This window comes from Dermacentor silvarum, chromosome 4 (assembly GCF_013339745.2).
Source record: "Dermacentor silvarum isolate Dsil-2018 chromosome 4, BIME_Dsil_1.4, whole genome shotgun sequence".
Taxonomy (NCBI): Eukaryota; Metazoa; Arthropoda; class Arachnida; order Ixodida; family Ixodidae; genus Dermacentor; species Dermacentor silvarum.
The window spans coordinates 179,853,018-179,978,501 of NC_051157.2; the positions used below are offsets into that span (position 1 = coordinate 179,853,018).

At 48.3% G+C, this 125,484-nt stretch overlaps 4 protein-coding genes across 4 annotated transcripts; 2 read left to right on the top strand and 2 right to left on the bottom strand.

Annotated features, from left to right (window-relative positions):
- Positions 1 to 37,737: 37,737 nt before the first annotated feature.
- On the bottom strand, positions 37,738 to 38,070 carry LOC119449077 (uncharacterized). The gene has a single exon (XM_037712267.1). The coding sequence runs from the start codon at positions 38,068 to 38,070 to the stop codon at positions 37,738 to 37,740; it is 333 nt and encodes a 110-aa protein (XP_037568195.1).
- Positions 38,071 to 40,961: 2,891 nt separating this feature from the next.
- LOC119449078 (beta-alanine transporter) lies at positions 40,962 to 50,825 on the top strand. Its single transcript, XM_037712268.1, has 2 exons — positions 40,962 to 41,438; positions 49,416 to 50,825. The coding sequence occupies exons 1-2, from the start codon at positions 40,962 to 40,964 to the stop codon at positions 50,823 to 50,825; spliced, it is 1,887 nt and encodes a 628-aa protein (XP_037568196.1).
- Positions 50,826 to 56,658: 5,833 nt separating this feature from the next.
- Positions 56,659 to 97,939, bottom strand: LOC119449079 (uncharacterized). The gene is made up of 6 exons (XM_037712269.1): positions 97,898 to 97,939; positions 92,202 to 92,374; positions 82,418 to 83,471; positions 74,132 to 74,563; positions 58,890 to 59,072; positions 56,659 to 56,847 (listed from the first exon to the last, which is right to left on the bottom strand). The coding sequence occupies exons 1-6, from the start codon at positions 97,937 to 97,939 to the stop codon at positions 56,659 to 56,661; spliced, it is 2,073 nt and encodes a 690-aa protein (XP_037568197.1).
- Positions 97,940 to 101,607: 3,668 nt separating this feature from the next.
- On the top strand, positions 101,608 to 102,048 carry LOC119449080 (uncharacterized). The gene has a single exon (XM_037712270.1). The coding sequence runs from the start codon at positions 101,608 to 101,610 to the stop codon at positions 102,046 to 102,048; it is 441 nt and encodes a 146-aa protein (XP_037568198.1).
- Positions 102,049 to 125,484: the final 23,436 nt, after the last annotated feature.

The following is a 125,484-nucleotide window of genomic DNA, read 5'->3' on the forward strand; positions in this document are numbered from 1 at the left end:
CAAAACTAATATCTTGGATTTGATCTTATAGATATGTATTGTTAAATGCTCTAACAGTTCCGCAGAACTTATGATGTACTCTAGTTGTGTTTATACGTTCACACTTTTAACTATGAACCCCAGCATCCAGGTTCAGTTGCAGCGACTGTGCCCGGGCCGCGCGCCAGGGCTTGCGTTGTCAACTGGATGCTGCAAAGGGCGTCTTCGCGCTTCTAAACTTCGAGGATGTGATGACGCCCTAGGCTACGTTGCCGGGGTGTCTGTCGCGAAAGCAGCAGCCTATGCAGATTTTCTTTTTCTATTTTTTAACATAGATACGCAGATGTAATTGCAAGTATGTAAAATAATTTCAAAAAAAAGAACGTTTCCTGATGGTAACTTGTGTTTATTGTATATTTCTGTGCAATTAGTTATACATATATATGTGAGTGTATATATATTGCTTTTGCATTCTTATGCTATATGCGACTGAGTTTTTGTCAAATCATAATATGCAAGATAACAGATTGTGATTGTATGCTGAGAGTCAATTTACACAACTGTATTAAATCTAGTTTCTATACAATAACATGAAAGTATCTGCATGTACTTGTGCTCAGAATACTCGTATATCAACACTTTATACGTGATTATATTGATACACCAGCCGTTACCGTGCCTGTCTGGGAGACCGGAGCTCTGTCAAGCCGAAGAAATTTCGGCTTTTTTTCCGGCTCTCCCTTTTCACCTTGTGTATCTCGTGGTGAAATAAACATGATGATGATGATGATGATGAAATGACGCTGTACAACAACAACGAAAAAATAGTCAACTTTCTGACTTTATGGTTATACTTAGACTTCAGCAAAGCATTTGACAGAGTGAACCATAAATTGCTGCTGATAAAGCTGGAAAAATACAGCTTCCGAGGAATAACACGAACTTATCTCGATGTTATTTAGAAAGCCGACATCAGTTAGTTGAAATTAATGAGAACAGATCGCAGATAAAACCTTTGACAGCGGGTGAGCCCCAAGGTAGCGAAGGCGCGAAATTTTCGTCTTCCTCGCTTTGTTTACCATGTCTGGAGTATGTGTATTCATGCCTGACGGAACAAGGTATCTTGATACTTGTGCGTGAAGAGACTGAGCAACAGGACAGTGTTTTGTTCCCGGCCGTAAATCTGGCAAAGGACGCAAGAAGCTTTCGCTCTTCGCGGCGCCATCTGATCTTCAACTACTGCACCAGTGGCGTCAAAAAATTCCTGAAGGTAAGCGAGCGCTTAAAGCAATGGACAAAATATGGGCGCGACACTTCGAGAAGCAACTTATTCTTTATAGTTACTTCAGCAAAGACAAAGGTGATGTCCCACTAGATGTAAAGAAAGTGCTTCGACTTCAATGCGGAGCCGTTCCTTCAATTTATTTACGGAAGCCTGGCGTAGCTCAGTGATGCTGAAGTCCAGGAGGAACCCGAAGACGCCATTGCGGAAGGACGAGAGGAGCCCAATTTAAATTTGTCGACACCTACACACAGTGCAGGTGCCTTTCCTTGTCCAGAAACATGCCATAATTTAGAGAGAGAGAGAGAGAAAGAGAAAGAAAGACAAGGAGGTTAGCCAGTGTAAATACCGGCTGGCTACCCTGTAAATTCTCAGCCTTGCCATCGAGATGATTCTCCCAGTTATGGAGATACATAATCAGAGCTTCTCTTGTGAATTAATAAGCAGGAAACACTGGCAGGAATTCCCAATTATCATGTTTAATGATAATGTGGCGATTCTGCTCGCAAGAAAACCGGGCGACACGAAAAGCACCGCGAGAAACAAAGAAGCAAGCGAAGCATCTTAGCACTTGATGCGTGCTCAGATAAAAAAGAGTGATAAACGTCAGCTTTTCCATAAAAACTTCTTTTCGTTGTCGTCTGTCATTGCTTGAGACCAACCGAACTGCCGTTATATCGCCTTACCGTTTGCTATAGCTTTTCTTTGCGTCCTAGTTTCCGTAATTTGTTTATTTTCTGTTCCTGTGCCTTGTAAAGTTCCATGTAGGCCACCTCACAAATGCCCTGCATTTGGCCTGTATAAAATAAATTAAATAAAGTGATACATGACTTGTTTCTCCTGCTAACGTCACTCCGTGAAACGCAAGAGCTATGCGCGCTACAGGCGTCAAGGCGTGCGCGGAGCAGCTGACAAGCAGGTGCCGCGAGAGAGTCCCCGCGCCTTTGCTCCTTCGGTTTCTTGAACCCGCCTCTCCCCTGCAGAGTTTTTCATCATTCGTAGTGCCGTCTGGCGAACACGCCGTGAAGCAGGAGCCGGCGTTTTAGAATGTGTCCCTTCCAGACGAGCAGAGTCGGTGCTCCTGTCTTATCTTACTCCGTGGTTGGGACAGAGACCTGCTGCACTTGTAAAGGTTCGCGTTCCTCATACTCCTTTAGCATATTGATGTAGAATACTTTTCTTTTTCCATTTATGCTCAAAATATATAGTCGACCTCATTCTTCCGTTCGATGACTTCAAATGGACCCTTCCATTGCATTAGCAATTTGCTGGAATTGGTCGGCAGTATAAGAAGTGCTTAATAGACGGCGTTTAACTTGCGAGGCCGACTCTTCCGGTCAAAGTAGTTTTTTTTTTCGTTTCGCGCGTGCCTCTCCAACTCATCATGAGCCAGTTCGCATGTCTCTTCAAGCCTATTTCTAAGAGCGACAAGATAGGTGTAGGTTGTGCGAATTTTGCCGTCGATATTTTCATTGGTCCACAGCTCCTTGAGCACCATCAGTGGTCCTCGTATGTGTCGACCATAAATCAACTAAAAAGGCGGGAGGCTTGCTTGTCGCACCTTTTTGGTAGCGAAGAGCGGGAGAACGAGGTACCTGTCCCATGAGCGAGCATTTTCCTGGCACATCCTCTTCAGCATGGTCTTCACGGCCCCATTAAATTTCTCAATGAGCCCATTCACCATGGCATGAAAGGGGGTCGTCCCAAGAAACCTGATGGCAAGTAGACAGCCCACCTATTTCATGAATTCCGCTGTGAAACTTGTTCCTTAGTCGCTTACGATCTCTTTCGGTGGACCAATGCACGAAAAAGATCTCAATAAATCCTTCGGCCACGTGCAGAGCATGAATTGCAGGGAGAGCAATGGCATCCGTAGATCGGGTGGCAAAGTATGTGAGGGTTAGAATATAACGGTCCGATTTCGGTGAAAAAGGGCAGAATAAATCGACCACAACGCTTTCAAAAGGCGCACGTATGAGAGGCATGTTGCCCAGCGCCAATTTTCCCGTTTGGTGTTGTTCGCTGACACGTATCCCAGGAAGACGAAATGTTTCAAGTCGCCATGCAGATCTGGCCAGTAAATATCCGCGAAGACTCGACTGTCGTGCGCCGAATGTCGTGATGGCCTGCCATAAGACTTTCGTTTGCGACTTCAAGGATAGGTCTTCTGAACATCCTTGGCACGACAAGCTGGTTAAATGTCCTGCCTGTAGCAAGGCAGTACTGCCGGTAGAGAAGTCCACCCTTTTCAAGGAACGAGTAGCAGTGGACTGTCACTTACTGCTACTCGAGTTTCTGTCGACTTCAGCAAACAGAGATTTCAACTTTTCGTCTTTCTGCTGTTCCACTGAAAATTGGCATTTCGTAACGTCGCACCACTTTATCTTTGGTACACACAATGAAGTTATCTTATCTTTGTGTTTCTTGAACATGGGGGAAACATAGTCAGAGTGCTCCACAGGTATCACTTGCACACAATAGTTTAGCGACGCAGTGTCCCATTGGTCGACTGAAGCGAGCTTCCAGTTGATATCTGGCTCCTGAAGTCCTCTGACTCCCGGTAGGTTTCCGAGTACAATATCATAAAGTGACTTGTCCATACATAAGGTTGTTATTTCTCCAGTAATATATGGGGTATTTACGTGAAGTTTGGCCTCTGGTACAACAATAACAGAGCTATTAATAATCAGGACACTGCTCCTCTTTCCGTCCAAACACTGATCCGGAACCAAGTTTTTTTTCGGATAATTGCGGTATTGCTGCCCGTATCCCGAAGAACTATAACTGTCAGACCTAGCACACTTGCCCTTCAAATAATGGCATTCCTGCCACCAGAAAAACGGGTTGTGTTACATCAGGTTTTTTATTCGCAGTGACACGACGTTTCCCTTGTTTGGGTTTTCCAGCTTTATCACGAAATGAGAGAGAGAGAGAGAGTGAGAGAGAATGAGAGTGAGTTATGAGAGAGAGTGACCAAGCGTCATTTCCTTATCTTGATCACTCTCTCAATGGTACAGCCACGTGTCGTGACTCGTGAGTTCACCCGAGGGAGCCGCCCGCGTACGAAGAACGGCACCTCGAACGCCAAACGTGTCCGTGTTTCACTGCTCGGCATGAAGGGACGCGTAAAGTGACCCATAATTGCGTAACCGAGTTCAGAAACAATTTAATATACCAGCGTGATAAACGTAAATATAAACACCGTGGCCGCTCCTTTTCAGCTTTGGTGCTCAACCTTCTCCACACGGTTTAAGGGCCGAAGATTTTTTTTTTCTACTTCTTGTCCAGTAGAGGGCGAACGCAGTAGCTGAAGTCGAGTGACTTAATAGGAAGACGTGCGCATGCCGTGGATACAACAGCAGCGTAGCAGTGCTCCCCAATGGACCGTGTAGATTAGATTTACTACCTGGAGGGAGCGAACATGTTTCTGTTCAGGTGGCGGTTGATGCAGTTGTCACGTTCTGTGTAAGTTGTTTATTCAATTTGTACAAACTTTGTGTGTTACTTAAAACAGTTTGCTTTGTTGAACGAAGCAACGAAGACAATTTTTTTATCTATGTAACCCCACCTGTAAAGTCTTCTGGACCGCAGTATATCTTAAATAAATAAATAAAAAATATACGCGCTTTGGTAGCTCAATAAGAGTGGTCCAAAAGGTGCGAGAAGCGTTAACAGTACTTGTACTGGAAGCATGGCTAGAGATATATTACAAGCTGTGAAAACTTTCCTCTTCTGAATGAAATTACGATCTGTATTTTCATCCTTTCGTTCTTCATTTCCCAATCCCTTTGTAGCAGTGGTTTGTCATGTTTCCATGGCATGGAATTTGATGGCTTATTTTCTGCCTCTACCGATTGCGGGTGTCCTCAGTTGTGACTGATCTATTCTTGCCGCGCGCAAGACATAGAACCTGCATTTTCGGTGCTTTGTAAGTAGCAAAGACGCATTCACGCCGGTCGCTCGCTTACTCAGTGGTCCGTCACAAAACTTTCAGCGTTAAACATTCGTGTGCTGTCGCTGTAGTCCTTCAACCATGCTCACTCAGCGCATTCATTCAAGAATGCTTCCATTAACTTTTACTTTATACATGGTCGTTAGAGATGGCTTAATTTTGAGTGTGAGTTGCGGTAAGGTTGTCCAGATAACGTGCGAGATACTTGCTATTTTTTTTAGGTTAGCGATACAACGCTGACGGATGAGTAAACACTTTTATATTCGAGAAAAACCGTGCATCTGGGAGGGCCGGCCACACAGGCAATGCTTGTGTAGTAGCTCAAGCTGAAGCGCACGAATGCGAAACCATTGCCGCTTCTGCCTTGCGACTATATGATCAGCTACCGGAAACGCAACTGGGTCATCGCTAACGCACTGTGCTCCACTCATGCTGCAAATTGTGTAATAGGAAAGGGAAGACGCGTGCAGTTGTTAGCTGCAAAAATAGTGACCGGCATATTAAGAAATTGAATGAATCGCTTTGGCCAAGTTCATGTATCCACGAAGTGTTATGATGATGGTGATGACGATGATGATGATTAGGATGGTTTATTAGCATCCCCTTTGAAATGGGGTGTTGACAAACGGCTGCAAAGTCTGTAAAATACTCAAAGATTGCTAACTCAGTAAAACTTAATTAGTCAGTCATGAATTTCGATTTCTCGTGCAAGTAATAATTGCCCACCCATTCGAGTAGACCAGCTCAAGGACGTGCTCAAGAATCGTTCTATGTACCACAGGCGAATAAAAAAATTAAGTCTTCGGAGGGACACCTGGTATGCATTTCATAAAAAATTCGTGTATCCAAATAGTCGGACCAATTTGAGTCAATGAGTATGAGGCAATGTGTACATAAGTACAGTTCTTCACCGAATCTCTTTGCCGCCGACATTGGTCCCTGTAGATACGGAAATGGGTATGCACTGATCTTCAACGAAGCTATTTGACGCCGTAATGGAGCACAGATTTTGTGCCAACTGTTCTGTGCTGGTCTTCACTGATCCTCTTTGATGCCATTTTGGGTCACTGTGTATGTTACACTGGTTGAGCGGGAAGCGAGGGGAAAATTCTGAGCGGTCCCATGTACGGGCGCAATTCTGTGCCGTAAATCTCGCCTACGTCTTCTGGAGTACTACAATGCCTCATGGCTAAATGGGGAGGCTTATACGGAATTGTAGGTTTCTTGTTCTCCACAAGATAAGTAGAAAGTTACCGATCAAAAAAGGGCTCAGGCAAGAAGGCACAATCTCTCCAATGCTATTCACTGCATGCATAGAAGTATACAAGCTCTCAGACTGGGAAGGCTTAGGAGTGAGGATCAACGGTGAATATCTCAGCAACCTTCGGTTTGCAGTTGACAGTGTCCTATTCAGCAACAATGGGGACGAATTAAAGTAAATGATTGAGGACCTTAACCGAGAAAGTGTAAGAGTTGGTGTGAAGATTAATATACAGAACACAAACATAATGTTCAATAGCCTGGCAAGGGAACAAGAATTGACGATCGCTAGTTAGCCGCTAGAGTATGTAAAGGAGTACGTGTATCTAGGTTAGAGCACTGCACGGGCCGATTTTTTCAGCCCGGCCCGGGCCCGTTTTTACGTTGAGCTGCCCGCCCGAGCCCGATCAAAACTTTTATGGCGAGACCCGGGCCCGGCCCGGAAATAATCTACGTTACCCGCCCGGCCCGGCCCGCCACCCCCTTACCTTAGGCCGAGCCTGGCCCGAGCCCGGCTTGAAACCGGCCCGAACCCGGCCCGAGACCGAAAAATATGTTTTTCAGAATTAAGACGCCCGAGAATAACTCGCTGCACGTTACATGCACACCACCAGAAAGCCCGAGCCCGGCCCGGGCCCGGGTCAAAAAGCACACGCCGTGCCCGAGCCCGGCCCGAGCCCGAGAAAAAACTGCTCTACCCGGCCCGGCCCGGGCGTTAGGGTAAGCCCGAGCCCGTGCAGTACTCTAATCTATGTCAGTTACTCATAGGTGACCCTGATCATGAGAAAGAAATTTACAGAAGAATAAAATTAGGTTGGAGTGCATAGGGCTGGCATTGCCAAATCCGGACTCGGAACTTACCACTGTCGTTGAAAAGAAAAGTGTACAATCATTGCATTCTACCGGTGCTAACATATAAGGCAGAAACTTGGAGGTTAACAAAGAAGCTCGAGAACAAGTTAAGGAACGCACAAAGAGCGATGGAACGAAAAATGTTAGGCCTAACGTTAACAAGACCGGAAGAGAGTGGTGTGCATCAGAGAGCAAACGGGGATAACCGATAGTCTAGTTGACATTAGGAGGATAAAATGGAGCTGGGCAGGCCATGTAATGCGTAGGATGGATAACTGGTGGACCATTAGAGTTACAGAATGGATACCAAGAGATGGGAAGCGCAGTCGAGGACGGCTGAAAACTAGGTGGGTTTATGAAGTAAGGAAATTTGCCAGCGCAAGTTGGAATCAGCTAGCGCAAGACAGGGGTAATTGAAGATCTTAGGGAGAGGCCTTCGTCCTGCAGTGGACATAAATCAAGGCTGGTGATGAAGATGATGATACGAAATGGAAGCTTGCGAAAGTTGTTCCTATATTGAAGCATAAGAAACAGCCAACAAACGACGCCTCCTTCATACCCATACCTCTGCTTAGTTGGGTAGGGAAGCTATTCGAAAAAAATGATTCACAAACGACTAAAATGGTTCCTGGAAACTACGAAAGATTACCCAGAAGAAATAAAAGGCTTCCTTGTGGACCTTAAATAGGTCCACAATTCATAATGTCATTGCCTTGTTCTCATCAATTGAAGAGGGATTGGTTTGTGGAAACACACCTGCTGCATAATTTTGGGGCATTAAGGCAGCATATGACTCCGTGTATTATAAAGTAATACTTGGGGCTTTGGAAACCCTTGGTCTTGGAGGTTGGCTTTACGCATGGGTTGCAGACTATCTTCAAGGACGCTAACTTTGCATGTGTACTCCGGATAGTCCCACGGCGCTTTATGCCGTCGAGCAGGGAGTGCCACAAGGAGCTGTGCTCAATCCGGTATTATTTTAGTCCTTATCCATCTGAGAAGAATCCTGCCCCGTGGCGACAGCATCACACTGTATGCGGACGACATCTGCATTTGGAGAGCGGCACGCCCCCGCAGAACTACCCAAGAACGTCTCCAGAGAGCGCTGGCAAATATTTCGGCGTAGCTATAAATTCAAGGGGTCTTAAATTGTCCCCCGACAAAAGCGTTGCTATGGCTTTACCGCGGAGGTGTAGTTTCGCCCTAAGGGCGAAGCAATGAATGCGATAGCAACACAGCAATGTCATACGAAGTAAGGTGAGCGGCTTTGGTAGCAACAACACGCAGAACTGTTGTCGACGCCATCGGCGTTTTGCCCGCGTTAGCTCAAAATGCGTGCGGCGTTGGTGACTGTTGCTGGAGCCTCTGATATAAATAGGCACTTGGTGCCGCAGCTAAACGTCGCCTCCCTTCCCTCCCCCTCCCCCACGGCCTCTCGCGCGTCCGAAGAAGGCGCGTTTGCTCTACATATATGGTGATTGTAAAGGAGAAAAGAGACGCCTACTTCTGCAGCCCTTAAGCGAGCACGGCGCAGAACGCGCGTTTGTTCTCCGCCGTGCGTTCACTCCCCGTGAAAGACGCGCCCCTCGCGCCCTTTCACTCGCACATACAGCGTTCGGCGCGCGGCGACGATTTCATCTCCAAATGACGTCATACGGAACCTCACGGCGACGGCGACGGCGACGGCGACGGCGACGCCGACGGCGACGGCGACGCCGACGGCAGAAATCTGCTTTTGAGTGTCCATATAATTGCTATCGCAATAAAAAGATCCCCTAGTGGTCGCGCCCTTCCATGCGTCAAGACACAAAGGTTTCTTGGGGTGAGGATCGCTAGAAATCTCACATGGTCGCGGTCACCTCATGTGAAAAAACAGTGAGAAGGTTTCCTCGGCATCGCACGTATTCCAATTTTTAGCCTGATCACAGTGGGGCAGCAACTATCGATCAGTGTTGCCCCTCCATAAGGCCTCCATCGATTGAACACTACCATCGATCTTCCCGAGCCTGCACAAAATGTCTCCCACAAGCAAGAGAAAACTTGAGGCAGCACGAAACGACTGTCTCCGAGTATGATTTGGCCTTCCGAAGGGGTCTTCCGGCTCAGGAACTGTAGCAGAAGCTGGATGCCTGCCTCTTGAAGCGTCATCTTCGCAGGAGGCACATCGGATTCACCTCAGACACGTCATTCATACGAAGACCCACTTTTAAAAAGATATTTCTTGAACCCCTGCTATATCAAGCTTTGGGCAGGCCTTCGGATGCATATCTATTTCGATGCCTGCTCAGGCGTCACAAATTAGGCTATTAAACATAACATCATGGACACTGTCGCCACTGGAAATCGTGCGACATATCCCTGGAATCAGTACGAAAAAGAAAATGCCTCAAGCAGCGACCCATCAGACAGCTTTGCAATATATTGCCAAAGAATACGCAGCCGCAACGCACATTTTCACAGATGGCTCTACTACCCCACCTCGCTCATTTCGCGGCCTTTTTTTGCCCTCTCCAGGGCAACGATTCTCGTTTCTTAAACGAGCGACATCATCTACGTCAGCTGAGCTATATGGCATTAAGAAGACCCTTGTGTATGTATTTCGACAGCAGCCGCCAAAGACATGGGTGATATTCACGGATTCGAAAGCAGCCCTACAAATTATATGGAACAGGCACAAGCGAAGTAATAACCAACCTGCAGCATTTGACATTGCCAATCTTTACCACAAAGCTAAGATTGCTGAGCATTGCTTCACGTTCCAGTGGATACCTGGCCACGCAGATATTTCGGAAAACGAAAAGCGGATGGAGCTGCCTGAAATGAAGTCAAATGCCGAAATTGCAGACGAATATTTTTTACCAAAGCCAACGCTTCGAACGTGGCAAAAAAAAATATGCCTTTAATATTATACCGCCTCTGGAATCTGCCACTTCGCCAAGATAACTTTCTGCGTTATGTTGACCCACAAGTGAGATCGAAAATTTCACTACCGCTTCCTCGGCCCTTAAAGACATTGTACCATTGCCTTCGACTGAACGTGCCATAGATGAACAATCATCTTTACCGCATAGTGCGTACCAATAATCCCTACCGTGATAACTGTGACAGCTTCGAGACAGTGGAGCACATACTACTTGCAAGCCCTGCGTACCGCGACGAGAGACAATTTTTCATCGACAAATGAACATTATTTGCCACGATCCGTTAACGTTACCCAGCATCTTAAGTCCAATGTCTGACCCTTCAAAGCAGCGGTGACTTTTGTATTTATTAAAGCGAAGCTTTCTATATCGTACTGTCTGAAAGCCAACTTACATAATGTAACTCTGCACATCTGCGCACATAATAGAACAACGGCGCACGACATACGTGTCGTAGAAAACTACAGTTTACATTCGCAGTTGTAGCGATAAGAACAATAGGAACTACGACGCCACTCTACCGAGATGAACTGTACCAGTATATATTTGCAATTGCATTACGCGCGTCACGCAATGCACTCCCGGCCGTCACCATGGGTACACATGTAGCTTAGTGGCAATCAAGTTGTGATGCTAATCTCGAGGTCGGGGACTCGGGCGCAGCCGCGGCGGCCACGTTTCAATGAGGGCAAAATGCAAAAATCCTCGTGGATTTTGTTTTGGCGCACGTTCGAGAACTTCCAGTTGGTCTAAATTAACCAGGAATGCCACAGTATGGCCTAACGCATAATGATATCGTGGTTTGGGTATAGGGCCTACATGAAAACCTATACTTAAAAAAAGAAAGCCTCTTACCAGTAAACAAGCCGCCGAGCCCGCTGAGAAGCAAGTCGTACAAACGCTGTGCACCGTGCTAGAGCATAGATTGATTTCCAGGATGTCTGTAGAGCGTCGCGATCAGTTTTTTTTTCTGTTCAGTTTAAGCTGTCGTATTCATGAAGTTGATTTCACGAGAGCAACGCGTGCTAAATTGAGTACGCGACATGGCAGCTGCAATGTGCGCGAAAGAGCGCAGCTTGTTTATAGCAGCTGGCCGGCAGATGATCGGTAGCAGAGATGAGCAGCTCTTCTGTCGAAATCATAACAGATTCCACATGTCAGGAGTTGAAAATAATGCTAGCGCATGTACGTGCTAGCTGGCGTAACGCGGCCAAGCCGATACTTAGAAGAGATGTTGTAGCGTAAAATATGCCGAATACATATTATCGCCTCGTTTGCATGGTTGAAATAATTAATAAAGCTTTTAAGACAGGTACGTCTCCTAATCATCTCAAGATCACTACGCGTCTACCCAGTACACAGGGGAGTGGACGAGAAAGATCCAGGTAACTACAGGCCCACTTCTGTCCCCTCCGTTTTATCTGAAGTTTCTCAAACCGCTTTAAACACCAGACTTGGACAATTTATCACTATAAGTAAGAAACTGCATGCGCATAGTTAGAATTCCAGGCTGTCTGTAGAGCGTCATTTTCACTTTTTTTCTTTTCTGTCCACTGTAAGGCTGTGAAGTTGAGTTGACTTGATTGATGAAGTTGAGTTCACTAGCGAAATATTTCGTGGTAAATTGAATACGATGAAACCGGTTAAAATGGCTGTAGAATGCGTATGCCGTGTTTCCATAAGACAAGATGTCATCTGTATAGCTGAAATAGCCTTGGGGGTTTAACGGAACTGATTCTAATAGTGCCCATTCCAATTGTCTTAGGGGATACGCCCCCAGCGCTCACTCTGATCAGACGTATTTTTCTGTAGCTCCGGAATTCCGCCCCGTTTGTTGGTGTTTTCCACGCTACTGGAATGCTGTTCTGGTGGACCACTTTGACGGTCCAAAATCACTACTGGCGCCTATTTACAAGGTTCGTCGGCATCTGCACCCTCCTGCTGTGGCGTCCAGCCCGAGTTCTTTTGCGGCTCCGCGAGTGCGAGTGCCCCCGCGGCACTCGCCGCCTCGGCACGCAGCATTGAAGCAGTCGTCCGCTGTGTCAAAGTTCCGGAGCGTTACCGATGCAACTGCCATTTTTACCAGGAGCGTCTCCATCTTGGGGATGAGTGCAATGTGCGAAGAAAGTAGCCTGAGGATGGATACCACCAGCATCGAGCACAGCAGCCCTGCATTCACGGCGCATAGCTCGGCCAAGAGAACGACGGAACCTACTAGCCTTTCAGCGGATGGAAATGCAGCTCCAGCGGCGCCAAAAAGACTTCGCTCATCACAAGGCGTACCCCCTCGACCGACACATACGCCTCCGGTGTCGCCAACGACAGCGTGGTACAAAATGTTTATCAAACCTCGCGCTAGTTACCGACATATCCACTCTGCCCAACCGTACCATTCAAGCGGCTCTGGATGCATGCCTCGAGATGTTCAGATTTCAAGGTTTCGCCCTACACAAACCTACCAATACCGTCTCAGTATGGGTGCCTGCTATGGCACTAGTTTATAAGCTAGAAAAACTGCAACAGATCTAAGTCTCAAAAGAATGTGTCCTTCCAGCCCAGGCGTACCTCGCCAGTGGTACTGATTTAAGGCGCTATGTGGTTAATGGTGTTGACAATGACGAAGAACCTGAAAAACTCCCGCACCAACTATGGTGTCCTACGCACAAGGTCGTGGCTGCTCGCTACCTAGGTAGCGGTCGTACGTGCCTAATCACGCTTCAAGGTCCTAATTCCCCAGCTGAACGTATCCTATACTAAGGCTGCGCCCGCGCCCGTTCAAACCCTCCGTTGTGTACTGCTAGCTACTCCTGCTTTAAACAGGGACACATGAAGTCATCGTGCCCCTTTCCACCTAATGACGACACCATGGAGCCTGACCCATCAGCATCCTTTCGATGCGGCCTATGCCAAAGAAACGATCATGACATCACTTCCACGCCATGCCCTACGAAGTTGAAAGCTACTAAGAAATTTTCTCAAAATTTTTGCGCGCAAATAAACAGGGACGAAGAAAAGGAGACACAAGGACGAGCGCTTTTTTTTTAATAACGCTTGTCATGAAATGCCGCTACGCGGTCAGCATAAAAAGCAGCAATGTTCATAAAACAAGCACAAAAGGCGAAAACGCGTTAAAGATATGATGACAGCAGCGAATTCTCTTTATCTAACAATGAAACAGAAGGATGACTGATGCATTTTTCTTTTAGTTTTTCAATCCAGTGAGCTTCCACAATTTCTCTCGCGGTTTGATTTCTATGCCTGCACGCATGTTCTTCACAATGCATCGCCAAATGCGTACTAGGGCGACCTTTGAGACTAGACAAGTGTTCCCTTAGTCTCGTGTTAACGCATCTCGAAGTCTGCCCTACGTACACATGACCACACGTCAAAGGAATCTGATAAACAACGTTCATCGCGCAATCGACAAATTGGTTCTTACGTGGATGTTTTATACTACATCCTTTCTTAGCATCATCCTTACTTTCAAACTTACTTTTGACCTTAGAACACACACTGCCTATTTTGTTTTTTGCTGAAAACACCACTTTTACTTCGTAACTCCCAGCCACCTTCTTCAGTCTGTGTGAAAGGCCATGAACATACGGAATCACTGACACCTTAGAAGCTAAAACTTTCTGTCTTTGATTACTTGTGCATGATTCTTTATCCTGTTTTAGTTTTTTCATTAATCTAGAGCATGACGCCAGCATCACAGTGAGCGGGTATCCAGCCTTTCTCAACCGATTGACTTGTTCAAGAAATGCAATGTTTACAGTGTGATAACATGATTTCAACAACGCTGACCTGAAACATGAAATGACTATACCATTCTTCACAAGCCTGGAATGGTTAGAGGCATAGTTCATTAGCGGTTTTCCATCTCGGGGCGAGAATGACCAACACACATGTTCCGGTATAAATTCTAACTTGACATCTAGAAACTGCAGCTTATTATCTACTGGTACTTCAGAAGTGAAAGTCAAGCCCTTACCCAGAGAATTAAATGATTTTACTACCCTATTTCTGAAAACATCTTTGTCTACATGACAGCCCAAAATCAAGTAGTCATCTACATATCTGTATACCTTATATACTACACCTTCTAGATCTTTTGCCAGCTCTCTGTCTATGCTTCCCAGAAAAATGCTACTAAGGATGGGAGCTACCTTTGACCCGATGCACACGCCCCCTGCCTGTATATACGTTTCATCACAGAATCCTACGTGTGTATTAGCTAAATAAAAATGCAGAAGTTCAAGAAAGGACTCAACAGTCATCCCGCACGTGTTGCGAAATGACACCTCGTCATTCTCATTTGTTATGCAATCATTAACACTGCGCATTAAGGGCCCATGCGGCAAGGAATAATAGAGGTCTTGAACATCTATGCTGAATCCCCAGCTGCAACTTGTACTATCTGATGCCAAAAATTTCACAAGGCCTTCAGAGTTTTTTAATAAGTACGGATCCTGTACTTCTAAGGAATTCAACATTTTCTGCAAGAATCCTGCGACCAGAACCTGCCAACACCCTCGCTCGGACACAATTGGCCTAAACGGGATTCCTTGCTTGTGTGTTTTTGCAGTAAAAAATATATCCAATATCATTCCTTTTGAGTTCTTTACATGTGACGCGAGCTTTTCTTGGTTACATTTATTCAATAGCTCCACCGCCTTCTTTTTTACAATTTCTACATTCACATCACTTTTTCTAAAGCACTTGTTCACCGCTAGGAAAGCTTTTTCTAAATAACAATCATTTGGTACAACAACCAGAAAGCCTTCCTTGCCAGCTTGAACCACACGCAGATTATTCTCAACCAAATACTTAGCAGTCCTATCAATATTAGGTCTGGATCTATCGCTTACCGAAGCCTTGGCCACCACGTCCACACATTCCACCACACATCGTTCTTTTTCTTTCTCTGGTACACTCCTGGCAATGTCCCTTGTAAGTGCTAATCTGTCGACGATGCCAATCCTTGGCTCCACGCAGAACTTCGGCCCCAACTTGACCGACTCCAACTAGGCCGACTCGCAGCTATGCTACTAAGAAAGCTCGACAACACCGCTCTCGGCAGCAACCAAGCACCCATCAAGGTCCATCGATGAAACAAGTCCCTGTGTACAAGCGTTACGCTGCTCTAGCATCGCTGGAAGAAGACGCTAGCCAGGTGACAACAGCAAGTACAGCAACAATGATGCAGCGAAACCTACATATAGCGCAGCTGTTAGGGCGTCCACTTCGCGACCACAATGGCAATGGGCATCACAATCGATAGAAGACACGCCGCCACCATTGGCGAATAAAGAATTCGAGATCGACGCTCGCCTGGCCACTCTCGAAAAGGAAATCCAGCGTCTCAAGGAACGCCGTACACTCCTCCAGCGTCGTCATGACGGAGCGCGGTCATCACACTCTGTCGTGTGTGTTCCTCATCTGTGTCTCTCATCTAAAATGCTGCGCATTCCAACCTCTAGACATCACACTCGACGTCGACGTCCATTCCTGCTCACGTGGACAGCATGTATGTCAAAGTCTCTTTCACCCCAAGAACTCTTGCGCTTCGTTGCGCAACAGCTCCAGCAACTCACCTCGGTTCTAGTGGCCAACCTCAACCTTTGATGGCTGCTACGTGTTCAAGTGCACGAGAAGGCATTTTATAGTTTAACTGCCGCGGCATCGCCGGGAAGGTCGGGGAGCTGCGGCAGCGCCTTAGATATGGAAAACTGCGTGGTTGGGCTCTACTGCTTCAAGAAACTAACGGCCTGCCACCCATTTCAAGATTTGTGACGTACTCATCGCCTTCAATGCTGGACCATAGGAGTGCTATGCCTGATGCCCTTCGAGGAAAGGCTGCAGATTATGTACAATCCACCCTTTATCAGACCCATGCGATGTTTCGCAGCGGTGCACTTTATGACAAGAAGCCGTGGCCGTATTGGTTCGTCTCCAACGCACGGACGTCATCATCGTTTCGTACTATGCACGCCCCTACAGTGGTCGTGCGGCTCGGTTGTGTCTCGGCTGGTTGGCTCACCCACGACAGAAACATCCTGGTTGCCCCCTCATGGTAGTAGGGGATTTTAATGCGCCCCAAACCACATGGGGTTAGGCCATTTCCAGTGCGCGTGGTACGTGTGTGCTGGACACATTTATGGACGTCCAATTCACGCTGCTTAATAATGTGTCAGTGCCTGCTCGTAGGCGTGACCACCCTCGCGCGCCGTCACACTTACCGGGCATATCTTGGAGGCTAGGAAGTACGACCGTCTCGTAGTCATGCGAAACGACTGCTGCGGTAGTGACCACCATCCGGTTCACCTTGGCTTATATTTAGACTGAACAGGCCGCCTGTGCCGGCTGTGTCGAGTGGTGAACTGGGATCGCTATAGGGCGATATCAGAAAGCACTGTATCCAGCTACATGCAGGACCCGTCCCATTGTCTTAGTGCGGCACAAGTTGAAGCAACCCGTACGTCGTGGGTTGATGAATCACGAACCGCTCCAAATTTGCAACTTCTACGTCTCTGGGCGTCGCGGCACGGAGCAGAGCTTGCATCAGAACGTGAGCCTTCATGAAATGCCCTCCGCTTGGAGGCCCAACGCTTTACTGCAGTAACTCGGCGCCATGAACACCGCTTACAACATGGCCGCTGGATAGACTGGTGCTCTTCCCTCGGCTCTTCGTCATCCAATGCCTCTATTTGGCGCACCTTCCGTGTAATGGAACGCGGTCGGCGCCCTCCAGAACCTGCAGCGTGCGCGCCGTTAGCATCTGGCCAGACACCAGCAGTATTCGCCGAAACGGTCGCCCACACCTTTTTTCCTGCTTTGGACGCAGCACCACCTCTTTTCGTTGTTCAAAACAGCCTTCTCACGGACGCAGGCATGCCGCCTACGCTCGCCGGCATCGAGGGTGTACAAGCTGCCTTCACTATGGCGGAATTTTATAGCAGCAATAGACCTGTAGAAGCCAGACAAGCACAAGTGCCGGATGGCATACCGTGTGAACTTTATAAAAACATGGAAGACAAGGTTCTCGATGTGCTGTTAGGTGCCATAAACGAAGCTTGGGCTACAGGAGCCATTCCTGACTCTTGGCGTCATACAGAAATGGTCCCTATTTCCAAACCTGGATAGCCCCAAGACAATATCGCTTATATATGCGCCCAATATCGCTAACCTCTACGTTAGTCAAGCTGATGGAGCGTATGCTCGCGACACGTATTACATGGTAGCTCGAGCGATATTCCTGGTAACATCCTCGCCAAATCGGGTTCTGTCCACATCTGGGCGCTGCAGATGGCCTTGAGTACCTTTCTTCTATGGTTCTCATCGGAGGCCGCTCCCAAAGAATTCGCACTATTTTGGCAATGGACATCCGCAAAGCGTATGACCATGTGAGTCACGAAGTAATTGTTCGAATTCTCCATTGGCTTCAGCTCCCTACCCGTGTCTGCTCATTCGTCCAAGCCTTCCTGCATGCTCACACTTTCTCCATTGGCCTGGCTGGCCACGCAGCAGGTCAGATTGTCGCACATCGGTATGTTCCACAAGGATCTGTGCTCGCACCAGTCGTTTTCAACATCACCGTCCTTGCTCTAGCTTGGAAGCTAGCGACGATACATAACGTGCAATACACAATGTACGCAGATGGCATCACCGTTTGGTCAGCTCATCCTGAAATCGGCCGCCAAGAACAAGCGCTTCAAGAGGCCCTGAACGTAAGGCACAAAAGGTGTGCTCTGATAGGGCTTGAAATTTCCAAGGACAAGACAACGTACATGTCAGTAGCGAACACGTTTGGCGCCGTCTACTGGTACTCCGGCCTCTTCTGTCAAATCTGGATCAGCAGCCACTACACGAGGCTTCAACTCTCCATGTACTCAGCCTTGAAATGAATGCCTCTGCATCTGCGGGACCATGGGCCAAGAAGGCAAAGCAAAAAACCACAGAAACGATACAGTTGATACGTCGGATTGCGAAGATATCGGGCTCAGCGCGCACCGACATGCCTCGCCTTCTTGTCTATTCTGCACTGCAACCACGACTCGTCTACAGAGCCCAGTTTCAACACTTCACGAAGACAGAATGAGCTCGCCTGGAGGCCATTAATTAGGAAGACATGTGGGCCATAACGGGACTAGCACGTCTAACTCCACTGCCAACCGTATAGGCCAAGTCCCATCTCTACACTCTTGACGAACTGGTGCACCAAAATCGATGCGTACGCGCTCTTAAGCCATCGAAGCTATGCTCGGTTGCTGCACTGGCACGGTACATGGGACATGAAATAGACAATCCAGCTTCCACGATACCCGATGTAGCTCCGTGGAACAGGGTACACTTAAGTGACAATAAGCCTCTTGGTCTTCTGCATAGCCCGGTTCCTCGCCAGGCGAATGCTCAAGCTTCCCGACTTCGTCGCACCGATGATAATCAAGACGATGCGACTCTCGTAGCATACACTTACGAAAGTGTTAATGGTACCACGATTAACAAAGCTCTCGTGTGCCCATTGATACCAGAGGCAGGCCAGACGTGCTCATACGTTGCCGATCCTGCACCGCAGGCTTATCATGCCGAGCTTACCGCCATACGGCACTGGCCGCGTTGCTCCCTCTTGTTCAAGCTGCTCGATATTCTCAGTTCATCATTTGCACGGACTCGACTTAAGCCATCCACGACATACTTAGGTTATCGCGGTCCTCTCTTCTCTCAGATAGCATTCACCGTATTGCTGCCACTTCGAATTTAGTTTTACGCGTCCAGTGGGCGCCTTGAGCAGCCCTGCCGGGTCTACTTTAAGCAGATTTGGCAACACACCCAGAGAACATAATGTACCCACTTCGGACTTCCGCATTTTCCTGAACACGCCTGCGGAGAACTGCTCCGGGAAAAAGAAAACCTCCGACCTACCACACGAGCTCTTATACCTCCATGTGGGTGAGACCTCCCTGGTGGCTTAACCCGACGAGAGGAGGCTACGTTACGGAGGCTGTGTGTCGGCGTCGCGCTCACCCCGTCTGTGACCGCTCTCTGGGCACAACAGTATCACGGTCCCTACGATACATCGTGCCCATTTTGTGAAACTGCAATTCAAAATGTGACAGTGACACACCTATTATGAACGTGCCCAGGAATTCACCAAAGCCGCCTCCGCCAGCTACGTTTAACAAGCCTTCGGCCTGGCCGCCCACTTGACCTTGAACGTTGGATTCATGGACCACATCATTCTTCTAGGTTTTTTGCATGAATCATTCTGTTCGTGTATTTTTGACATGCTTTGTATTATGCCTAAGGGCAAGCTTTCAATATAAAAAAACTGTCTTATGAAAATAGACATGCTGGCGAAAATGGGTTCCTATGTTATTACCAGGAGTCGATAGGTAGTATGCCGAATCGAACTTAAAATAAGTAAGAGTAAGGACTAACCTCAGTAATGCGCTGTAAACTTCAACACGATGCACATGCTCGCTATATTTAGGTGATTTTCAGACCGTTTCAATGCCTTCAGTAACAGGCAGGTTGGTTCACAAGCCAGATGCATCATAGAAGATTGACCTGGCCACAGAGTATTTGGGTTGCGTTGATAGAATCCAGAATTCGAAAGAATTGGGGTTTGTCTTGAATAAAGAACTTGAGGGTAGATGGTATGCCTTACAGATGGGGATTTAGGCATTTTGCTAGCGACTCAGAAGGCGTGTTGTTGTTGGACACAAATGGCCATACTGGGATTTGTTGCCTGACATTAGTTGCACGAGAAATCAAAACACATATTCAACTAATAACAAAATTGACTAATACACTTCTTAGTTAATTACTTTACGACAAATATTGCAATTTGCGAATTGTAGCCGGTGAGCTTGCAAGACGCATCCACTTGAAATTAATTTACCAATTTCGAGATTCTATTTCCAAAAGTGTCGGAGGAAGTACATTGGCGTTCCAGTTACTTTTGTGCTTAAATGTATAAAACAGCCTTTTGGTAAAAAAAGTAAGTGGAACAACAGTGCATTTTTGCTGCAACTTTGATGCGCATATCTCCGAACTGGTATCATTTTGGAAATTCATTCCAAGTGGATACGCCTGACATGCTCACCAGCTACAATTCGTAGATTGCAATATGTGTCGTAAGTAATTAACTATGAAATGTATCAGTCAATTTTGTTAATTATTTGAATATGTGGTTCGATTTCTCGTGATACTAATGTCCGCCTCTTCGAATAACCTGGGTTTTGGTGGAGTCCGTGTATGCAAAAAACTATCATAATCAGCACTATCTCGAGCGTCTCTTCTTCCGCAGCTGGCTCTTGACGCCCCTCGGTTTGCGCTCGTGCTCGTGCTGGCTGGCGCTCGTGCCACTGCTCCGGCGTTCGTCGTTGCCGTCTGCTTTCACAGCTGGCTGCGTTCCCGCTAAACATTCCAGCCTAGAATTTCACGTCTCTTCGGCCGTCGTAATGACAACGTCACGTTTACGGGGGTATGAGCCATTGCATAAGGGGGTACGAGCCATTGATTGTCTTACGTAACGAGCAGGTTTTATTTTAAAGCAACTTTTATGGAAATAGATCTAGAATGAACACACTCGGGAAAGGGATTGTCGTCGACGTGCCGATTCTAGCGTGAGGGCTTCCGAAGCCCACGCTAAACGTCAGTAAGAGCCGCCATCCCGGAGTTGTAGAAGCGCATTGTTGAGGCATAGCGCCAGCGTCGTCTAGACCTCCAGGAAGCCAACAACGGTGGTGCACGCCTCGGCAACGCTAGCGCCAACTTCTCCGGTTCGGCGGCCAAGTTTTCAACGTGATTTTCTCAACCGGAACTTCGGAGCCAGCTGCAGTGACGTGTGACTGGTTGTGCTTTGAGCACCACGTGGTACTCGTCAGTGCTATTCGTTCGGAGGAACACTGAAAAAACGCACGATAAGCTTCGCTTGCCCCCATTTCCTCGACAGGGGAAGGGCTACTAATAGCATTTGCATCGCTCTCGGAGGGTGTTGGCATTTGTGTTTTGGGCCATCATTTTAAAAAATCGCGTTTATTTGGAATAATATTGGTTGGGCAATAGAAACCTTTAGTGACATTTTGCACATTTCACGGCTCCATTCACATTGCAACCAAGATTGGTTACTTTCCCATCATCGGAGGTTATGACAACGGCGGCTTTTTACAGCGTAAGCTCTTATGGGCTCCTTCATATAGCCGTTTCGGGTCGCGATGATGCCGCCGCCGCCGGCCGAGTAACTGCTATCGCCGGAAACGCGAAAAAAGTTCCCGATTCCCGCCGGGATCGAACCCGCGTCAGCTGCGTGGGAGCCGGATACTCTACGACTGAGCCACGCAAGCTTTTTTTTTCTTTATTGCCTGGCTTTGACACATAACATTTCACAAAAGGAACAGTACAATATACAACTACAATATACAGTATTGGAAGGCGTATTCAACTACCATCGTGCTGGCTGCTTCTAATTAAAATTCGCACAGATCCACAAGCGGCTCTACTCTTGAGAGCAACTCGGGGGGGGGGGGGGGGTTCCGCAAATGCCTTATTGATTTCAACAATCCAGTACATGCTCTCGCGAAAATAAATTCGGGCAGGCCGTGAGCCACGCAAGAGCTTGCTATCGGGCCGCGGAAACTACCCACGTATAAGCTAAGCACCGAGGGGGAGACGACTCGAGCCTCCGCCAGTGTGGTGGCGCCATCTAGGTAAGATGCCTGCAAACGCAGCGTCCGCAGGCACAGACGACGATATGCAATTCAGACGAGGCGCGCAATCAACGCGCTCCCGAGCTGCCGAGTCTCCGCCAGTATGGGGGTGCCATCTAGTTAAGGTGCCTGCAAAGGCGGTGAGCCCGACATGTAAGTTGCAGTTGTAAGGTTTGATCGTGCTCAGCAGACTGCTGTGCAGAGAGCATTACAAGCCGCAGCTCGCCTTCGACGCCGGGCGGACAGTTCAGATCGTTCCCGTCAAAACGAGGCGAACAGATTGCCGCGAAGACCGTGTTGTGCGTGGTGCCCAAATTAGAGCTGCTCTTGAGCCGCTCCACCAGCTTACGCTGTGACTGTGCTGCGTGTGCCGCGCAGGTCTGTCACTTTTTAATTTATATGTCATCAGGCCTTTTGGTAGTGTTCATCTTTTTTTATGCTTTCAAGTTGCTTATATGTTTCAATTGCTTCTTGTTCACGTCGACATAACGACACGCACCTTGAAAGTTAACTTCTTCAGTGACATTCAATATCACCAATAACCTTGGATAACAAAAGCTAAATAAAAGGTGAGTGCCTGTCATATAATTTGGCGCATGTAGCGAATTTGTCTGCTTAAGTTTTCCTGAATTGGTCCCCTGTGTCAGACAACAGTAGAACAACGGCCGCCCCCAGAGGCGCCGACAACAGTCATTAACGCCGCGCGCGTTCGGTGCGAACACGGCCAAAATGCCGACGGCGTCGACAACAGTTCTGCGCGTTGCTGGTGATTGCTGCATGTCCAAGTTTATACAGTTGATAAAACCACTATCCTTACTTCGTATAGCTCTCTACTAATTTGCTATCGCAATTGATGCATCGCCTTTCGGGTGAAACTGCTTCATTTTTTTTTCACAGTGTATCGAGCCCGGCAAAATACTGCGGCCATGGAGAGAAGCCCTCTGCAAACTATCTTTTTACGCCATTTGTGAAATAAAGGGACGCCATTGAATGAAATAATAGTGCCATTTTATTCAGAAAAAAAAGCTGTACAAACTGAGCGAAAAAAACATATCTCCTGTAAATTTAAAATTTCCTTTTTGTTTCTCGCGGTAGGAAAAGGCTTTTAGCAAGGAATCATCCTCATCATCATTGGGCTGCTGTTCTGCGTGGCCTAGGTTCAATACCGGCATCAGTCATGTAGTTCAATATTTCAACACGATTACCATTTTTACAGGCGAAGCTGTCTATGGCTAGGATCCTTGAGTGCATCTCGCGTCCGTCGACAAAAAACAATCATCGTCAATAATTATGACTGCCGCAAGCAAGCAAAAAATGGCTCATAGGCCCGCAAGGCAGACGCTACAATCACTCGGCAAAGGGAATCGAACAGTGCATACATTCTTTGGGCCTACTCCGGAGTCAATCCCGCGTTCGATGTGCAGGACGAGCCAATGTCCGCCACGTGTTACTGCCCGAATTGGAACTGAAGACACCTGCTCTGCCAGTCTGCGCTCCCGCTGGTTGCGAGGCGTGTTGGCGTGAGAAGTTGGGCCCGGACGTCGTAGAAGGGCAGGCTTCTAATCGCGCTTTTTATGACGAAAGCGCGATTATGATCAATAACATTACGAATCGTCGTAAGATCGCGCTGCTTTGCACAGGATGAGTTAACAGCACTGGGATGGCCGGAAAGCCGGTTTGTTTTGATAGATCACGTCTTTCTTACGCCATTTTACTGCCCAATACTCAATGATGCACCTTCTTTACCATATCGTAGCAGTGCGTACACGTGGTCTTTTCGTTCAATAGCGCACTGTTGCGTGAGCATCCGTGAGCCTGCATGGAGCGCCATTAATTGCAATGGTCTCATATTCTTAAGAAGGCGCCGTTTGCTTCTCAGAGCCCGCGGCACTTACACGTAGCGATATTCGGTCGATAACACTGTAGTTACACGTAGATCAAACAGCACACGTTTGTTGAGTACACTCTAAGAAATAGTTGTCGCAGTTTCACCTGAAAGGCGAAGCATCAATTGCGATAGCAAATTTGTAGAGAGCTATACGGAGTAATGATAGTAGCTTTATCAGCTGTATAAACTTGGACATGCAGCAGCACCGGCAACACGCAGAACTGTTGTCGACGCCGTCGGCGTTTTGCCCGCGTTCGCATAAAATGCGTGCGGTGTTGGTGACTGTTGCCGGAGCCTCTGATATAAATAGGCACTTGGTGCCGCAGCTGAACGTCGCCTCCCTTCCTTCGTCCTCCCCCCTCGGCCTTTCGCGCGTCGGAAGAAGGCGCGTTTGCTCTACATATATGGTGATTGTAAAGGAGGAAAGAGACGCCTACTTCTGGAGCCCTTAAGGGAGCACGGCGCAGAACGCGCGTTTGTTCTCCGCCGTGCGTTCACTCCCCGTGAAAGCGCGCGTCCCTCGCGCCCTTTCACTCGTACACACAGCGTTCGGCGGCGCGCGGCGACGATTTCATCTCCATTGACGTCATACGGAACCTCACGGCGACGGCGACGGCAACGGCGACGGCGACGCCGACGGCAGAAATCTGCTTTGGAGTGTCCATATAATTGCTATCGCAATAAAAAGAAAGCTGTAACGGGCCGTTTTAGGCATAACTTTACACTCGCGAAAAGCGAGGCAAGAGTGAGTTAGTCCGTCTGTGATTCGTTATACCTAGACAACCTAGACGTTGAAAAAACATGCACATTAATAGTGGCTACTTTTCCACAGCTCCTAAATTAGTTTGTAAGCCGTCTTCCTATGGTAGGCTCACGGGCAGCCCCAAGGTCCTTTGGTTCATCCACAGAATCGTCATCATAATCCTTAAATGAGCACACATCACTTTTATTTTGCTTACGAAACTGCTTAGGAGTCGTCAAAATGCTTTCTTTTACGCGCGCTTTCATTGCCTCGTTTCGAAGAGGCAGCCATATTTTATGCGGAGATGTCCCAGGCGGCAATATGATGAAAAGCGAGACACAAATCACACCACGTGGACAAGTGTGGCTATCTAGTGTCAGGAATCACAACTAGATGCTATAGGACGAGTATAGTCGTCATAGGTTCATTGTGTGACAAAATTCATTGTGTGATACCAAATGCGGTATCAAATCACCGCGTCATGTGCGCACTGTCAATGCGCATGTGCCAAGTTCCTTTCTATGTTCACTCTGAAGTTCCCCCTTTCAACTTTGCTTATATATATGCGCGCAATAAATGCTTGTGCGTTGTTCTCGGCTTACACTGTATCGTCAACGACTACCTTCTTGCATGGCGGCAACTAGGCTGCCAATGCTATGTACAGTGGAGACAAGCCAGGAACGCACCCACGCAGTCAAGGAAGAACCCAACGCTAAGCATTCAGCGACAGCCGTACCGTTGACCACAATGGCCTCCTACATGATTCCGAACATCGACGACGTCACAGATAAATGGAAGCCTTATCTCATCAAACTGGAGGCGTATTTTGAAGCGAATGTTATTTCGATGCCCTCTTCTTAGCAGAACCTAAGGAGAGGGCACTGCTAGTGGCTACACTTAACACCTCGACGGTCAAACCCTAATGGGAAGGATAGCACCTGCAAAGCCCAATGCCTTAAGTTATGATGAAATAGTCAAGGTATTAAATGACCACTATGACCCAAAGCGCAACGAAATCTCAGAAATTTTCCAGTTTTTCAACCGCTGCCAGCATGAGAATAAATCCATTCATAATTTTGTAGTTGTAATCCGGCGCATAGTAGACAATTACAATTTTGGAGAGTCGCTGACAAGGCTACTTCCAGACCGAATTGTCTGCGGTGTGCGGTGAAGTGCTGTGCAAAAACAACTTCTTGCAAAGAAGGATTTAACACTAGAGGACGCGGAGTCTATAGCTATAGCCACTGAAACTGCCGAAAAAGGCGTTAGGACAATGTCTGTATACGTACCACGCGTGTGCTTACAATGATAGCGCGTCGCAAGCTAACATCGAGATCAAGCATGGGAAGCGCAGAGCGATTGGAGTGCGGAAGGTGTGGTACTTCTAGACATCACAGCAACAGCTGTATACGGGCCCGTTATTACTCTTGCAGCCAGAGGGGTAACCTGGAAAAAATGTGTCGCAGTCGCAATGGTAAAGATGTTGCCACCAATCGGCGTCCCTCACGCGAAAACTTTAGCGATGGAAGAGGCTGCTTCAGGAGAGGACAGCAGCGATAGTGCGCCAATCTGGATGTTGGCCTCAGCTCGTAACAATTCGCTTCAGCTGCTAATTAGACAAACGTTTATTTGGGAGGCGTGGATATATAAATGGAAGTAGATATAGGTTTACCGGTGCACGTAATATCGCGACATCTTTTTGATAAACATCGCAAATGCTGGCCGAGCTTGATGCCTTTGCATGTGAAGCTATCCTGCTACAATGAAAGATTGCCGGTGATGCGTGAGCTTCAAGTTTGTGTGAAATTAACACGATATTTCGGTTGACTGTTGCCTTGTGGTGCTGGAGTGTCCGGACCAAGCTTGTGCGGCCGAGACCTGGTAATCCTCCTGGAGCAAGCTGGCCTTCCGGTACTGCGAATCACGTGCGAAGACAAGGCTAGAGCAATGCACGGGCTCGGGCTTACCCGAAAGCCCGGGCCGGGTCAGGTAGGGCCGTTTTTTCACGGGCTCGGGCCAGGCTCGGGCACGGCATGTGCTTTGTGACCCGGGCCCGGGCCGAGCTCGGGTTTTTTGACGCGGGCCCGGGCCGGGCTCGGACTTCCTGGTGGTGTGCATGCAACGTGCATCGAGTTATCCTCGCGCATCTCGACTCTGAAACACAGTGATTTTTTGGTCTCGGGCCGAGTTTGGGCCTAAGGTAAAGAGGTCGCGGGCCGGGCCGGGCGGGTAACGTAGATTATTCCGGGCCCTGGCCGGGCTCGGGTCTTGCCATAAAACTTTTGGTCGGGCTCGAGTGGGCAGCCCAACGTACAAACGGGCCCGGGCCAGGCTCGGGCTGAAAAAATCGGCCCGTGCAGTGCTCTAGACGAGGCGACGGCGAGTCAAGTGAACTGCCACAGCGTCAATGCCATTCGCGACACCTATGTGGACGTTTTCTCGGAAACCTGGGGTTGATCAAGGGGACACCGCTAGCCTCCTGCTAAAGGGCAACACTGTTCTCAAATTCTGTAAGGCGAGACCTACTCCATATGCTCTACGTGACAATGCATCGCAAGAACTTGACCGGCTTGTGTCGCTGGGTGTAATATCACCAGTCAAGCATTCGAATTGGGCAACGCCCATTGTACCCATTCTTAAGAAGGTTGGCTCGGACAGAATTTGCGGCGATTTTAAAGCAACTCTAAATCCTGCTTGCGCCACGGAGTAGTACCCGCTTCCGGTAATTCAAGATAGGTTTGCGTCACTAGGGTATATGTTTGCGTCATGATATTACTGAAGCAATGACATGGTAAAACGACAGCGTGAAGACAATGGCAAGACGACAACGGCATGACAAAAACTCACAGCTTCATCCGAAAGGCGAAGCATCGATTGCGATAGCAAATTAGTGGACAGCTGTACGAAGTAAGGATAGTCGTTTTGAGGGCCCTATAAACTGGTAAACATAGACATATTAACTCAATGAACAACCACGGTGTAACGCGCGCAGGAGCAAATATGAACACTCGATGAGCGCAGAAAACCCGATGTCAAAACGCTGGACTGAAGAGGCGCGGCAGCGAGCGAATTTACCTTCGTGCTGCGCTCGCATCAATGCAAAGTAAGCCGCCGAAACACAGTGCACGACGGAATGTGCCCCCGACGCAGATGGCTTTCAAGCTACAGCGGCCCGCACGCGCAGGTGTGCCCGCCACAGCCACAGGGCTCCCAGGGGAGGATAGGGATGGGAAGGGAGGGGGGTGGGGCGTTCTACTCCACGTTGTCCCAGCGGCTGCGTGCCCCCGCCCAGGATTCTGTATCTGGAAAGCCATCTGCGTGGGGGACACAGTCCGCCGTGCGATGTGTCTCCTCCGTCCTCCCTACCCTCAAACGGAGCGTTGCGCGTGACGGAAGATGGCGTGCTTCCTTCCTTTGCGTGTGCGAGATTGAGCCGAGATCGTTGGCTCACCCTCGCGCACTTTCACTCGTACATACAGCATACGGCGCGCGGCGACGATTCTATCGCCTTTGGACTTTATACGGAACCTCACGGCAACGGCGACGCCGATGCCAAGAATGCGCGCTGAGTGTCTATATAATTGCAATAAAGATTGCGTGATGACGATGACATGACGATCAGGGCATTGGACAGTCGTATGTAAAAGCTAGAATGACACCTATGGAACGACCACGACGGAATCACAATCACGTTATGACAACGAATGCATCACGACGACTCTATGACGACAAAGACGCGACGTAGACTATCACGAAGCCTGCATGACGATGATGGCCGGATGACGACGGCATCACGACAGTCAGCTGACGTCATCCACTGTTGGTCTGACAACAGTGGTCTGACAACAGTGGATGACGACACGATGACAACGACAGCATCACAACGGTATGTGTACAACGGGATGACGACAAGTGTATGAAGCCAATGGCGTGACGAAGAAGGTATCACGAAGCCTGGATGATGACGATGGCGTAATGTCGTCATGAGAAGAGCCGGATGGGAAAACTGGAATGATGACGATTCAAGGACCACGACGGCATCACGAGCACATAACATACCTAGCGTCCCAAGCTATTGCACAACGTGCGTCACTGGCTCGGCGTAGTCGCATCGACGACGGACACGGCGAAAGTCAGATCACAACGCTGAAATGAAGAGGAAGTCAAATGAAATGACGAGAAAATCAAATGTCTGTCAGTTCAGCCACCGTCAGCAGTAGAGTGGCGTCGCCAGCGAGGTCAGCGCTCCGGTCCTGGTGGGCCACCCCTGGAAGCGCGGCGTTTCCTACGACCGCGCTCTCAAATGGCACTAGAACAAGCCCGATGCTCTAACACTTACGCTACAATCGCTTTTGCTTTCATCTTATTCTACCGTGTCGACGCCAATATCATTGCGTGTTGATTATGATGATAATTTCCATACTATGGCAAATACCGGCAATGTGCAATTGGTCAATAAGCAGCTGGTATATTTAAAATAAATAGCAATAAGTGAATAAATACCAGACAATATAACAGTTGTCACGTTGTGTAGAGCACTGCGCGCGCGCCACTTTCTGTTACGCCAAAGACGCAGGAATGAAATGGGAAAACTTTGAGAGTTTTATTACACGCTTAACGAATGCTTGGCTTCACATAGATTACGAAATGTGCAATGGTTATGCGCGTCATGTTTATTTATTTATATCTGTATTTATATTTATTTATTTTCTTATTTATTTATCATTCCGATAGCAATTATATGGATACTACAGGCGCATATCTGCCGTCGGTGTCGCCAATATGTTCCCTATAAAGTCCAAAGGCGATAAAATTGGCACCAAGTGCCCTGTGCTGTATATGCGAGTGAGAGAGTGCAATGGTGAGCCGGCGACCGCGGCTAAATCTTGCGTATGCAAGTCAGGGAAGCTTGAAGGTAGCGCGCCGTCTCCCGTCGCACGCACCGTTCCGGGGAGGGGAGGGAGTGAGGGGGGGGGGGGCATGGTACTCCAGAAGGCGGCGAAAACACAGCGCAGGGCGGACTGGGTCCCCGTGCGCATAAAAGCCACCATGAATATGGTGGCTTTTATGCGCACTGGGGATTTGCAGCCCAAACTTCGAGCTAATAGTGTGCTGTTTTTCTAGGATCCGACTGCCTCGAGGTGTGCACCAGTGTGCGCAGCGTTGGGTTTAGCGGCGTCGGCTGAATAATCTTCGGTTCTGCGGATTGCTGTCCAGCGTGACACGTACCCTGCTACCTCGTGCCGTGGTTTGTGATTGCCATCTCATCTGGAACAATCAGCACTACACCGGTGCAGTTGCAGTTACTGCTCGTCGCTTGCAGCGCCCCCAAGTCAGCTGTCCTGTAAAAAGGATCACCCACGCCCACCGAGCGGGATTTGCAGCCCAAACTTCGAGCTAATAGTGTGCTGTTTTTCTAGGTGAGTGTGTAGCAACGTGCCCCTTGATAGTTTTCTTCTCTTGCTGTCTGGCTGCAATTCCCCATTGTGTCCGCAGTCATTGATTGATTAGCTATGGGTACTGATTTGTGCACTTACCGCGCCCGCATCGGCTGTTTCGTTCAACCGAGAAAAATTGCGGATCCACGTAGCCTTCTATGGCTCCGGTCGAGTTCGTTTGGTCGTCGTTACTTTGCGGGCGGTCGCCTAGTGCTTGTATTTTTTTCGCTTGCTCATTTACTCATTTGTGCGGGTGACGTTGAGGTAAATCCGGGTCCGGATAAGGTTGATCAACTTGTGACATTGGTGAAGGAACTGACAGTGTCGAACGATCGATTTCACAAGGAAGTGACGAATAAACTTAAGACATCCACACTACTGTGACAGACGTGAAAAGGCGGCTCTCCAAAATTGAGGAACGACTTGAGACTGTTGACAACCTAAGTGAAAGTGTTACAACTGTCGGCTCTGTTCTTCAAGAATCTCAAGTGCAGTTGAAGAGCATCGAGCAGAAACAGACTCAACGAGCAAATCTCGTAGTGGATGACCTGAATAATCGAATGAGGCGAAACAACCTCGTATTCAAGGGTATTCCTGAACAGACTACTGAAAAGTGGAGCGATACGGAAAAACTCATTTCTGAATTTGTCACGACAAACCTGGGCATTCAACCAGGTGAAATAGAGTGAGCTCATCGAGTCGGCCAACGTAAACCCGATCGCACTCGGCCTGTTGTGGTGAAATTTCTGAACTTCAAAGATAAAAACAATATCCTGAAAAGCGCTTTCAAACTAAAAGACCTGGTAACCCCGCGCGTCTGGATCGAGGAAGATTTTTCACCGCGAATGCAATTGATCAGGAAAACGCTCCGTGATTTCGCGCGTGCGAACCGCCTGCAGAACGAGAAATATAAACTACAGTTTGATAAGCTTATAATGGGTAACGGTATTTTCACGGTCGACCCTTCAAGTAATGAAGTGGTCCCCATTCCTAGACACGCAGCTCCGACAAATGGCAACTGACGTCTCAACGCTGCAGAAAATAAAAAGCTGTCCATAATTGTGGCAAATTTTAGAAGTCTTTTCAGAAAACAGGATCACCTTTGTGCGTTTGTCGAGTCCTGCTCTGCTGATATTATACTGGGAACAGAGACATGGCTGTCGTGCGATGTGTCCGACAATGAATTATCTTTTTCTAAAAACTTTGTTTTGTTTCGAAAAGACAGGATTGAAACGCGAGGCGGTGGTGTTATAATTGCAGTAAACAAAAAATTCCAAGCGCGTCTACTTGACACGGGTTCCGGTATTGAAATTTTGTGGGTCATGCTCCAACTTTCATGTGTAACTTGTGCCATTGGGGTTTGTTACCGTCCGCCTGACTCACAGGACACATTTATTAAATTGCTAAACGAGTCATTAACCTTTGTGTGTAACAAATTTCCTGGCTCACCTATTATTCTTGCGGGTGACTTTAATTACCCTGGAATTAACTGGCGGACGGGCACAGCCGAAGGCGGCCCAAGGAAAGTTGAATGTAAAAATTTTCTCGATATGATTTCGACATACGGTTTAAGCCAAATGGTTTCCTTACCAACAAGGGGGGATGCTATCTTGGATCTTGTGCTGACCACTGAACCCGTCAACGTGTGTGTTCATGTGTTAGATTGCATCAGTGATCACAATGTCCTCCATTGTGAATACGAGCTAAAGCGTAAAAAAAGAGTTCAAGAAAAGAAAACAATTTATGATTATGCGCGCGCAAATATCGAAATGATCACCAGCGAGCTCTCGTCTTTTTGCGGTGAATTCCTGAGTGGCATGCATGATCGTGATAGCAATGATAACTGGTCGATTGTTTGTGGCAAGCTGACTGAACTTAAAGAAAAGTACATTCCAAAAATGCAAATAACTCTGTCTACTGGAAGCGCGTGGTTCACCTCTCATGTAAGGCGCTGTATTAATAAAAAGAAACGCTCTTACTCAAAAGCTAAGCTGTCGACATCTGATGATGCCTGGAAGTGCTATTGGGAACAGTCAAAGTTATGCAAAATCGAAATTGAAGCAGCTAAAGACAAATTTTTTAACCATGATAGTTCCAGCATGTTAGCTAACAACACAAAAAATTCTGGAAAGTAATAAACCCCAAACCGTCATCATCCTGCTCCATGTCCATAACGAAAGACAACGAGTTCCTTCCACCATCAGAGGTCGCTACTGCATTAAATTCTTTCTTTAGTTCCGTTTTCACAAGTGAACTTCCTGTTCCCGCCAATATTGACGTCGGTTCTGTTACCTCCATCATGAATGATATCATAATCACTCAGAAGGGCATAGAAGCTGCTATTGATCGTCTTTCTAACAGCTCGGCTCCCGGTCCAGTCGGAATCTGTCCAAAACTATTAAAAATAACTAAACCAGTGATATCCCGCATCTTCGCTTGTCTTTTTCAACAATCTATTGATTCAGGATGCGTACCTGACGGATGGAAAATAGCTAAAATAATTCCAGTCTTCAAGTCCGGTGACCCTTCATCTGTCTCTAACTACAGACCCATTTCACTGACCAGCATTCCATGTAAACTACTAGAACACATTATTTCATCAGCAATTATGAAATACCTAACAGAGCACAATCTTCTTTTCATTAACCAACATGGGTTTCGGCAGGGTCGTTCATGCGAGACGCAGTTATTTGAGCTAGTCTCTGACTTATACCAAGCTATTAATGACTCATCACAAGTAGACGCCATATTCATTGATTTTGCGAAGGCGTTTGACAAGGTAGCTCATAACCGTTTATTAATGAAACTTCGCTGTTTTAATATAAATAGTAGGACCACTAATTGGATTAGAAACTTCTTAACTAACCGGTACCAATTTGTAACTGCTAATGAATTTTCTTCTCCGCGATCCCTAGTTAAATCAGGGGTGCCGCAGGGCTCTGTATTGGGACCTATTTTATTCCTGCTTTACGTTAACGACATCAACAGTAACATTAAATCTACAGTTAGACTATTTGCAGATGATTGTGTAATATATAGACGAATAACTAACCCTTCCGACGCTGACACTTTGCAATCTGACCTCGCGAAAATTACGGACTGGTGTCGAAAGTGGCAAATGGAAATAAATGTTTCAAAAACTAAGACTATTGCTTTCACTAGAGCTTCTAACCTGCAGCTAACCGAATACTCGATGAACGGCATTGCTATTGCTCATGTTGACACAATAAAATACTTAGGAATTCATTTTTCTTCAAACGTTTCGTGGAATCAACACATCGATGCGATTACTAGCAGCGCGTGCAAAACACTTGGCTACATCAGGCGTAACCTTTACTCGGCAAACCAGTCCACTAAATTATTAGCGTATACGACACTGGTTCGTTCAAAAATGGAGTACGCGTCTTTTATTTGGAACCCGCATCAGTCGTACCTCATAAACAAGCTCGAGTCAGTCCAAAACAAAGCAGCCCGCTTCATTACGAAAAATTACTCACGAACGTCCAGCATCACCAACATTAAAAATTCTCTAAATCTTCCCTCTCTAGAAAATCGTAGACTCATAGCACTTCTTTCCCATTTTCACAGGCTTTATCACTGCAGGTCATCTTTCAGCGCATGCCACATCAGGCCCGCACATCGTATCTTCCCGCGCCTTGATCATCCCTTTAAAGTGCAGCCCGCTCTGGCGCGCACTAAATTCTTAAGTCATTCGCCTCTCTTTCTCGCAATATATCACTGGAATAAGTTACCAAATGAAATAGTATCCCTTCTAAGTCATGATGATTTCCTAGCAAAACTAAAAGACTATTTTAAAGTACACACATAGGCTTTTCTTGCGCAATCGTTCAAGGCGCCATTGTGGTCTAGGGCTTTTTTTTTTGTTTTGTTTTTGTCACTTCATTTTTTTTGTCATCAACATCTTTTGATGCTCCTTGCGCACTTGGCTTTGTTTTAGGTGAGCACCAAGTTCCTTGTACTGCTTATTTTCTTATTATTATTTTACATGTATTTATATTTTTTTATTGTTACATGCTGTATTTGCTGTTGTCTGTACCTGTTTTAACAAGGATTTTTCTTTTGAATTACTCATTCTAAGTAACCTTGATCTTGTGCTACACCCCTTTTAATGGCTATAGGTGTCTTGAAAGTTTAGGATGTGTTCTTGTAACAGCTTTTACGGTTTCTCTTTGATCTTTCTTTCCATTTGTGTTCTTGTTTTTATTTTAACATGCATTACCTGTTTGAATGCGTCTACTGTTACTTAATGATTTATTATACCATCCCTATGTAATGCCCTACGGGCCTTTAGGGTACTTGAATAAAAAAAAGAATATAACGTTAACTTTTCTTGCTCCAATCAAGTGTTAGTCGTGCATCATGAACTATAACGCCTATAAGCTGAATTTTGAGCTATAATGCCCACCAATGTAGAGATCATTGTCTTTGATAATATAGGATTCTTCATCCATGCGCGAGGAATATTCTTACGTTCTGCCTCTATCGAAAAGTGTATAGCAAGGCAGGTTGTTGAACGGTGGCCTGAACGTCACGATTAGCAACGGACATGTTTACATTGTCGACATGGGTAGGCGTCGGGCAACAGATCGGCATAACGGGGCTCAGAACGAGCAACCAAGGTGGTTGGGCAGTGCCATTGAGTTAATATTGACCAGTATGTCATGATTATTCGCATCCTCTTTGAAACGGGGCAGTGACAAATAGTCACCTAGCCTGCTTTAGTTAATCAGGTATGCTATAAATGCTTTTTATTCTAGCATTTTGTATACATCGCCTTAATATTTCTTCGCTTCTTTAAAATATTTATATCTACCTTGTACCCCTACCTATGCCTGTAACGGATCCGTTCATATCAATCTCTTCCCTGCTTTTTTCCACCAGGCTCTGGCGGATCGCGTCTGCGGACAAAACAACGCGTAGAACAACAATTTTCGGCGGCCCTCGTCCCTCGCGTCGCACTCGCCGATGCCTCTTTCACAAGTGTCGCGATAGTCGGCGGCGGCACTTCCCACCAATCGTTGTGCCCGTTGTGCGTCTCGTGACGCACCAGCACTGTTATGAGCATTTTAGCAGGGTAGAAGTTTGGGCGTGTTGGTACGTCATTGTAATTTTAACTGGAATTCATAGCGCTAGAACGAGACAAGGACGAAGAAGAACACAGGACGAGCCCTGAACCTTCGGTTCTCTATGCTGTTCCTTAGCGCTCATCCTGTGTTCTTCTTCGTCCTTGTGCCATTCGAGCGCTATGTATCCTAGTTAAAACTGTTATGAGCAGTTGCTCTTTGGGCTGGCTATGAGAAGAACGCGTGTCGTTTACTCGGAGGAAGAAGAGCGGGAATTGAAGGAGCGCCAACGCTCACAGAAGTGCGCATGGGCGCGGAAACGACGTGAAGCCGCTGCCGCAGAACGTGCCGCCGCAGCCGCTGCCGGTGCTTCGAGTTCCACCACGTAAAGTCCCTGCGACTTCCTCACGACGAAGAGCAGCTCGACCGCCTGGAGCACCGACGTGAGCAAAGGCGTCGGCGCCACCGATGCCGGCGGGCGAATACCACCGACGAGGATCGGGCGATTGAAGACGGACGGACAGAAAAAAACTTTATTGATAGAAGCGCCTGCGAGGTTGCCGGCCCGGGCTCAGGCCACCCGGGCATAATGTGCGGTGAGGCGTAGCTTTCCACCGCTGCCCGGGCCCGCCGGATTGACCATAGTTGGTCGTGTAGATCTGAGCTAGTCAGAACGCTTAGCCATCGCTCCTCGAGAAAGTCCGGTTCTATGTTGTCCTCTCTGTGTATTAGCCAGAGCTCTGTGCATTTTCATAAGACGTGTGCCATGTCTGCATGTTCGTGCTTGCAGAGCTTGCAGCTCACTTCTGGGTATTGTATCGAATTTACTCTGTTAAGTGTACTGGGTTTCTGAAGGTTCTGGTTTGCAACCTTCTACAATCTGTTTCTTGAGATCTGTCTAGTTGTTTGTGCGGTTGTATGTTTCTCTTTGTTTCTTATAGTGTGACAGTATGTCGTGGTACGTGACTAGTCTGTCTGTGTCGTCCAGTATCGATACTTCGTCGTCGTCGCCTCCTCCGTCTTCCCCATCACCTCCGCAGCAGTCTTCACCCCCTCTGCGGGGGTGCGGGGTGTCGGGCCGTCACTGTTCGAGCCACAGTGGGTTAGTTCTCGCGCGACTTGGTGGGCCTTCTCGTTGAGGTTGGGAGGGGTGCTCGGGTCTTCTGTGCTTACTTTCCCCATGTGTGCCGGGATCCATTTGAGGTATTTGGGTGTGATTTTGCCGTTGTTGAAGTCTGCTGCTCTGCTGTTCAGGATTTTGACCGCCTCCGTGGCGACCCAGCCCTTTGTGAAGTTCCTAATGGTCATCTTGGAGTCGCTGATTATTATTATGTCCTCTTTCGGACTGTTCATTACGGCCAATGCGATTGCCGTTTCTTCCGCTGCCTCTAATGATCTGGTCCTGACGCAGCCCGCCGTCACGGTCTTTCCTGCCGTGTCTACGCTCGCCATTGCTGAAGACACCACCGTCGACACCACCGCCGACCCGGTGTCGCGCGTACCGGGCGGCGTCTACGAAAATCACCCCCTCCCGCCCGCCGTGGGTTTTGAGGATTGGATTGGTGCGGAATTTTCTTCTCTCGACATTGTGCACGGGGTGCTTGTTCGCCGGGATGTTTTCCGTGTTGATTGCGGCTCGGACGTCCGGGTGAATCTGCGTCTTGGGGCCCTTCATTCCGTGTTAGTCTATGCCGATGTTTTCCATGATTTCTCTGCCCGCCTTTGTTCTGGAGAGTCTTTCGAGTTGCGCTACCCTCTGTGCTTTCGCGATCTCGTCCAGCGTGTTATGTACCCCGAGTTCTAGTAGCCTTTCGTTTCTTGTGTATTGCGGGAGACCCAGTGCCCTTCTGTACGCTTTTCTAATGAGCGCGTCAATCTTGTCTTTCTCAGCCTTGTTCCAGTAGACGAATGCCGCTACGTACGCGATGTGGCTGATCGCGAAAGTCTGGAGGAGCCGTACCACGTTTCTTTCTTTAATGCCCCTTCAGCTGCTGGAGACCCTCTGTATTAGCCCAACGGTCGACGTGACTTTCTTTTCCAGGCGTGTTACGGTTTCCGCGTTTGTTGCCCTGGCTTCGATCCAGAGATCCAGGACTCTGATCTTCTGGACCGTGGGTATCTCAGTGCCGTTTCTCGTGGTTATCATGATTCCCCTTTTGCATAGTTCCGCTACGTCTCTGGATGGTCTGCCCAACCTCCTATGGCGGTAGAGTAGCAGTTCCGTTTTCCCCGGCGAACATTCTAGTCCGGTGCCTTCCAAATGATTCTCGACTGCCACCACCGCCCCTTGAAGTTTGTTCTCCATCTCGCCCTCGCTTGCGTCTTTCGTGGTCCAAATCGTAATGTCGTCTGCATAAACTGTGTGACTAATGCCTTCTATTCGCTCCAATTTTTCCGATAGTCCTAATCATGACGAGGTGGAAGAGCATCGGTGACACGACGTACCCTTGCTCTGTGCTCGCGCTGCCCATGTCCACCTGGATGCTCTCCTCCTCGTCTAGTCTGATTCTGGCTGTTCTTCCCGTAAGTACGTTCGTTCGCCCAGGCCGAGTTGCGCAATTTTTTCGAGGATGGTCGCGTGCTCGACCCTGTCGGATGCCGTCTTTAGATCGAGTCCGAGTATTTCCCTCAAGCCTCGCCCGTGACGTCTATGATTTGCACCTCGAATTGTATCATGGCGTCTTCAGTAGAGAGCCCTCTTCTGAAGCCGATCGTGTTGCTGCAGTATACGTCGTTAGACTCCAGGTAGCCGTTAACCCTGTTCGGGCAGGCGTGCTCCATCACTTTACCGACGCAGGAAGCGAGGGACATCGGCCGCATGTTCTGGATTTCCAGAGGTTTACCCGGCATGAGGATCACCTCGGACCGCTTCCATACGTCGGGTATTCTCCCGTTCCTCCAGCACTCGTTCATGTAGTCTGTCAATCGGCTTGTTGCCTGGTCTTCCAGGTTCCGGAGCATCTTGTTGGTCACTTTGTCGGGCCCGGAGTTGACTTGGTATTGATGGTCTGCACGACTGCCATGATTTCTTGCTGGTAGAACTCTATGTCAAGCTCCGCGTTGGGAAAGCCTGAGTAGTTCCGGTGTTCGACGGCTGGGGGTTTCTCGAGGTACAGCTTGGCAATTTCATCACCCAGCTCACGGATGTTTTTTTTGTACTTGTGTCTGATATTGATCATTTCCGCTTTCGCCGCCGTCTTGGTGCCCGACGGGTTGAGCAGGTGCTTGAGGATCTTCTATGTCTCGCCAGTGTTGATGCTGCCGTCCATGGCGTCGCATACCTCATCCCATTCCTGATTGCATAATTGGGCGCAATTTGTTTCGATATTCTTGTTTAGTTCCGCGATTTTGCGCTTTAGATTTCTATTGTGCTTCTGGCCTTGCAGGCGTTCCTGGATGCATTTTTTTTGCCTAGTACGAGGTGCGCAAGCCTGCTGTCTATCCGTGGTGGGTGACCATCGCCGTCGTCTTCTTCGTCTTCTCGTCGAGCCCCCCAGTCGTCCAACTCCATCTCTCTCGTGGCCTTTTCTGCGTCTCGTAGCAGCTCTCCGCTCTATTCTTCTGTTTCTTATGGGCCCCTGTTATTTTTCGTCTCTGATTTCGAGGAATTTGTCCCAGTCTACTAGCCTGATCTTGTTTTTTTTCCTCTTCATGGCGCGGGGCTCTCCTAGGGCGATACTGAGGATCCTGTGATCGCTCCCCAGGTCCTCGAAGGTGTTCTCCCATGTGATTCTACCGGCGCTCCTACACAGCGTTAGGTCAGGTGTGCTATCGCTATGGGGGCCCGCACCGACTCTGGTGTGCGAGGCTAGCTCGTAGAGAAGGGTTAGGCCGGCCTTTTCTATGAGGTCGGCCAGGTTTTTTCCCTTTTTTGACGAGTGCCCATATCCCCATTGCGTGCGTGGAGCGTTAAAGTCACCTCCGATGATGAGCCTGTTGTCGCCCGCGATGGTCCACGTTTCGTTAAATAAATCTTCGAAATTGTGTGTTAGGCCCTTTTTGGACCGGCTTCTGTAGACGTTCAGGACGAAAGTGCTGCTCTCCCTCTTGCTACGCGACACGACTTCTATGAGGATGTGGCAATTTCCGTGATTTTTCTCATTATGCGCGGGATCGCGACCACTCCTTTCTTGACTAATGTGGTCACGACTATGTCCCTCCCAGTTCCTTTTGTGCTTTGTTCGTGGGTGGCGTACCCGGCAATTTTGGCGTGGTCGAATATTTCTTGAAGAATTATTACGTCGGGCTTTTTTTGTGGTCGTTTTATTGTGTGGCGCCATCGTTGCTTTTTTGTTTGAGAAGCTGCGGCAGTTCCACTGCCAGATGACGAGTCTTCTTCTCCAGCTCTGCTAGCCTCCTGTCGTATTTTAGCGCCTGAGCCTTCCTCTGCGTCGCTGTCGCTTATGCTCGCCGCCTGCATCTCGAACATTTTCTACATTTTCTCCGTGTGCTGGTTGAGCGTGTCCTCAAGGACGTCTGTTTTTTTTTGCGCAAGGGCGGGGTCTCTTGACCTCCTGTACTGAACCGACCTGTTCGTTGGTCTTGGTCTCCGGGATCTTTCGCTTGGCACCCGGTTGTTGTGCTACCTTTTCTACCATCCCCACCTCCTCCATGGCTTCGGTAGATGAGGTGGAGACGGCGGAGACGGCGGCTCACGGGGGCGACGATTGTATCTGTATTTTTGAGAGTATTTCATTAAGTGTTTTCTGTATTTCACCTATTTTTGGTTGATTCGCTGTTCTGTTTTCTTGCTTTTTCTAGCTCCTGTCTGAGTAGCTGTTTTCCGTTCTATATTTCTTCACGCGTTCCTCTATATGTTCGTACTTGCCCCTATCGTTACTAGTATTGCCGGACCTTCCCGCTTCGCGACGGGCCATTGAAGACCAACGCAAGTTCGATGCACGCCGCCGCGACTGCACACCATCGGAACGTTTCCCCGGGGTGACGGCGAGGTTTCAGCAAGAGTTCATTGGCAACCCGTTCGGCGCCACGTGTGCCATATTTGACCGTCTTTGGTTCGCCGGAGACTTGGCCACGATCGGCGCCGTGCGGGAAGCACAAAAGCGTGAAACATCCGTGGCTGCCTTGCAGCAGTGCATCTCTTCCTAAGCCTTCCAATAGCAGACCCACCATAGTCATAGCTTTGCTGGCTTCCATCTTCAGAGTAGTGGAAGAGCTCTGATATATATATTTTGCTATTAGATATAGATCCACAAATGTTCTCACTTTTGTTATAGTTCGTTTCGTTTTTGCTTGTACGATGGCGCATAACCACTACGAGGAATTGGCCAACATTCGGATGGTATTAGGATATTGATGTTACTGCTAAAAATAGTGAATACTATCAAGAATAAATGAAAAAAAACTACCTGTATACTGTTCTTGCACCTTTCTCGTCGCACTTAACGTCATTTTCTTTACCGTTGTCTACCACAGTGGCGTAATACTTACTGGTGTTTCTTTTTAATGCGAATAGCTTTGTTTTCCTCCTTCGCCCGACTTCGTCGTTGGTCGATGGTTAGTCGTTGGACTCAGCAAGCAAAACGTTCGTTCGGTCACTAGTTCACGTTATTCGCTTACATTGGAAATCTTCGTCTCTAGTTCCTGCACCATTTTTCGAGCTCTTTGTGAGTTTTTCAAACTCTTTGAGTCCACCTTTTTGTGTTTTGTTTTTATTTTTTACAGGTACAGGTAACCCAGCCGGCCGTGTAGTTTCGCTCATATTCCTCTGTCGTGTAATTACGAGAGCAGTCAAGTTCTCATCTAACCGCGTACCAATGGCACGTGGCACGCGGAATGTGGAAAGAAGAAGAACAATTATCGCCTCTCCAGGACCACCGCATTCTCGAACGATGTCCGAATCCCTGCAGAAGAAGACGTCTACGGAAACACAAGGAAATCAAATGTCGGTCAGTTCGGGCACCGCCCGCAGTAGAGCGGCGTCGCCAGCTACGTCAGCTCCACGTTCTGGATACCTGACCCCTGGAAGCGTGGAGTCTCCGGCGACCCCGTCGTCCACACCGGCCCCAGAGACTCTCATGACTGGCTTCGTCGGCCATGACAACTGTGCTGACATCCAGGAGAGCATCCACGTCGTGCTGGGCCACGGGCCGTACCAACGCCGAGTCCTGCTGTGCAGCATCATGTCGGTGATCGTGGCTGTCTTGCAGGCGCTGTCGGACCGACTTACCAGTCGGCCCGTGGACCACTGGTGCCGACCGCCGGATGACCTGGGTGAACTGTCGGCCAACGCGTGGAAGAACATGTCCATCCCCGTCGAGTCTGATGGCTCGTTCAGCAAGTGCACCATGTACGACCCAGCCGTTGCGGTGAGATTACATATTCAACAGTTGATTTTAACAGTTGCTTTCACAACCCTGGCGTTATAACGCGTGATCATGACAGTCGTGGGCAGTGCTGAAGCATATTAACTACAATTGCACCAGCTTGCAGATGAAAGCCCACATGTGAACACATATTGCAGCACGTGCCCCAATATAAAGAACTCATAACATCATCATAAAAAGCGGTCGCAGTTTCACCTGAAAGCCGAAGCATCAATTGCGATAGCAAATTTGTAGAGAGCTATACGGAGTAATGATAATAGCTTGAGCAGCTGTATAAACTTCGACATGCAGCGTTCGTCGGCGCGCGGCGACGATTTCATCTCCATTGACGTCATACGGAACCTCACGGCAACGGCGACGCCGACGGCAAAAATCTGCTTTGGAGTGTCCATATAATTGCTATCGCAATAAAACTTACCATAAACATTTCAATTACGACTCCCCGTTATATAGATATTTTTTTTCACAGTGAAGCTGTATACCTTTCGTTGGTCGGAAAATTTCGTGGCGTTAACACAAAAGTCCATACCCCATACCGGCTGTGCGATAGCTTCGTCGAGCTGGAGGAGAGAGAGCTGAGAGAGAGTGAAAGCAGAGTATAAAAACAACGCAACCTACAGTTGATAAAAAAAAGCTGTCGCAGTTTCACCTAAACGGCGAAGCATCAATTGTGATAGCAAATTTGTAGAGAGCTATACAGAGTAATGATATTAGCTTTATCAGCTGTATAAACTTGGACATGCAGCAGCACCGGCAACAGGCAGAACTGTCGCCCGCGTTTTGCCCGCGTTCGCTCAAAATGCGTGCGGCGTTGGTGACTGTTGTCGGAGCCTCTGATATAAATAGGCACTTGGTGCCGCAGCTAAACGTCGCCTCCCTTCCCTCCCCCTCCCCCCCTCCCCCACGGCCTCTCGCGCGTCGGAAGAAGGCGCGTTTGCTCTACATATATGGTGATTGTAAAGGAGGAAAGAGACGCCTACTTCTGCAGCCCTTAAGGGAGCATGGCGCAGAACGCGCGTTTGTTCTCCGCCGTGCGTTCACTCCCCGTGAAAGCGCGCGCCCCTCGCGCCCTTTCACTCGCACATACAGCGTTCGGTGCGCGGCGACGATTTCATCTCCATTGACGTCATACGGAACCTCACGGCGACGGCGACGGCGACGCCGACGGCAGAAATCTGCTTTTGAGTGTCCATATAATTGCTATCGCAATAATAGCATCACGCAGCATAGCGGATGCGATGTAGAGAGGAGGAATGAAGGCAAGTGGTAGTGGGAAGCGTAGAGCTGCTGCGGACGCCGATCGCGTTCCCCCGCCTGGTGTCACGCGTGGTGTCTGTAACGCGCGTGGTGTCCGTAACCGCAGCCGATGACTCTGGCGGCGGCTCGGCAGGTTTCAATCAGACAAGTGGACACTAGTTGCTTCAAAAAGACTGAAGCGAGAGTTAGGGAAGCTGAAACCAAGCGTCGCAGAATAGAACATTCCGAGTTTAGATTTAGGGAAGCCGAGAGTTCGCGTAGGCCAAGAAATGAAGATCCGGAGGCTTGTGAACGTGGCCGGTTGAATTCATCGCAATACAACGCAGAACATCGCGAAGAAATCCTCAGCGCCAGGAAAATAAGAGTGTGGTTTACCACTAGCTTACTAGGCTTTCCCAGCTCCGCTGGTCTCTGGTCTTTGCGGTAGCACAGCCACGCATAATATTTACAGCGAAGCAGCATACCTCTCGTTGGTCGGAAAATTTCGTGGCGTAAACACAAAACGACAGGTTAACAAATGAAGGCAAACGGCATATCTTGCTTTGCAATCAGGCATACAGCATATGTCTTGTGCATATGTCTGTATGCGTACAGCATGCAGCTTTGTCTTGTGTTCTTGTGCCACTTTCTTGCGACTATGCTCCCTCTTCCACCGCCCTGTTTGCGCCCTCCAAAGCCTTCACCTCTCGCAAAGACTTCCTCGTCCCTTTTGCAGTTCTCACAGTCGAAAACTCTTGCAGCGCCATTTATGTCACAAATTGGTCCTCTTCCCCAGCCACCTTATTCCGTGGTGAATGTATAGGTCGGCTTGACGATGTTGATTCCGCCTACTCTACTCAACTGCCTTACGACACGATAAGTCTTCCCGTCGACAGGATTACTCCTGTTACCACTGACGATTCGTCCTCCTTAGAAGCCTTCCTCTCGTCAATTGATTCCGAACTCCCACATGCCCAGCGTACCCAACTCTTGGAACTGCTCGACCGCTTTCGGCTGTCGTTCGATCATAAGCAATCTTCCTTGGGCCGCACATTCTCCATCGTTCACCACATTGACACCGGCACCCATGCACCTCTACGCCAGCGTCCATACCGAGTTTCTCACGCTGAACGCCGTGTCATTGATGAACAGGTCAACGACATGCTTCATCGTGGCGTAATACAACCCTCGCACAGCCCTTGGGCCTCCCCAGTTGTGCTGGTGAAGGAAAAGGACGGTAGCATTCGATTTTGTGTTTATTATAGGCGCCTTAACCAAATCACACGAAGAGATGTTTATCCACTGCCCCGAATCGACAACGCTCTCGAACTGCTTGCAAGGAGCAGAGTTCTTTTCCTCTTTGTACCTTCGATCTGGGTATTGGCAGGTCACTATGAATGACACTGACCGTCCGAAGACTGCGTTTGTAACCCCAGGTGGGTTATATGAGTTTAACGTGATGCCATTCGGCCTTTGTAATGCGCCTGCCACCTTCGAACGCCTCATGGATAACATTCTCAGAGGACTCAAATGGCACACGTGTTTGTGCTACCTGGACGACGTCGTAGTCTTTTCGAAGGACTTTGACTCCCATCTGAACCGTCTCGCAAGCGTCCTGACTTGCCTTTCAGGCGCTGGACTGCAGCTTAACCTGTAGAAGTGCCACTTTGCCGCCCGCCGGCTTACCATCTTAGGCTATGTTGTCAGCAAGGATGGTGTCCTTCCCGACCCTTCAAAGCTGCGCGCCGTCGCCGAGTTCCCCAGGCCGTCTACGCTGAAGGAGCTCCGTATCTTTATAGGCCTGTGTTGGTATTTTCGCCGATTCGTGCGTAATTTTGCGTCCATAATCGCCCCCTTAACGCAGCTGCTTGCCAACAGCCAAGGCATCTCGGCATGGTCTACAGCTTGCGAAGACGCGTTTGCCACCTTACGCCATCTTTTGATATCCCCACCTACTCTACTCCCCTTTGACCCAGACGCTCCAACAGAAATCCACACGGACGCTAGTGGAGTCGGCCTCGGCACTATTCTAGCCCAGCGTAAGTCTGGCTTCGAAGAGTACGTCGTCTCTTACGCCAGCCGCACTCTCACCAAAGTGAAATGAACTATTCGGTCACGGAAAAATAATGTCTTGCTATCGTTTGGGCAATCACCTAATTTCGACCTTACGTATATGGCCGTCCATTTGTGTGACTGATCACCCCGCCCTGTGCTGGCTGTCGTCATTAAAAGACCCATCTAGTCGCCTAGCTCGTTGGGCGCTTCGTCTACAGGACTATGACATCCGTGTTGTCTACCGGTCACGCCGTAAGCATTCGGATGCCGACGCTCTTTCGCGCTCACCACTGCTTGATGAGTATGGTGCTGCGTCTGTCTCAAGCTATGATTCTTCTTCTCTTACATTCGCCGACATGCCATCTGAGCAACGCCGGGACCCTTGGATAGCCTTTCTTCTAGAGTATTTATCTCAGCCGTCACCCCGCACCACCGACCCCTCGCTTCGGCACACTGCTCGCCACTTTTCCATCCGCGAAGGGCTCCTGTACCGGTGCAACTACCTCTCTGATGGCCGTAAATGGTTGCTAGTGATTCCTCGCCATCTACGTTCCGACATCTGTGCCTCTTTTCATGCGGATCCGCAATGCGCCCATGCCGGTGTCCTAAAGACGTATGCACGCCTACGGCTTCGATACTACTGGCGCGGAATATACCGCTTCGTTCGGCAGTACGTCCACTCGTGCTCCAAGTGTCAACGCCGCAAGAGCCCACCTAACCAGATGACAGGGCCGCTTCAACCATTGCCTTGTCCCTCCCGGCCTTTCGACCGTATCGGCATTGACTTTTACGGCCCTCTACCGTACACCCCAGATGGCAACCGCTGGGTTATCGTCGCCATGGACCACCTCACGCGCTACGCCGAAACTTCAGCGCTTCCGGCGGCCACAGCACGTGAAGTCGGCTCGTTCATCCTTCGCAACTTTGTTCTTCGACATGGTGCGCCTCGCGAGCTACTGAGTGACCGTGGTCGTTCATTCCTCTCCGAGGCTGTAGAAGCTCTGCTCCGCGAATGCAACGTTGTCCATAGAACTATGAGCGCCTATCATCCGCAAACCAATGGTATGACTTAGCGCTTCAATCGCACTCTCGGCGACATGCTCACTATGTACGTTTTCGCTGACCACACTAACCGGGACCACATCCTTCCCTTTGTTACCGATGCCTACAATAGCGCCACTCAGGCTACCACGGGATTCTCTCCTTTCTTTCTTCTTTATTGTCGCGAACCTTCCTCGTTTATCGACACGATTCTTTTGTATCGCCCCGACCCTTCAGAATCTACGACTCTATCCGAAGCTGCCACCTATGCCGAAGAATGTCGTCAGATCGCACGCTCTCTTACCGCACAAAACCAGGCCAGCCAGAAACATAGTCGAGACGCAGGCTTGTCTTTCCCATCATATTCACCTGGAACGCTGGTATGGCTCCGCGTTCCTTCGTCTACTCCCGGCCTTTCCACAAAGTTCAGCTCAAAGTATGACGGTCCTTACCGGGTTCTACGACAGGCATCCCCGGTCAACTACGTCATTGAGCCCGTTCAGCCATCCACGGACCAACGGCGTCGCGGACGCGAAACTGTTCATGTCGACCGACTGAAGCCGCACCACGACCCACCAGTGCTGCCTGTTCCATAGGTCGCCAGGATGGCTCCTTTTTCGCCGGGGAGTGATTGTAGCGACACGGGCGCCAGCAGAAGACGAAGACGCTTCTTGTTGTTGGTGCTCGCGCTCGCTCCGCTCTGCCGTTGCCTGCTTCTGGCATTCATAAAAACGCCAATAGCATCTAACCTTGAACGCGTCCTATCAATATATATATATATATTGATAGGACGCGTTCAGTGTGTGTGATAGGACGCGTTCAACAGTGTGTCGTGATCGCGGCTCACGACACACTGTTGCTGTCAGGTACCCGTGCCGAATGAGCATTGCACATGTCAAACGCGGTTAGAAAAAAAATGAAAAAATATAAAAAATATAAAATAAGGGAAAAAATATAAAAATGAAAAAGATGTTTACGCCCCGGCATGGTTGTACGAAAAGGTTTGTACAAAAAAGTCCGCAGAGCAGCCAATGTCACCAAGTATATACACAAGAAGATCAGTCAAACAACCTTGACAGGGCATGACTAACGATCTTGACAGAGACCTACATGGTACTGGAGGGGGGGGGGGGGTCTTCACGACACACTGTTGCTGTAATTAAGGTATCCGTGTCGAATCAGCATTACACATGTCAAACGTGTTTACAAAAATAAGGAGAATTAAATATAAATAATAAAAAGTATAAAAATGATAGAAATGAATGACAATGAAAAAAATTTGTTTCGCCACGGCATGTTTGTAAGAACAGATTTGTACAACAAAGTCCGCAGAGCAGCCAATGTCACCAAGCATATACACAAGAAGATAGGGTTTACAACCAGATGACACATCAAACAACCTTGACAGAGACAGCTTTTTGCTGTAGGGTACTTGCACCATGACGAATCATCACTCAAACATGCTAAGAAAGCACCAGGGGATGATTGCAACGAAAGGTTCGTAGAGCAACAGTTGCAACAAAGGAACGGTTTATAAAAGATCATAGAAATAAAGGTGTAGACAAGTTCTAGCCAAAAATGAGACAGCAATAAATCGTTAATATCACTCATTCTAGGTTAAATATAATAGAATGACACATCATCAACTAGAAAATTGTTTCGGGCGAAGCTTGTACATGTGTGTCGGGTGTGCTGACAGCTGTGGCATAAACGATGTGACGACATATGAGCTGTTTCTTCTGAGGACAATAGGAATATGAATCTATTTCGCAGACAAAAAGGTTAATGTGCCCGGGTTTTCGTTAATCCGAGAGGCCACGGCACGAAATTTATGGATTAGAAATGATTCGCGAACTTCCCTTTCGTGGTGCGATTTGAAACCAGATTCAAGTATGGTGGCCGTTAGCTTGCCAAAAGAGTGGCCCGGGATAGATCGAGACATGCTTGGATAGCGGAAGATTCGAAAGGCTCACGACATGCGATCCATTATTGTTAAAACGCGATCTAAAGGCTGTTTCCGTTTGTCCAATGTACTGTAGCTTGCACGTTGAGCATTCAAGTAAACAGACAACATTGGTTGTGTCGCAGTCGAAGTTGCCTTTGATCTTGAGGCTAAAATCTGAAGCGGTGTTCATAACACTCTGCGAAGTCGTCATGTGAGTGCAAACCTTGCACCGTGACTTGTTGCAAGGATGACACCTTATGTGAATTGGCATTGTTAGCTTAGAAGACGTTAGCATGTCGCGTAAATTTTTTGATAGTCGGTAAACTGCGCGTGGCGGCTCCGGAAACACGTCTCTGAGGCGATTACTCTGCATGAGTATGTTATGTTTTTAAGGATGACATTAACGTTTGGAATCGATTCACAATGTGTCAAGACTAAATTTGTATGCCTTCGTTGCTCAACCCGTTTATCCTGTCTAGGAAGCGCACTGCGATCCACTGCATCGACTCACTTAATCGCGTCATTCACAATTAGGAGCGGATACTTCTGCATCATAAGGGCATCGCGGAGTCTGTCTCAGTTGTTAATGATATCAGAGCGTTCGGAACAAAGCCCCTGGGGCTTTGTTCCGAACGCTCTGATTTCATTAACAGCTGCATTAACAAGCACCGACAGCGCATGCCTTTTATGCTAAATCTTCTCAGGCTGAAATATTAAAGGTGCAAACAATAAAAGAAGGCCGGCCCACGATAGAGGCCGCGTCTCTACCAGAAAGCGCGCCTTCGTGTATAGCGTTCACCGCCAACGTTTCTCGGTAAACATTACGCTTACATAAGCTGCAGTTGCCGGGAAACGTGAGAAAGAGTCAAGGATCTTTGAATGCTATCGCGTTCCGCTCTTGAAGGCGAAGCTTAAGCGTCCTCCTAATTTTTTGAAGGTAACATCCTTTCACAAAGCGTAATGCTATATTTTGGTTGGTGTAAAGATGCTTCAACGCTTTAACAGCTTCAATGATTGTCACATGAGAGTAAGACTTCCGACGCTCATAGGAAAATGTGATGCATAGGTTCTGACGTGGCTGAGTGTTATTCGCAGCGCCTAATGTCCCTGCATATGACCATTGCATAAGCCAGCTTTATAGGTGCTTGGAAAACTTGATAAATAGAATGGGTTATGAATGTGTTGAAGTAGGAAGCACAGGATGCGCAAAATGTTCGGCGGGTTTTGATGAGCACGGGAATCGCGAAAGCTGTTTTATACCCATGTTTTGTACATGCATTTTACCAGAATAAACTTCAAACTCAGTCATAGCGTTTTGACATGTAATTAATGTGTTTGTCAAGTACTGCTTCTCCGCCACTGCACAAAAAGCTTTAGTTGGAAGCAGCATCTGACTCGTGCGTTTCTATAATTTAACCCTGTTTTTGCGACGACACAAAGCGCAATTTTGGGGTGTTGTTTTGCGCTTGCGTTGCGTAATCTTTGCCGGATCTGAACACAATGTGTAAGCAACTTGCACGTCGTGCTTCATGAGCAGTCACCGACCTGCCCAGTCCGTTGTATATGTATATAAATCAACATGTGTATCTCTAATATACATGTATATGCAAAAAATTGAACGAATAGAATTGTGAGCGTAACTTCCCAACAAAAGCATGCTGTCACCCGAACACATTTTCTAGGACACTCCGGTGGCCAACAGGTCGACAGCGCCTTGCCAGGGCTGGCACTACGACATCGCCAACCAAGGCGACAGCATCGTCAGCCGCTTCGGCCTCATCTGCGACCGCCAGTATCTGCTCAACCTGGGAGTCGGTGTCTTCGTCATTATTTCCGGTCTAGTGACACCAGTGCTCGGGTTTGCGTCGGATCGAGTGGGTCGAAGGCCCATCACCGTGGGCTCCGTGATCGTCCTGCTGGTTGGCACCGTTGGCAACAGCGTCGCCGGCACGTTCGCCTTCTACGTCTCCACAAGAACCGTGGTCCTGGCAACCGTGAACGCCGTCTTCATGCTCATTTTCATCCTGCTCTACGAGGTGACCGGAAAAGAGTGGCGACTGATGTTTACCATCCTGGTCACGGCCGTGGGGGCCACCGTGGTACCTCCGTTCGTCGGTGCTCTCACCCTATTAAAACCGCGCTGGGTGATATTGCACGGAGTCATCATCGTGCCCACGGCCATCCTGGCGGCCTGCTGCTACCTGCTGCCAGAGTCGCCCGCCTGGCTCCTGGACACCTGGAACGTGCAGCGTGCTCAGGAAGGGCGTCCTGGAGGCAGCTGTCCTAACGGATTGGACACCGCCAAGGCAGCGGCCACCTTTCGGGCAATTCTCGTCCAACTGGTAAAGCTCGATCAGAACCCCCACTCGTCAACGGAGCTCGTTGCCACTGACAGCCCCGTGCAGTTCGTGAATATGCGTCGCCGGGCGGCGTCGGTTTTCCTGGCCAGGCTGACGCTCAGCGCTGTGTACTACCCCCTGGTGGTGAAGGGGCGCTCCTCCGGCTATTACTGGTTGGCGGTACATGCGCTCCTGCTGACGGCGTCCTACGTGGCCGTCGGTTGGGTCATCGTCAAGCGGGGACTCCGGAACACGCTGATCGTACTGCTTGTCATCGTGTGCGCCTTCTCCGCCTTCCAGACGCTGCTGATGTCCGTCAGCGGTCTCCAGCTGGCCATTCCTGTGGTGGACGTTGCTCTCAAGGTCGCCCTGTCGGGCGCCATGAGCGTAATTCTGTGCTACTCGGCCGAAGTGTTCCCCACGAGGATCCGTTGTGCCGGCGTGAGTGCCTCGATGTTCTTCGGTTCCGCCGGTTCGCTCCTGGGCTTCCTCGTGCAGGCGTTAAGCGGCCGCAAAACAGGCGTCTTGTTCCATGCGACCGCAGCCATCTTGATCGCCTTGAGCGTCTTCGCGGTGCAGTGGCTTCCCGAGGTCCTCGTCGAGAAGCGGCAGGCGAAGCTTCACTCGGCACCCGTGAGCGCCCAGGAGCGCAAGGAAGCCCTCAAGCGGTCACTGGCGCTGCCAGTCGACGACGCCAAGAGGGGGAGACGGTGTAAAGAACAAATGAAAACGCCGACCAAGTCACCGGCGTAGCTATGGGCACATTTTTAGTGCACGCCAGATTCTCATAAAGTGGTTAAGTCGGTGGATAGACTAATACTGAAAGCAGAATAGGTGCAATGCCCTTTGAAACTTTATATCCTGACCGATGAAGCAGTTTCAGGGAATATGTTTGTATAACTTATCAGGCGTCTTCTGTCTCAAGTGTGTTATTAGTGACCATCTAATATTAGAATGCCAATTATGCGAAAGATAACGCAGCACTAAATTCACGAGTTGTATGTTTGTTGTCCCAGCAGTGTCTTTACTAGGCGCTTGAATTGGTGTGTGTGGTGCTTTTGCGCAGGAATATATATATATATATATATATATATATATATATATATATATATTGTGACAAGAGTATTCGGCAGGTAGACTTGACGACGCTTGACGGTTAAAACAAGCTGGTTCGTTCGAAAACCGACCTAGCGCGAACCATACGATCGTCAACGTCTTCTTCCACAGAAGCTGGCGCAGAGCTGGTGCCTATGTGCATCGGTACAATATATATATATATATATATATATATATATATATATATGTGTGTGTGTGTGTGTGTGTGTGTGTGTGTGTGTGTGTGTGTGTGTGTGTGTGTGTGTGTGTGTGTGTGTGTGTGTGTGTGTGTGTGTGTGTGTGTGTGTGTGTGTGTGTGTGTGTGTGTGTGTGTGTGTGTACATTCGTAAATTCCACCCATTTCCAAATTCTGTAGAGGTCGTCACTGCTTCCTTGTCAATACCTCTCGCAGTACTTCGATCAGGTGACTGGGAGATTTCGCGATATATCAAAAAAATGTTTGTACCCCTGAACTTGCCTTGTATACGATTTCTTTATGTGCCTGGGTACACAGACTTAATTTTAAACGAGACAATAGGTGAAGGTGCCGCTACATGGTCTGGCTACTCAATGTTTCAGTTCGTCAGCTTTGGCCGTAGCGCCTAGATTTCTGAAAAGAGTGATATTGCGAGAATCCTTTGTACGTCTCTTTAATAGCGTTCCCAGGCTCTATGTCCCTAAAGAAACAGGTCATAGGGACGAGGACTCGGTAGGTATCACTAAGCTACGCTGTTGCACAGCATCAAAATATTTATTTACACAGGGCTGGCCTTGCAACCTTTGCTGATTTGTTACTTTTTTGTGAGGCAGATAAGGCACAGCAAATTTTTTTTCTTGTCTAAGATTGGTTACCTAGCAACAAGACAAAAATTGTTTGAAACACTGTCTAATTCTCTATTAGATCTGACTTACTAATAATATATCTTTGACCGCCTCGAGTATTTGCCACAGTGACTCGAAGGTACGGGCTGCTGACATCCAGAACCTAATTTCACTCACAATGTAATACCAAATTCAGACCTTAATGTTTCCTTTTTTCTGTATTTAGTTTTTCATCTATTCATTCATTTTCATCCGTTCATACTCTACAATCTTTTGTTTCTGAGCATCTCTAAGCGACAGCAAACATCATTACCTCGGTTCTGTCCAGCTACGTGGCATTTGTATATTTTTAAATCTTGGTGCATGATAGTTGGGACACCCTGTATAGTACCAGAAAAGGTTGCACATTCCCCGCAATATGCATGCAGCTGACTTTTGTTATGACTGCGTCTGCCACAGCTTGAAGAAAATTGTGCACCGCCCACTAGGTTGCGCTATAATGAGTACTACAGCAATGCAAGACAAATCTAAGATGTAATAAAAGCCCATGTGGCGCTGTGAAGCCTACACATGCACCTAAAACATTCACGTAGACCGCAACCTTTCAATCGTGTATAGTACCTGCAATTATTAGGTATTATTTTTCGCAGTATACTCCAGTTTTTCATTGAGACATATGTTGACCTGATCTCTTGTACGGTTAAAATAAAGGTCACTGCAGCTGGCGGATTATAAGTGACTAAAAAGCAGCACGGACCGCTAAATAAGGAGCGCCACATGCCACTAGTCAGACACAAAAAGGCTACTACACTTAAATTTAGGTGCACGTTAAAGAACATCATGGCGTCAAAATTATTCCGTAGTCCGCCACTATGGCGTACCTCGCCATCCGATCGTGATTTTGACCCACAATTGCCACAATTCAATTAAAGTTTAACACTTCTGCCACGGTGCGATGTGCCATGTGAGGCGAGATACTCGGAGATTATGAACAATGGCGCACAACAATGCCTCAAGGAAAACGTCTTCCCGTGTGTTCTGTGCACTACGCAGAAAAACAGCAGTCGTGCACGCAAGGGAACGTTTAACAGTAACGCACCACTCTCGTATTAGACTAAACGCTGAATAAATTACACTCTCGCCGTCAACGTCACCGCTAATTATTGCCAATTAAAGCAAACAGCATAGAAAGCTTCGCTTACACCAATTCCCACAGTGCGAGGGATCCGCGAATTTTCTCTTATGTTTCCTTTTTAACGCTCCGTAATTTTTTGGATGTACTTACCTCCTGCGTGACCCACGCCCCTAGTGTGTACGAGCCATGCATGATCTGGTGCCAAGACAGCGCGTTACAACGGACAACAAAGGGTGTGCAGTGGCGACAATTAGCGCAATTTACTCGGGGCATCTTCAAGGTGCACCATGAATGCATGCCGCTAAATGAGGTCGCCTTCAGCACCGACTGAAAGCCATCTGCAGCGGTCGCAGAACCCACCACTCCCAGTACCGGTATTATTTTTTTATTCATGACTGACTAGCTGGCAGGGTAGGTCAATGAGCCCAGGCCCTTCCCTTGCTACGTCGTGCTTACATTCCTCGCGGCAGCTTCATCGCTCAAGTGTACTCTTTTTTTATTATTTATTTGGACACGCAAAGTGCTTTCCGATTCCTGCGATGGACGCCGGCGGATACCAGAACGACCGGGGGAGTGAGCCAACGACTGCTACGACTGTAGCACGTAACTTTGTGTGCTAAAATTGTGCGAGAACTGTCGACGATGATTGTCAATCTAGGCGAATATCCCAAACAAAAGAACGACCGAGCGAATGAGTGAAGCAGAGAGAGCGAACGGGAGAACGTTTTCTTGCCGAATGCGATTAGCGACCATCGCCCACGGCCTGACCATGACATTGACAGAAAGAGCTAAAGAAAACTAATCGCTTGAGTAAAGAGGTGGTCAAATAAATGAGGTATGTGTCCCCGCATTGTGGCGTGCTGCATAATGAAATTATGGTTTTGGCTTGTAAAACGAAACAAAAAAATTTTAGTTACCCTGCCTCAACACCGGGTGCGCACCCAAATACCTCGCGCACCACCGGGCGCTAGAGGTATTTGAGAACGCTATTCCTTATCGCCATTGACACCAGCAGACTCATCTATCTGGGCCGGCGGCTTCCTGTTGGTTGATCCCTATCATCCATACTGCGCAGTTTAAGATGAAAGTGCAAAGGTGGACGCAGGAAATGAAACACCATTCAGTCCTCTTCGCCGCACACCACAGCGACTTGGAAATTGCCACCTTTCTCAACGTAGCGAAGTCTTTTGTTTACAAGGTGCGGAGAGAACTGATCAGAACTGGACAGAACGAACAGTTCTGGCGGTGACGTGGCATCTATGGCGACGAGGAAAAAGCACAATAAGCGGTCGGACATTGTCAGAACCCCTGATTTTTTTGGCGCCTGCAAGTCATCGTGAGTGACGACCCAGGGAAGTCAATGCGGGCCATTGCAAATGAACCCCCAATGGCAGAGTCGACTGTCAGGCTCGCTGTGCACGAGGTCTTCAGGTACTATCCCTATGTCATGAGGAGGGGGCAATTCATGTCCGGTAAAACTCGGGGGAATCGTCTGCTCCGGTCCAAGCGCTTGCTAAGCAAGCTGAAGAGACCTGAGGACCCTGGAATGCTCTTTTTTCAGATTGAAAGAACTTTGACTTAGACCAAAAAGTCACACAAGATTTCCGTTGTCTGTAATGGTGTTAGCCGTCGTCAGCAACGAGGGTGACGTCATTCCGCCACACTTTTTTGCAGCAGGACTCCGCGTTAATGCTGCCGCGTACGTGGAGTTGCTTGCCACAGTTGTAAAGCCCTGAAGGGAGACTGTTTCGAAAGGAAGACCTTATGCCTTTCAGCAAGATTCGGCTCCCACCCCCACCGCCTGCGGCTCCCATGAGTGACTGGCTAATAACTTCTGCGGTCACGTGACTCCCAACTTGTGGCCTCCTAATTCTCCTGATTTAAATCCACTCAACTACTATTACTGGGAAGTCGTTGAGAGGCCAACAAACAGCCACATAATACAAAAGACTCTCTGAATGCCGCCATTGCTGACTGAATGGCCAACATCTCTAAAGACCACCTGATCCGTGCATGCAGCCGTTTCCGAAGCCGAATTGTATGGGTTATTGCTGCGGATGGTGAATTCATTAAGTAATTGTGGGAATAAACCGCAAGAGAAGTATTGCCCAAAGTTTGGTGAAGATGTCTGTTCTTGCTGGCGATATTCTCAGCCTGAAGCCTACATCGTCTTCTCAAATACCTCGCCCACTCGGTATATATATATATATATATATATATATAGAGAGAGAGAGAGAGAGAGAATGGGGCGGTGGAAACGCTCGGGTCTTGCCGCCGCCGGGAAAGTGAGAGAGAGAGAGAAATAAGTTTAATGATGCGAAATGCAGAGAGGTCGGCCTGAGGTAAATTCCTCTAGCCAGCTACTCTGCGTTGGGGGAAGGGGAAGAGGGAAAGAAAGAGGGAAAACTATACCCACGTCAGCGCGCTCAGTTAACGAGTACGGTAGTCTATAGAGGATATTGCACGCCCGTGACATATCCTCACTCGATAAAGTTCATTGAACAGCGGCTCAAGTTAAGCGATTCCCGGTAATGTGTAGCGCTGGTTCTACAGAAGTGGTATCCAGGCGCCTTGGCAACAAAACTGTTAATACATACGTTGTCTCCATTACCCAGTCGCATTTTTCTCGAGAAAAACGGCAAATATAGCATGCCTATGTACAGTAAGCGAGAATTCTGCCTATTGCTTTTACAACAATCACAGAAACGGAAAAAAACGAAGCCTTTATTTTATGTCAAGTAAAAAATTTGGTAGCGTTATTCTAGAAACTGACAGATGGCACTGGGCGTCCATCGTATAGGAACTCGTAGGATAAATCGAAACAGCTACGGCTATTGTCCTTATCTCGGAGGCGTGTTCTCGGTGTGCAGTGCAGCAACTATAGAACACTCAACAAATGTTATAACCACGTTACAGGGGCATTTGAAAAGTTATTGGTAAAGTTTGAAAGTCCGCCAGTTTTTAAGTAAATATAACCGATTATAAAGAACCAAGAAAGCAGACATACATCACATTGTGAAGTTCAAAGTGAATTATGGGAATAACCGATACACAGATGTTACGCGCACGCAATGATCAATTGTTGGTTCAAAATATACAAATACAAGATCGCTAGGGCGCATACTATTGTAAAAGGCAGACATGCTTGCTTTGCTCGGCAAAAGAAGAAAACTCTCTTGCGAATGGTGCAGACTCCTTAGGCGGGTGTCCTCTACGAAAGCGGAGTACGGCAAATGAAAGCGATGGTTAGTCATCAATCACAAAATTTGAACTGTTGAGTGAACGATTCTTGTCCAAAGTGTCTGAAAACTCAACATTTTATAATTACGAGAGAAAAACATAAAATTTTCATCATTCGAAAAAAAAAAGAAGCACAAAAGGTAGCGTAAATAACGCAGTCGGAAAAAAAAGTTTGCCCAACAAAGTGTCCAGCACCTCGTCGAGCACTGCTAATGTAGCGCCAAAAAGAAAAGAAAATGTACATTGCAACAGTAAGAATCGAGGCACAGAACAGAAATCGCGAAAGTCAGGAACTCAGTCGTAAAATGAACACTTTGTCGCAGGGTTCATCTTGGAGCCCACAGGACAATTGAAGGCCCTGGCGAAGGGCTCGAAGTTCACCACCGCCTTATTGCAGTCGCCGCCGTAAAGGTTGTCGGCGGGCGTCGTAGCGCACGTGGAGAGACACGCGGTGATGAAGAACACTTTTTCCTCCGTCAAATCCTGGGCGAAGAAAAACTGCGTATTTTATTCTTCCTAAATATTCACCACGGCAAGGATATTTCGGCACTCGTGCCGAAATGTTGCATTTTGCCCTTGCGGTGCGTTTCTAGTTATTACAGGTCGGCAAACAACGATTGTCGCCCTGTAACCATTAATTGGCAAGACAAGAAACACTTGGCCTTGAATGGTTTTATTGCTTTAGTTCTTATTTACTTTTCTCGAATACCAACCAATTGAAATATTAAATGGTTTCTCTAAAATCTAAGCGAGATACAGTAGGTCACAATTATTTTTGGCCAGGTGGTGAAAAGTAAATGTATGGTCCAAAACTGGTCACCGGTACTTGCTTTGGCAAGGTCCATGTGTGTTCTTGAGATGTACTTTGATGGAGTTAAAAAAATAAGAGCTTGCTTAAAAATGACAGCAGATCCACGAGGTGAATGATGATGAGTGGGCGAAGCTCCGGAGGGAATCATCGGATCTCCCGCTTAAGGGGACGCTAGCACAAACGCGTTAGAAACGTGCAGTACTCTCTAGTAAGGGGGAGCGGCCACAGCGTCTTACGCAGCCATTTACACATGCCGGAACGTGCACCGCGTTTGCCGACGCCATCACATGACTGTTGAGAGAGTATACCCCCCGTATTCATAAACGCTCCTCGACTTGAACTTGACTTGCCACCGCTTTGGGCAGCGCGTTCGAAACGCGTTGAAGGTAAGGTGGAGAGGCCACAGCGTCTTACACCAGCTTCTTACACGGGCCGTAACGCGCTAGCACGAACGCGTTAGAAACGCGCTAGAAACGCGGCCTTTCGTTAATGTTGGGTATTTATAGCCATCGTGGTGCGTTTGTCCATGTCCGCTTCGTGGCGTAGTGGGCTAACGCCGCGCGCTCGGAAGCGAGGGGTCCCTGGTTCGATTCCGCGTTACGGACACAACTTCGGAATTTTTTTCTCATTTTTCTCAGACTGGTTACACACTACTACTACTACTACTACGACGGGGACGGAACGGGTGCCGCCATAAGGAGCTTCGCCCCTAAAAAAGGGAAAAAAATCGCATTGGCGAGAATGTGACCAGCACGTGCGCTAAGAAGATAACGACGAAGCCTTCAGGTTTTGTGACCAATACATCTGCTGCTGCTCACGCTCGACATTTTAGTGATACCACTGTTGAGCAGGTACATAAAGGTAAATTGAAAGGCACATACTCATTTTTGGATTTTTCTAGTTTTTGCAGATGCTTTTGTTAGGTCAACAATAATGATCGAGTGCCGCGCGGCGACGCTCGATCAGTAGAAGCAATGAAACGCCATAGATGGTACTCCCGAAGAAGATGCCGTGCTGCGCGATCAATTCCGCAAAACGCTGGGGATGGCTTGGTAGTGCTCAGCCTAGCCCAAAAACCAGGACTAGCTAGGTGCCCATCAGCTCCGCTATCTCTTTAGCATTGCGCCTCCAGTGCAAGCTACGCTATTTTTTCTTCTTTTTTTTATCCCAGACATATATTTCTCCGTTCTTTAATTCAAAATTAGCCATTATCTATTACTGAGAATGCTCTCACGATCACGAAATCAGCCAATAGCGTTGGTCGGCCAGCTGCTTCCGGTGCGACAGCATTGCGGAAGCGAGGGGAATCGATTTTTTCCTGTGTTGGCGGGAAATTGTAAATACAATGATGCACGCAGTGGAGTAATATTTGGCTCACGCGTTCACAGCAACCTCGACAGAACGACTGTATTTTCTTACTATGCTTACAAAGTGTTTCATGGCCCCAAGACTCATAGGAATGAATGAATGAATGTTGTCTAATGGCACAAGGGCCAGGTATGGCCAAACAGCGCCATGTCAGTGTTAGTGAGTTTCGCGGTGGAACGATGAATTGTGAAAGTAGATGAGGCGTGGCTGTAACGGTGCCTAAAAGATCCCGAGAATTCGCTTCTTCATTTACTTGGCATCTTCATCTGTAGTAGGCTATTGCAGTATTTCAGATATGGGTGTTACGTCTATCACCACGAGAAAGACGTCTCGTATTGTCACCCACCTCTGATAGCTGGGTATCGTTATCTTCGAAACTTCGCTTGAAAGCTTCGTACGCAACTTCCATCGCCGGAATCTCGGGGAAAATGCTGACGTTTCCGGGAAGGCAGCCAAGAGTACGCTGCTCGTAGGTCTCCTGCAGGTCCTCGTTCAGCCAAGATGACACGATCTCGCCTTGCGGGTTTATCTACAGAAAATTGATGATGGTCAATTAGATATTTTACTGGAGCAAGGGTCACGTATGGGAAAGAGCGCCAGCAGGGAACTAATTTACGAGGCACAGCTGCGTGGTGACGCTATCAAACCGTGATCGTTGGGTTGCATCACTATTACGAAAGTGATGATTTTTCGCTTTCGTGACACGAGATAGCGATACAATAAGAAAACAAAATACGTTATAGATACTAACTGTTCGTTCGAACAGACTAAAAACCAAAATTAAATGTGAGCGATAGCGTTGTTTCATCTTCTCATGCGTATTTATGAAAATATGTGGATGGTACATGCGCCACAAATAGCAACATCGGGGTACCCAATTACAATATTTACTAATTACCTTTTTCATTATTCACCGTGGGGAACATATTGCAAAGACGAAATTGAAGCCAAGCAGCAGTGAAGGCACCTTTGCACAAGTGAAATTTCAACTTCCGCACCACCTTCAAAAAATCCGGCCCAGAAATGTCCTACCAAATGCATAGGTGCCCCAGCTAACAGTTTCCCAAAAGCGTGAGCCATGCAGTTCGGGACAGTCTTATCATTAAGATAAATGATTTATTTTTTTTTCGCACGTTTTCGAGACGGATGTTCCGAAAGCCTTAGGACTCCTTCTGCGCAAAGACGGCTTGGATTTCGCAATTGCAACTTCTGCCCTAAAGGGAACAAATAAAAAGGTTATTTCGTGAAACGTTTTATTATCTTCCTGGACATTGCAATTTGTCGCGCAAGTAACGTGCACCCCCTTCAATTAATCCACTTAAACAGGTCGAATTGTGCTGTGCGATCTGTGCGATCTATGCGAATCTTTAAAAAAATGTTTTAACTATAGCACACACGCACGCACAATTACACGTACCATGGCGCTGCAAAAAGGAAAAACATACGCCCCTGAAGTGCCGCAATGCCATCAACATGATTTTAAAAAATAAGTAAACAAACTTTTATATGCTGAAAGGTTATTATTCTTTAACACGTGCACTATATTACCGCGAAGAGCTTTGTCGTTGTACGACAAGTTCCACCACCATGTACTCGTAAACTTCAATCTACTGCGTATACAGCTATGCGAGCACATCAATTTATCATGTTATGACTACGCACGTCTTTTTTATCATTGAATTGTTTGATGGCAGAAAAAAAGCAGATTGATGCTCAATATATACGTCTCATCGATATATTTCAGTCCGTCGGTCGCTTAGCTTTTACTGGGAATTTCTCAGATCAGTGGTGCGTTGGTATTATGTTAGGTAGCGGAAGCCATAAGTTGGTCATCACGGTTCGAACTGCAAAACCAGATAGGGCGGCAATCATTAGGCAGTATATTTACTTCACTTTGCAGATCATATGACACCTATTCTTGATAGTTTCCAATTATCTTTGGGAGACTTCAGAGTTGCGAAGTCTTGCGACTATAAAACCAGTTGAAACATTTGCGTGTGTCTGGTATTGTCTAGTATTGGTTCTGCCTGGTAGGTAACAGCGAAGGGCGACGGTGAAAGTGTCAGGCTTGTGAACGGACAAGTCACAAGGCTGCGGAATGCGCAAAATTGTTTTGCGCTAACACTGTATGAAACTTCCTACGGAAACCGCAACCCGACATTCAGTTGTTTTGCACGGTCGTGATTTTTCGCGCACAATTGCTGCGAGGAGTGGCGCTCGCACCCTTCGTCTCTAGGAGCTACTCAGCGCTGATGCGACAAAAGTACCCGTACGGTTGAGCACATCATAGCAGCTCGATGCTCTAAACATGGCCTCTGAGATCAGACGAAGCGCACCCTTCCTTCTCGGAGGCCATGCTTTAAACTATAGTCACACCACAATCATTGGACCTACTGCTGGGAAAGCAGGGATCGATCCCACCGTCGTACTCGGTAATTCTTTTATGTGTGTGACCTGTTCGGCAAGACAGCAGCGCCTAGAAGCTGCATGCCACGCTCAGCTGCCAGCGTTCGCTAAGAAAACTTCGCATTAAAAAATAAACATGTGTTATTGAATGTTTTGTTTTCTGAACTCAATAACGGCAAACGGAAGTTATCATCGCCCTGCTTCTCTGTATGCACTTTTTGGTGTCTGAGTCATTCAATTACATTAGCATGTTCAAATAAAGCCAACAGACAATGACAGCAAGGCGAAAATGGTGCCGCAGTAGCTCAGTTAGTAGGAGCATCACACGCACAATGCGAAGACGTCGGTCGAGTGACCTAACGGGGGCTCGTAATACATCTGCGACCAGTTGTCCTTTCGTCCACTTTCATTTATGTAATACTTAGAAGAGCGATGAATTGAACTAGTTGGTGTGCTTAGTTGGTGTACGTGATTGGCTAGTACTTGAAATTTCTTCATTTTAATTAAATAAAGAGTAATTTCCTTCTTTTTGTTGTCTCTGGGCTTTATCTGGATGTAATTTAGGATAACCGGGACCCTCAGTTTCCTTTCTTCTCGTCCATTGGCATATGTAGGGCATGGACAACACGCTCTGTAAGGGAGCCCTCGATGAAGTCACTTAAGCTGAGCTCACCTTCGTTGCTGCGGCATTTTTCGCTAATTTCAAATATCAAAATTCGCATCTTGCAAAAGACACATGCAGATCAAAACGAACTCCTGCGGGAAGAAGGAACTGGGAACGGCTCTCAAGCACCTCGGAGTTTATTTACGTAAGCTTGGTTTGTTTATAATATTACAAGTTCGCTTCGGTAAGGTTTGCCGTGAGCTTTTTATTCCTTAAAGATTGGTTGTATTGCTCCCTCTATTGGTCTGAATCCACTTATGTATGCACCTATTTCTTCCAACTTGTCTCTTCTATTCTCATCGTACTTGAGAACACTACTTGTAGCTATAGAACATTAGCATCCAAAGACAGTCTTACTCTGCTCGCTGCTCGCTGCTCGCATTGGTACACATTGCAAGAGGTGGCTCCTAACGCCTGAACAAAGACGGCTGCATAGGGAAATATCAACGTACAGGGCCGTCCAGTGTAAGAGGAAACGCCTCATTAGTATTCAAGCTGGTGTAACTTCAACTTGCCTTCTACTTCACGTAGGAAATGTGCCGAATACGACGCCTGATGATGATACCAATAAGGAATTAATCGTTTTCTCTATTTTGTGCTGAAAATCAACTGCTATAGGCTCGTGAATACTAACGATGTTCCCCTTAAAAGTGGCGGGCCCTGTACATGGAATCTGCGATCAGGTGTGCTATAACATAAGGCTATTCCAAACTTTTTTATTCAATTTCTACAATCAGCCCTTCACAATCCGCCTTTTGCATGTCCCGAGTGCGCATGCGCTGTACCCTAGCGGCGAGCACCGAAAACGTTTTGTACGGCCACGGCCGGGCTCGACTGGCGCGCGCGCTCGCTTCTTAATGGTGGTCCCACTCCGGCGGCACGAGCCCCAGTACTTTTGGAGTAACCGTGGCGGCTCTTCTACTCAGGATATAAAGTTGTAATATATACCATAAAAAGCTTAATTCTTGTAGATTCCAACTATATCTAATATAAGTAAATTGATTATTGTGATTTAGAAATAAATGTTCAAGAACAAGCATGATATACATGGTTTTTGCGAACTGTGTCTCAGTTGTGACCATATTTAGAAGAAACTACCGCACTTACTGCATTGCGGCTTGCTCTGTAGCTTTAGGACATATTTATCTAGTTCCTACACGTAGCAAAATAATTTTTAATTTTTACTTTTTGGATAATTTGCTTTTGAATATTGTCCAATATCGCAATATTCTGTTTAAACAGCCCGGCAACTACATGCTCAAGGAAGATAAAATTTTGGTAAAAGTAGAGTTCAATAAATTTACATTTAGGACGCAAAATTTCATTCATGTAACTTTATTAGTTTTCCTAATAATGCGGCCGAAATTAAGCAATATTTAGAATTCTGGTTTTATTTGTGCCCATTTTTGCGGGAAGGTACTAAAGCTACGAAGCTGCGGTTTAAAACTAATAAAGGTACATGAATGAAATTTTGCGCCCTAGATGGAAATTCCTTGAACTCTACTTTATCCAAAATTTAGCTTCCTTGAGCATGTAGTTGCCGGGCTGTTTACAACAGAAGATTGCGATATTTGGCAATTTTCAAAAGCAAATTATCCAAAAAGTAAAAATTCAAAATTATTTGGCTACGTTTAGGAACTAGATAAATATGTCCTAAAGCTACAGAGCAAGCCGCAATGCAAATATTTGCAATGCAATGCAATGCAAATATGGTCACAACTGAGACACAGTTCGTGAAAACCATGTATCTCATGCTTGTTCTTGAACATTTATTTCTAAATCACATCAATCACTTTCTTTATATTATATATAGTTGGAATCTACAAGAATTAAGCTTTTTATGGTTTATACGACAACTTCATATCCTAAGTAGAAGAGCCGCCACGGTTGCTCCAAAAGTACTGAAAACGGGGGGCTCGTGCCGCCGGAGTGGGACCGCCACCTTAAGCGAACGCGCGCGCCAGTCGAGCCCGGCCGTGGTACGGCGTCGGTGGTTCGTGCAGCTGACGACGCACGCGTATGCAGCATAGCCGTCTAGCACGCGAACTTCATTGTCGGCGTTGTGTCGGTCGACTACGCGGTATTTGCGCTGTGTTTCGGTAGAAACTTCAGCTGTTCGCAGCGATATTCGGTTAACGTCCGGTACATCACAATGTATGCCGATACGACACGGATGTCGGTCAGAAGTCGACCTCACGCCGGCGCCAACGCTCGGCCGGCTGTAGTTGTGATACTGTGCCAGTGGGAGACCTATATTGTCATACAGGTATATGACGAAGAAGCGACCGACGACGCGGCCGACGACAGCGAGTGATCGTAGTGTGATAAGCTTTCCTGCTGACGACGCCGACAAAACCAGTGTGCTGATCGCCGTGCGAGCTGCCGCCGAGTGAGAACATCGCACCGACAACGTGAATATCGCCGCAAATGCGCTCGTGTATGTATTTATTGACGCTCAAATTGAGTCTAAACGTGCTTCCGACGCTGATATGCACGATTTACAGCCCTTTACAGCCCTCCTCATCAAGTTTGAGGCGGTGTCTATCTCGTTCAGGCAGCTTCATTAGGCCTAACATAGCCTACGAGTTCGTCCGCTACTGGCGGACCTGAAATATAGGATAAGCAAGTACGACGAAGGAAACTGCTCATATATCTTTCGGTTCTAACCTTACCAACTTGTAGTGAACCACTCTTAGCACAGTGTGATGCACACACAGAGAGAGTGAAGCGGCGACACGGCGCAGTATACTAATACCGCGGTACAGGCACCGTTCTTGAACGAAGGTTGTCGGTCGCGGTCGCCGGCGCTTGCATGAACGAAGTGCAACTATATAGAGTGTATTTTTATGCTGCCAGATTTTATTATGCCAGATTAAGTAGTTACCGAAAACGCAGTTTGCCTCTTATGCTAAACAGGCAACACGTGATGGTACTTTCGATACTGCATCGTAAGCAACAACACCGCTCGTTGCCACGCGAGTATGGCGGGCATCGGCATTTTCGCGTGCCAGTGCGGCTAGGTGGTCGTTGTCGATGTGCCCGGGACGCTCATGCCTTCTCGTCTCAGTGTGATCGCTTCTGATATGTGCATGAGAAGTGTTCATATATGTTTTGAACATTTGCTCATTATTTCGTGTGAGCGGTGCACGGTTTCTACTGTACTTGAAGCGAACAGCGAGCGGTGATCGTACGCGTGCTGATGTAAACAGCGCCGTTCTTGCGTTGTATAAATACTCTGGGCGCAGAGTCGCCCCTTCAAAGAGCTATGGCCATTGTGGTCAAGACTCAGCTATAAAAGCGCAGTTTTTATCATCCTATTAGGGTACGTTCAGTACAGGTCTAACAGTGGCAACTGCATGAACTCTGCTGCTATATACGATACGGCTAACCTCCGCTGAGCGGAATCGACCCCAGCCTAAACTTGATGTGGGTGGCTGGCGAGTGCTCACGTTCGTGCAATTCAACTTCCAAAGCATGTTTGGACTCATGTTCGGTGCAAATAAATATGAATAACAGGAATACAAGCGTAGGCGCTGTGTCAATCGCGTTACGGTACGATGTATTCGTTCAGAGGCACATCGCACGGTGACTGGTTTCGTCGGTGTAGCTGCACGAAATCCCGTCATCATATTTCGACGACTTCCGGTTGTAATCGCACCAGAGTCATTGCCGGCCTAGGCATCCTGTCCAACAAGCGGCCACTCACACAAAACGAATATTACAACTATTGACAAATGCACCAACCCATTTCAGCTCGCTTCTTGGAGCGTGCCTCTGCGTCCCGCGGGTCCCTGACGCCGTACATATTGTTTCTCGCGGAGCCCGCTAAGGTGGCGCCACAGCGCAATGCAAACGGCGGATTGGTAAAAATGTTTTCGGGCCACCCCCACATCACTTGTCAGGTCACGCAACGTCAGGAAAACTGCGAAAGCTCCTTATCTGATATTGCGTGTACACACTGATTATGCATGATTAGATCGAACAAAAGAATTTTTTTTTCCTATTCTACGCCTTTTCACGATCAGCCCTCCCCACTGGTCAAACCAAATGTTTTCGGGCTGCGCCAACTTTACCTGTCTGTCACGTTAGGTCACAAAAACAGGACAGCTCACGACGTCAAAGTGACGTGCACGCATTAAATATTAATTAATCAGACGAACAAAACTGAACGTTTTTTTTTCGAAATAGCCGGAGGCTGCCCGTTCTCAAATGAATCGAATATGGCTGCGCGGCCGTCGCTTCTGGCATTGGATATTTGGAAATGTATTGGATTTATTTACGTATAATACAATTTTTGCGGAGCAGTATAACTTTGTCAAGCCCTTTCAGCACGTACTTGTCAGCACGTACATGCATGTACCTTTATTAGTTTTCCTAATAATACGGCCGAAATTAAGCAATATTTAGAATTCTGGTTTTACTTTTGCCCATTTTAGCGGGAAGGTACTAAAGATACGAACCTGCGGTTTAAAACTAATAAAGGTACATGAATGAAATTTTGCGTCCTAGATGGAAATTCCTTGAACTCTAACGTATCCAAAATTTAGCTTCCTTGAGCATGTAGTTGCCGGGCTGCTTACGACAGAAGTTTGCAATATTTGGCAATCTTCAAAAGCAAGTTATCCGAAAAGTAAAAACTCAAAATTATTTTGCTCAGTCTAGGAATTAGATAAATATGTCCTAAAGCTACAGAGCAAGCCACAATGCAGTAAATGCGGTAGTTTCTTATAAATATGGTCACAACTGAGACGCAGTTCGCAAAAACCATGTATCTCATGCTTGTTCTTGAACATTTATTTCTAAATCACATTAATCAATTTTTTTATGTTACATATAGTTGGAATCTACAAGGATTAAGCTTTCTATGGTGTTTACGACAACAATATATCCCAAGTAGAAGAGCCGCCACGGTTGCTCCAAAAGTACTGAAAACGAGGCCCTCGTGCCGCCGGAGTGGGACCGCCACCTTAAAAGCTGCGCTGTAAAAACTTGGTAAGCAAGGCAGAGCTATTTGCATTGAAAGCAAACAAAAGTTACCTATTGTAAACGCATAGAGCGTTCATTGATCAGTTCCAACAACGCTGCGAGTCACCGCGCGATGATTGCATTGGCGGTTACGTAAATTTGCCGTCAGGAGATTGGAATCAAAACAGAGTGCTACACTATTACGCTATAGGGCCCCAGGTACATTACGCGCAATGAGCTCTTTATTAGTATACAATGAGTATAGAGATTTGGTGACAATACTTATTCCTTGAAATGAAGCAGAAGGGTAGCTTGGGAAACAAATCGCTGCAGAAACCATCGAAGATCGAAGTAAGCGAAAAACTGCGGTGGAACGCAGAAATCAAAAGGCCAAAGTAGCAATGCTTTTGAAGTATACAACTGACTACTGCTGTATATTCGATTCTGTTGCATTGTAATCGTATATTATAATTATTCCGATTTCAATGAGGGTGTTTCAAGATGGCGGCACAAATGTGTTGGTAGATGGCATGACAACGTGACGGCGAAGACGGCGGCGCGATGGTGACGGGTTAACGACGATGAAGGACAGTGCGACAGAGATGGCAGCTTGACCAAGACTGGATGGCGAAAATGCAACCATGAAGTTTTGGTGACAATGGCGCGACGACGGCGGCGTCACAACGGCTGCGTACCTCGGCTATAGTGTAATATAGAATACGGTCGAGTAGGACGAGCGGCTGGGGCGGCGCATGCTTTGCAGTGAGGCGCCGGACGTGGAAAAATACTGTGGCGGCGCTGCGATCGAAGTGGATTGGGCCGCATCAAGGTCGCGCCGTTGCAAACTGCTGGCGATACTGCTCGGCAGGGTCATTCGTACTACTTCGCGCGCTGGTATTTGCGTTCAGACCGCTCAAATGGTGTTAATAATTGAATATGACATGTATTTATGCCTTAAGAATAAATGCCTTTCTTTCTCTTTATTTTATTCTTTTATGCCGCTCGGTGATTGCGTCTGCATTGCGGCCGCAGTGTCGGCTTTCATTCTACTATGTTATTGTACGGTTCATTTTGGAGAACAAACATTTTTCTCGTTCTTCAAGCAGCATGTATCTCTTGTGTATTGTTCCGCATATAGTTTTTCATCAGTAGGTCCTTCGAAACGCATACGGAGGAACATATGTAACCTGAATTTCTGCTTGCCGCTTCAAACAAGTAAAACATATCTGCCCCATCCTGCACTTTGTACTCAGATTTCTTTCTTCTTTTGGCGGTTTTTGACGTGACAAAAACCAGTTCTGATTATAAGGCAGGTCATTGTGGAGGGCTCCGGATTAATTTTGGCCACCTGGGGTTCTTTAACGTGCACTACAACGCAAGCACATGAGCTTCTTGCATTTCGCCTCCATCGAAATGCGGCCGCCGCGGCCGGGATTCGATTCCGCGACCTCGTGCTCAGCAGCGCAACGCCTTAGCTAACTGAGCCCCCGCGGCGGGTACTCAGATTTACGGGAAGCATTGTTATTGAAAAAAAACTGCAGCGCAATATTCTATTCAAGTTTCCGCCTTCCTCGCGTAACAGAACGCGGAGTAATTGGTACGAGGTCATTTATCGCGGTCGGTGTCAATCTGGAAATTCATTTCAAGTGGATGCGTTTTGCAACCTCACCGGCTACAATTCGTACATTGCAATATGTGTCGCAAAGTAATTGACTTAGAGGTTCATTAATCAATTTTTGTTAATAAGTTGAATATGAGTTTCGATTTCTCGTGCTACTAATGTCTGCCTCTTCGAATAACCCAGCTCATCAATAAGAATTATGCTAGCTGCCACAGGCGATTTTTTAAAGTTCCCTAAAGCTTAATTTTGAACACCAGGTATAGTGTATACGGCGTTGCGCTGCTAAACTGGAGCTCTCGGGTTCAATCCGTTGCGGAATATTTCGATGGGAACAAATGGAAAACACTCGTGTACTTCTCTTTAGGTGCACATTAAAGAAACCCAGGTGGGGAAATCTAAACCGGCTGCCTCATAATCATATCGTGGTTTTGCGACGTAAAACAGAAGAATTTGTTTAAACTAAATAAAAACCAGGTGGCTGCGTTCTCCGGCTTTTTTTCTAGGAGTGTAAACAAAATAAATTATTCTCGAGTCTGCATGATTTCCGAGAAAAACATGTTACGCTTATCCTATATTTCACACATAAATGTAATGCCTCTGACGACAAGTTCCACCACCGTAGGTTAGTACTGGTAAACTTCAATCTACTGCGTATACAGCTATGCAAGCACATCAATTTATCATGTTATGACTACGCACGTCTTTTTTATCATTGAATTGTTTGATGGCAGAAAAAAAGCAGATTGATGCTCAATATATACGTCTCATCGATACATTTCAGTCCGTCGGTCGCTTAGCTTTTACTGGGAATTTCTCAGATCAGTGGTGCGTTGGTATTATGTTAGGTAGCGGAAGCCGTCGAAGGTGCTCGTCAAAAGATTCCGAAAAGACAACGACATCATCGAGATAGACGAGGCAGCTTTTCCATTTGAGGTCAGCGAGAACGGTATCCATCATTCGCTGGAATGTGGCTGGAGCGGAACAGAGGCCGAAAGGGAGTACTCGAGATTCGTAAAGGCCGTCCGGAGTAACAAAGGCAGTTTTCTCGCGGTCCCGCTCATCGACTTCCATTTGCCAGTAGCCACTTTTCAGATCGATAGAGGAGAAATACTTCGCGCGCCTCAGCCTGTCCAGAGAATCGTCGACACGAGGCAACGGGTACACGTCTTTGTGACGTTGTTTAGCTTCCGGTAGTCAACACAATACCGAAGCGTGCCATCTTTCTTTTTAACAAGCACGACTGGCGATGACCAGGGTCTGCATGAAGGCTATATTACGCCGTCTTGAAGCATTTCCTTCACCTGCGTTTGAATGGCATGTCGTTCGGTTGGGGAAACACGATAAGGCTGTTGCCGTATGGGGTGCGCGTCGTCATAGGTGATGATACGGTGTTTCGTAATCGCCGTTTGACGTAACTTCGACGACCGTGCAAAGCAAGAGTGAAACTCGAGTAACAGCTCGCGCAAGGGTTGTTTGTTGTCTTCAGGAAGCGTTGGACTAATGTCGACGTTGCGTAAAGGTGCTTCAGCAGTGCCAATTGCCTCGGAAACAAAACATTCAGTGACATCGGCGATTGGGTCGGCGTAGGCGATGACAGTACCGGGGAAAAGGTGGCGGTGTTCGTAGCTGAAGTTCGTGACAAGAACGTCAGAGTGGCCATCATGAAGATCAATAAGGCTTCTTGCTACGCAAACACCTTGAGAAAGCAGGAGCGAGTGGTTGCTTTCTGCGACCACTTCACCGTGTAAGAGCCTGTCACATGCCACTTGAACCACGACACTTGCACGCGGTGGTAACGTGACAGCGTCGTCGATAACACGAAGAGGTGCTCGAGGGTGGATGGTGTTGGTCGTCGCTGCGGCGCTCTTTGTCGAGAAAGTGACGAGGCGTTGGCGAATGTCGATGATAGCTCCGTGCTCCCTGAGAAAGTCCATGCCGATGATTAGGTCTCGAGAACACTGAGGGAGAATGCTCAAGCTGGCAACAAACGTAGAGCCGCGAATCTCTATTCGTGCCGTGCACATGCCGAGTGGTGTGACAATGTGCCCGCCAGCTGTACGAACTGGCGTTCGATTCCAAGGCGTCGTCACTTTCTTTAGGAGGGTGGCCAGTTTTTCGCTGATTATTGAATAATCCGCTCCAGTGTCCACTAAAGCAGTCAATTCACGACCGTCGAGCAATACAGGAATGTCCAAGGAAATTTTTCTTCCGTAATCAGCAGGTACTGTCGTCGTCGATGTATCGTCGATCCGCGTACGCGTCAGCAGGGGTCCTTGAGCACGTCCATACTGAGCGGCCTCGCCCCCGAAGGCCGCTGTGGTTAGTTTTCCCGGCGCGGGCTGGGCGACCGACCCTGCACCACGCTCGAATATCTACGGCGAGTCGGAGAAAACCGCCGCGGCGAAGGGGAGCGTGACTGGTGTCGAGCTGATGAGGATCCGCGCTGCTGGGCAACGTATTCTTCAATTGCAGGAGGACGCTGGCCGAACCTAGGTCGCGGCGAGTTTGCTGGGAATCCGCGGGACTACGCGGTCTGAGTCGTAGTCTGAGTCGGTAGACATGCCCAGCTTCGCCACAGTGAAAGCAAAGGGGACGGCGATCAGGCGCCCGCCACACGTCTGATTTTCTTGGGGCCTCCTGTCGGTTGTCGTGGTAATACGAGGCCGCTTGGTCGGGCTGTAGTATGGCCGGGGACGCGGTGCGAAACGGGGAGGAAGGTGGTGCAGGTTGCCGCAAAGCTTGCGAATATGACATACGGGGGCTGTTAGTTCTTAACGGTCGAGCTTCTGTGTTGAAGGGTGGTTCTCTCAGCGCATGCTGGACTTCGTCACGGACAACGCTGGACAAAGAGCTGAGCGTCGGCTGTGAAGGTACCGACAGTTTCTGGAGTTCTTCGCGGATTACGGAACGGATGAGCTCTCGGAAGAAATCGACGTGGCCCCCGAGAGCTCCGAAGAAGTCCGTAGGTGAGGCAGCGTTCACTTGGCGTTCGTATGATGGTGCCCGCTGCCGAAGAGTCTGTTCCATGGTGACGGCCTCGGAAAGAAATTCCGACACAGTCTTGGGAGGACTGCGTACGAGACCACCGAACAGCTGCTCTTTCACTCCGCGCATCAGGTACCGCACCTTCTTTTCTTCTGACATGCTGGGATCGACCTGTCGAAAGAGACGCGTCATGTCCTCGACATACATTGCGACACCTTCGTTCGGCATTTGAATACGGGACTGGAGATCACGCTCAGCTCGTTCTCGGCGATCAGGGCTCGCATACGTCTCAAAAAGACGGCGTTGGAATTCTTCCCATGAAGTTAGGGTATCTGCACGGTTCTCATACCAAACACGTGCGCTATCGTTAAGGCTGAAATATCCGTTTTTCAGTTTGTCTGCATCGTCCCACTTGTTGAACGCGGCAACACGTTCATAGTGCACCAGCCAATCTTCAACATCCTCATGCATGGCACCGTGGAAGGGATTCGGTGTTCGCGGATTGAGTAGCGTACAATGAATCGGCGTAGTGCCTGCCATACCGGTTGGGGTGGTCGGAGCTGCCATTGTCTCTGGGAGGAGTCCAAACTCAGGGGCTTGTCCACGGATCCTTCTGCTGGCGCGGTGTACAGGCGTAACCACCGGTACGGGACTGGAGCTCCTGCTGCTCGGAGGGGTTTGGTGCGTAGATTAGATTACCCCGCACCTCCACCAGTTTGTCACGCGCAAGGCAAGCGCAAGCAACACTACCAGCAGCCAGGCACGAAGAATGCCAGACACGAAGAATGCCAGACACGAAGGGACGGTTCTCCAGCTCGCGCGGGATCTTCGACTTCGTCGTCTTCTCCGTTCTTGCTGGGCACCCAATGATGATTGTTGGCTGACTCAAAACACCAGGTGGCAATATCTATTCCAAGCTATCCAAACATTCCGCTCATGAAATAAGTCAGGATTAGTGTGTTTTGCTCTTTGTTTTTTATTTGGCAAGTATTTTGAAGCAGTGGCTTGTCAGTTTCTGAATCGGTGAAGTTTCTTGGTGCGACCACTATCTGACTATTTTCTGCGTAATCGCTCGCGGGTGTGCTCAGTTCCGATAGATTTGTTCTTGCTGCGCACAAGGCTTGAAACGTAGCTGTTTGTAGCAAATCTTGTAGCAAATATATATTACAGCTAGCAACTCGCTTACTCTTGTGGATCGTCACGAAACATTCAGCTTCAACCATTCGTGTGCAATCGGTGTAGTCCGTCATTTATTGTGCGGATACAGTGCGCATATATTCAAGTGTGCGCCCATTATTCTTGATACGTTGGCGATAGAGTGGGCGTAAGTTTTTCTGCCATTTGGGATCTATATGTGTATAGATAACGTGCGCGTCATGACAGGAAGCGGCGCTACTCCCTTTGTCATTGTTTAACGAGTGGTACTCACTCTTGCCGACGTTCTGGGGATGAAGCCCTTTTATTGAAGGTTAGCGATACAAGGCTGGCGGATGAGCAAATTTCTGTATCCTCGAGGAAAGCCGTACATCTCTAAGTGACGATAACACGTTCGGACAGTTGCAGCAGCGGTCCGCGAACTTGGCCACACAGATTCAGTCATGCCAGTCACTATTTTTGCAGCTAACTACTGCACACGTCTTCAATCCACATGATTCAATCTAGCATGATTGGAGCACAGTGTTAGCGAAAACTCAGTTGCATTTCCGACAGCTGATCGCACAGAAGCAAGGTAGAAGCGGTAGCGGTCGCTGAGAAGACGTATGGCGCGCCGCCGTGAGCGCCATCTCGTTTCTCTAAAACAAACTGCTCCGCGAAAAGGGTCAATAAAGCGCGCGTTCGTTGTGCTTCCGTCATTCTCTCTCTGTGTAACGATGTGCGAAACGCCATGAACAACGTCAACGTCGGCGCTAGTTGCAGCGGCAGCGCCACCGCCGCGGAGCAGAGGAAGGCTCGGGAAGCCGAACGTAAACGTCAGCGTCGGCAGGCGGACCCCAAACTTTGGGCCAGGGAAGCCGAATGTAAACGTCAACGTCGGCAGGAAACCCCGTACAAACGTCTCCTCTCTTCTCAATACATTTTCTCACTCTAACTTTCATTGGGTTGTGTTGCCAAGTGAAACGAATGGGAAACTCGATGCGCACCCCCCTGGATGCTTTCGCATCCCACCATGGTTGCCCGTAGGGGGAGATGATGTGATTTTTTTCGCCAGTCGCAAGCCCGTCGTGGCGGAGGCGCTGGTTTTCCCTTTAGCGAGATACCCGGCCGTCGGCGCCCAACCAAGCGAAACGTTAGCCAAATATGTGTATATTCGCTTTTGGCATTTCGTCAGCAAACGTAAGAAATCCTCCCCAGAGCAGGCGAAGAATTTCACTGACCGTGCGAGAACTGCAATCGCCCCACGGCCATTCTGCAGACCTGTGTGCGTGTTACCATAATGAAACGAGCAATCTGCACCAACAGTATAGCACCCCGTTATAGCGAAATTATTCGATCTCACGTCCTAAGTATCGTATGTAGGGACTCGGCGGTGAGCATCACGTAGTCGTCGCATGCTCTGCAGGTATAGCTTTTCTTAACCTAATACTTTAATTTGCGCCATATTGTCTTTCTGCGGTGCTAACGGGCTCCCATTTCGAAACGTCTCCAGTAGCGGTGAACGCCATGTTATTCATTATTTATTCAGTGTATCTTGAATGGCACATTATATCGCGAAGTATACTTCGCGATATAGTACAGAATAGTACATAGCAACACTCGATAAACTCGCTCGTCGTAACTTTTTTACATGCCGGGGCTATGTCTGAGAGCCTTGTCCCAATGTAGACGACGTCTTGCATTGATGAAGTGTTTAGCGCGTCCTTTTTGGAAGTTGTTCACCAGAGCTGTTTCGAAGTTTTGCTTGACGTGCACAAGCGTTACCACGTGGCGACCTCCTCAAAACCCTTACCACGACTCCTTCATTGTCGATCGCACTGATGAGTGCCCGAGCGTACAGAAACAAGACGCCGCCGTGCAACATGGCCTTGGTGCCCTGCGGGTAGTAGAGCGGCGCTGCCAGTGCTCCAAGGGAGACGGACAGCCGGTTGAGCACCCGGATGTACTCCACGTACGGCAGCCGAGTGTTGTCGCCCAGCAGCAGCTCCTGTTCGGCCGCCTCGGAGCCGAACAGCAGGCGCTGGCTGCGCCGCGTGTCGATCCAGAAATCGGCGAACGACGAAGCGCTGCCGTTGAAGTCCGCGTAAACTTCCTCGAGTACCTCCGGAGTGAGGAACTTGTCCGAGGGCCAAACCACGGTGCGCACATTTTTCAGCTTCTGCGTGGCAACTTGCTTGGTCTTGTTGTCGAGCCACGAGACAGCCCACGTTTTGTCCACGGCCACCTGGGGTAGGAAGAGTTTGTGATGCGCAGCTTGTCATCGACGTCAACGTTCTGCTCATACTTGTTCACTTAGCACATCATTGGGTGCCGCCTTTCTAGAGGTGTACTAAGTGGCCCCTACGAACGGACTTTTCGAACTTCCAAAAGGGCGCAGCTCTTTGCTTTCACCTCGAACAAACAGCGAGTTACCGAAGCGTTCTCAAACAACGAAACACAAAAGATCCCCCCCGTCCAGTGTCCGAACTGGTCATAAGTGAATGCGCCTTAAAGCCTGGCATGGCCATTTTCTGTTGGAGACGCCAGTATCTGGGATCTGGGAAGGACTGGGAAACACCAAACGAGACCGTGCGTTAGACAATTAAAAATAAAGGCAATGCGCATCTGCCTACAAATTGCTGTGTTTGCAAGTGTGAACTTCGGTGTCGCATGATTTGGGGCCGAAGTAAAGAAACCACTGCATGCTAATATTCGGAGGCTTTCTACATAAAAATAACATAAAAAACACCCCATATCCACGAAGTGAATGATGATGAGTGGGCGAAGCACGGGGGATCATTCGGGCAAAACGCCGGAAACGTTCTCCGGAAGCCGGCAGCTGGCTTCCGGAACCGGAAGCAGAAGCCGGCTTGGCGTGCATAGACTATGCATATATATATATATATATATATATATATATATATATATATATATATATATATATACAGGGTGTTTCAGCGAACACTTTCAAAATTTATTTAAGGCTGCCTGTGGTAGATAGCCCAATTCTAGTTAATGAGCTGGTCTACTCGAAGAGGCGGACATTACTTGCACAAGAATTTGAGATGCATAATCGAATCATTAACAATAATTCACTAATTAAGTTTTTAACTAATTACCTGATGGCCCATATTGCAATTTACAAATTGTAGCCGGGGGGGTGGGGGGGGGTTCGCAAGGTGGATTCATTTGGAATTAATTTTCAGGATGGTGTCAGTTTCGAGATATTAATTCCCGAACTTTGGGGAGAAATGCATAGGCGTTCCAGTTAATTTTGTGCTTGAATGCATAAAGCGACGTTTTGTTAAGATACTATCTGGAACGCCAATACATTTCTCCTCAAAGTTCGATAATTAATATCTCGAAACTGGTGTCATCCCGAGAATTCGTTCCGAGTGGATCCGCCATGCGAACTCCACGGCTACAATTTGTAAATTGAAATATGGGTCATCAGGTAAATAGTTAAGAACTTCATTAATGAATTTTTGTTAATTAGTCGATTATGCATGTCAATTTCCTGAGCAAGTAATGTCCGCCTCTTGGAGGAGACCAGCTCATGAACAAGAATTGGGTATCTGCCGCAGGCAAGCTTTAAGAATTTTTGAAAGTGTTCGCTGAAGCACCCTGTATATATACATATATGCATATACATACATACATAGCGGTCTCCATGCCAATCAGAGCTACAGACTACGAGGGACAATTAATTTTTAAGGCTCGGCCCTAAGGTGCTTCGCCCCTGAAATACAAATGTCGTAGTTTCACCCGAAAGGCGAAGCATCAATTGCAATAGCAAATTAGTAGAGAGCTATACGGACCAAGGATAGTAGTTCTATCAGCTCTATAAACTTGGACATGCAGCAGCACCAGCAACGCGCAGAACTTGTCGACGCCGTCGGCATTCTGCCCGCGTTCGCACCGAACGCACGCGGCGTTGGCGACTACTGCTGGTGCCTCTAGGGTAGGGGCGGCTCGGAGGTTTTCGACGAGATCAGAACGGGACACTCGTTGAGCAGCGTCAGAAGTCTTTACCGCCTTCTCGCCTCGCAACATTTTTACAAAAATACGCAATTGGTGCGGCGGCTAAACGTCGCCTCCCCTCCTTCCCTCCCAGAGGTTTGCTGCGCCGCACCGGCGTCACGTGCTTGCAGTGTAAACGCGGAGGCAATGGAGGCAGCTGAGGCAAGCAATGGACGCGTCACCACGTGATCAAACATGGCAGCGCCTACGGGAGCCCGCGAAAAGGATCAATAACAGGACGGCACCATATGTAGCTTACGAGCAGATTTGCAGTGGCCTGCGACCGACATTTAATTTCTGTGGTGCACAGATACTGTAACCTGAGTGTGGTGATATGATAAGCAATACAATTTTTTTGCCAAAAACAAAATATTAGATGAAGCGTTGGCGGTGTCTGGCGCATAAAAGTATGCCTGGCAGCGTTGAATCTCTTGCTGGGAGCGAATAAGAAAGACATGTTTTCGTGCCCCCAGACAACTTCAAGCCCGATTGAGCCGCTTTTTACCTGGGTATCTCCCCACAATATTGTTATAAATATGTTAGATATTTATGGACACGTATGTCGATTGAATATTTCAACGATTTCGTAAGGTTACCAAAGCTGTATATGTCTACCCTCCCATAGATTTGTCTGGACCTAAAAACTACCGCGCCCTCTATCCCGCCTCAAAACTCCCGCCAGCTCATACCTGGCATAGCAAGAGGAGAGCTAAGAAACCACCAGTACATACATAGTTTCATACAATAATTACTAGAGGGAAATATGGCGCTAGTGTCTGCGGGAGCTGCAATCAGGGCGGTTCAACCAGCATAGGAGTTGTGGGAAGTACATGGATTTGCCTACATTTCGGCCTTCTGTCTTTAAACGGGTCTTCGACTTTGTAAATTCGTCATTTTCAACTAATTACTGTCCAATAAATAAATAAATGTTTTACCGCCGGAATTACACCCCCGGCAGCCGTAAGTGGCTCCTCGTCATTCCCCGCCACCTGCGTGCCGAGATCTGCTCCACTTTCCACGACGACCCCCAATGTGGCCACGCAGGTTCCCTGAAGACTGTATTCACGTATTAAGCTTCGGTACTACTGGCGTGGCATGTACCGTTTTGTTAGACAGTATGTCCGGTCATGTTCACGTACCAGCGACGCAAGACTCCTCCTCAACACGCCACCCGCACCTTATTACCTCTGCCATGCCCGCCCGACTATTTGACCGCGTTGGCATTGACATCTACGGTCCCCTTCCCAGCACACCAGGCGGTAACCGTTGGATAATCGTTGCCGTCGATATCTCACACGGTATGCCGAAACTTCACCTCTCCCGTCGTCCACAGCAAAAGACGTTGCCACTTTCATTCTTCACAATCTCGTCCTTCCTCATGGAGCTCCTCGCGAGTTGCTGAGTGACCGTGGTCGTGTGTTCCTCTCCGACGTCATCGCTGCATTGCTTCGTGAATGCCGCGTCCACAGCACCACCAGTGCCTATCATCCACAGACAAACGGGATGGCAGAACGTTTTAACCGAACCCTGGGCGACATGCTCGCTATGTACGTCTCGTCAGACCACTCCAATTGGGACCGAGCCCTACCTTTCGTTACGTTCCCACATCACCGCCATTCAAAGCACAACTAGATTCTCCCCTTGCTTTGTCTTTCACGGACGCGAACCTTCTGGCACCATGGACACTATTATTTTATACCGACCCGACGCCTCAGACACCACGGCTCTATCTCAAGCAGCTACATACGCTGAAGAATGCCTGGCAACTTGCACGTTCATTCACATCACAAGACCAGTGGCGCCAGAAGCAACACCACGATGCATCCACTACAACTACGTGCAATGCCCCTGGCTCGCTAGTCTGGCTGCGTGTCCCGTCCGCTACACCTGACCTTTTAACGAAGCTGGTCTCCAAGTACCAGGGTCCATATCGTGTACTTAACGAAACCTCATCGAGCCGTTAGAACCGTCTTCTGAAAATCGTCGTCGCGGCCAAGAAATTGTCCACGTTTCCCGACTCAAGCAGTGCTACGATCCCCCTCTGTTTTCTTGCCCCTAGGTCGCCAGGATAATTCCTTAATCCGCGGTAGGTAATTGTACTGAAGGCGAATGACCGCGCTTCGATGTCTGGGAAAAGAATACGACGATGAGGCGGTGGTTCTTGTTGACGGTCTAGCTCGCGCTCACGAGTAACCAGACTGCCTTTTGAATAGCCTTCTGCAACACAACGTCCAGGCCTGGTTGAAGATTAACACCCCTCTTTTAAAACGTTATTAAAATCATCGGCATCCAGGATTTGAACACAGGACGCAGAAGCCCGACATTGAAACCATTACGCCACGGACGCATGCATGGACAAGTGGCATTGAACGCCCTTATGAATTTGTTGCGGGCAAGGCAGCGTCTTGAGATGCTTCGCGCGTTTCAATTTGGACACCTCTACAGGTCGAGCCGCTTTTAGTGGCGATAGTGTGTGTTCTCGGAGTTCTGCGTTGTCAATAAACGTTCCTTTTCGCAGTCACTCGCACAGTAAGTTCTTTTACAGCTCCGCTGGTAGCCCGCATTCACAGAGTGGAATGGCTGCGATTTCTTGTGCTCCCCGCTTCCCTCAACGCCACCTAGACTGGCGTTGCTCTGCCGCGCGCTTTAGGGTAGGACTTATCCTACATGCGTAATGGACAAATGGTGCAACAAAAGGTCCCTGGCTTGATGCATGCGGACGATATAGTTCTAGCGGACAATGCAACAGATTTACAGGCGCTTGCGAATATCTGTGTCAACGCAGCGACAAATCTAGACCAAGTTTAGCATAGAGAAATTGATCCTTAGGATCTTTAACGAAGAGACAAGAAATTACGTGATGTCAATTCAACAGCAAGTCATACCCATAGCCTAGCAATATAAATACCTCGGCATATACGTACACGAAGGACAGACGGACAGACTTACTCAAGCAACCACCAAGATAACCTGAAAATAAAGGGGAAGCGGAATGCAGCAATAATGAAACACAGAGCACTGTGGGGCGACAATAAGTATGAGGTGGTGCGTGGAACCTGGAAAGGAGTAATGATGCCAGCACTAACATTCGCAAATGCCATTCTATGCTTAAAATCGGATATCTTGTCGGGTTCGGAAGTTAACCAAAGATCAGTAGGCCGGTTGGCTTTGGGAGCCCACGGTAATACCACAAATGAGGCAGTGCAGGGTGACATAGGTTGGGCCTCTTTTGAAGTCAGAGAAGCACAGAGCAAAATTAGTTTTCAAGAAAGGTTCAGGGACATGAATGAAAATAAATGGGCGGCTAAATTGCACAAGTATCTGTACATGAAAAGCGTGGACACCAAATGGAGGAAGAGATCGAGGAAGTTCGCAACCAAGTACACGATAAACGAAACTTCAAATAGACAACCAGGAGTCATCAGAAAGAAAGTGAGAGGAAGAGACAGTTAACTGGATGCAAAGAATGGAAAGAAAAAGGTCCATGGCGATTTACGAGATTCAGAAGAAAGTAGTTATACTGGAAAATCTGTACGATAACAGAAATGGCAGTGCCCTGCTTTTCGAGGATGTGCCCGTTGCCTAAGGACGAAAACATATCGGAAGAAATATTCGGAAATAGATGAGGCATGTGTATGCCGCAGCGAAAATCCGAAGACCACTGAGTGCATCCTAATGGAATGCGAAGGGATTCACCCAGTGAGAACCGTAAGTAACGTACACCTTCCAGAAGCCCTTGGATTTAAAGCGGACGGAAGGATCAACCAGTCTGCAGTCGAGATAAGCAAGAGGCGTTTAGAGTATTGGTGGGGGGAAAATCAGGGGAGAAATTGATATGGTCCGATCTCTTACAGTCGTAGGTGGCGGTACAAGGTAGATTTTGAAGAAAAAATGAAATATTAAGGAGATGTATGCATAAATGCTGGATAAAAATTATGTATAGCATATCTGAATAAATCAAGCAGGCTAGGTGACTATTTGTCACCGCCCCGTTTCAAAGGGGAGGCCATTCATTCATCATCATCATCGCAGAGCGCTCCTTCGATTTTCCCCGGCGCGCGATTCCCTTCTCCACCTCCAGACGCCTTCCTCCTCTGCTTCCTTCGCGGATTCACGATACCCATCGCTGATTTTACCGACGGGCCACATACGCTTGCGCGTAAAAATGAGCGCCTCTCATTGAAAACGGGGGAGCTTCCAGCGGTGGCCACTATCAGAGCTGATTACTCAGTGTCCCTGAAAGCTGGTTATGGTCACATTTCCGCGTGCCTGTTAACAGGACGTTCAATCTATTTATTCATATTTTAATACGCTTGTTTATGAATACCTTACATGACATTCAGAAAGGCATTCGATAAAGAAATTCTGCTTACATGAACGTAAAATGACTCGCCGGGGTGGTTTAGTCAGCTAAGGCGTTGCGCTGATGAGCACGAGATCGCGGGTTCGAATTCCGGCCGCGGCGGCCGCATTTCGATAAAGGAGAAATGCAAAAACGCCCGTGTGCTTGCGTTGTACTGCAGGTTAAAGAACCCCAGGTGGTCAAAATTAATCCGGAATCCTCCACTACGGCGTGCCTCATAATCAGAACTGGTTTTGGCACGTAAAACACCAGAAAGAAGAAGAACGTAACACAAGCGTTATTTAAGAAAAAAGAATCATGAATGTACTAAAATCATTCGCTCAAAGCAATAGCATGCAACATAAATTCAGTCAATACAAGAAACTACAATTGATAAGAAAAATAAACAGAAAAATTCCGCTCGCGAAGATAACTAGTAATTAGTACACAACAATTATTGCACTGCGGAGTTGGCGCACAAACGCGAAAATAGCCATATCAGTTACTGAATCACCGCAACGCGAAGCGCAATAAAACAAAGAAAGACAGGTCGCAAGCAAAGTTTGCCATCTACAATAGCCTGCCAGTACGCATACGTTGACTGGTGTGTGAAGCCACACATGGTCTGTTTAGAAAAATACAATAATAAACTAGCATTAAGTACAGACTACAGATACTACAACATCAGTGGATAAGGATATCAAAATGTACAGGACAGAATAAGGGTACTAAAGGATTAGTAGATTAAAAGCTTGCCTGGTATATATTCAGGGGAAATATTCCCCACAACGTTAAAACAGGTAATGCGCGTGTTCAGATATCACGTGGTCTTACATCTGCAGCCATGGCAGCATCAGCCCTTGGCTAACAGTGCCATCTCGGTCACGGTGGTGGTGCGCACCGTATCACACTTTTTATCTGGGCGGCGCGCCGAATGGGACGGTCGGAGGCAAACATGCGAGCATGCGCCCTGTCGGAGGCCATGGCCACAATGGACACACTACGTATCTGTCTGGAAGGTGTCTGCCCGTTTTAGATGCGAAGCATCTTATGGTCGGGGCTATGTCACTCTCTCCCTCCATCCATCCGCCGTGCGGCGTCCACACCCGCAATGCGCATGCTCCTCCTCTCCTTGTCTCATCTCTACTCTCGGCATTCCACCTCTCCGACGCAGCGCATCCTCCTCCCCTCCTCTTCTTGTCTCATCTCCTCTCCTCTCGGCATTCCTCCTCTCCAACGCTCCTCTCCTTTCTGGATTGCGCAACGAATGGCAACACCTGCGGCTCCGCGCGCGATAATGCGAAGCAGCTTAGGTTAGAGGCGCGACGGTAGGCGCTGCATACTCCGCTGGGAGCGCCACTGTAGCTCGCGGTATAATGACGCGCGTGCGCGCTCCGCTCCTCTCATTCTCCTCCCGGGCGCCGCGATGAGTGCCACGGACAGCGTCAGCGTCAACGCCAGTGTCAGCGCCGTGGACAGCGCCGCGGAGAAGAGGGCTCGAGCCGCTGCCACGAAACGGCAGTGGCGACAGGCCGATCTGAAAACTAATGCGAACTTGAGTCGACCCCATGGCTGCTTCGCATACTACTCAGGGTTTCCCTACGGGAAGATGGTGTAATTTTTTTATCCTGCGCCAGTGCCTCTGGCATCTAGCTTGCTATCGCCACCACTCATTCTGATAGGACAAAGTGTGCGCCACAATCTCTGGCATATCAATACGGGCACCATCTCACCCACCTGCACGATGCCCTCCAGCTGCTCGTCGATTCGGCGCCGTTCCTGCTCGGAGAAGTGGGCTACCGAAGTCATTGCGGCGACGAGGAGCTTGTAGCTTGGCTCGATCTGGCCGGCGCAGAAGCGGGGCCGTTCTTCTTCGGCGCGGTGCTCGCTACCGTGGACGACGACGAGAACGCCCGTGGGGTAAGCCACCACCGCATATACCTGTGCGAACAGGAACGCCAGGTGACGCAACAGCGTGGTGTCGTTGACTCGGCCGAATATGCGCAGGATATTATCAAAGTGGGACATGTCGCTCACGAGCACCAAGTCGTCCATTGTGAACGGCGGATAAATTCCCAGCACCTCATTGGATATATTCATAATGTGCTCGCCAATGGGAATAGGTGAGCTCTTGTCAATGTCACTCAAGGAGAACAACCCTGGAGTGTGTGATTTACAAGGGCATGACGGCACAAGGGTGTCATAGACGTATTCAAGAATATCGTGCGTCTGGAACGCATCGTTGGTTTCGGGCTTCCTGCTCTTGTCGTCGGCAAAAATCTTGAAGAGGTCGGTGTATACCCTTTGGAAGGATTGCTTCGGTATCTGGTTAATCATAGCCTTCCAAAGCAGCATAAGTTGGTTGGGCGCAAGGAAGATACGCCTTGGCATCTTAGTGGGAATAGCAGGGAGAACCTTCAAGGTGAACCACAGGTGTACGTTCCAGTTGAAAGAGAGATCGAAAAGAGCCTTCGCCGGAGGAACTGGTTCTTCTGGGCTCTCCGGCCAGACGATTCCTCGTGACCGCATGAATCCTTTTATGATGCCGACCTGTGACCCCTTCTGCGTCCTGCACCTTTCGAACATGGCTGCGACTTTCTTGCCCACGGGGAATTGGACTACACCTTTTTCCAGCGTCGCTGGAAGCTTGTATAGCCACGACAGGAACATGTCGGACAGCTCGGAGCGTGACAGGTGAAACTCTTTGCGAGGCTCCCAGCGTCCGCAGACGTAAGCGTAGAAATCGTCACAAGGGTCCACGCTTTGGTCCAGCTGATTTTCTAGGCGGCGCCTGCCAGAGAGAAGAAAATCGTACGAATCATTTTTATCACTACCTGCGGCAAGCACAGCTGCATCAAGGGTAAAGATAAGGAGCAGTAACCCTAACCACAAGGGTATTTGCTGCTTCATCGCACTTTCTCTGTACCGATAGCTAGGGCCACACTACTAGGCAGGGGAACATGATACAGTGTCGTGTTCTGCTTTGCCTGTGTCCTTGTCTATCTTCTTAAACACATACGCCTTGGCATCTTATTGGGAATAACAGAGAACCTTCAAGGTGAACAAGAGATGATCAATCCAGAGAAAACAGTAGCGATGTCAGTCACAAATAAGAAATCAAACTTAACTTCTCCTATGGCTTTGGCAATGACATTCTTACAACAGTAACCGAAAAGAAATACCTTGGTGTCATAATTTCTGATGATCTCAGCTCAATAACTCAAGTGCGAAACACAACCAAAAAGCAACGAGGAGTTTATGTTTTTTAAGTGCGCCGTGTGTTTTGCAACTTCAGACACTTCAGATACAAAGGCGCTTATCCGTCCAATCTTAGAATACGCAAACATCGACTGGTTTCCGTATATATAAAAAAGATATACACATGCTGGAATCAGTGCAACGAAAAGCGGTTCGCTTTATCAACAACAGATACCCGTGCGCTGACTCCCCCACCGAGCTGCTTTCAAGCGCAAGCCTAGACACATCACGTCACGTAACACTTCATAGAGTCAAGTTCTTGTATCAAATAATACGTAATGAATTCAACATGGATCCTGCTACTTACGTTAGTTCGAACCGTTCTAGAGAAACGCGTCACTAGCATGAATTTACGATAAATGAATACTCTTGCGCTAACATACGTTACTTCTCTTTCTTCCCCCGAGCTATACGGGAATGGAACGCCTTAGATAAATTCACCACTTCGCAGGATACGTATTAAAACAAGTTCATTGAGCTCACGGCTGCATCAGTCCTGTCAGCAAGCAAGTCTTGATGACCATCTTCAGTCTGCTATTGATTTATATCGTTACTTGCTCGATGTGTACTCTTTGTATGAATGTACGTATGAATGAATGTTTGCGATGTGCATGAACGCTTGCTTTAAGGATCAACGTTGGCGGCTCTCTTCGGTCTCTCATGTTCGGCACTCGATGTGTCCGCTTATGAATGCTTTCATTTCTTGACTCTTTACACCTGATTGCTATTTTATTGTAATATTGATTGTTTTTTCTGCATTTTTCATATAAACCCACTCCTGCTACAGTCCAAAGTGGGACTAACAGTATATTCAAAAGAATAAATAAAAATAAAAAACTTTCAAGCCCCACATAAGAATTCACTGATGGAAGGTTCCGTTGGAGCACCCGCACACCAATACTTCATTTACTCCTTTCTTGATCTTCAGCAATTTCCATTAAATTGGACAACACTGGATTAAAGAACAAATGACTGCTATTCTACCTTTCAGGAAGAAATTCTGAATGACGTACTCGACAAGCGGGATATTGTGAAAGAAGGTCGCGGCCACTGGCTTGTACCTCGTACGCCACAGCAAGACACCGCGAGTACCTCGAACGATAAGGCCTGAACTGGGTAAAAATGCTACCTGTTATAGAGTTGTCATGCATGCCTCTGTTACCAATGTTTATATCTTGTTCTAACTTTTCATCCTAAAAAAGGAGTAAATGCATAACTACGAAGAAAACTGCGACAACGAATTTCAATTCGTATATGGGTACCTGCTTTATTAGTTCAAGAGCACCTGCGTAAAATCCAATCTCAGAATCTCGAGCAATGACACAGCACATATAGCTATTGTAAGCCATAATCCAGGTCAAGTTACCGTGCATATACTTGGTCCTATCCCCTGCCTCAATATACCTAACTGGCTTATTATTCGCATAAATGCAAGGTAGTTTCCATTAAGGGATTCCTGAAACACTTTGTTAACATAGTGAGAAAACGTACCCGATCTGTCATAGAACATGCGAACGCAATATTAGTCCACTGCGTGCAGCATTGAATTTACATTTTCCCGTCAAACGCAGAAAAAAATCGCTTCCTATCGCTTCCGCAATGCCGTCACAACGGTAGCAGGTGGCCGTCCGACGCTAATGGCCGATTTCGGTATCGCGATGGTATTATCAGTAATACGTATTTGGTTATATTTAATGAAATAAATGAAAAATATGTACGTCTGCGATTTCAAAAAGACGGAAAAATCGCTTCATATTTGCACTGCGCAGCTGTATCTGCTCCGCGTATCCTCTGAGATGTCAGCGGCGTGCTGGGTAGCGTAGTCTACCGCGGCCGCCACCGGTTGCGTCGACGAGCCCTTTCGCCGCCGCGACACTCAACTTTCGGCTGCGGCTTTGCCTTCTTGGCTTCTCCGCTGTGTAGCTTCCAGAGCGCTAGCGGAGACAAAAAGAGAGAAAATTCTGGGTATCGCCGCGGTTAAGTCGACTTAAGAATTCGAAAAATGCTTTCGGCATGAGAGTCGTCCTTTAACAGTGAATGGCCGACAGAGACCGTTCCATGAACAGTTTAGAAAAGTGTTTCAGGGTCCCTTTACGTAATCGTTCACGATTGGAACCTTACCTTTTATTACCCCAAATTACCTCGTACCTCCATACGTTTCAGCATGATTTGTCTACAGTGCGAAACTGCGTTAAGAAGCGCATTCCTACCCCGTGGTCAGAGAGTTAACGGGAGCCTGAAACGATTTGGACGATTTTGTACAATCGTACTCAGTCGTTAGTGTAGGTCCTTCTCATCATTAGGTGACACATTCAAGCGCTCCACGTGAAGCGTGTAATTTATGATAAATATTTAAACAATGTGCATCACTGCCGATAGCAGCAGTGGCGCTCCCCTGAGTTTTCAGCCGCCCCGTTACAATCTACGTAGCTGGCTCGCGTGACGTCAATTGGGCGGGCTATCCCACTGGCTGCCCAGGTTGCATCATCTATAATTTTTCTAAGGCGTTGGTGAAGAAATGTTGTTCGTAATAGTTGGAATGTTGGTTATTTCATTCTAATAAAATTAACAGAAAGAGAACACACAACGACAATTTATCACTACATTTAAAGACTTCTGGCACACAGAAAGTGTCGTCTGCTTGTGTTACAATGTGCTCTTTGTTTACGCGAGCTCCACGGTCAGTGCTGGTCTGGAGCTTTCTTTTAGCGAAGGACCATGAGTCGCCTTTGTTGCGCTGTGGGTTGCAATCCTACCGATTGGCGACATGTCATGCTGCGACATCGTGTCCCTCTGCAAGACAGCATGCGAGTGGAGTAGCTGCAGCGCATAGGAATCTGTACCCGATCGGCGCCCGAATCTGCGCGTTTGCGGCTGTCCCTTCACGCCGGAGGATTACTACCACAATAGAGAGTTTTAGAGTGTCTGGTATTGCGGTAAACGCAGGCGGACTGGGCTTTTTTTCAGATGGGCTGAGGCACGGACGTGAGCAGCCTGCAGGGTTCAGGCACCTGGTGCCACAGAGCTAAATCAGACAAACACGGGCGTAATATTGCAGTAAACAAGTATATTCTACTTTCCTGCTGGTGTAAATTTTTGGCAGCAGCATAATCGTTACAGCAATGCTAGCTCTGTGACTGGTAAAGCTGTGCGCCACCAGGTCGATGCACCGCGCAGGCCTAGCAGGCAGCTCACGCTTACGCTAAAGCCTCTTCATCACAGTGGTAGTACTATGGAGGGGCTTTAGTTCACGCCGCCAGTCCGACAGAACGCCCAGCAGCAGTCAGAACGACCGAAGAAGAACGAGTATTCAGAGAAAAATGTGACCTGAGATACAGGCAGAGCAGCCGAGCAGCTGCCGGCCGAGCGTGGATCGATTGAAAAGTACTGGGCACCAAACGTCTCGGTAAATCTCTATTCCCCGTGATCTCGACGCAAGAGGTCACGTGTTGGGCCACCACTAAGCAAAGGGACTGGCTCCACGGAGCGTTCGCTAGCCAAGGCTGGCTACGTGACGTAATGCTCTCTCCTAACTTTTAAAGTAAAAGCTTTACTAACCGAGTCGAGCGGAATTTCGTTATCACCAGCAATTTGTCCTTCATTTGACCGTAGCTGCGCCGTAGCCTTGGCAACGCATCACGTGACTCGCCCCGCCGAGCTGCGCCGCCGCCAGCTTGGCGCATGCGCTCTCCGCAGCTAGGTCATCGCCTAACCATGCGACTCGCCGCGCGCCCGGCTAAGAGGAGCGCCACGCTCGCCTAGTCAGTGTGAGCTTGGTCATGGATAAGAGTGAGGCCGGGCCGTTTTCTCTGAGCGTTGCGCGGGAGTGGAAGGCTTTGAGCCGTTGTCGGCAAGTGGCGTCTGACCACCCCGCGGATATCGCCCGGCGAGCTGCTTCACTGGACAGAGTCCGGAATGCCAAGCGCGCGAAGCTGGCGTCGGAGACTGAGGAAGAGCGAGTCGTTCAGCTCGCAAAACGCTTGGACTTGTCGGCTTATAATTTATACCTGGCTTAACGATGAGTGTATTCCTAAGTATATTAATTACAGCTAAATAATAGGTTGACCTAAGTAATAGGAAGACTTGACCAGGCTAAACAAAGTTTTCGCTTTACATATTCAGGGTTAGCTGAGCCAAGCCGCAGCCATTTTTTCCTTCCTCCATGGAGGCGTGTAACTTGTAACAGTCCGTAGCTCACCTAATATTGTCGTGATACACAAAGCTCAGGGGCTTTATTATAGAAGCACCGCGCCGTACTCGGGAGAAGATAGCAGAGAGGCGCCAACTACAAGAATGTCTTCTTCTCTTGATGCCTTCCGGAATCTAGAGCAGCCCGGTCGTCGTCTTTGTCGGCGCCAGGGCGCACTTGTGCACGAATGCCGACGCGGCAATATGAGACGCCTCACATGAATTGCGGCGCGAATTTGTAGGGGCGAAGCTCCTTAGGGTGTGGGTCTGTCCCTCCTCTGTAGTATGTAGTAGTAGGTAGCCACGTCTACTTTTATGGAAAAAAAGTTGTCGCAGTTTCACCTCAAAGGCGAAGCATCAATTGCGATAGCAAATTTGAAGAGAGCTATACGGAGTAATGATAGCAGCTTTATCAGCTGTATAATCTTGGACATGCAGCAGCACCATCAACACGCAGAACTGTTGTCGACGCCGCCGGCGTTTTGCCCGCGTTCGCTCAAAATGCGTGCGGCGTTCCGCCGCCTGGGCCTCCCCTCTGGCAAGGAGGAAGATCTCCTCTTCCCCGGCCGACACCACCTTTCTGCACTTCGAGGCGTCGTGGAGTTCCTTGACTCGTCAGGGCTCTCCGCACGCCTCTAAGGACATTTCTACAAGCGGGAAGGCCTCACGGCCTCCCACTTCACCCCGGGCCTGACCGGCCTGGCACAACACCCCTGCAGACTCTGCAGCACACCAAGGCCTTCCATCTCGGCCTGATACGTGCCGCCTATGCCTGCCGGTTTTGCTTCGCCCAGCCATGGCGACTCCACTCTATCCCTTCTTTCGCTCCCACTTACCCCTCCCCGTTGGCGCTGAGCCGTGCTCCCTCAAGGGCTGCAGAAGATAGCGCCAACCTTTCCCTTTCCCTCAAGAACCACTTACCACCGAAGCGCACATGGACACACGCACCACGATGACAATAAATACCCAGAATTAACGAAAGACTGCGCGTTTCTAACGCGTTTGTGCTAGCGCGTTACGGCCCGTGTAAGAAGCTGGTGTAAGACGCTGTGGCCTCTCCGCCTTACCCCCGTATTCATAAACGCTCCTCGACTTGAACTTGACTTGCCACCGCCTTGGGCAGCGCGTTCGAAACGCGTTGAAGGCGGTGGCAAGTCAAGTCGAGGAGCGTTTATGAATACGGGGGTTATACTCTCTCAGCAGTCATGTGATGGCGTCGGCAAACGCGGTGCGCGTTCCGGCATGTGTAAACGGCTGCGTAAGACGCTGTGGCCTCTCCCCCTTACTATAGAGTACTGCACGTTTCTAACGCGTTTGTGCTAGCGTCCCCTTAAGCGGGAGATGGTGCAATTATAATGAATGGCGCTGTTATAAAATAGGAATGACGTCACATATGGCGCGTGTCATTGGTGGAAGTCAATCGTTCGATTTAGTGCGGCGAGACTGGGCGAATTACATGGAAGATTCACGGTTTACCGATGATTCCCTCCGGAGCTTCGCCCACTCATCATCATTCACCCCGTGGATATGCGGTGATTTTTTTGCTGCAGCTGTACCCTACGCGTCTACAAAATTTCTCCAAACTGTTTCAGGGACCCTTTAATATAGCCAATCCTAGAGGAAAAGCTCCCCATAAAGCGTATGCATTGATATCGGTAACCGCAAGGGCGCCGCCATGTTGCTACTCGGCACGGGCATGACGACGAGGTGTCACACAGACGAGATGCGCAATCAACGTGATCCCGAGCTTGAAGTAAACTGAACTTGTTCCCCCAGTACGGCGGTGCCATCAATAGTTTTGGCACCTTCAAACACATACTCTCACGCACCGTAAATGTTTCATCGAAATTTTATAAATAGCCAAGCGGTCTTTCTCAAAACTACACGGAATGAACTTTAGACATTCTCCGTGCGTATGTGATACCTGTAAATAATTATCTCGCATGATATTTTGATTATTAAATGCGAAGCCTTTCTTGGCAAACATTTCCTACTTTGATAGTATCTATCTATCTAGCCGCCTACGTCGTCGAGCTCTCATGGTCGTTTCGTTAGCTTGGTATGTACCAAAATTGTCATACTATGGCAAGAGTATATGACGAACATAAGTGATATGGCATGAGATGAATGTCATGACATCCGTGTCATGTAGGTCATGAAACAACCGCCTGCGTACTGATGCTCTCATGATCGTGTCGTTAACTTGGTAGGTACCTAAATTGGCATAGTATGACACGAGCGTATGACGAACATGAATGATAGGTCATGTCATAAATGTCATGACATGGGTGTGATGTAGGTCATGACAATGACCCAGCAAAAAAGATTAACACTCAAAAACCGTTGAAATGGTTTCGGACGTGGGTGCTAAGTGAAGGAAACACTAAAGGAGGTTGGTAGAAGCCATAGTCATGAGCGTGGCTCAGGAAAAATGACAATGGCTCTGATAAAAAAAGATTAACCCTCAAAAACCACTGGAAATGGTTCGGACATAAGCACTAAGGTAAGAATACACTAAAGGATGGTGACAGAAATCAGAGTCATGAGCATAACTCAGCATAAATGACAATGTTTCAGCGAAAAAACGTTAACACACAAAAGCCACTGAAATGGGTTCTGACGTGGGTACCAAGAAAACACTAAAGGATGATGGTTGAAGTCATACTCATGACCATGACTCAGCAAAAATGACGACTCAGCGAAAAAAGATTAAGACTCAAAAACCACTGGAATGGGTTCGGCCGTGGGCACTGAATGAAGGAAAAACTAAAGGATGGTGGTAGAAGTCATAGTCATGAGCATGACTAAGCAAAAACGCCAATGCCTAAGCAAAAAAGATTAACACTCAAAGGTCACTGAAATGGGTTCTGACGTTGGTCCTAACTGAAGGAAGCACTAAAGGATGGTGGTAGAAGTCAAAGTCATGAGCATGACTCATCAAAAATAACAATGACTCAGCGACAAAAGATTAACACTTTGACCACTGGAATGGGTTCGTATGTGGTATAAGCGAAGGAAAAGGCTAAAGGTCGAAGTCATATCATGAGCATGACTTTGCTTTCGCCTAAGGTATCTTAGTTAAAGGGACTCCTGAGGACTGATGACATGGATGTCATGACATGCGTGTCATGTAGGTCATGACTCATGAAACAGCCGCCTACGTCTTTTCGCTCTCATGGTCGTTTCATTAACTTGGTAGGCTCCCCGCACACTGTTTCTCATAACATCGATTCTCACAGGGTGTGGGATCTGCCAGCTTTTTTTAGAGTTACAAAATGAGAGGTAGCATCATGGTGGCTTCTTTGCGGTTGCCGACGTTTTCGCCGATCTTTGCCTCCAGAGGCGAAGGTCGGCGATAAAGAGTCGCCGATCTTTGCCTCCAGAGGCATAGATCGGCGACTTTATAGTGACTCTATGCCTGTGGTTCCAGACAAAGAGTTAATATAACCTTTCATAGAGGAAAATCTCCCCATCGCGCCTATGTATTCGAACCGGGAACCGCAGGGGTGCTGCATTGTTGCTACCCTATGCAGGCGCGCAGGCGCAGACGACGAGATGCGATTCAGACGAGGTGCGCAATCAACACGATCCCGAGCCTCCGTCAGTATGGTAGCGCCATCAAGTTAAGGCGCCTGTAAACGCAGCCTTTTAGACACCGTAAATTTCACATCAGAGTTCTCTAAATAGCCATCCCATCTTTCTGAAAAACATACGGAATGAACTTCAGACGTTGTCCGTGAATATGTGCTACGTGTAAGTGCTTACTTTCGAATAATATTTTGAATATTTTAGTTGTACAAAAATGAGTCGGAGCAATTAACATAGTGGCGCCATTGGGGTTACAGCTTTTTTCGCCCAGCTTTTCTTCTAGAGTTATACTGTACTAACTTTATGGTTCCAGACATCTTTGAACATAGCCGCTTCTGCTCGCATGCCTAGGTTTCGGAACCATATTCACGAGTCACATTGAACGACTCCGTCTAACTCCGAAGAAGCGTCAACACTTGTAATCTACGGTCATGTGGCACAAGATATATTTTACAGTGCGGCAGACATATACGCCCATCTGTCTTACCGATGCTCCTCGCAGCCGGTCGTAGTACAAAACCTCTCGAGCTGCCGCTTTGATTTCGGCTGCAGGAAGAAGGCGACTCCCAGGATGATCGCGATGAAAAGCGCCGCTATGAGTACCTTCACCTCATACGTCAAGTTGAACTTCGAGCGAGCAGCCCTCTCGGGAGATGGAACCTGCAATAATGACAAGGCCGCACAATGTTCCAAGAACAACGTGGGCACCCAAAGGTGCAAGTATAACTGTATCGCACTAGTTCAGGGCTCTTCCTCAACAACACTTTACATGAATGGTAGTCCGTTCATTTTATTTTATTTTCAGTCCTTATTTTATCCAAAATAACCGATGTAAGGTCGAGTCAACTACGCACACACTCCGGAGACAGTGTATGATCAACGTTGTGCTGGTCCCGTATAGACCGCGTAATCAAATGGGTGCCTTAATGAGCTCACTAACATCAGGGCACCATACTGACAAGGGATTTAATGTGGCTTGTTCCGCGGGTCAGTTCTAGATGCAGTTGAACGTCACAGGATCCACAGACATCATAGCTTAACGAATGCATCTTTTTCAGAAAGTCACGTGCGCCCCTAGTGGCAGCCCGCTGATTAACCTGGATGAAACCGCGCCGGCTCCGCTATTGTCTGTCACCGCCATGTATTTGCATGGAATTTGGGACAGGCGCAAGCACCTTCAAGAGTTTCTTGCTGTTTTAGATCAGTAAGTGCTGATAAGCTTGTTTAATTTTTCTCATGTATATACACATATTCTCTCATGGCACTTCAAAGCTAGAAAAATCATGTAAATCAGCAGTTTTAAGTTTGTTACTTGGAGCACCTCTTGCGTGGGTCTTATACTGGGACGTGCGCTTTTACATTAAAATTGCAAGAACATATTTCGCATTTACCGCAGCTCTGTTCTTGCTCAAATCTTGCAGAAGGATCGCATTTTCTAGCCCGAATCATTCGATGTAACGCTTCGCTTTGTTATTTCCCTAGTTTGTCAAGAAATGACTGCGACTTCGTGTTCGCCTACACCTCTCAGATGCACCACCGAGCCACTACTGGAATCGATTTTTCAAGGCTCTTCGCTGCCGTATTGCAGACGTTGGAAGGGACATTGCAGGCATGTTTCCGTGACGTTCCATTTCAGGCATTATGGGAGTGCAGACGAAGCCAAATTCCCAGTTTTTTTCTCTCTCTCCCTCTCTGTTTTCCTGTTTGTTTTGATAAGCCAGAAATGCCTAGGGGCCACTCGCGAAAAACGGCCCTTAGCGCCATGAGTGTCAAAACGCCACAACTTTTAGCCTCCCAAATAAACGCGTGGCCGCAGGGAGCAAGTTGTTTTTGTGCTTTCCGAAACTGTAACCTTAGCGAGTTTGGCGTTTTCTTTTTCATTTTTCTCATTGCGAATATGGAAAATGGTGAAGAGGCTAGGATCATCGAGGACGAATTTGCGTGTGGCAAACGCCCTAAATGTGTCTTGCGCATAAAACTCGGAGCCACCAGCACCTGCAAGCGTTAAGACCGATAGTATAGCGGTAAGGTTTCAAAGGAATCGACTCACACTTAGAGTTGCGCAAAATTACTGGAGAAGGGCAAGGATTGCATACAGTAAATTGTATTCTACGTTGTAAAAGTGATACCTGACAACGTCGGTTCAGTGTTTCAGCGGAATACAATTCACGAGTGAAGAAAATATAAACGCCGTCGTAATTTAAGTTACCGGTCACTTGTTCCATTTCTGCATACTCCAGACGCAAATATAGAGACGGTTCGTTCGTAAGCAGAGTGACGATTATTTCTTTGGGGCCACCGGCGGTGCCCACGGCGCCTGAATGAAAAGCGCGTCCACGCGAAGGGCACGACCACTCGCCGCGCGCTATTCACGGTTCGCGGGCCGCCGGTCGACTGCAACCTTGTTGGCAATTCAAACAGCGAGTTCTCACTCAGACGATCCTACGAGATCTCAGTCATGGCCTACGAGATCTCCCTGCCGCACAATGATGTGGCCGTTCAGTCACAGAGGAGTGGTAGAGGCTATGCTCCGGCGTCGCCGGCAGCCTTACTGCCACTGATCACTCGCGGCCGATATTGTCGCTAGGTCTATTCCGGTTCACTTCGAATTTGGAGCTGACGACGCTTCAGAACGATCCGCCGACGCTCTCTAGCAATAATGTTTTGTTACCATTGTTGCCGCTTTACCCTCTCCTCATGATAATTTCACACGAAGACGTAAACCTGCTTACATTTGCAGCGACGACGGCTGTGATGCGAGCAGGGCCAAGCCGGTTCGCCGTGCACCGTCGGTAGCCGCGGGCGCGGCAGCTGAACTTGACGTGTTTCGGAACTCTAGCTGGATGTTAAACATTTTATCGTGGACGCCGCTTTTATTAAAACGAACATTACGCGTCACTTTGCTCTAGCGGAGAAGACATTTCCTGGAATAGAATCTGCACAGAAAAAAACCCAATGTATGTGCCACGTGCTCGCGGCGACGCACAGCATGGTTCTGCGTCAATGCTCTGTTTCTGGAGCAAGTACAAAGGGTTCACTGTTTGTGTTCGCTGTGAGACTGTACGATTAGCAATGTCATTTGCTACCTTTTCGTTTTGTCACCAGGCAGTGTAAAACCGCGCACCGCTGGAAACCCAGTCGGCATTTATGTCGGCTGGCGCTAAAATTACTCTAAGCATTTAACCCGCCCCCCCCCCAAAAAAAAAAATTACGGCTGTATATAATTTTGTACTAGAAGCATGTTGTCGGTAATTCTCATGGTCACTTTCAATGAAATCAAATGCACACAGATATTTTGTCCGAGAAGCTCTACAAATAACTGTTGAAACGGCGTGCCACTGGGCCTGCCTGGTGCCTCAGGCTCGCAGTTTTTACGAACAATAACAGAATGATAGGGTTGTATGTTACGGCTTTAATAGTTGTGCCACTTAACAACGCAGGAATAATGACCGCCTTCAAAATTTGCTTTTCACGGATTCTTGCACGTCCTCCACCGCACCGCCGCTGTCTATTTCCCACTCTTTGTGTACCTAAACAATGCGCGCGATGTCCACAAGGGGGCACTATGCGGGGGGGCCATGTAGGGACCCTTCATGTACCGCTTTACATGGAGGCTCCCTAGTAGCAGGGATGTAGTCTATATCCCTTGTTGTTCACGCTTTATGCTAAGGGCATAGAAAGACGACCAGAAAACCATGAATTACGGGTTTCATTATTCTGACATGTGTAATGCACAAATGGTGCAACAGAAGGTCCCTGGACCGATGTATGTGGACGACAGAGTTCGACTAGCGGACAATGCAAGAGATTTACAGGCACTGGCGAATATTTGTGGCTACGCAGCGACAAATCTACGCCTCAAGTTTAGCACTGAGAAATCGGGAGTTATTATCTTTAATTAAGAGACCAGAAATTACGTGGTGTCAATTCAACAGCCAGTCATAATCATAGTGAAGCAATATAAGTACCTCGGCGTATACATAAACGAAGGAAAGACTTACTCAAGCACCCACCAAGACAACCTGAAAATAAAGGGCAAGCCGGAATGCAGCAGCAATGAAACACAGAGCACTGTGGAATCAAAGTAAGTACCAGGTGGTGCGTGGCATCTGGTAAGGAGTAATGGTGCCAGCGCTTACGTTCGCAAATGTCATTCTATGCTTAAAATCGGATATATTGCTGGGGTTGGAAGTTAACCAAAGATCGCTAGGCTGCTTGGCTTTGGGAACCCACGATAATACGACAAATGAGGGAGTGCAGGGAGACATGGGTTGGGCCCTCTTTTAAAGTCAGAGAAGCACAGAGCAAAATTAGTTTTGAAGAAAGGCTCAGGGACATGGTTGAAAATAAATGGCGGGCTAAAGTGCACAAGTACCTGTACTTGACAAGCGTGGAAACAGAATGGAGGAAGAGGTCAAGAATGTCGGCAACCAAGTACAGGGAAACTGAAACTGTAAATAGACAACCAGGAGTCATCAGAGTGAAACAGAGACAGTTATATGGATGCATATAATGGAAAGAAAAATGACCATGGGGATTTAGAAGAGTGAGAAGAAAGTAATCAGAAGGGAAAGTTTCTACGATAACACAAAAGGCAGTGCATTGCTATTTGAGGCTCAAGCCGGTTGGCTAAGGAGAAACACATACCGGAGGAAATACACGGAACTAGATGAGACAGGTGTATCCCGCAGAAAAAAAATCGGAGACCACTAGCACAACCTAATGGAATGCAAAGGAATGCAAAGAATTTGATACGAACGGATATCTTAAAGTGATAGGTAGCGGTACGAGGTAGATTTTGGAGGGGGAAAAAGACTAAGGAGATTTATCCCCCCAAAAAATTGGGAGGACGCTTACGCTTCGCTTTTAAGAGTGGAACGCGATAGCATTAAAAGATCCCTGACTCCTTCTCACGCTTCCCGACAACTGCAGCTTAAGCAACCGTAATGGTTACCGGGAAACACTCGCGGCGAACGGTACGCACGAAGGCGAGCTTTCTGGTAGAAACGCGGCCTCTTGCGTGGAGCGATCCCGGAGATATTGCACAACCGCGCCAAAAAATTGCATAATTTTCAGGTTTCCGTTTTTGTTTCGTACTTTTAATATTTCAGTCTGAGAAGATTTAACATAAAAGGCATGCACTGTGGGTGTTTTCTTTCATGACATTTGCTTGTGGATTGTCATTCTCAAAATTTTGACGAATAGCTTTGCCAAGAATGCAAGGCAATGTATGAACAACATTAATGATAGAATGGTGTGGCATACCTAAATATATTTAGAGGGCCTGCGTGGTTGGGGATAATTTTCTCGGCCGCGGGCGCCAATGCCGACGCCGATGCCGGAAGTTTTGCGACACTGGACCCTTAACGCTATCGCGTTGAAAAAATTCACATTTTTTGTGAATCGATGTTTCGCCGAAACATCGATTGCGATAGTAAATTCGTGGACAGTTACACGAAGTAACGATAGTAGTTTTATCGGCCGTATAAACTTACAAACAAATGCATACCAACTAAATTAACAAGCATGGTGGCACGCGCGCACAAGCAAGCATGAAGGCATCGCACTCGATGACCTTGGAAACTCGCTGTCAAAACGCTGGATTGAGTAAGCGCCGTTGCATGAGCAAGCGAAGTGACCTTCTGCTGCCGCTCGCATCAACACCAACTAAGCCGCGAAAACACAGTGCAAGGCGACTTTGTCCCCGCCTGAGGTGGCTTTTAAGATACAGCGGCCAGGCGCTCGCGCGCGGCGTAGATCGCCTCCCCCCTCCTACCCGCCCCCCGGAGCCTTGAAGAGCCTGGTGTCCTGGTCAGGCGCGCGCGGCCGAAATAAACCCCCCGCCCCCCGGCCCCTCCTTACTTTGCGCGCGATTGGAAGACCATGCGCTTCCTCCCCACTTCGCTCTCATGCGCGCGCGAGATTCAGCCGCGATCGCCTGCGATCGCCGGAGAGGAACGCCGGTCGCCGAGCTGTGCGGACGTGCCTCCGCGTCGCTCCGGCGTTTTGCATCTCTGCGATCTTTTATGTGCCAAATTTCGCCCGGATTTTTGTCTCATCGTGTGCGACTCATCCCCCGATCACGAGGAAGTGCGGATTTACGTCTCCGAGTGAGTTTTGGGCATCTTTCGGCCCTTTTCCCCTTTACGCCACCGAAGCCTAGTTGGACCTAGCTACGAGTACACCCGCCGCTCCGAGCGGCGCCGACACGGCTAGGCTTGACATGCCCGGGAGCGTTTCGGCGCCACTTCTATCGACGCCGAACGTCTCCAACTCCGCCGAAAGGGGCGAAGAAGACGAAATCCAAGCAATGGAGGGAACCAACTGGCAATTGGTTTAATTGAAATCGGCTAAGAAGAAGCAAGCGGCGGAACGCGGCAAGTCTCCGCCCGAACGCTTCTAGAGGCTCCCAAGATGGCGCCAGGGTTGGTGCCAAAAGCAGTCGCCGGGCGGCTGCCTTAAAGAAGAGAGTGATCGCGGCTTCGCGTATGCCGGAGCTACCGTCTACGCATTGCAAGATCATCGTCAGACCCCGAGGTGGTCTGGATTTACGCAAAACCAGTTGCTACGGCATCTCCACCACCATCTTCACCGCGGCCAGAATCACCGCCACCCAACATAGCTGTGGTGTGCACCGAAAAAGAAGACAATGCTCGCAAGATCTTGACTCTCAAGAACATTCGCGTCAACGGCAAGGAGCACGAAGTGGCGGTGTACGCCACCGCCGAAGGCAACTACGTGAAGGTAGTCGTCCGCAACGTCGAGCGCGACATCGGCGACGCCTATCTCGCAAGGCTCATCGTACACCGGGGAAACACCTCGGTTCGCGGAGTGAAGCGCATCAAGGAAATCGGCTCCTTCATCGTTCTCTTCGACGGAGAAGAAGTCCCCAGCTACATCAGAGTTGGCCAGGCAATAGTTCGGTGCTACCTCTTCAAGAAACAGATTGAGGTGTGCAGCAAGTGCACTCGAGTTGGTCATCGCGCGGACGTCTGCCCCACTCCACTGGTCAACGTGTGCCGCAACTGTGGCGCCAAGGACCTGAAGCAGGAACACTCGTGCCATGTTAGATGCAAATTCTGCGGCAAGCTAGGGCCACCCTACCGGAGACAAAGCCTGCCAACAGAAGTACCAGACCCCCTTTGTCGTTCGACAGAGGCGAAAGGAACGAGAGATGGAAGTTGCCTTCAACGTGGACCTGCAGGATTTCCCAACGCTCGAGGCCGGGCAGCCTGGGCCGTCTTCCGGCGGTTGGCTGCAGCTTTTCATCATGGGAGGCGGACCCGCACTTCCCGCCACTGCGAAATGAACCACCTAGGAAAAGAATCTAACCTTCTAGAACATCAGCTCTGTCCAGGTAATCGGGGGCACCGTCACCGCTAAGGAATCAGAGGAGCTTCAGAAAGTCAGGAACGAGAACGCAAAACTCAGCTCAGAGCTAGCGGAGGTCAGAAAGGAAATGGCGGCGCTCAAAAGCACGTTCTCAGCATCGAGACAAGATGGCGACCAAAATGGCGCCAACGGTCACAAGCGCCGAGCTGTAGGTGACGTTCCCAAGGTTGACGTAACAGACAGTCTTAACCAAATCAAAGAATCCTTGAAGCAGATTTCTTCGACGCTTTAAGAAATCAACAAAAATATAGTAATACTCAAGGCACAAAATCGCTTCATTGATTTTCGCCTAAGGGACCTGAATGTATGATAGTTTTCCTGACGCCTCCGCCGCTCCCGACAGAATTATCGCAGTTAATAACAGACCCCGCCGTTGTGGCGGAACTCGCGCTAAAGCAGATACCGCGCCCTCAAAGCGTTCCGAAGGCTCAGCCTTGGGCTGAAACTAAATCATAATCATGGCTCTGATATCTAACACCGACTTTCGTGTCTGGCAGTGGAACTGCTGCAGATTCAAAAAGAAAAAAAAACAGTATTAGCTCAATATCTTCGACCGTGCGAATCAAAATCTCAGGTAATTCTAATTCAAGAAACGATCACGCCCGGCACCACGTTTAGTGGTTACGAGTCTTTTGAAAGCGTAAAGAACGGTGGCAGAGGAGTCGTTACTCTGGTATAAAGGGGCATCACAGTCATTGAACACGAAGACATAGATAAGCGCTCTAACGCCGAATATGTATGTACAGAACTGTTACCGGGTAAGAACATGCGCAGGGGATTGCTTATCCTCAACGTTGTAAAGATGAAGACATGCACTTGGTCTCGGGCGCTCGGACACCGGGCGCTAGGGGGCGAACGAGGAGAACGACGACACGGGGAGAATAGAACAGCCGGCCTAGGAACGGGTGCTGTGTCTGTCTTCGTCATTCATTACACTGGCGCAGCCGACGAACGCCCGGTCTTGAGGCGCTCCAGCCTTAAGCGCCGTGCTGCGGAGGCCTTGCGTCCTCCTGCATCTCATCGTCCCGAGTCCATTCGGCGAGGGAACGCCGTCAGCGCTTCCCTTGGCATAGCTGCCGTACCTGGGACTACATTGATCTCCGAGCTGCCAAGGCATGCCGTCCACGCTGCCTTGGACATGGATTCTCGTCCTCCTAGGTGCCTCCTGCGGCTAGGGAACGCCGTCCACGCTTCCCATGCCCTGGATCTTTGCCCCACAACACCATCGACAACTAAGCCAGCAAGGAATGCCGTTCACGCTCCCCTGACCATGCTTCCGGCTACAGTGAGTACGGCGACCGCCACCAGCCTTGGCTCAACGGATGCCGTGCACGCTCCCTTGGCCACTGGTCGGGCTGGCCCGAGTGCTGCGGCTGCTGCCACCGCCTCAGTGTGCGCGGATGCCGCCCTTGGCTCAACGCACGGCTGAGCCGGCAACTTTTCCAACGTGATGCGAGCCATCTCGCTGCTGTCACAGCAGATGGACTACTTAGTTTCAGCCACTTCCGGTTTCCCTCTAGCAGCCTTTCTATCACCTGCTGCCTCGGAACTACCGGAGTTCCACGGATTTCTGAGTGACCCTATTATGTGGGTGCAAGCGGCCAAAGCGCTCGGGGCACGCCATGCCTGGCCCGACAATACGATATGGTTGGTTGCGGCAGGGCGACTTCGAGGTGCCGCCAAGGCATGGAAGAACTATGAGGGTATCAAACAGCGGTCCTGTCGTGAGTGGAGTGCAGCTCTAATAGCTGCTTTCGGCCAGCTACCTTCTGCCGCCGGTGAGTCCGACCAGCGAAGTTCTGCGCACAGTGTTCCGGCGAGCCACTGCTTCGATGCTGCGGCAGGTGCGCCCAGCAACACGTCGACAGAGTGGTCCGCAGGCTGCCTCGCCGCAGACGCCGGCTCACCGGGGGTCAGCGCCTGCTTTAACCCTGCAGACGACGGGAAGCGCATGATGACCACTGCTTCCGCTAGTTTCCCGCTTCCGATAGAGCCATCTGGTGGCCGCCCGCTCCCTTATGCCTGTGCTGCCCCTACATTCGCGAGCATCAGCTGCGGCTCGTCGTCGTCGAAGATCGCGACCGAGAACCAATGGTTCGGCAGCAGCGGTGGCGGCTGAGGTCTCGACCCGCCACCGCATCCGTCACAGGCCTCACGTTCGAACAGCTCCACGTCGGCGTCCTCCGCCATCCATGGCGGGCCCGGCGGCGGGGCCTACAAGAACGCGGATGAAGCTGCATCCGCAGCGGCGTCGGAAGTAGAAGCATGTGGGGACAACGCGGGAAATTCGCCGTGCTGCAACCCTTGGGACAGGGACCCATCCACCATGGATCTGCGGCTGCTGAGGGCCGAGGAGCAGCGCAACAAAAGCCCCACTCCGGCACAGGCCAAACCCTCTGGCCAGTGCCTCCTGTGCCCAGTGCCGTCGTTGCCCTCGTCTTCGGAAGTTTCACTTGTACCGGGTCGCAGCGGAGGCTTCACGGGGCAACCTTCACTGCGGGATGCCTGTTGCCCGGGGCCACTACCGCATCAGGGGAACAATGGCAGCGACCCGGTATCATCCAGTACCCAGCAGCAACCAGTGCCAACACCCCATGGTTCCAGCAGCAGTGGCAGTGGCAATCCCTCGGCGCCGGCTCCCGCCACCAGAGATCCCGAGCGGGTGTTCAGGCAAGCATCAGTGGCCATTGACCAGAGCTATCCACCACCATGGTCTCCCACCTCCGAGAACGCCTTCGCCGCACCCACCGGGGCCGTCGCTGTCAAGCGCAGCATCCACGCAGGTGTCGAGGCGCTCCCCCCCCCCCTCACCCCGAGTTAGCACAGCGTCCAAGGCACAGCGGCCACCGCAACGAAGCGCCGCCCCAGAGTGGCTCCGACCATGCCCTCCAGCCACCCAGAGCACCACCACCCGCGGACAGCCTCCCAAGCTACCCCTGTGACAGTCCCCGAAAGCCTGAGGAGAAGAGAGGAAGACTGGCAGCACAAAACACAAAAATCAACGGAGCACCCTCCAAGGGAATCTCCCCAACCCTGCCCGAAACTGACAACGCTCAGCGGCAGGACAATCGACGGCAAGACCCGCGACCAGAGCGCAACAGTCAGTGCTGACCCCCCGAGGAGCTGGTTGCGCGCTGGACGGTCTTGATGACGACTATACAATGATTTTCCAGCATCAGCGCGCATTCACAAACGCCAGAGCTATCTTCAGCAGCGTGGCCGAGTGTAAAGATGAAGACATGCACTTGGGCTCGGGCGCTCGAACACCGGGCTCTAGGGGGCGAACGAGGAGAAAGACAACGCGGGGAGAATAGAATAGCCGGCCTAGGAACGGGTGCTGTGTGTCTGTCTTCTTCATTCATTACAACGTATACAGTTCACCAAGGCGATACTTCATTCATTACAACGTATACAGTTCACCAAGGCGATACGACGAGCGCTTCTACGGCTTCTTCGGAAAACAGCAAAGATGGCTACCAACGCCGGCATAAAACTCAAAGTAGCCGGCGACTTTAACGCACCTCACTCCACGTGGGGTTTCGTTAGAGACTCGCCCAAGGGGGTTTCCATATGCAAAGCCATACAGGACTTTCATCTCACGCTACTCACGGACTCTGGTTTCCCCACGCGCATAAGTGACTCGGTAAGGAGACCGTCGACCCCAGACCCCTCTCTGGTCGCCTATGACGGCAAGTCATCAGGCGAAACATGGGGGAAGATCTGGGTCCGATCATATTATCATTGAAATGACACTGCATGCTAAATGCAAGAACACCAGAATTCAGCGCATAGTTGATTGAGATCTCTTTAGATCCAGCAGGAAAGACAGAGCCCCTCCCAACGACTACGGCGAGTGGATAGAAACCCTGTTCTCCGATGTCTCTGCCTCCACTAAGGAGACAGAGACGAAAGAAGATTTCCCAACCAATGACAGTCACTTAGCGCACATGTTTCAGCCTAAAATGGCTCTCAAAGAACGGTGAGCAAAGAACAAACTCAACAGGTCACTAAGGAAACGAAGCGCAAAGATCAATGCAGAAATTGCCTCGTACTCCAAAGTGTTACAACAGAAACACTGGGTCGAAACGTGTGACAAAGTCGACGGGCAGATGAGGGTGGGCATGTGGAACTTGCTCAAACACCTACTGAAACCCACCGACACCCGCGCCGCCCAGAGATCGGCCATCGAGAGACTTGCTCACCGAGCTCTCACTCTTCGTAGCAAAGATTGGGTCATGAATGATCTCGCCGCAATTCATCTGCCGCCTGACACCATCTCATCCACGCTGCCGCGCGGCTACGCCGGAACTGATTCCGGCGAGCTGGACGGCGGCGTATTAGAATGGGAAGTCAGGTCTGCACTTCACAAACTCAATAGCACCTCGGCGCCGGGCGCTGACCGCGTCACGAACCGCATGCTCAGAAACCTTGACAAGTCGGTCACCTTCCTGACCAATCTATTTAACAAACATTGGAAGAACGGCTCGTATCCACAAGAATGGAAACACGCCACCGTCATACTGATACCCAAACCTGGTAAGAAGTGCACGACAGAGAATCTTAGACCGATGTCACTCACATCGTGTGTCGGCAAAATTTTCGAGCATGTCATAAACGATAGGGTCTCGAAGCACATAGAGCGCAACGAACTCTTCCTACCCAACATGGTAGGCTTTCGCCCACACTTATCAACACAAGACGCCGTGCTTCTAATCAAATCGCAGGTCATCGACGCCTCCACCAGAGATCCAAGAGTCATTTTGGCTCTGGGTCTAAAAAAGGCATTCGATACCATACTTAACGATCACAATCTGGAAGCCATCTCCAAGCTTGGTCTCGGTAGGCGTTTCTTTGACTTCGTTAGGCAGTTCCTGTCAGGCAGAACGGCTGCTATCGGGTTAGGGGAGGTGGAATCAGACAAGTTCCAGCTAGGCAAAACTGGTACCCCGCAAGGGGCAGTGATTTCGCCCCTTCTCTTTAACATCGGTATGATGGCTCTCGCTAGAGAGCTCGATAACAACAGCGACATCGGCTCCGTCATCTATGCCGACGACATCACCGTTTGGTTCCGGGGCGGCTCGGTAGGCCACACTGAGAGTACGCTCCAAGAAGCCGTACGTACGGTCGAGAAACACCTTTCTCGTATGGAACTTGCACTATCAGGCAAAAAGTCCGAGCTCCTGGTCTACCAACCCATCCGCATGGGGCGCCGCCCTAAAGGGTGGAGACCGACCGCGGAGATCGACATACACTTGATCACTAAGAAGGGCGCCGAAATCCCCTGCAATGACACCATACGCGTGCTAGGCATGCTTATCTCGGAGAATTGTACGAATGCAGCTACGATACAGAAGCTGCAACAGCACGTCGCTGCCACCGTTCGGCTCATTCAAAGGATCTCGGGCAGAAGAGGAGGCATCAAGGAGGACAACCTGCTCCGGCTATTCCATGCCTTCCTTCTAAGCCATGTCAATTACGTCGCTTCCATGCACGTCTGGAGCGCTGCCGAAAAGGCCAAACACGAAGTCCTTATTAGGCAGACTGTGAAAAGGTCTTAGGGCTCCCTTCTAGAACAAGTACCACAAAGCTCGAGGCGTTGGGCGTGCACAATAAGCTCGACGAATTAATAGAAGCGCAGCTGACTGCCCAGATTTCCAGGCTTTCGAGCGCTGGAGCGGGCAAGGCGATTCTAGCCAGAGCAGGCATCACCTGACCTAACCCTGACTAAGGAGAGAGCAGTTCCATTGCCAGACACTGTAAGGTCGACGATCACGGTTTATCCACTTCTACGAAACATGAATCCGGTACATAATCAGGGTAGAAGCAGAGCGCGGGCTAAAGCCTACCTCTCTCAGCTAAACAGCAGAAGAGAAAAAGCGCCTTTCGTAGACGCATCTCGTTCGGGACCAAATGGCTTCGTGGCCGCCGTGGTAGACATGAGCGGCCGCACCGTTAGTGCCGCCTCTGTAAGGACCAAGTCCGTCGGGGTAGCCGAACAAATCACCATCTCTCTTGCGTTAACGGCTAGAGATCCATTTCTCATCTTTTCTCATTCCATGACGGCCGTCAGGTCGTTCGACGCCAATTAAATCTCTTTGGCTGTTCACAGCATTCTCACTCACAACAAAGTATTCCCTCACGAGTTTACGTGGTTTCCCGCCCACATGGGCGCCTCCGTCGATGGCATCGCCGACCCCAACGAACTGGCTCACGCTCGGGCGCGAGGACTCATTCACCGACCGGGCAAACGAGCTCCCCCCCCCCCCCGCGCCGACTGCGGGGGAGGGAAGTGGCGGTAGCGCCGATGGGGACCCGTTGACTACCTTTCACGAGATAACTTCGCATTACAGACTAGACAGGAAATTCTTCACGGATCCGCATAGAGAATTAACTAGGAGGCAGGAGATAGCTCTCCGACTCCTCCAGACTGAATCCTTCCCGTCGCCGGCCACGATGGCCATGTACACGGACATTTCACCCAACTGCTTGGCATGTAATCAACTCACAAGCTTTCCTCATTTGATGTGGCGGTGCTCCCGCTTACGCGTTTCCACAAGGAAGCATCACGTCAACTAGACGGACTTCTTCCAGTGCATCGCAAGCTCAGACCTTGCGTACCAACTCCGGGCGGTCCAGGGAGCCTGTGAGGCGATCGGGAACCTTTGGTTCCCGACCCCTTCGCGGGCGATGTCGGGAACCAACCGATGTTGGCGGGTTCCTAGGAACCCTCTTCCCTGGACGCAAATAAAGTTCATCTGTCTGTCTGTCTGTCTGTCTGTCTGTCTGTCTGTCTGTCTGTCTGTCTGTCTGTCTGTCTGTCTGTCTGTCTGTCTGTCTGTCTGTCTGTCTGTCTGTCTGTCTGTCTGTCTGTCTGTCTGTCTGTCTGTCTGTCTGTCTGTCTGTCTGTCCGTCTGTCCGTCCGTCCGTCCGTCCGTCCGTCCGTCTGTCTGTCTGTCCGTCCGTCCGTCCGTCCGTCCGTCGTCCGTCCGTCCGTCCGTCCGTCCGTCCGTCCGTCCGTCCGTCCGTCCGTCCGTCCGTCCGTCCGTCCGTCCGTCCGTCCGTCCGTCCGTCCGTCCGTCCGTCCGTCGTCCGTCCGTCCGTCCGTCCGTCGTCCGTCCGTCCGTCCGTCCGTCCGTCCGTCCGTCCGTCCGTCCGTCCGTCCGTCCGTCCGTCCGTCCGTCCGTCCGTCGTCCGTCCGTCCGTCCGTCCGTCCGTCCGTCCGTCCGTCCGTCCGTCCGTCCGTCCGTCCGTCCGTCCGTCCGTCCGTCCGTCCGTCCGTCCGTCTGTCTGTCTGTCTGTCTGTCTGTCTGTCTGTCTGTCTGTCTGTCTGTCGGCTGCGATCGCCGGCTCACCCTCGCACGTTTTCACTCGCACATAGAGAATACGGCACGCGGCGACGATTTTATCGCGCTTAAGCTTTATACGGAACCTCACGGCGACGGCGACGACGACAGAATAAATGCGCTTGGAGTGCCCATTTAATAGCTCTCGCAATAAATGCTAGGTAAAAAACATGTATGGCATACCTGAAATAATCAAGCAGGCTAGATGAAAATTTGTCACTGCCAAGTTTCAAAGAGAATACGACTAAATAATGACCATTAGCAAAATCCAGCGTTGGTTCCAGATTGCCGAAAGTTTTATGTGTTCAAGTAAATTATGCAACATGCCGGCTATAACATTCGTCGCCTGCAATAAGGCAGAGCATGGCCTTCGAGATTTATTTTCAATATTTCTCTGAGGGGTGGGCACTAAGACGTGCAGACAAAGACCAATTCGCCGTTTTCCTTGGCAAACTAGGCAAGTAACAACGCAAGTTGTTACAATGAGCTGTCCAGGCTATAAAATCCTATCTTTGTGCAAAATTCATGGATGGGGTGGAGGTACAATTAAAAATCTGTGTGCGAAGGTGTTTGGAGAAATAACAGCCTTTCTAAAAGAAGCTGCGAATCCCACGCGCTGTGCGACTCGATTTAAGAGGAAGCTTTGGCTCGGCGACTCCTATCTAAATACATGTTAAAGGGGAAATTGTTTTTCTCAGCTACCACTGCACCAAATTTGACGAAGTTTATTGCATTTAAACGAAAGACTTAAAATCTGGTGTCGGTTGGTTTCGAATTTCTGATTTAGGTCGTCAAGTTTTTATTAAAAATTGGCAAAAATCGCACATTTTCAGAAAACGAAGCTATCAGGTTTACAACTGTAACTCAGCAATGAAAAATGATGCGATAATTCTGTGAATTGCATCTAATAGTGCATCTAAAGCGAACAAAATTGATATATTACACATGAATCTTAGAATATGTAGTAATATGGAAATACAGCTTTTGCAGAACCCTTGTACACATAGTAATTATCTTGTACACAATGTAACATGGAATTGTACACAATGTAATTATCTATGTAAATATAAGATATATAACTATCTATCTTATACGCCTAAGATATATCAATTGACATATCGAATTTGTCCGCTTTGAATGATCTAATGAATGCCGTTTACAGAACCGTGATAGCTGTTCGTGATGCGGAGCTATTAATTTGTAAACATCTTGCTGCCATGTTTTTTTTTTCGAACTTAAGAATTTTTGAAAATTATTTTTAACAATTCAGGCTGTAAATCGAAATTTCGCTTCCAGCACTCACTAGAATCTAGCTTTCTCTCTCAAATGCAACAAACTTCATTAAAATCGGTCCAAATGTTATCTCAGAAAAGCGTTTCTGCGTTTTACACGTATTTGAATAGGACGCACCGGAGTTAATGGGACCGAGCTAAAGCTTCCTCTTAATTAAGCGAAGCGTGCATTGTTCTTGATATTCGTGCAGCGCTCACAAAAACGAGTACGAACAAGAAGATAATGGATGCTCACCAACTAGCTCTGTTTTCAATTGTAATGCGTGCGTACGTGTTTCGCGAAGAACGCTATTTTTGTTTAGCGCACGAACAAGTTGGACAAATTTTCACCGAGAAACGCTTTGCCCATCATCAACTTGTCGCGTTCAAACATGCGAATGTAAGGCATGACGACGCCGAAATGGCGACAATAGAACGAAAACAATGGCATGACGATGACTGCATGACGACGACTTGACAGCGGAACCACGATAATGAGATGAAACTGGATAGACCGTGAGAGAATAACTACGAAGACGTGACGACAAGGGCAGGATTACGACGGGGCGACGACGACGGCGAGCTGATGGTGGAATATTGCCTGCGGAATGATCACGACGGCGTGACCACGGTGGTGTGACGGAATGGCTACTAGAGCTTGGCGGCAGCGGCTTGAAGATGAAGGCACGAAGGCAGTGGGATGGCGACCACGGAAGGACTACCAGAGAATTACGACAATGGGACGAACATGAAGACATGGCGACGACGATCGCAAAACAGAGAAAATATGACGAAAGTATGACGACGAGCGACAAAGGGATGGCGGCGCTGGATTGACGACCATGGCATGACGACATCGGGATGACCGCCGATGGACTAATGACGACGGAACGACTAAGACGGGAGCACGACGATGGGCGGTGACCACGTAGGTATTGACCCTTTTCGCAGCGATCCCGTGGGCGTTGCCATGTTTGATCACGTGGTGACGCGTCCATTGCTTGCCTCAACTGCCTCCGTTGCCTCCTCGTTTACAATGAAAGTGTATGACGCCGGCGTGGCTTAGAAAACCTGTTTTCGGAGATATCGTAGACGGTGGCTGGGTGGACGGCAGCTTCAGAGAACCTGCAAAAGCGCTTTCGGAGCTGATTAAGCTATGTCCAAACGGCGCAGTGAGCAGCCTATATTGTGCTTGTTCTAAAAGCGGGGCTAAATATGTATTCCAAGCTATCCAAGCTTTCCGATTATGAATTCAGTCAGGATTAGTGTGTTTTGCTCTTTGTTCTTTATTCGGCAAATATTTTGAAGCAGTGGCTTGTTAGTTTCTGACTCAGTGAAGTTCCTCGGTGCGGCCACTATCTGATTATTTTCTGCCTAATCGCTCGCAGGTGTGCTCAGTTCCTATAAATTTGTTCTTGCTGCGCACAAGGCTTGCAACGTAGCTGTTCTGTACATTGTAATACCTTGTGGCAAATATATATTGCAGCTAGAACTCGCTTACTCTTCTGGACCGTCACGAAATATTCAGCTTCGACCATTTGTGCGCCATAGGTGTTGTCCGTCATTTATTGTGCGTATACAGTGCGCATATATTCAAGTGTGTGCCCATTCACTTATTCTTGATGCGTCGGCGATAGAGTGGCCGTAAGTTTTCCTGCCATTTGGGACAGATGTGTATAGATAACGTGCGCGAAATTTACTATGACAGGAAGCGGCGCTACTCTCTTTGTCATTGTTTAATGAGTGGTACTCACTCTTTCCGACGTTCTGGGGATGAAGCCCTTTCTTTGAAAGTTAGCGATACAAGGATGGCGGATGGGCAAATTTCTGTACCCTCGAGGAAAGCCGTACATCACGAAGTGCCGGTAACACGTTCGAACAGTTTCAGCAGCGGTCCGCGAACTTGGTCACACAGATTCATTCTATTCCTTAACATGCCAGTCACTATTTTTGCAGCGAACTACTGCACACGTCTTCAATCCACATGATTCAATCTAGCATGATTGGAGCACAGTGTGTTAGCGAAAACTAATTTGCATTTCCGACAGCTGATCGCACCGAAGCAAGCTACAAGCAGGTAATGGTTCCGTATTCGTGCGCGGTCGCTGAGGAGACGTACGGCGCGCCGCCGTGAGCGCCATCTCGTTTCTCTAAAACAATCTGCTCCGCGAAAAGGGTCAATAGTATATGACGACGACTGCACGATGTCAACGCAATGACGATAGCTTGACGACAAAAGAATGGGGACTACGACTTGATTGCGACGACGTGATGACAAAGGGATGGAGACGACGGAATGACGGTGAGTGCACAATTACAACGGCATGACGACGATATAATGACCATTGTATGACAACGAAATGGTGTTGACGGCGTGATGACGAAATGGCGACGCAGTGAAGACGACGGAGCGATGACGGTACGACAACAAAGGAAGAATGATCACAACTAAATGAAGGCGATGAAATTACGACGAAGGCATCACTACGCTGGCTTGTTTTTAGAGCGCAGCTGTTAAGGCGTTTACGGCGCGAGCGTCAGAAACGTTGAAGCCACCTAGGAACTCTAACTTAACGCTCCTGCGGTGTTCAGGGGACCTTGGAATGCTGCGTGCATGGTGGCCAAGCCGAATTCTCAGTCGTGACACGTTCCTCGCTGCTTTTCCGATCGCTGTCTGGAGAATCGTGGCAGCATTCATCGCTAAGTCAAATTTAACTCGGCCGCTTAGCGCTGCGTCAAAACAGCCGACAATATACCTAGAATGTAAAGCCACCGGCCAATGGTTACCAATTGCTCTCTCTTGACCCCCTATAACGGTAGCACATTCGGCTCACAGTTTAACATGGCAAACTTTGCGAGAGAAGGTAGCGATGCGATAATCTTGACGTAAAGTGACAACGCGAACCATCTGTGAGGCCACTCACTACAGAAGAGCGTGGCTCGGAGTTGATTAAGCTATGTCCAAACGGCGCAGTGAGCAACGTATATTGTGCTTGTTCTAAAAGCGGGGCTAAATATGTATTCCAAGCTATCCAAGCTTTCCGATTATGAATTCAGTCAGGATTAGTGTGTTTTGCTCTTTGTTCTTTATGGCAAACTTTGCGAGAGAAGGTAGCGATGCGATAATCTTGACGTAAAGTGACAACGCGAACCATCTGTGAGGCCACTCACCACAGAAGAGCGTGGCTCGGTGCGAACGTTGAGCAACGCGTTCAAAGCCTTCATTGTGTCCTTGTCAGGGATTTTCGGGCCCGCAGGGGCAGTCGACGCCACGGCCTTGCCTTGAGAGGGCGCAGGCTCCTTTGATATTTGCTGGTCAGGAGAAGCCGTGGCCTTGACGGTCTCGGTAGTTGTGGAAATCGCAGGAACCTCGGCTGTGGCAGCTCTCTTGGACTGTGAGAAGGTTATAACACCAAAGCACAGGAAAAAGAACATTGGCACATTTCTCTACACGTTACTGAAAACGCGTACGAACAGGCGATCCTAGTTCCCTCCTTTCCGGTGCACATTTCTGCTCCGCTTCAGGCGGTGCTTTTGCGCCACGACTACATACACTTCCTTGTCATTTCCTTGAGAACAGGATAAAACTTTAATCATCTTATGCTGCTATGGTGTCATCGCTCGGACACCGCTTCGGTTTCACAGTGTTGTATGGGAGGAGCGCCTAGTGTCCACATAGCGAGGCGCGCCTGACGACATCAAGTGCTACGCTATATATATGTATATCTATTGGGCGCTTTCTGCATTCCGCTTGTTCGACCCTTTATATTGCTCAACGGCTGGTGAAAAGCCCGGGGTAGCGGCCGCCTACGTCGAGGAGCCTACATTTACCCTCACGCAGCACAAGTGCCGTGGTACAAGGTACCGTGTGTTACCCATGCCGTTAATAACGCAATTACGTTCGAACCCACAGCGGCACGCGCAGACTAGAATGCAGGGTAGCTAACCGGGATGCCTTGGGTCGTCGCTTGCTGCTCCACAGTCCTTGGCGCGGAAGCGCGCGAACCGAGATGTGTAGTAGGCTGCGCTTTGCTCTTCTTGCTGGGGTGGCGGCGACTCTTACGACCACCGCGAGCGGCCTTTTTCTCCGGTGCTGCAAGCTTGGACACTGGACTGGTTCTGCCATCCGTGGTTGCGCCGGTTACTGGACTGGTTCTGCCTTCAGCGGTTGCGCCGGTTACTGGACTGGTTCTGCCTTCCGTGGTTGTGCCGGTTACAACAGTCGCAGTGGTGGCTGCGAGCGACACGTTCTCCTCGGTCGGCCAGTCGGCAGCGGCGTTGCCGTGCTGGATGCCCTCGTAGTCCTTTTTCGTCGAAGTTGACATAACGTGACCAGTTTCTGAGGATTCCGGTGAAATCAAGTGACAACGCAGGCGACCAGGAGATCAGACGTTTTCTTCTTTTGCGCGTGCCTCGAGCGCACGTTCATTCACGCTCGAGCAACGCTGAGGTTTGTTGGTTGGTTAATCCTACTCACTATGGCTTCAACCCACTACAAGGTATAAACCATGAATCGGAGGGTCGCACAAAAAAATCCCATAAAATAAAAATAAAGAGAACACATTAAAGGGATACACATAACAAAGGAGCTTAGTTCTCTCAACTCTGTTATCTTGAATTTCAAGAGAGAGAGAGGGGGGATAGAGGGGGGGGGGGTCTTTGATCAATCGTGAAGTGCTTTGACTGGCGGCACGGGGGAGCGGAGGAGGGGGGGGGTAGCTAGCATGCAAAGCCGGGAAGATTGACAAAATCAAATTGTATTCACAGTGCACCTCACAGATACACGGAACACGTGATCGCAAATGCTCAGAAAACTCAATTTCTCAGACCAGTTTCTCCGAGGAAGGTCAAAATTCTCGTTGCTCGAGATTCACAGGCGGCGTTACACCATGGGTGAAGCATGCGTCGCTGCTGAAGGGAGGACATCATTTCCCGAATGTTCACTAAAGTCTTTAGGGTTGTTCTTTTTAATGTAAATAACTTACAAGCTCAGAATGAGTGGCCAATTTGTTCCTGGACGTTGCCCGCAGGGCACAGTGGTGCGTCTTATCAGTTTATTTTAAATTTGAAGCATTTAGTATATGCGACATATAACCGAATTCAGCGTAGGCGTGCCCGATCACGCACGTTAAGTCAACATAGCATGCGAAATTTGCAGATTGGATCGTAAGTGCGTATGGTTTCGCGCTGCTGCTCTATGTTGGTGTGATAGCATGCTAGTAATATTGTTAGGATGTCGACAAAACTGAAGGGAAGAAAAAAAGTACTTTTCTTTATTTCCGAAGCTTTCGCAAAGGCATAAGTGATTAAACGCAGGAAAGCCCAAGACCTTCGGAAGATGTCTCCGTCTTCTATGAACTCGCCCCTGAAATTTTTTTCAGGCGCCCCTTACCCCTTGTTTTGGAGGCGTTAAACATTAAAACCGGAAACTTAAACATTGTCCACATCTATCGTACATTTTCATCAATTATTAGCGAAATTGGTGACTGTAACGGCTCGGTTGTTAGTTTATTCCGCACAAACGTTGGGTGTCACGACGTCAGGGAGCAAGATAAGCTCAGGCCGTTACCAATATCGTCAACCGAACTTGAGAAAACTCCTCGAAACGATGCAGGTGACATTTTTTTTGCACGACAAACTAGGGTGCTCGCTATCATAAACGGTCAGTATCCTGCCAACAAATGAGGTTGTTCCCAGATATAACAAGATAGCTACGTACGAAACTACTGCCGGGTCGATTTCCGCAGACGTAATGAACGTTTTCAAGACGCCTTAAAGAAATTGCAGTTTCGCACTAAAGGCATAGCTATAGTAGAGTGTACTAGATTGGGGGAGTGGGGCCAACAAGGGCTCTCTGCTGAGGCATTTTTCTATTGAAAATCCAGGTGGCGCCACCGTCACCTTCTTCCGAATGAGCGGCCCCGCTCGCCGGCCGGACGCTTGTCGCGTCGGGTACTCAACCGCAGCTGCGTGGAGCTTTGACAGGCGTATACTTGGTGGCGGTAACACTGAGACTATTCCCCACCGATCTATTGTAAATAAAATGGAAAAAGAGCGGCGGGAAGAACGCAAACGACGCAACAACGACGGTACGTCGAGCAGACGACAGCTAATCAGCCCGTGAGCTCGCCTCAGCCAATGAGAGCTGTCGAAACAAAAAGCCGCAGCCAACGTTTATCGGCCGGAGATTCAGAATAAGCCGACGGCTGCGCCTCCACATTTTCCGCGTGCTTTGCTTCACGCTCGGCGCTTGCTAAGGCGTCCGCTGGACCCACTCCCCCATTCTAGTACATCCTAGCTATAGTGACTACAATTACCGCGGCCTCCCAGGTGGCACCGCATGCAATGAATGTCCGTAGCTGCCGCTCGGAGCGCTGCAGTGCAGCGGCTGTCGAGGTTGGATGTTAATCAAAGATCGGTGGGCCGGTTGACTTTGAGAGCCCACGGTAAAACCACAAATGTGGCAGTGCAGGGTGACATGGGCTTTTGAGCCTCTTTTGAGTCAGAGAAGCGCATAGCAAAATTTTCGAGACTAAGGAACATGGATCAAAATAAATGGGCGGCTAAAGTGCACAAGTGTCTCTACCTGAAAAGCGTGGGCACAGAATGGAGGAAAAGCTGAAAACATTTGGCAACCAAATACAGGGTAATGATTCTCTTTCTCTCAATATCTTTCTGATGACTCCTGGTTGTCTAATTGAAAGTGTAATTAGACAACTAAGAGTCATCAGAAAGAAAGTCAGGGAAACAGAGACAGCGAATTCGATGCAAAGAATGGAAACAAAATGATCATGGAGATTTACAAGACTGAGAAGAAAGACAGTAGAAGGCAGAATGTGTAGGATAACAAAAAGGGAAGTGCCTTTCTATTTTTTGCTCGAACTGGTTCCCTAAGGACAAAAACATGCCGGGTTTGCAACTGTTGTATCTGATAGTGCACTCCTGATCTTAAAAAATCGGGGTAGCTTGCACTAGTGGCGCAAGGCTAAAGACACAGCGGAGATGATCGGTTCCTAGTTGGTCCTGGCTGTACGAAGTGATGCTAAGTTATACGAAGCATTGCCTCGTGGTCCGTGGTATAGGGGAACGCCTCGCGAAACAATTGTAGTCCGAGCACACGTAGGGGAAGTGGGGCAAAAGCTATCCACAGTGTACGGGTGGCGCGCAGCAGACTACACACCGGGGTGTCGTCACGGCACATGCGCAGTAACGCGAAGCTGGTGGCAGCTCGGCCGAGCCGCCGCCGGAGGCGCCTGCTGCTTTTCTTTTAAATTTCTTTGGGATGCGGTGGCATCCCTTTTTTCATTTATTTTACTATTGGCACTTACGCCTGCTGTACCTCTTTGTTGGTGCGGGCTTCCCCATTTTATTTTTGATTTTTTGTAATGTTTGCGGACGCAAAAACGGCAGTCATGGACACCGCGAGCATTCGGCCCTAATGCAGGAAAACGGAGAAGCGCGGATGGTGTCGGCAGCACCTCTGCGTGTTGCCTCGTTGGTGCTGCTACAATTTATTTCTCTCGCTCTCTCTCTCTCTCTCTCTCGCTGTCATTTTCTCTTTCTCTCTCTCGAGCATAGCGCGCGGCGACACACGCACTCTCTTTTGCTCTGATTTGCTCTTTCTCTCTCCCGAGCATAACGCACGACGCTCCGCCAGGTGGTTGCTAGGCAACGCAGTGGCAGACGGCACACATTACGTCCGGCTTAAACAGCTCCGCTGTTAAAAGGCACTCTGCGAAGTGCGCATGTGCCGCATATGGTTCAAAGCCGAGCGCCGCTTGCTAGCGGCGTCTTTTGTCGACCTAGTCATGAGCCCATAAGCATGTGTGAATAAACGTCGTTCTACGGGGAACTTGTCTGCTACTTTGTCATGGCTAATGGAAACGTAACAGCAACAAGATGACGTATGTGTATACTGCAGCAAAAGTGCGGAAACCCCTCAGCACATCAAAATGGGATGCGAATGCTATATCGCACACGCTGCAAAGGTTAATGCGAAACAGATACCGATGCCGCATCAGCAATTTCAGGAGAAGCAGTGCACATGACAACGTACACTGGAAAATACTGCTACAGATATGTTACCATGCTACTAGAGAGTGCCTGGTATTAAGGGTGAGCGAAGGATCGGTTGACCAGTAGGCCCGAGACTGTAAGAATGCCATCAAATCACGTGGACGCCGAGCCACACGGGACTCGAGGGGAACGAAAGGGCGAACGCCTTAGCTCGAGCGCTAATCAACCAAGCGGGGCAAAACCAATCGTCTCATTAATCCCCACCCTTTACCTTCATGCCCCTGCCATCAAATTACTGCGACCGACTCGAGATCCAGCGACTCAACCGCAGGATTTATCCTCCCCCTCACAAAAAGCTCTACACTGAAGAGGCAATAGCCCTCAGACTTATCCAAACAAACACATTACCAAACCTACACAGTTACCGCAAAATATACCCACAAACATATCGCGGCATCTGCCCCTGGTGCGGCGACACACGCCCTACCCTCTTTCAAATCTGTTGGGGGTGCGGGGGCAAACCTCAACATTTAAAGACGCCTAACACGACATTTGAGCGGTGGGAGGTACAGCTGACCGGCGATACCCTGGCGGGACAAGAAGCTCTCGTCCAGCAAGTACGTCGAGCAGCCATGGCCAGTGGAGTCCTGGAATGAGGACACCACCCACTCGTCCTCAAGACCAACCACATCGATGGTCTAAACAAATGGTTTTTCTCTCTCTCTTTTACGTTTGGGTGAGGAAGAAGAATGATCTCGAACAAGAATGGGGAATGAAAAACCTTGCATTCATAGAAAAAGACAATATACTTGACACAAATGTAACAATTTGACCAGGCTGGGAAGCTGATTAAGGGAAGGAAACCGAAAATTACGAGTCATTGAAGCGAAAAAGAAAGGAAGTATCATGCCTCGTTTTGCAAGAAAACCTGACAGCTACCTACAGCAGATTCTTCAGTTTTCCTTTGGTAGCTGATTCAGGCGCTATTCACAAGCTTAATTCGCGGTTTTGGTCCAGGTTCCCACTCAGCACATCCTAACGGAATGCGAAGGGATTCACCCAGTGATAACCATTGGTAACGTGCACCTTCCAGAAGCGCTTGGATTTAAAGGGGACGGAAGCATCAACCGGTCAGCAATTGAGATAAGCGAGATACATTTAGAGCAATGGTGGGGGAAAAAAGCAGGAAAGAAATTGATACGATCGGATCCGTTGCAGGCATAGGAAGTGATACAACGTAGATAGAGAAGTTTTGAAAAAAAAAGATTGTGGAGATGTATACAAAAATGCTAGAATGAAAAATATGTTCAGTATACCTGATTAAATCAAGCAGTCTATGTGACTATTTGTCACCGCCCCGTTTCAAAGGAGATGCCATTAAATCATCATCATCATGGAACGAATGTCAAAGTGCAGTACCTCGTAAACTGGTTCAGGTGGTGTAGGTGAATCAAACACACCTTGTCAGGATATTGTGCAATGATGCGCAGAAAGGCAAACGTCTGACATACAAATTGTGTTGTGGAATATGTGCATCTAGAACAGGCATGACGCTTCGGGTTCCAGCAGTATGCAGAGGTGCTTCAGAAAATACCGTCATGACTCTGAAGTTCCCGGTGCTGTTTTAATGCCTAAGCATTCTTTTGAGACTACCCCGTCAATTCCGTTAGCAAAATTGTGTCCGTAACGCAAAAAACATGACATCTTACCTATAGGGACACATAGGGCTTCATAGAGAATGCATGGAGAAGCCTAGAGTAAGGGTTGGCCAACTTGAATGAATATTTAGGCATGGCCCAACTTAAAATTTCCGAGTGGGCCAACTTGTAATTTGAACGTCGGCCAACTTATATTGGGGGTGTGCCAACTTGAAATTTGCGGGTGGGTCAACTTACATGTGGGGATGGGGCAACCTAAATTTGAGGGCGGGTCAACTTGAAATTTAGGGATGGGCCAAGAGAAATATGGGGGTGGGCCAACTGGAAATTGGAGGGTGAGCTAACTCAAAATATGGGGGTGGGCCACCTGAAGTTTGGGGAACTAAAGCCAAAGCTCAGTAACAGCCGAGCCAAGGATTGCTTACATCGACAATTATCAGATTTTGTGTATAATTTTTGTTTGTCATCGATTTCTATAATATGAATTAGAGGTGTTATGGAAATATAGTAACCTATTTGCCTTGGTCCTATGATTTTTCTGCCATGTTTGACCTTTCGTCGGGTGTGCAATTATTCAGCATGGGCCAGTTTGGAATACTGTTTTGGTGTGCAGGTGCTTCTAAATAGCTATACAGTTATCGTAGGTTTTAAGAATCACCTGAGGCGATATATGCACTGATGGGTTGGCTACCTACACAAATCACTTTCCACTTTCTGGCGCAAACAAGTCATCATGAAGACCTAATTTTTTTACCACGTCATTAAGTTTTTTTTTTCATTTTGTATGGCGTATCATCAGTGTGACGCCTTACTGGTGATGAACTTAAGCCAATTAAGGTCAGCTGTAAATTACATCAACAAAAGTTATTGACCGAAAATACACCCCGAGACGTTTTTCTTTGCTATACTTTAATACCAGTTCTTTGTATGGCACCTGCTTGCCCTATATGATGTCAATTTTGACTATCAAATAAAGGCGACGAATGGACTGTGCAAAATGTCGAAATAATAAACTGCTATTCATAAAATTGCCACAAAGGAGTTACATTGATGCCACTTCCCCTCCTGTTTCCCCTTAACCGTGCCAGTTGCCGTGTTCCGGTGTTAAAGATCCTTAGAAAGAAAAAAAAAGGAAAGAAGGAAACACTGCCAGTTTCAAATCTTGCCGATTGTAGGCGCAGAAACTTCTCTCGACGTTTTGCGTGCCAAGTATGCGCACCGCCGTGTCTCATTTCACGGTAGTCGTGACAATTTTGACTATGAAATAAAGGCGACGAATGGACTGCGCAAAATGTCGAAATAATAACTGCTATTCATAAAATTGTCACTAAGGAGTTACATTGAGAGAAAACCATTGCATGCCAAAAATCAACTAAATCTGGCTATGAGATATTCATTTATTTATGTTGAAATATTGTCAATCCCTTACTGGTATTATTACAGGGGTGGGAGTGAATACAAAAATAAATATACAGAAGTATGCCATTAGAAACTATGCTAAGGGTAGGATCTCTCCTGAGGCGAGGCGCATCATCATAGTCAACAAAGCAAAATTTTCTAACGCACAGAAGAACGGCAGGCAATTGCTCTGGTTCCCAGCACATACGACTCCAGGCATTCACGCGATCAACCCCAACGAGGTAGCACACCGCGAAGCTCGAGGTCTTACTCGCCGAGCTGAGCAAGGAATGAGTTCTATCGGTCAGGGGAACGCGGAGGAGGAGATCTGGAGAGAAAAAGACAGATTAACAAGATTTAGCGATATTACAAAATTCTATCAAAATCAGAGGCGAATATTACCACCACCTCACACTAAACTGAACAGAAGTGAGTCCGTTGCTTGGAGGCGATTACAAACAGAAACCTATGTGAAGCCCGTGCAGTTAACGACTTTCTACCCCAAGATGTACGCCAGCGATATATGCAAGCTATGCAAGTCTGCTAGAGCCACCCTTCAACACATGTTGTGGGGATGTAAAGTACATCAAGAAAAAATGTCAGTCTCCCCGGAAAATCTACGGGCGCGGTAGTCGGCCGCGCTACTCAGCTCAGAACTCCTAGACCAACTTTGGGCCGTCCAGCGAGCGATTGATGCCGTGCGGGAGCAACAGCTCCCAGTGGCCATCTAGGCGGCCCCAGGCCCGGGCCTCCCAATCGCCGGATTTCAAATAAAGTTATGTCACTCAGACAAGTATGATGCTAACAACAGCATATTCACACAATAGAAAAGAAAATTATCCAGGCAGAACAATTAGAACAATTTTTTTCACAAATTATTAATTTGGACAAGCGGACTACAACAACGACAGCAACGATAGCATAAAATACAATCAGCAACACATAATGCGCTCGTGGGAACCGGCTTCTTCCACGAGTTCAGTAAACAAGTCTAGCTTGGGCAGAAGCACAATACAATCATCCAAGTGATTCCAGTCTCTAACTGTTTGGGGGGAAAAGGGGAAGCGAAATGTGTTATTAGTACAGTAAAATTCCTCTAAGGTGAATTTAGGTTGTGGCGCGTTTCTCTGGAAGAGTTGTATCGAATGAATGACCAGGGATTCAGCTTGAAACCATCGTGTAAAAGTAAGTACAATAATTTTAACCTCTGCACTTTGGCTCGGCTAGACAAAGTTGCGAGACCAGCGAGTTGCAGCAGTTCGGTTGGGGAATCGGTGCGCTTGTAACGATCGAAAATAAACCGCGCAGCTTTCCTTTGTACTCTTCCAAGTGTAAGAATATTGTTTTTAGTGCACCGAAACCGCGCAACACTGACATATTCAAATATTCGTCGGATGAGACTGATATAAGCGAGAAGTGGTGTTTCATACGTAGAACCGGTAAGCGAACGTTTAAGAAAGAACAACTTATTCAAGGCCTTTTTAGATATTTGCTGTACATGCGCGTTCCAGCTAAGGTCACAGCTTATCAAGACACCCAGATATTTATACTGTGAAACATTGTGCAATATGAGACCATTTATGCTGTAAGGAAAGCAAAGGGCTGATTTCTTGTTTGTTATGCTCATGTAAACTGTTTTCTCCTCGTTTAATAACATTTACCAATCTGTGCACCACTGAGCAATTATATCTAAGGCTATTCCTAGCTAGGCTATTATTTAGCTATTATTTCTTAGGCCTTAATGAATTAAGAGAAAGGAGTGCCTAAATTTATTTTTAATGCGAGCCAAACTTCTTGCATGCCATATTTTCATAATCGAAGTTCCAATTTACATATTTTCATTTACTCGCTTTTTTTCCTTCTGTGTGGACTTTTGTTGCCGTTGTCTACAGAACAGACGAGGCCTACGGAAGAAAAAAAATTGCGGGTAGCCAGTGCTCTCCTATTAAGGGAAATATTCGCGGGCTTCCTGGCCTGCTATGGCTGCGGCTATGGCTGCTGTACCAACCATCTTTAGGATGCATGTGCAGCCACTTTGCTGTTATTTGTCACCTTTCTTAACTACGCATTCTGCATCTTTTCTAATTTATTATACAACAAAGTTTCACTATGTCACATGGTGTGAAGTATAGGTGTCTTGCTGCATTTTAGCCTGCATTCGATCATGATTTGTGCACAACACTGCTTGAATAGCTAATCTCTACAGTTGTGTCAATAAAAAAAACACCACGCAAGCACTCCGTACAGATGCTTAACCAGCGAAGCTGAAACGTGCGGCCCCAGTGTTTAGCAGAGGGTTAATCCCGACGCTCTAACGAAGCGTTTCTCAATTATTGGTTACATATTTGAGTTTCTACTGAACGCAAGCGCCAATGACGGGCGGATGCTGCTAACCACGACTTCGAGCGAACTCGAGATATCGAACGCATGAGACAACGGCGAGCCGAGGCGCCGGAGTAGCCGGCAGAGCAGGTACGACGCACAGAACGACGTCACTGTAACGGCGCTGCCAATGGCGCGCGCGCTTGTTTGCGACGTAGAGAACGAAATAACTGTCGGCGCAACCAATGGAGACGTTTAGAGAAACAAGGGACGAACGGTTTTTCGTTTCGACTAGCTATATACAGCTTTCGCTGTAAAAATTTGTAACAGCATATTCAGTTTTATTTTCCGTTTCCGGTAAGATGCCATGTTCTATGAAAATAAATCACTAATGGGTGGTATGGCCCAGAACTGGCCATTATTTCTGCGTGATGCTATGCGAGCAAAGGGCGATATTTTACAATGCGGCACCCACAAAGTAAGTCACAATTCATTCTTCAACGATGCATGGACATCGGAAAAAATGTTTATATTGGTGGATACAATGATGCACAGATTGTTTTTGTGGGTGTGAAACATCTTTTCTTTTTAGGAATTTATTGTGGCACACTACTATGTTTTGTATGCTAGTGTCATGCTTATCTGGCACCTGTAACTGAAATATGGACGTCGTTTCTGCCTGAACCGCAGCATAACTGACAAAACCTTTCCGTGCTTGAAACTATTTCAGTTCTCAGGAGACCCATCAGGGTAATAATTTGTCGACAACGATGCATGAGATGTGAGATCCTTGCTCCATTCAGACAAGCACAGTTAGTGTGACATCAGCATACAAAGCAGATACTTTTTTATTTAAAAATAATTGCTACAGGTGGCATTCAATGATTGGTCTAAGAAAAATGTCCTTATTGACCCCTCAGGCTATGCTGCAATATTGCCGTGCTGCAGGCTCTTCCTAAAGAAAGGATGGTTCGTATTTTAAAGAACTACCTGCATCACTATATCCGACAAACTAAAGTTTTTTTATTGTGTCCTTACCTCATTTAATAATGAATTGTAGCTGTGGACACCCCTCGTGTTTCAGTAAACGCTGTCTGAAAAAATCTAGGTATGTCTAGTTAAAGTTTTCAGCTGTTCTTGTCAAGAGGTTCATTAGCCAACCTTTGGCGTAATGTTAGCAGGGCTTACTGAAGTACCTCAAGACGTCCGCCGCAAAAAATGTATTGATCAAGACAGCTGCTAGAATTTTGAATTAGCCGTTCAAGGCACCTTTTAGACATCAATTAGCTGCATCTGTGTTTCATGGGTCTTTACTATCGGTGCGCTCTTGGTGCAGATCTGCGAAGCAGCAGCGCAGCAGACAACGCCCAGCACACGGGCGCAAGCACCGTTGAAAACCTACATGCGCGCGGCTACTGTGTCTTCGCAAGCGCGGGGTGTATTTAAGCCTCAGTAGCCGACATCACACCAGGAGTTCAGGACCTCTCAAATTTACGCACTCCATGCACATTGGTCGGACAAAGCGTGATTACCGCATGTACAGCGTCTGCACCTCGGCATTAGTTTCGAGTGTCGCGCCACGGCCGCTGGATGCAAGCCCACACGGTGCGCTTGCATCCAGCGGCCGTGGTGGCGCAGTGCCTACACCTCAGAAAAAAATCGGGCTGCGTAATTTTTTGAACTTCTTGTGAACCACCGTGAACTGGTTCACAGTGGTGCAGGCGAATCGAACGGACATCTGACTAAACTGCTGCGGACCGTGTCGAGTGGAACGACCTGACAAAGACAGCGGCCGATCTCGCAGGCCGTGTGCAGCAGATCGTAGTTCACGACGCCGCCGCTTCACTCAGTAATATGAAATCGTTAATGGCTCTTGAGGCAGAAAATCCGGCATTGGCATGACCACGACTAAAGTGAGCCAATCGAGACAGTTGATGACGTCAATTAAGCCGAAGTTAAGGAATGTTTAGTTAACATATAGTTAATTAAGGCACTCGAACTCATGACCATTGATGGCAATACCCACGACCTTTATTGTTAATTTAGGTGCAGTTGATTAAGGCACTCGACTCCGCGACCTTTGGTGGGAGTCGGACCGACGACTTTTGGTCTCAAAAATGGCGAAGTTAATTAAGTCACAGTTAATTAGGGTAGAGGTAATTAAGACACTCGAACCCACGATTTTTGTTGGGAGCCGAACCCTCGACCGTGCGTTGTGCCCACCTGGTGACGAACACTGTTGGTTGTAGCAATGACACAATGCACCGAAACGTGTCGGTCATGCAGTTACTCCACGACTGAAAGAGCATATTTCATTTCATTTCATTTATTTACCCTAAGGGCCCAGAATCGGGCATTACATAGGGGGGGGGGGGGGGGGGATAACAACAAGAAGCTTCAAAACGGCGTTATAAGCATGAAGAAGAAAACGCAAATAAAGAACACAAATGATCACACCATTAAGGAGATACAGTGCATATACTAGAGGCATGAAGTAATTATTGTATAATGCAATAATACAAGATAGAGCTACAACACTTTTATAATAATACAACAGGTATAGGACAGTGTTCAAAGGTAGTAAGGCGTGCAAGCAGGATAGTATGGTTGTTTAGAAATGATCAGCTGGTATGCCAGGTTTTCTCATTAAGGTAGGTTAGTAGAGCCGATTGAAAAGAAGATAATTCCTTAATGTTGGCAATGGATTGCGGAAGGGCGTTCCAGTCATGTATTGATAAAACTAGAGGTGAGTGTAAATGTTTTTTAGTCCGAGAAAAAGGTGGGTAGACCTTGAGTTCGTGGCCAATACGCGCGGAGATGTGGGCTGCTGGATGAATGAATTTGCGTGAATAGGCATATGCATCGCGCGGAGGTCGCAATGCTTTCACATTCGTTCATGTAGGGATAACTAAGTGCGCCTTGCATTTTTTGCGATTTTTTCCGCCTCTGGAGTGGAGGTGCCTCTTCAAAAGGTAAGCCAGTCGCCGCCACCTTGCTCGAGGCAAAAATCCCGAACCGCCTTAGCGGCCGCTGCAGAGCGCAGTTGGTCGTGCTTATTGATCGTGCGCTGCTGCAGCAGTGTGTAACTGATTGTGGCATGATTTTCGAGAGCATTACAACACATCAGCAGGTCTCATGAAAGCAACAGTCGTGCAACGTTTCACTTGTAACGGGTAAGCTGTCGTCATAATTGTTCGGGGTCTTCTGTGCTTCGTGCGTACGTTTACTTTAATTGAGAGCAGTTGGGGAGGCGCTTGTACATACGCGTACGTCAATATTAAATTGACGTCTTAAGTACCCGTTGACACGTCACTGTGTATGGTTTTTATAAAGCGCATGTATGCGCTACGTATGCATAGCTTAGAAGGAGAGAATGGGACCTCGCCGCTGGCTTGCAGTGGTCTAGGGTTGTGCTGGAATGCATGAAGTACCTGTGCTCGTCCGACGACATAATTTGTTTCCTCTGCACCGTGTACTTATAGTGCAGGAGCCTGTGTATTAATAGAAAAGCCAGCTAAACAAAAAGTATATAACGAGACAAGACGTGGGCAGGAAGAATGCTGGACTTGCAACGAGGGAAAAGTTGCACGTTCAGCGCTCGTCCTGTGCATATCTCTTGCGTCCTTGCGTGTACGGTTCTTAGGTTTCCCGTTCACTCATTTGTACCTACTCAACTAGCAAGAAATACTGCTGTAAAGCTCAGCTCGAACACAATAGCCTGAGCCCTCTATTACAAGAAGGTTGCAAAGTGCTAAGGTTTTGGGTACACCAAATATCTGGGAAAGAAAAGAAAAAAAAAGAAAAGCGTGAACACTGATTTCGAGGCTTGCAATACTTACAAAAATAATGAACGCCAAACCTGGGTTCTAAACTGAGCGATCTATAGTGAATTATTATGCTTTTTGAAAGCAGGTATCACTTTCGGAATTAAATTCTGTGGTTTCACGTGCCAAAACCACGATCTGATTACAAGGCACGCCGTAATGGGTCACTCCGGATTCATTTCCACCACCTGGGGTTCCTTAACGTGCGCACAATGCATGATACACGGGCGTTTTGGCATTTCGCCCTCATCGAAATGCGGCCGCCGCGGCCGGGATTTGATCCCGCGTCCTCGTGCTTATATAGCAGCGTAACGCAAAGATGTTTCAGTTGTTGCATGCTCTACAATAACAATTTTTCGGAGCGCATATAAATATAAAAGAACGGTCACAGTGAAGTTCCGTATTACGCATCCTTTAGCTTCAGTATATGAATATAAAATATTTCAGGATCTAATTAAAGACACCGATTGCGGTGCCTTTGTTCTGTAAACAATATTGCGTGCTAGAATAACCAGCAGTTCACATAGTATTGTGATTCAAAAAAGA

What these genes read in the sequence shown, in the direction of transcription:
- LOC119449078 (XM_037712268.1), top strand. Translation starts at nt 40,962, where the DNA reads ATGTCCGAATCCCTGCAGAAGAAGACGTCTACGGAAACACAAGGAAAT. An exon ending in TGTACGACCCAGCCGTTGCG is followed by an intron (nt 41,439 to 49,415) that starts GTGAGATTACAT and finishes CACATTTTCTAG; the next exon opens with GACACTCCGGTGGCCAACAG.
- LOC119449080 (XM_037712270.1), top strand. Translation starts at nt 101,608, where the DNA reads ATGCCTGTTGCCCGGGGCCACTACCGCATCAGGGGAACAATGGCAGCG.
- LOC119449079 (XM_037712269.1), bottom strand. Translation starts at nt 97,939, where the DNA reads ATGTCAAGCCTAGCCGTGTCGGCGCCGCTCGGAGCGGCGGGT. An exon ending in AGCTGGAGGGCATCGTGCAG is followed by an intron (nt 74,564 to 82,417) that starts GTGGGTGAGATG and finishes TTCCTACCCCAG; the next exon opens with GTGGCCGTGGACAAAACGTG. An exon ending in TCGACAATGAAGGAGTCGTG is followed by an intron (nt 59,073 to 74,131) that starts GTAAGGGTTTTG and finishes AATTTTCTGTAG; the next exon opens with ATAAACCCGCAAGGCGAGAT.
- LOC119449077 (XM_037712267.1), bottom strand. Translation starts at nt 38,070, where the DNA reads ATGCTCCGGAACCTGGAAGACCAGGCAACAAGCCGATTGACAGACTAC.